The sequence below is a fragment of the Myxocyprinus asiaticus genome, chromosome 13 (assembly GCF_019703515.2).
Source record: "Myxocyprinus asiaticus isolate MX2 ecotype Aquarium Trade chromosome 13, UBuf_Myxa_2, whole genome shotgun sequence".
In the NCBI taxonomy this organism is placed as follows: Eukaryota; Metazoa; Chordata; class Actinopteri; order Cypriniformes; family Catostomidae; genus Myxocyprinus; species Myxocyprinus asiaticus.
Window position 1 is genome coordinate 6,776,330 of NC_059356.1, and position 144,179 is coordinate 6,920,508.

At 39.3% G+C, this 144,179-nt stretch overlaps 37 non-coding genes across 37 annotated transcripts; all 37 read right to left on the reverse strand.

Annotated features, from left to right (window-relative positions):
- Positions 1 to 29,927: 29,927 nt before the first annotated feature.
- Positions 29,928 to 29,999, reverse strand: trnaa-cgc (transfer RNA alanine (anticodon CGC)). The gene has a single exon. It is a non-coding gene; the product is annotated as a tRNA-Ala (tRNA).
- A 1,273-nt stretch (positions 30,000 to 31,272) lies between these two features.
- trnaa-ugc (transfer RNA alanine (anticodon UGC)) lies at positions 31,273 to 31,344 on the reverse strand. The gene has a single exon. It is a non-coding gene; the product is annotated as a tRNA-Ala (tRNA).
- A 1,267-nt stretch (positions 31,345 to 32,611) lies between these two features.
- Positions 32,612 to 32,683, reverse strand: trnaa-ugc (transfer RNA alanine (anticodon UGC)). Its single transcript has one exon. It is a non-coding gene; the product is annotated as a tRNA-Ala (tRNA).
- Positions 32,684 to 33,959: 1,276 nt separating this feature from the next.
- trnaa-ugc (transfer RNA alanine (anticodon UGC)) lies at positions 33,960 to 34,031 on the reverse strand. Its single transcript has one exon. It is a non-coding gene; the product is annotated as a tRNA-Ala (tRNA).
- Positions 34,032 to 35,115: 1,084 nt separating this feature from the next.
- trnaa-ugc (transfer RNA alanine (anticodon UGC)) lies at positions 35,116 to 35,187 on the reverse strand. Its single transcript has one exon. It is a non-coding gene; the product is annotated as a tRNA-Ala (tRNA).
- A 1,460-nt stretch (positions 35,188 to 36,647) lies between these two features.
- Positions 36,648 to 36,719, reverse strand: trnaa-ugc (transfer RNA alanine (anticodon UGC)). The gene has a single exon. It is a non-coding gene; the product is annotated as a tRNA-Ala (tRNA).
- A 1,273-nt stretch (positions 36,720 to 37,992) lies between these two features.
- Positions 37,993 to 38,064, reverse strand: trnaa-ugc (transfer RNA alanine (anticodon UGC)). The gene has a single exon. It is a non-coding gene; the product is annotated as a tRNA-Ala (tRNA).
- A 1,274-nt stretch (positions 38,065 to 39,338) lies between these two features.
- On the reverse strand, positions 39,339 to 39,410 carry trnaa-ugc (transfer RNA alanine (anticodon UGC)). Its single transcript has one exon. It is a non-coding gene; the product is annotated as a tRNA-Ala (tRNA).
- A 1,275-nt stretch (positions 39,411 to 40,685) lies between these two features.
- On the reverse strand, positions 40,686 to 40,757 carry trnaa-ugc (transfer RNA alanine (anticodon UGC)). Its single transcript has one exon. It is a non-coding gene; the product is annotated as a tRNA-Ala (tRNA).
- A 1,276-nt stretch (positions 40,758 to 42,033) lies between these two features.
- Positions 42,034 to 42,105, reverse strand: trnaa-ugc (transfer RNA alanine (anticodon UGC)). Its single transcript has one exon. It is a non-coding gene; the product is annotated as a tRNA-Ala (tRNA).
- A 1,091-nt stretch (positions 42,106 to 43,196) lies between these two features.
- trnaa-ugc (transfer RNA alanine (anticodon UGC)) lies at positions 43,197 to 43,268 on the reverse strand. Its single transcript has one exon. It is a non-coding gene; the product is annotated as a tRNA-Ala (tRNA).
- A 1,459-nt stretch (positions 43,269 to 44,727) lies between these two features.
- trnaa-ugc (transfer RNA alanine (anticodon UGC)) lies at positions 44,728 to 44,799 on the reverse strand. The gene has a single exon. It is a non-coding gene; the product is annotated as a tRNA-Ala (tRNA).
- A 1,277-nt stretch (positions 44,800 to 46,076) lies between these two features.
- Positions 46,077 to 46,148, reverse strand: trnaa-ugc (transfer RNA alanine (anticodon UGC)). The gene has a single exon. It is a non-coding gene; the product is annotated as a tRNA-Ala (tRNA).
- A 1,827-nt stretch (positions 46,149 to 47,975) lies between these two features.
- Positions 47,976 to 48,047, reverse strand: trnaa-ugc (transfer RNA alanine (anticodon UGC)). Its single transcript has one exon. It is a non-coding gene; the product is annotated as a tRNA-Ala (tRNA).
- A 1,261-nt stretch (positions 48,048 to 49,308) lies between these two features.
- Positions 49,309 to 49,380, reverse strand: trnaa-ugc (transfer RNA alanine (anticodon UGC)). Its single transcript has one exon. It is a non-coding gene; the product is annotated as a tRNA-Ala (tRNA).
- A 906-nt stretch (positions 49,381 to 50,286) lies between these two features.
- Positions 50,287 to 50,358, reverse strand: trnaa-ugc (transfer RNA alanine (anticodon UGC)). Its single transcript has one exon. It is a non-coding gene; the product is annotated as a tRNA-Ala (tRNA).
- A 1,458-nt stretch (positions 50,359 to 51,816) lies between these two features.
- Positions 51,817 to 51,888, reverse strand: trnaa-ugc (transfer RNA alanine (anticodon UGC)). Its single transcript has one exon. It is a non-coding gene; the product is annotated as a tRNA-Ala (tRNA).
- A 906-nt stretch (positions 51,889 to 52,794) lies between these two features.
- Positions 52,795 to 52,866, reverse strand: trnaa-ugc (transfer RNA alanine (anticodon UGC)). Its single transcript has one exon. It is a non-coding gene; the product is annotated as a tRNA-Ala (tRNA).
- A 1,458-nt stretch (positions 52,867 to 54,324) lies between these two features.
- Positions 54,325 to 54,396, reverse strand: trnaa-ugc (transfer RNA alanine (anticodon UGC)). Its single transcript has one exon. It is a non-coding gene; the product is annotated as a tRNA-Ala (tRNA).
- Positions 54,397 to 55,302: 906 nt separating this feature from the next.
- On the reverse strand, positions 55,303 to 55,374 carry trnaa-ugc (transfer RNA alanine (anticodon UGC)). Its single transcript has one exon. It is a non-coding gene; the product is annotated as a tRNA-Ala (tRNA).
- Positions 55,375 to 56,832: 1,458 nt separating this feature from the next.
- On the reverse strand, positions 56,833 to 56,904 carry trnaa-ugc (transfer RNA alanine (anticodon UGC)). Its single transcript has one exon. It is a non-coding gene; the product is annotated as a tRNA-Ala (tRNA).
- A 1,458-nt stretch (positions 56,905 to 58,362) lies between these two features.
- On the reverse strand, positions 58,363 to 58,434 carry trnaa-ugc (transfer RNA alanine (anticodon UGC)). Its single transcript has one exon. It is a non-coding gene; the product is annotated as a tRNA-Ala (tRNA).
- Positions 58,435 to 59,892: 1,458 nt separating this feature from the next.
- trnaa-ugc (transfer RNA alanine (anticodon UGC)) lies at positions 59,893 to 59,964 on the reverse strand. The gene has a single exon. It is a non-coding gene; the product is annotated as a tRNA-Ala (tRNA).
- Positions 59,965 to 61,422: 1,458 nt separating this feature from the next.
- Positions 61,423 to 61,494, reverse strand: trnaa-ugc (transfer RNA alanine (anticodon UGC)). The gene has a single exon. It is a non-coding gene; the product is annotated as a tRNA-Ala (tRNA).
- A 2,180-nt stretch (positions 61,495 to 63,674) lies between these two features.
- Positions 63,675 to 63,746, reverse strand: trnaa-ugc (transfer RNA alanine (anticodon UGC)). Its single transcript has one exon. It is a non-coding gene; the product is annotated as a tRNA-Ala (tRNA).
- A 1,274-nt stretch (positions 63,747 to 65,020) lies between these two features.
- On the reverse strand, positions 65,021 to 65,092 carry trnaa-ugc (transfer RNA alanine (anticodon UGC)). Its single transcript has one exon. It is a non-coding gene; the product is annotated as a tRNA-Ala (tRNA).
- Positions 65,093 to 68,438: 3,346 nt separating this feature from the next.
- trnaa-ugc (transfer RNA alanine (anticodon UGC)) lies at positions 68,439 to 68,510 on the reverse strand. The gene has a single exon. It is a non-coding gene; the product is annotated as a tRNA-Ala (tRNA).
- Positions 68,511 to 69,784: 1,274 nt separating this feature from the next.
- trnaa-ugc (transfer RNA alanine (anticodon UGC)) lies at positions 69,785 to 69,856 on the reverse strand. Its single transcript has one exon. It is a non-coding gene; the product is annotated as a tRNA-Ala (tRNA).
- A 1,090-nt stretch (positions 69,857 to 70,946) lies between these two features.
- On the reverse strand, positions 70,947 to 71,018 carry trnaa-ugc (transfer RNA alanine (anticodon UGC)). The gene has a single exon. It is a non-coding gene; the product is annotated as a tRNA-Ala (tRNA).
- Positions 71,019 to 72,292: 1,274 nt separating this feature from the next.
- trnaa-ugc (transfer RNA alanine (anticodon UGC)) lies at positions 72,293 to 72,364 on the reverse strand. Its single transcript has one exon. It is a non-coding gene; the product is annotated as a tRNA-Ala (tRNA).
- A 1,090-nt stretch (positions 72,365 to 73,454) lies between these two features.
- trnaa-ugc (transfer RNA alanine (anticodon UGC)) lies at positions 73,455 to 73,526 on the reverse strand. Its single transcript has one exon. It is a non-coding gene; the product is annotated as a tRNA-Ala (tRNA).
- Positions 73,527 to 75,352: 1,826 nt separating this feature from the next.
- trnaa-ugc (transfer RNA alanine (anticodon UGC)) lies at positions 75,353 to 75,424 on the reverse strand. The gene has a single exon. It is a non-coding gene; the product is annotated as a tRNA-Ala (tRNA).
- Positions 75,425 to 76,698: 1,274 nt separating this feature from the next.
- trnaa-ugc (transfer RNA alanine (anticodon UGC)) lies at positions 76,699 to 76,770 on the reverse strand. Its single transcript has one exon. It is a non-coding gene; the product is annotated as a tRNA-Ala (tRNA).
- Positions 76,771 to 77,860: 1,090 nt separating this feature from the next.
- On the reverse strand, positions 77,861 to 77,932 carry trnaa-ugc (transfer RNA alanine (anticodon UGC)). The gene has a single exon. It is a non-coding gene; the product is annotated as a tRNA-Ala (tRNA).
- A 2,011-nt stretch (positions 77,933 to 79,943) lies between these two features.
- Positions 79,944 to 80,015, reverse strand: trnaa-ugc (transfer RNA alanine (anticodon UGC)). The gene has a single exon. It is a non-coding gene; the product is annotated as a tRNA-Ala (tRNA).
- Positions 80,016 to 81,289: 1,274 nt separating this feature from the next.
- Positions 81,290 to 81,361, reverse strand: trnaa-ugc (transfer RNA alanine (anticodon UGC)). Its single transcript has one exon. It is a non-coding gene; the product is annotated as a tRNA-Ala (tRNA).
- Positions 81,362 to 82,327: 966 nt separating this feature from the next.
- On the reverse strand, positions 82,328 to 82,399 carry trnaa-ugc (transfer RNA alanine (anticodon UGC)). Its single transcript has one exon. It is a non-coding gene; the product is annotated as a tRNA-Ala (tRNA).
- Positions 82,400 to 144,179: the final 61,780 nt, after the last annotated feature.

A 144,179-nucleotide genomic window follows, 5' to 3' on the forward strand; every position in this document is an offset into this window, starting at 1 on the left:
TAATGATTCCGAATAAACTTCTAACAAAAGTGTTTTTGCTTTCTCATTTCCTTGCTCCTCCGTCCTCGTGCACGTGACCCGGAAACCAATCTAAGTCCACCATCATGAAGGATATATCAGTTCCCTAAATGCACCTGAGGAGGTGAGGATCAAGCACCGAGGAAGCTTACTGAGGACACTTAAGTGAGGAAACACAGGAACTTTTTGGTCAAAGCACCTGACACACGCACAAATTCTCCTCCCCCTTCACATGTGACACAACAGTTTTAATTCATGCTTCACCTTTGTGGTTTAAATAACATCTTGAATTATTAGGTTTTATAATGAAAATAATAATTGATCAAGTTTCAACAATATAATGGAAAGTGCTCTGATGTAATGCAGCTGCACAGAGACGGCGCTCTGAAGTGACGCATGAGTGAGCAGGACATTCCATTTTACAAAAACATCTTCCTTCGATTCCTCTGTCCTCATTTCCTTTCCTTCCATCCTTTCCTCATTTCCTAAGTGGGTGTGTAGGGGAATACAGTTTGGGCCCGTAGACTAGTAGGCTTGGAATGAAGACCAGGAGTCGAGGTTTCAATCAATTAGTTGAAGTTTTTACTGATGAAAGTTGTCTGCAAAATCAAATGGCAGAAGCCAGCAGTACAAAAGCCTCTGAGTTTGTAGACAGGAGAAACCCATGCAAAATTACAAACTGAACTCAGGTCCAAAAACATTAATACTTATAGTCAGATACACCATCAAGTTGATGTCAATGCTATAGTCTTCTAGGATTCTGATTGGTTACAAGAATAGATAACTATAGAACACTTCTGAACATGGTCATCTTGTACATCATTTATCTCACTGACTATTTGCATTACGCTTTAGTTCTGTATATATGCTCCAATAGTCTTAGTTGGGTCATAAGTCATGGACAGTCCTTCCTTTATGGTCATCCATAGGTCTCTAATGTCCAGTTGTCCACCTCTAGACAGCTATTCTAACTCCACTGGACTCCTGAAACAAAAATACTTGAGAGAAACACACACACAGCTTCTCCTATTCTAGGTCGTATACTACAAAGCTTCTGTTGGATACTGGCCTTATCCTGTTGGAACTTAAAACATAGAGATAACTGTACTTTTTCTCAGGAGAGCTGAAGTAGTATTCTTGTAAAATTGGCAGAAACATTCATAATCAAATGTATGTTGTTGGGTCATGAAGGCACTAGAGAAGCGGCCTACGTGACCTAGGCCAGCAGACACATTGTCGCCTAAGACAGATATGGAATGGTCTCAAACTGCTTGTAGGAGCATGAAATCACAGAGAACATATATTAAGAGACTATAATAATGAATCATTTGCTCACAAGAATATGTGTGTTATAACGTTGTATACATAATTAATTCATAAGAATACTGATTAGGTCCACTAATGGAAGTTAAATTAGGTTAAATGCTGATCAATTTAGATTTTATTCACTCAAAAGATATATATATATATTACACATACACACACTACCGTTCAAAAGTTTAGGGTCACTTACTCATTCTTTATTTTTTTTTTTTTTTCACATTTTAGAATAATAGTAAAGTCATTACAACTATGGAATAATAGAAATGAAAATATGGGAATTATGTTGTGACTAAAAAAAATCCAAAATAAATCAAATATATGTTATATTTTAGCATCTTCAAAGTGGCCACCCTTTGCCTAGATTTTGCAGAAATGTACTCTTGGCTTTTTCTCAACCAACTTCTTGAGGTATCACCCTGGGATGCTTTTTAAACAGTATTGAAGGAGTTCCCATCTATATGCTGGGCACTTAGTGGCTGCTTTTCTTAATTATTCGATACAAGTCATCCATTTTTTAAAAAAAATATTATTTTTTTTTCTATAAAATTTTAGTTTTGTAATTAAATATATTAATATGTTGGCACAATTATATTTTTGACTACAAAACTAATTTCAAACATTTAAGCATATGCCTTCAGATCAAAAGGTTTTTAAGATCATGAGAAACTTTTCAGGCAAGTGATCCCAAACTAAGTTTTGAAACACTTGACCACTTCATATTGTACTTGCGCCCTCTTTGCTTTTAGTTTAAGGTAATATTCAGTGCTATTTTCCAACTTGGCAAGACATACATCTCTTTCAGAACACTCAATATTTCTGCATTTATCTGCTGGATGCCACTCAGGCCCTATTGCATGCACAATCTTGAGAGTTGTGCACCTGTCACTTCTAGGCATCACTTGGAGTTCTGATGGAGTTCTGATTGTACTGATGGAATTGGTCTTTTTTTTCCTGATCAAACCATTCATCCCCCATTGCCACATCCGTTACCTGTGGCCACATAAACACTTGAGATGGGCTAAAATCCTTCCATACTAAGTCATCCACCTTCAAGGGTATGCACAAGTTAGTTTTCCTACTAGCAAATACTTCTAAACACAGATGAAACATGTTCAAGTGCATCCAAGCTATAACATTATAAACCATGGAGGTAGCACTGTTACATTTAATCTCCAAATGGTCATGCAGCTGTTCCATTCTTCTTATAGACTTATTTGCAAACATCATGGCAAAATTGTATTGTATTAAAATGTCAGTAAAATGAGCCCATGTGTAGTCTGATTTCACAAAAGATGAATTACACATCTCCCAGGGCACTGACATGATTTTTGTACCAGTCAGTTTCTCAGCAATTGCTACACAATTTTCAGCCAATCCTGGAGGAAATCTGTCAATAAACCACTGTTTGATAGCTCTACATACATTGCCTCCTTCAAGGGGTCATCTAATTTGGTATACCTTGACCATGACAGGGAACAGGCATTTATCAAGGGTAACCCATTTGAACATCCATTCAGATCGGAAAACTCTTTATTTGTTTTATCCATTCTACCTAACCTGTCTAAGGCCTATTTGAGTCCCATCTTACAGCATGAACCTGAACAGGTTTAAGCACATTCCATCTCCTCAAAAACGTATAATTTATTATGTCCTGGTACCATTTGGAAGAGGGGTCATCTCTGGCTATAATATTTTTAGAAAGGTAGCTCTGTACCATGGATTTAACCACTTTGTTTGAATCTAATTTGTCTTTAACTTGTGGTAGGAAGTAGGACATGGCATGACGTAGGTCTGGTGCTCCAGTGATTATGCAGGATTCCTCCTCTTCAGGAGTTGCTCTTTTACGTCTTTCTGATGTAGTAACGGGGTTTCTGATGTAAAACGTATCTATTGACTCATTCAACAGGGAATTTACAGGAACTTTGATTTTTGTGTGCTAGCATCAAGGGAATCCAGCTGAGAGAGCTAAAATTAGCCTCAAACGCATTCACTCCTCCTTTGTTCACCCACTGGCCTTTCTGTAATATGAGGGTACTCTCTGGAAAATTTGGGGAGCGACCAAGCCAATAGGTCACTGTATCATTGCCGTCTAGTCGATAACATCTTTGTTTGCCAGTCAGATCTAGAAACGAATGGTACAATGCTGGATTTAAATTTAGACCCTCTGAGGAATTTAGACATGGATATCTAACCCATGATGGACGGCTGTCATAAATCTCGCAATCCCACTTAGTTGTGAAGGCATGGAATTGCCCGGTCCAGAGAGAAATTTGGATCCACATCAAAAAACAAAATGCAATTATTATTACCAGCACCAGTGAGAGAGGAATAACCAATCTGATAAATGCTCTTCTGTGTGTGTGTTCCTTTCTCTGTGCACATCTTCTTTCAGAAGGAGCAGCTTCAGAAAATCTTCTGGTCCAGCCATCTGTAATGACAAGAGACTGGTTCCAGGATCCGATTAGTAACACACAGTATTTACATGCTTAACACACTACACGTATAAGACACATGAATTTGTTTTACATTGTAGGTGCTACGGGTTGTTGACATCAGTTTTACTATCAGAAATAATTAATAATTCATATTTATTAATTATTAATTAATATTTAAATTAAATAATATAATTTAACTCAAATTCTATCCTCGGGGCACCAATCTTTGACAAGAGAAAAATGATAGCAAGTTACTGATCGAGTCTCATAAAAAAAAAAAAAAAAAAAAAAATCGACCCTGAAGGTTGAGTATTTTAATTATTAATCAAAATAATAAAAAAGGGTAGAAACTAGTTAAATTATTGCCATACAAATCTAATAGTAATCTAATTACAATTAGTTTCTAACACCAATAAAATAACAGTACGCTGAGGTAACATGGGAGTTCTTGACGTGGCAGAGGCTGGCTTCAACACAATATTCAAGCAAAAAAACAACCAGGAGTACTCCTTATTATAATATAACAAGACTTATTATAATCAAGCAGTAATGAACACAGCCAATACTAGCTGAATATAACCAAAACATAACAAGGAAATCCTAAACTAACAGTGGAGCTACATGCTAGTGTGTGTGTGTGTGTGTGTGTGTGTGTCTAGATGTGATAACAAAGGAACCAAAATGAGGATTATATTCAAAATGGAGGGCTCGATCCAAAATGGAGGACTCAATCCAAAATGGAGCTGATACCACGTAAGGGTGGAAATGAGCAGACACACAAAGGAACTGACGAAACAGGCACAATCCTGAGTCAGACATAAACCACAGCACAGCTCACTCAGTGAATATCAGTGAGAGAGAGAGAGAGCAAAAAGATGCATGCAATCTAATTGAGTGTAACCGCTTGTAACAGCGGGACTGAATTACTAGTTCAGGTCACTCAACAAAACAAACTTCACCCAAAAATGAAAATCTCCCAACTCAAAACAGCAAACAGTGAGTAGAGTTCAACATACAAAATATACTCAAAACGTCAGCATTTAGAATCAAATATAAGATTTAGTTGCGCAAGAAAATCACAGTTTCTAAACTAAATCTGCCCAGATATCAAGCCTTACTTGGGAAATCCTGTGTGATTTAAGTAGGGTTGTCCGTTAGAATTCCTGTGGCATTGAGCGGTCAGGAGAAACGGTCTGGCTGGTCCCTTGTCTTACGCTCGTCAGCGAAAAGACACGTTTCTGCTTTATTCTTCAGATCCAGCAGTGGAGAAGAATGCAGAAGGTATTCAACGTTGACAGAATAAGACAGAGAAGGGAAACTGGTCACCTTTCCATTTTTCAAAATAAATTCACTGTTGTCTTGCAGTGAAACTGAACCAGTTATTGTAAGTATACTAGAAGACTTGAACAAAGTTTACTCTACTGTGGCCAGATGGTGAGGTTAGATAAACGTGGTCTCTTTGTTCTTAGTCCAAAAATGAGGGAAAACTCTTTCAGTACATGCACAATACAGATGTCCCTTAACAGCCAGCCGGAGCTTAGCACAGAGAGGCCGAACTACATCTGTCCGTTGGTTTTATTGACAAGATGACGTCATCGGTCATAGGCCGCTTTCAACCAATGGTGTTTGAGACTGGGTCCATGGGCGGGACTTCACATCCAGTTGTGAAATTGTGAAGGATCCTGGGAAACTGAGTTCAATGTCACTCCTTTGATTATAGAACAAAGGGCCATGCAGTCTCTGCTGCCATTTTGAGTGGGCCAAGGCCCGACAATATTCAAGGTTACATTTATGTGGCAGAGTTGTTGTTATGAGGTAGATTTAGGTTGTGACCTTTCTCGATGGGTTTAACTTATGACCAGTGTCTCCAGACAGTCCCTAAGATGCCTCTATCCAATAGAACAGAGGTATTGGTTGTCAATAGTATTTGGTACGGTCTGTCAAATTTTGGACCCAAAGGAGAGACATTTTCTCTTTGTAGCATTACCTCATCTCCTACTTCAGGTAAAACAGGCAAAATCTTTGGATCTTTTTTTATCTTTTTCGGCTTGCCTTATACTGACACTAATCCTAGTATCTTTTAGGCACTTATAAAGTGTCTTCAAATAATTTTGAAGCATATCCTTCAGTGGCCCTGAGGGGCCTTCATGCTGCAAAGGAGCATCCCAAGGTAGGTACATGCACCTGCCTGTCATTATCTCAAAAGGGCTGAGATATGTGAATCCGCCAGCGAACGTTACAAAGCGGACCAAATGCGGACATCCTCGGAATGTCCGCCAGTGAACATTACAAAGCGGACCAAATGCGGACATCCTCGGAATGTCCGCCAGGGAACATTACAAAGCGGACCAAATGCGGACCTAAGTGAATGTTTGCAACATCCGGGGGATGTCCCCTCTTTGCTGGGCTGTCACTTGAGAGAACAGGCTTCCATCAGTTCAATCACCTGCTGTTGGTGAGAAATAGGTAATTCTGCAGTGGTTAGAAATCCTCCACACAGGACCAAAGTCATGTACAACACCATATGCATATCTGCTGTCTGTATACACATTTACCCTTTTTTGTTTGGCAAACTGTAAAGCTCATGTCATCGCAATCAGTTCCACAACTTGAACTCCTCCTGAAAGAAACCCACAGTCAACAGTCTCGCCATGTTCATTCACCACGGCCCAGCCTGTAAAGCGCATTCAGTTATCATGGAAGCTGGAACCATCAACAAACATTTTCATGGCATTATCAAGAGGATCTGTGTCCAAGAGACAGAGTTATGCGTGGTACCCCCATCTGGCAGTAATGACACTGGGTTTATCTCATTACCAGAGTCTATTTGAATTTCAACATTCTTGCTCAGCAGTGTGGCTTCCCACTTAGCATGCCGCTGATTAGAAATCGAACCTAGGCATGTGTTTGTCAACAGTTTAAAAATGTGATGCTTAGTGTGTAAGATCACTTTCTGGTGAGACACAGCTTCCTCACTTTAACTGCCCACTCAGCACAGTCACAAATCAACAAGCAAGGGTGTTGTTGTCATTGAAGCAGGAATAGGCATGGAGTAATAGCCTACAATTCTGTAGGACATCCTTCCTTGAACTCACTGGCCCAATGCTGCTGAATAAGACTTATTACCCACCAAAGTCCACAAATGAAAAATCTTGTTAACATCAGCACATCTTAAAGCTGGAGTGGAAGCAAGAGTCTCTTTGATACTAACAAAAGCATCATCCATTCCCTCTGTCCATTCAATCAGTTCAGAACCTGGTTTTCCTCCCTTCAAAACTTCAGTTAGAGGTTTAGAAAGTTAAGTGTATTCTGATACATACTGGTGGCAGTAATTCAGAAGTCCCATTACTTGCCTTAGACCAGTAACAGTGTGTGGTTTTGGCAGTTCGATAATGGCTTTGATTCTTTCTGGCATGATTCGTCGACCGTGAACGCCCACAATTTGGCCCAAATATGTTACTTCGGGCTGGGCCAGTTGAGCCTTTTTCAAATTCACTTTGAAACCCCCATTTACAAGAGCTTTCAAAACAGTCTGTACAGCAGTCAGTGCTTGAATTTGGTTGGGCTTGCAATTAGAATGTCATCAACATATTGCAATATCACAGAGCCATCTGATTCAATTTTCTTATGCACAGAGTCAATAAATAAGGTGAGAGCATAGTGAAACAGTGTCGGTGAGTTACAAAACCCCTGTGGTAAACGAGTCCACGTCCACTGATGCCCACTACATGTAAATGCAAACTTAGCCTGATCTTCAGGTGCTAAGGGGGATGTACAGAATCCATTAGAAATGTCCAGAGCAGTGAAATAGCAATGTTCAGATCTTATCTCATGAAGAATAGTTGCAGGGTTGGCCACTAGAAGGTGCACTTTGGTTGAGACAGCATTCAGGGCTGTGTATTCAATAGTCAAACGCCAACTCCCATCAGGCTTACTGACAGGCCACATTAGAGAGTTGGTGGCGAGGTGCAATGTACAATAATCCCCCATTAATGCAGCTCTTTACAACAGTCTCAGCTCCTTGGCGAGCATCATTTTTCAATGGGTACTATCTTTTGGCATCATGGTATGCTAAGGGGCTGAATTTTAGCAAGACCACAATCAAATTTGTCTTTTGCCAAAACTTCTGGGAATTTGGAAATAACAAATTTCCATTCGAAACGGCTTTCTGCTACATATGTAGCAGTGGCCACAGAACACCCTATTTTATGGTGGGGACCAGCTTGAGATTGAAATTGTTTCATTGCAGCCAAGGATAATCTTATCCTGAGAAAGAAAGATATCAGCTTCTAGGTTTTTCAAAACATCAATTCCAGTTGTAGTTCCTACAGTGTTTTTGTCTACTCAAAACTCTGACCAATAAACATTCTGGGAATTTTCAGTACTGAGAGGGACAGGAACAGATTTGAGAAACATTTCTTTACCATTTAACCCTTTGATGTACATAGAGTCTTATGTTGTTTGAACATGAATATCAGTGATAGAGACTACTGCCTCTGTATTGATCAAAGCAATGCATTGCTGGCCTCTTAACAACGCATGAATGAAAGGGCGAGGGTCAGGTCTATCACAAGAGCTGGAGGCCGCTGACCCCTAATCATCTTTTAGCAGTCTTCTCAACTGAGAGAGTTCAGTCTCAGTGAGCTTAATGCTCTGACGTCTACCTTCCGTCCCCCTCTCCTCTCTATCATTAGAGAGGTTTTTCCTCTGAGCTCTACATGCTTTCTTTGTATGGCCTAGTTTACCACAAACAAAACATTTCACCAGTTTTGTAGTGCAAGAACTTGACTTGTGCCCTTTTGTACCAAATCGATAACATATAATCATATTTGATGAAGCCATTTCCACTCCAGCAGCAGCAAAAGATGCATCGACTTTTTCTTCGATTTTCCTTATATTCTAGTTTGTAGGCGGCTCCAGCTTACAGCACACCAATCGAGCAGTCTGCTCCAGTCAGGAATTTGAACAGAACCGCTAATGAGCAGGTCTCTGTATTCTTTAGTCAGACCACTAGTGGCAGACTCTATGACTATGGCAGAGTCATAATCTTCTGATGCTTCATTTGTAGAACAATAAATCTCGTAAGTATCACGAAACCGCTCTACATACTCTGATGGATTTTCATTTACCCTCTTCTGAATCTGAGTGACACTAGTCCAGGGGAATGATCCCCGCCCCAGGATTTTCTAAACTCCCCGCTTGTACATTGTATAACCTTCACAGTATTCTATCCAGTCAGTAGGCACTCTGGGTTGAATATCAACTGCGTGAACCAACTGTAATTTACTCAGGGGCACTAGGCTTTCTACAATGGCCTGGATATCACATATGCCTAAATTTTGTTGTCTTGCCAGAGTTTCTATTTTTGCCCACACAAATTTGTTTGGATTAGAGCCAGCAGATTGTTTCTTTCTGATGGAGATACTCTAACCCATTCTCCCGTATCTCCCCCAGCCCCCATTTCTGTGTCTCTGGTGACATCATCAGTTACTCTGATCGGAAGAGCTAACACTGTTCCCTTAGGGGGAGCTTTAGCTTTTTCCATAGTGGACAGAAGAGTGTTCCTAATTGTCTGAGGCCCTTTTGGTGAAAATGGTGTCTTTTGTTCTTTTACTTTATCGGCATAAGGCGGAGGTGCTTCTCCAACAACTGCATTCAGCAGTCTTCTAACTTCATCATAAGAACTCTCAGCTTGCTCTTCTGGCTGGGGGATGGTGTTTAGTGCAGCTGCCACTTGAACAGGCTGAGAAGAAAGCTTGGGAGCTGAGGGGGCCGGCACAAAAGCTGCTTTTTCACAGGTTTGACTATTTTCTATTGTTTCAAAAACCACAGCCAGCCCTTTGTTAACCTGACTCAGATCATAACCCACACTCATCCCTGACACTTCTGTAATTTTATAGCTCATCATCATAAGATAACAACATCTATCAAATACTTCTAAGATGGTTCCGTCAGAAGTTAAAGGCACACCCCCCATCTTACTAATCCATGAATATGCACACACTGCTAAGAACTTGTTTTTTTCTGGCTCTTTCTTCGCCTCAAGCCAGTCAATTTGTTGCTCAATTTTCCAATCAGAATTGAAACCCTGACTGACCATCTTTTTGATGAGCTCAGAAAACTTTTTAGATGTCAGAGCTTCAGAGCAGTGCTGTTTACAGCATTTGCCCTGTTCTGTTTCCCCATTTGAGCCTATCATCGCTACTCATTTTAAGGACATTTCTGATTCACAATTTCAACCCAAGGGAAATGGTCACAATAGCAGTATTACAGTTAATAGTGAATATTTAAAAGAAAAGATATTCACTGCTGCTTATTGGATTTTGCAAAGAACCTCTTAGGACATTGGCCCACTGGTCTGATTGAATTAGGGCCAAATTTACTTCAGGACAGATCTCGTGTACCCCTTATCAACCATTCCTAAATCTATTAATTTTCATTTATTCTGGTAGCAGCTAGGATAGGAAAGCCCTCATCACTGACTGTCTAACCACAAAATGTGGGGATCCTCTATCTGAGTGGAAAATCTTGAGAGAGGTGTCAGTGACTATGCCTGCAGGTGACTGTATAGGACTTCTGCCGTGTCTAAACAGGGATCCACACTCCTATTTGAGTATAAAAACTCTACTAAAACCCAATGTGAGCTCTCAGTGTGTAACTGATATCCCACATATTTATGGAATGATTTATGATACAACCAGAGGTCTGCACCTCATCATGCTTGGTACCATTTGCCAGAATCCACTGACCTAAGCCTACACCTCAACAAGGGTGAAGACTGCCACACCCAAACTCCTAAATTTTTCCCACCAGATAACCCTAAGAATTAAATCTACCTACCTTATCTGTTGGTTGATCAGGGGTTACACCGAAAGTCTGCCCGAATACTCCACCATAAATTTTTAGGGGAATACAGTTTGGGCCCGTAGACCAGTAGGCTTGGAATGAAGACCAGGAGTCAAGGTTTCAATCAATTAGTTTTTACTGAAGAAAGTTGTTTGCAAAATCAAATGGCAGAAGCCAGCAGTACAAAAGCCTCTGATTTCGTAGACAGGAGAAGCCCATGCAAAATTACGAACCCAACTCAGGTCCAAAAACATTAATACTTATAGTCAGATACAGCATCAAGTTGACATCTATATATATGTGTGTGTGTATTGAAGATGAGGAGGTGGTTATTCAAGCATACACCCCTTCAGGTGGAGCAAAGAAACGAGGAAAGGAAGTAAGGAAAGCGTTAGTAAAATACAATTCAAATGCTTTATTCCGCCTTCCTCACAGTCACTCTTCGATCAGGAGATGAATTCACCGGTGGGAAGAAATACACGGACACAGAATGTCACAAGCAGTTCTTCAATATATTTAAGAAAAGCATGGGGTTATATGGTTCTTGTCACACAAGGCTGGTTACACCCTTTACTTTGAACCCCCTCCCACAATCCTCCATATATGGGGTTGTTTCCTCTCGCTTTCAGAAGTACATTCTTATTAAGTACATTTTGTGCTCAAGACAGTGCCAAAAACATACAAGGCAGATGAGCAAGCATCAGCATAAAAAGGTCACATTGTTCCATCTGAGGCCTATTTCTCACATTGCCCACTTTTGTCTCGAGGAGACAAGTGCCTCAGATGGCTATTCAAAAATCACATCCTGTTTACCTTACATTCTATCTTTTCTCATTACCATCATATTCCTCCCAATGTGTCCCATAACCAGTTCTATCAGCATCTTCAAGGTTTATCAGAGCATAGTTCGAAGCATTATCAATGGTCCTATTGACCAATGCTTTAGCACATGGAATCACACAACAAATCAGTAATGCTATAACAAGTAAAATTACTCCTATAGGTATTAAAGCATTCAAAAAAATTTTTTTTTAACCATTTAACCATGTCAATAAGTCATTGACATCATCTACAGTTTCTCTCGCTGTCAAGCCTGCTGCTATCTTTGTCATGTTTTTCAGGCCCATTTCTATGGCATGTCCATCTTCATTGTTTTCTGGAATGAAAGTACAGCAACTCGTTCCCATGATAACACATACTCCTCCACTGGCAGCTGTTAACTGGTCAAGGACCGGTCTATTTTGTAGAGCTGTTAATCTTCGGCCTTTTAGTTCTTGGCGTACTACGTCAGTCATTGTTTTTGTCAAATTTATGAATGATATCAGTTCATATCTAGTCATTTCAACTTTTTGCTGTATTACTGCAACACCCTCTTGTGGGAACAGTGCTCCAAAGAATTTATCTGTTCCTGTCCATAATCTGTGTGTTATTGGGTCTATTTAGACTATTTCTCCTTCTTCTGTTTGTTGTTTTCTCAATAGCTCAGACCACCATGGTGTGGTCACTTAATTCTAACATGGCACATCTACCTGCCCACAATTCCGGCAGAGCAGTGTACCTTTACCGCTGGTGTAGATCAGCATATGCGTACATACATAACAACTACCTTTCTTTCCCGTGTTTTTGGCCATAAAGTTAGCTAGTTTCCACCACAAATTGGTAGCATAGGTATGTAGTGCATCATCATCATTTATCCATGTCTCATTACCGCTAGATATACGAGCTTCGACTACTGTCATAAGAAAGAGCGACATTATAAAGAACTTTATTCTTCGTCCTTTCTAATTCTCAAGTTCCAGGTTAGGCACTGGCGCTGCATGTTCAGCTCCTCCAGTACTTTCACCGTTCGCTTTCGAAATAGTCAGGCTCTCCCCAGGTGCAGGCTTCATGCGGCTTGCATGTATCCACTGTGGTCGCAGATCTGTCTGTACCCCTGTCCTGGTTACCGCCAGAACCGTTGTTAGACCCAGATACTTATGCTCACCGAGCTTTGTTGGTTTCAGACACTTCACTAGGACCTGCTGGTTTGGAACAAATGGGTGAGTGGGCTTTTCTGTGGGCATAGGGAGAGAAAGAGAAACATCACAATTTATGCCATTCAATGTTTTTTTTTTTCATTAATATTTTTATTGAAGGAAAAACAGTGATGTATTACATACAGAAAGAGTTAACAATGCTCCTCTTGATTTTACAAATTGTCCCCCCTTTCCCACAACCCCCCCCCGAACAAAATAAATAAATAAATAAATAAATAATAAAAAAAGAATAATAATAATTAACAATGAATAAACAGAATAAATAAAAACAAATTCTCAAATGGAAAAACAAAATCTCAAAGTTCTGATATTACAAACAGTGAGGAAATTGACATCATTATTAGCCCATTGTGTCTGATTGCGTTATCTGTTCCAATGTGCACAGGCATTTTAATTTCACTATTAAATTTTAGTTTGGGGGAAGAGTTATGCCCTTTACAAAATATGAGATCACTGGAGTCCATACTGAATAAAAACGTTTGGTGGATCCTCTAAGAGAATATTTAATTTTCTTCAATTTCAAAAACAGCATCACATCACTAAGCCAGAGTGAAACTAAAGGTGGTTTACTTGATTTCCAATCAAGTAATATTCTTCTCCGAGCCAAAAGACATGCAAAAGCGCATGCGTCTTGACAATTTTTGGACATGACCACACCTTGCTCAGGTACTCCAAAAACAGCCATTTCAAAGCTAGGCCTGATATCCTTACTATATGCCTCAGACAAAATTTTAAATATAGTTGTCCAATAATCAAACAGTCTGGGACAAGCCCAAAACATATGAGCCAAGTCTGCTGTAGCAGAGCGACAACGCTCACATGTGTAAACTACATTTGCGTATATCTTGGACAGCCTAACCTTGCTGTAATAAAGTCTGTGGAGGACCTTGAACTGAATTAAACCTAAGCGAGTACAGGAGGTTGTTCCATTCACTCTGAATAATGCATTATTCCAGGTTTCCTCTGATATATCCACTGCCAAATCCTTTGTTCTTTCTGCATGGATTTTGTCTAGATTAATATTTTTTATTGACATTAAAGTGTTATATACATTAGAAATTACTCCTTTCAAATGTAAGGGAATGTTTAAAATTGTATCCAATCCTTTACTGGGAGGAGTGGAGGGATATGTGGGACAATAATTTTGGATTAGATGACGAACTTGAAAATATCTAAACAAGTGTGATCTTGGCAGATTGTATTTTGAGGAGAGAGTGGAGAACGGGGCAAAAAAAACTTCAATTAAAAGATCACTAAATTTGACAAGACCCGACTGTTGCCACTGACTGAAGACTGAGTCCAATTGAGCTGGAAGGAATAGGTGATTCTTGCATATAGGGCTGGCTATGGAGAAGTCTTTGAAACCAAAACATTGTCTAAACTGAAACCAAATCTTGAGGGTATTTGCTACGACTGGGCATTGAGTATACAATGAAATACAAAGGGGCAATTTAGATAAAGCTAAAGCAGGAAGGGATGATGAAGTACAAGAATTCGCCTCTGAAATACACCAGACATCTTTGGGGTTCTGAAGCCAATAAAGTACTTTTGAGATATTTGCAGCCCAATAATAATACCTGAAATTAGGAAGCGCTAATCCGCCATGAGATTTCTGTCTTTGGAGAAATTCCTTCTGAATCCTAGGTGTTTTTCCACCCCATATAAATGATGAAATCAGTCTGTCTAAATTCTGAAAAAAGGATTTTGTTAGAAAGATTGGGATACATTGAAACAAGTTCAAGAGCCTTGGTAAAATGTTCATTTTTACACAATTAAGTCTACCTGCAAGAGAAAGAAACCGCAAATTCCATTTTTTGAGGTCTAGTTTTAACTTGTCGATTAGAGGAGCAAAGTTCTCTTTGTAAAGGTTAGGGAATCCCTGTGTGATAATTATCCCTAAATATCTAAAACCTGATATAGACAACTGAAAAGTTATATCAATATTCGAAATATGGAGGCCCTTACTGTTTATGGGGAAACAAACACTTTTCAAAAAATTCAATTTATAGCCTGAAAAAGTTCCAGACTGTTTCAGTATCTTAACTACCTTTGGAATACCTAAGATCGGATCTGAAAGGTACAACAGCATATCATCGGCATATAAGGATACTCTGTGTTCTATGCCCCTACTGTTGATGCCAGTAAAATACTGCAAGTATCTTAACGCTATAGATAGGGGCTCAATGGCTAAAATAAAAAGTAAAGGGCTTAGAGAGCATCCTTGTCTTGTACCCCTTGATAGGAGAAAAGACTTTGAACGTACTCTATTTGTGATTACAGATGCTTTAGGGGGAAAGTATAATAACTTAATCAGTGAGAGAAGATCTGTTCCAAAGTCGAATCTTTCCAGCACAGAGAGTAAATATTTCCACTCCACCCTGTCAAACGCTTTTTCAGCATCTAACGAGATGACTACATGAGGGACAGGGCCCTGAGAAAGTTTAGACGAGTGGATTACCCTTAACAATCTTCGGATATTGCTAAAAGAATGTCGACCTCTGACAAAATCTGTTTGGTCTTTTGAAATCAAGTTCTCTATTACTGTATCTAAATGTAAAGCAAGGATTTTTGCCAAAATTTTTACATCGGAGTTTAGGAGAGAGATTAGCCTGTAAGAATTACATTTCAAGGGATCCTTTCCAAGTTTTAATAAAAGTATAATGTCTGCTTCGTTCAAGGTTTGTGGCAAGCTACCCTTTTCCAAAGAGTCCTCAAACATATCAAGAAGAATAGGGGCTAATTTATCTGCACATTTTTTATAAAAGTCTATTGGATAGCCATCAGGGCCAGGAGTTTTTTTGCTCCGCATTAATGTGATCGAGGTTAAAATTTCTTCTAATTGTATGGGCTGATCCAAATAGGTTTTCTGCACAGAATTAAGAGTGGGTAAATCTATATTGTCTAAAAATTCCAACATTTCAGAGTTAGATTCAGGGCTTTCAGAAGTATACAAATTTAAGAAATAGTTCTTAAAAATGTTATTAATTTCAATTGGATTAACTATTAAATCATTATCACTGTTACAAATTTGAGGTATAAATTGAGAGGCAGCTTTAGATTTTAACTGGTGGGCTAAAAGTCGTCCTACTTTTTCTCCATGTTCATATATATATATACACACATATATATATATATATATATATATATATATATATATATATATATATATATATATATATATATATATATATAATATCCTCTAGAACATAATAAATACCATTCAGTTTTATTTGTTGATAACAGATTATATTGAACTTGAAGGTTCAACCTTTCCTTATAAAGTTCAGGTGGGGGAGACGTGGAATATAGGCAATCTAACTTTCTTATAGAATCAATTAAATCATCCAGTTTTTGTTTAAGTTTTTTATTGAAAGTTGAAGTATATGAAATTATTTCTCCCCTGAAAACTACTTTAAGTGTCTCCCACAATGTAGATGCTGAAGTAGATTCTGACCTATTGTGTAATAGTAACTTATCTATAGCTGTTGATACGAATGTACAAAATGCAGGATCTGATAACAAGGCCGTATTTAGTCTCCACAAAGGCCGTTCATTATACCTCAAATAGCAAATAAGGTCTAATTGCAAGGGAGCATGGTCTGATTCCACAATAGGTAAATATTCGATTTGTCCAACAGAAGGAAGGAGAGATTTACCTATAATGAAATAATAAATTCTTGAATAGGAGTAATGAACATGTGAAAAATAGGAATATACTCTGCTGTGTGGAAACAGAAATCACCAAGGATCAACAGCCCCCACTTGATCTATGAATGTAGATAAGGCTTGGGCCATCTTAGATCAGGATAAAGATTTGGGATTAGAACGGTCAAGGGATGGATCCATAACGCAGTTTATGTCACCACCAAAAATCATGAGATGGGAGTTTAGGTCTGGCAATAAAGAAACCAGCTTATTAATAAAACTTACATCATCCCAGTTAGGAGCATATACTAATATACTAATATGATAGGGACATTATATAACATCTCAGAGGCTACAACATATCTTCCCTGAGGATCTGCAATAGAAGCAGAGGCGGTAAATCGGATGCTTTTGTGTATCAATATGGCAGTGCCCCTTGCCTTAGAGTTAAAGTTAGAATGAAAAACTTGTCCCACTCATGATTTCCTAATTCTGAGATGATCAACAATGCATAGGTGGGTTTCCTGTAAATATATTATTTCAGATTTTAATTTTTTTAAGTATGCAAAAATTCTGCCTCTTTTGGTTGGGCTATTTAGGCCTTTGACATTCCAGCTAACAAATCTAACTTTCGACCCCCCTGGAGATTTAGTTAAATCGGCCAAATCAGACATGGGCAAATATAAATTTAAACAGGCAAACACAGATCAAAGATGCAATCAGCAACATACATTTTTCCTCACTATTAAGTTCTTCTAAAAACATAACATAAAACAAAACTTTTCCAACACTTTTTTGATAAATGTAACACAGAACCAAATTTCCCAACATTTTTCCTACGCTTGCTTCCCCAGCTGAAACAATTCGCAGAAACCCATTTAAATTGCATGGCTCCTGATTATCCAGTCTTTATCTCTCTACCTTTTTGTGAGACCCCAACCACAATATTTACACGGAGTTCAGCATAGCGTCATTGTTACGCATTGTACTGAATAAGCTTTAAGACAATAAACAGAAACAAACATACAGTCTTTTCTTGAGGTTTTAGATAACTTGTGATTAGAAAAAGAAAAAGATATAAAAAGTCACCTTTTTGCCTCTAGTATATTGTCTGTGTCATATAACTTCACAGTCAATTTATTATGACCAGAGCCGGTCTTTAGTCCTGTACAAGGATGTGTTGTTAGTAAAAAGCCTCAGCAGCCTCAGGTGAATCAAAAGTGTGAGTTTCCTCTCCGAATTTCACACGGAGACGGGCAGGATGCAGAAGTTGAAACTTTATGCCTTTCTGATAGAGGGATTGTTTGACTTCTTTGAATCCGGAGCATTTCTTCGCTAAAGCTGCGCTCGTATCCGGGTATAGCCTCAGTGAAACTCCGTTGAATTTAATATCATGTCGCCTGGTCCAGTGAAGTGCCTTTTCCTTTTCCTGAAATCAGTGGAAGCAGACAATGAATGTTCTTGGAGATTGCCCTGCTCCAGGTTTGGGGCGAAGCGCGTGATGCGCTCGCTCAAGTTCAGGAGGTTTGTCAAACACACTCTCCATGGTATCTTTAAGCAGACCAGATGTAAATCCGATGGGGTATTTTCCATCCTCAGTGCCTTCCGGAATATTGATAATACGCAGATTAGCCCTACTGGATCTATTCTCAAGGTCATCAATTTGGTCAAGAAGAGATGAATTCTGTGCCTTCAAGGATTTAATCGTCGCTTCCGCAGCGACTAGCCTTTCGAAGTTTTCGCCGACCAATACTTCAGTAGATGCAAGTCGGTGCTGAAACGAGCTGACTGTCTCACGTAGCATGTCAAGGGAGGCTTGTAACGGCTTAATTGAATCTTGAATTAAACTTGCCATGTCCTCTTTAAAACTGGCCCACTGTTTTTCCAGTTCAGAGACTAGCTGACTCATCGACAAGTTATCCGTTTTGTCTTTTTCAGGTGTATCCTTGTTGCTAGTGGTATCGTTAGCCACCATAGCTGCTAACTTGCCCACTAGGGTAACGCCTGACCGTGTTGCTGGCGCGGTACTTTGCTTTTGTTTAGAGTTGCTCATTTCACTTTCTGAACTACGTTTAGTAATTATATTTTATGTTGCAAAGCAATTAAATAAAAATGAAGATGCTTAAATATGTTTAAAAGGAGTGTGGTTGGGAGGTCCTTGTCTCTGCTGCCCTCTCTCACATCGCCAAACCGGAAGTCCTCCACCATTCAATGTTTTAACAAGGGAATCCACGTAATCAGCTACTACCACCTTCAAATCACCTGTGGACAAAGAGCATCCATGGCCTTTGACCCAAGGGGTCGGGAAAGGCCTACCCATTAGTATTTCAAATGGAGACATTCTTGTTGTTGCTGATGGAGTCATTCTTATCTCTTTAATACTGCTGGTAGTATATCTACCCATTTTTGGCCTGTTGCCAGGCATGCCTCATTCAACCTATTTTTTATTGTTCTGTTATTTTGTGCACACACTAAGCACGTGTTTACAATTAAAGAGACTGTTTTTCTCACATTTGCAATGCAATACAATTCATTGATTGTCTGTATCAGCTTTTCTTTTGAAATATGTGATATGCTTTGATAATGTCTGCACAACAGCACTATTGCTGATGTTGGTAGTGCTAATCATTTTTGTTTTGTCTTTTAGCAGTCCCCTATCATCTGATACCTCATTGGCTGCCCAGTGCTCTAAGTCTTGTGCTGTTGGGTTTGCTTGCAAAATTTTTATGTCTAGATCACTAGTCAAAGTGGAATGCATCATTGGTATGATGTTCACTTTGATATCTCATTCACCTATGTGTGGGCTATGAATTACTTCTTTTGCTGCCCACTTTGCTACTTCATCTGCAAGCCCGTTGCCCTTTGCGTCTTCTGAGTCACCAGTGGCATTGTCTGCCACTTTGATTACTGCTAATTTGGAAGACAGCTGTGCTGTTTTAATCAAATCAGGTACCACATTGTGATTTGATACTGGTTTTCCATCTGAAGTTTTATCATTTCTTTCTTTCCATAATTTTGCAAAATCGTGCACTACACCGGTACATCTCCCAGTCCGCGTGATCAAAACAGTCTTGTAGCATAGAGTCTGATTGGTCTGACCAGCACTGGATCGTTCTGAGGGTGGGTGCTTCCTGTTTCAGTTTTTGTCTGTAAGCGGGCAGAAGCAGAATGGAAGAGTGGTCCGATTTGCCAGATGGTGGGCGGGGGAGGGATTTGTAGCCATCCCGGAAGGGAGAGTAGCAATGGTCCAAAACCCGGTCCCCTCGTGTGTTAAAACTAATGTGTTGGTGGTATTTTGGTGCGACTGATTTGAAACTGGCTTTATTAAAGTCCCCGGTCACAATGAATTCCCGCTGTGAATTCCCTCGGTAGCCAGATGGTCGACACAGAAGCATGAGAAATTCCAGATCAGGAGAGCAGAAAGACTTGATATAATGTACGTTCCTCTGATCACACCAGGATTTGTTGATCATAAAACATACACCACCACCTCTGCTTTTACCTGAGAGGTCTTTCGCTCTGTCCGCTCAGTGCACGGAGAACCCCACGGGTTCAATGGCTGAATCTGGAATCTCAGCAGACATCCAAGTTTCCGTAAGGCAGATAATGCAGCAGTCCCTTGTCTCTCGTTGGAAAGAGATCCGCGCTTTCAGCTCGCAGAGATTGTTGTCCAGAGACTGAATATTTGCCAGTAGAATACTGGGTATCGGGGGTCGATTTGCCCAACGTCTTACTCTGATGAGAATGCCGGCTCTGTTTCCCCTTTTCCTTTTGCCTTTTCATGGCCGGGCTGCCCAGACAAAGAGCTCCGCTGGTGTGTTTGTAAACAGCGGGTCGGCATTGAGGAATTTGAAGTCCGGTTTATGGTGTGTAATTGCAGAAACAATGTCCAAAAGTGTTTGTCTGTCGTAGACAATAAGGCAGACAACATCCAAGACAAAAAACATAAGAATTGTAAACAAAACAAACAAAACACTACAATGTTGTGTCGGAGCTCGCAACGCAGCAGCCATACTCGGCGCCATCTTGAGTTATGCAAAAAGTACAGTACAGTCCCCTTTGTTAGCACATGTCCAAGGTATTCAATGTTTTGTTTGACTCACTGTAGCTTAAATTAATAATTGATGCTTTTCTGCAATCCTCTGATGTTTCAGCAGTAACCAGGATGTCGTCGGCATACTGCAACAGGCATGTGTCAGGTGGCAACTTCACATCCTGTAATGTACAGTGCACAACAGCTAAGAAGACAGCCGGTGAATCTCTGTACCCTTGTGGCAATCTCGTATATGTATATTGTTGGCCCCCATAGGTGAATGCAAACAAAGGCTGGGTCACAGGCAAAACAGGTACACTGAAAAAGGCAGAACATAAATCAATTACAGTAAAATGACCATGTGTTGATGGTATTAAATTAATAAATGTTTGTACATCTGAGACTATTGGAGAAAGTGGTTCAATTAAATAATTCTTGTGTCAATCTCCAAGTTCCATTAGCCTTTCTCACAGGATTTATTGGAGTATTGTATGGAGAGTGTGTTGGTATTAGAATACCTTGTTCAATCAATTGCTCAATAATTGGCCTAATACCTTCTTCCTTTTCAATCGATAGTGGATATTGCTTACAGTATACTGGAGTGGTTACAACTAATTTAGCTGTATATGGTTTCACATCTATAAGGCCAGCTTCGTCTTTATGTTGAGCCCATAGTCTGGGGTTAATTATTGCTCCATCAGCCTCCAGCAGTTGCGTTCAACTCACTTTCTCCCCTACACCTCCTGTAGGCACAGTGACTGAATACACAGCAGGAAACATGAGTTGCAGAAAAGCACTGTCAAAAACTATTTGTGCACCAATTTCATGTAATAGATCTCGGCCCAGTAAACAAAATGGAGAGTCTGGTGTGATTACAAAAGCATGCATTTTGAACAAATCTGGCAAACGATCTTGTTTACAGTCTGATAATTTGATTAGAAATTCTGTCATATGTCTGAACATCTCTGTGTTAGCCTATTTAAAATCTAGTGTTCGTTTTAACATTATCTTACTGTCTTTCCCTTTTTCTTGTGATCGTAATTTCGTGGATTTGGCTTCTTCCATTTTTATTTCCGGTAGATCGTGCGTGCTAGCCAATTCGGGTAAATTTTTTTTAAGTAAATTAATTCTTTCTCGTCATTTCAAATGATTTTTCATATATTTATAATCCCATTCTGGGTCACCCCATCCTTTGTTCACCATTGAATTGGCATTGTCTAAATCTATCTTTCTGAACGACCCCTCTCGTTGAAACAGATCGAATTGCGGTTTTCCCTCTGACCATACGGCCAGGTTACTGACAAACGGTTCGGTTCTGAAACTTTTGTTATTTCTAAATATCCAATGTACGGGCATTTCGCCTCTTATTGGTCTACTTATTGTTTGTCCCATTTTGTTCAAACAACAAAAATGTCTCTTGTTTTGGTTTTTGGTATGAACAATTCTCTGATTTTATCAAAGTTCATTCCTATCACGAAGAGTGAATGCGGCAGTGAAACTCCCACTGACTGTTAGTGGAATCCGCCGCACTTCATCTACAGGACTGGCCCTTTTAACAGTCTTCAACAACAAAGATCCTCACCTCTTGTGAGATCTGACAGCGGTTTTTGTGAATTATCGTTCTGCGACTAGTCACACATACCGCAGTTGTGTCACAGACGGATCCTGACCATCGCAGAGATACAAAGAGTTTAACTAGAATCATTTGTTCTACGACTAGTGACACACCCGTAGTTGTGTCACAGACGGATCCTGACTATTGTAGAGATACAAGGAGTTTTACTTGAATTGTTTTATAACAATATTTAATAGATATCTCACAGACATAAATTATAAAAAAGATCTTACTTGTCCAGAGATACCCCAATTTCTGACACCATGACTGTTAGTAAAATACGATTCGGATGCTTTATTCTGCCTTCCTCACAGTCACTCTTCGATCAGGAGATGAATTCACCGGTGGGAAGAAATACACGGACACAGAATGTCACAAGCAGTTCTTCGATATATTAAAGGAAAGCATGGGGTTATATGGTTCTTGTCACAGAAGGCTGGTTACACCCTTTACCTTGAACCCCCCCAATCCTCCATATATGTGGTTGTTTCCTCTCGCTTACAGAAGTGCATTCTTATCAAGTACATTTTGTGCTCAAGACAGTGCCGAAAACATACAAAGCAAATGAGCAAGCATCAGCATAAAAAGGTCACATTGTTCCATCTGAGGCCTATTTATCACATTGCCCACTTTTGTCTCAAAGAGACAAGTGCCTCAGATGGCTATTCAGAAATCACATCCTGTTTACCTTACATTCTATCTTTTATTCATTCCTCCCGATGTGTCCCATAACCAGTTCTATCAGCATCTTCAAGGTTTATCAGAGCGTAGTTAGCATTCGAAGCAATATCAATGGTCCTATTGACCAATGCTTTAGCACATGGAATCACACACAACAAATCAGTAATGCTATAACAAGTAAAATTACTCCTATAGGTATTAAAGCATTCAAAAAAATGTTTTTAACCATTTAACCATGTCAATAAGTAATTGACATCATCTACAATTTCTCTCACTGTCAAGTCCGCTGCTATCTTCGTCATGTTTTTCAGGCCCATTTCTATGGCATGTCCATCTTCATTGTTTTCTGGAATGAAAGTACAGCAACTCGTTCCCACGATAACACATACTCCTCCTCTGGCAGCTGTTAACTGGTCAAGGGCCGGTCTATTTTGTAGTGCTGTTAATCTTAGGCCTTTTAGTTCTTGGCGTACTGCGTCAATCATTGTTTTTATCGAATTTATGAATGATATCAGTTCATATCTAGTCATTTCAACTTCTTACTGTATTACTGCAACACCCTCTTGTGGGAACAGTGCTCCAAAGAATTGATCTGTTCCTGTCCATAATCTGTGTTCTCTCTGTGTGTTATTGGGTCTATTTAGACTATTTCTCTTTCTTCTGTTTGTTGTTTTCTCAATAACTCAGACCACCATGGTGTGGTCACTTAATTCTAACATGGCACATCTACCTGTCCACAATTCTGGCAGAGCAGTGTACCTTTACCGCTGGTGTAGATGCACTATGCAGCATAGGTGTACATACATAACAACTGCCTTTCTATCCTGTGTTTTTGGCCATAAAGTTAGCTAGTTTCCACCACAAATTTGTAGCATAGGTATGTGGTGCATCACCATCACCTATCCATGTCTCATTATCGCTAGATATACGAGCTTTGACTACTGTCATAAGACAGAGCGACATTATAAAGAACTTCATTCTTCGTCCATTCTAATTCTCAAGTTCCCGGTTAGGCACTGGCACTGCATGTTCAGCTCCTCCAGTACTTTCACCGTTCGCTTTTGAAATAGTCAGGCTCTCCTCAGATGCAGGCTTCATGCGGCTTGCGTGTATTCACCGTGGTTGCAGATCTGTCAGTACCCCAGTCCTGGTTACCACCAGAACCGATGTTGGACCCAAATACTTGTGCTCACTGAGCTTTGTTGGTTTCAGACACTTCACTAGGACCTGCTGGTTTGGAACAAATGGGTGAGTGGGCTTTTCTGTGGGCATAGGGAGAGAAAGAGAAACCTATTTCTCACAAAAAGGAAATGAGGATGCACAATTTCAGAAATGAGAAGCACCCAGTGTCTTCAAATGCTATCTGTTAGTAACTGATGAAGAGTAAAAACTTTATTTCAGGACTGAGCAGTTGATTTAAATTAAAATGATTATAATCTTGATCTGAAGTCCTTGCTTGAAAATTTTTCCAGTGTTTACCCTCTAATAAGTTTGTTTTAGTGGCAGTTTAAATCAAGCGTCAACTCACATCTCAACACAAGAAGCAACAAAACTGCTTGATCATCTTTTGGCCTGTAACAACAAGATTTAATTGGAGACCCTGGGAATTGAACCCAGAACCGCATTCATGCAAAGTATGCACTATACCACTGAGCTACAACCCCTGACTAAGTTTCTGTCTGTCTCTGCTAATTGTACAAATCATCATTAGCAGAGGTGGGTAGCGTAGCCTAAAACTGTACTCAAGTAAAAGTATAATGAAATTCTGTCATCATTCACCATCATGTTGTTCCAAATCCCCCCCCAAAAATAATAATAATTATGGCTGAGCTATCACTTTAAAGAGACAGTTCACCCAAAAAGGAAAATTCTCTCATTATTTACTGACCCTCATGCCATCCCAGATATGTATGACTTCCTTTCTTCTGCAGAACACAAATTAAGATTTTTAGAAGAACATTTTACCTCTGTAGGCCAACATTTTGATGCTCCAAAAAGCTCATAAATGCAGCATAAAAGTAATCCATAAGACTCTGGTAGTGAAATCCATATCTTCAGAAGTGATATGATAGGTCTGGATGAGAAACAGATCAATATTTGTCATTTTTTGCTAGACATTCTTCTCCCTGCCCAGCAGGGGGTGATATGCAGAGAATATGAATCACCAAAAACACAAGAAGAAAGTAAAGGTGATCTGTTTCTAATCCACATCTATCAAATCACTTCTGAAGATACTGGTTTAACCAGTGAAGTCTTATGGATTACTTTTATGCTGACTTATGTGATTTTGTTTAGCTTTAAAATGTTGCCACCATTCACTTGCATTGTATGGACCTACAGAGCTGAGAAATTCTTCTACAAATCTTCATTTGAGTTCAGCAGATGAAAGAAATTCATACACATTTGGGGTGGTATGAGGGTGAGTAAATAATGAGAATTTAAACTATCCCTTTAAGGGCTTTTATCAGATCTGGATGAATTTGTCAAAAAGAAGAGAGGTTTGGAAACATTTCTAGTAATTATTATGGTGAAAACATGAGAATGTCCCACAAGGACATTATATTTAATGCTGAAATATAAACCAAAGCAAGATCATGCTTTATTAATGCCTACTTTCGCTATTTCATAGCTTTTAAAGTCCTGTCTGGATTCTTTTTTCAGTGTTGAAAGAATTTAGATCATTAGTTCTGTACAGCTGTTCCGCCGCTCTCTAAATGCAAAGTACGCAGCGTAATGCACAGGACACCAACCCCGATCGTGGAACACTCGCTGTGTCTGAAACCCAAGTATTTTAGAAGTTCAAATGTGACATTGTTTCTGCGACAGCCCCAGAGCTCTGACACTCAGTTTATACGTCATCATCCGAATTCACTCACTCATTTAGTTCACTCACTGCCATTATTTATATAGGATATAGTGAATGAGTGAACGATTTCGGACACAGCTACTCTCCTCGCCATACGATCGCCTCGCGCCCACACATTTCTCACATGCGCGCCTCGCACCCCTCGTTGTGCAAGCACAGAAATGCTGTCTGTTCGCACTCCAGTTGTCAATCACACAAATGGCAGAGCAAAAGGCATTTACACTTAACTTGGATGTTTATATGGATTTAGCTGCAATAGCTGCCAGTACCCCTGCAAGGGTCATGTCATGCGGGATGCGAGACAAAGCGCACTGATATATTGCTGCACTCATTTAAAAATGTACCCTTAAAAACTGATGTCATAAGAGCCCAGTTACAGAATCACTTTTTGTCTATGTAGCTACGAACCACTGCTTTCACTGCAATGTTGGACTCTGTTTTGTCTCATGCTCCAGGCACTTGGTAAGACATGATGTGTCTAGGATCTGGCGCTTTAGGTTGCAGGGGGAATCTGATTAACCTACCTACTTTTATTTTGTATTTGCTGTCATTCTCTGGGGTAGATCTTTTCAATCTGTTGTTATCTTTGACAGGCTTCTTATTGATTACATAACGGCCTGTACGTTCAATGGTCACATTACATGCATTAGAATTTTCTTCAGCTAGGGCTTTAGGGATCCAACTAAGAGTAGTGAAATTAGCATCTAAAACATCTAAGTCTCCTCGGTTCACCCATCGTCCTTTCTGCAATATGAGGGTACTCTCTGGATAATTTAGACATGGGTATTTATCCCATGATGGACGGCAGTCTTGAACTTCACAATCCCAATTGGTAGTAAAAGAATTATATCGACCTGTCCAGAGAGAAATTTGGATCCGCATCAAAAATGATAAGGCAATAATGATTACCAGCAGTAGTGAGAGCGGGAGGCCCAATCGAATGAAAGCCTGTCTCACTTTCAGGTGTCTTTTTCTCCAGACTTCATCCTGGAGTATTAGCAGCTTAAGTACATCTTCTGGTCCAGCCATCTGCAAACACAAGACACTGGTTCCAGAATGCAGTTAGTCACACAAAAGACAGGAAAGAATGTTAATGTTACCCTTAGGAAAATGAGAAAACATGGTTTAGATGATCTGGCCCTCCCAATGGGTTTCACCTGTGACCAATGTCTCCATACTGATCTTAAAGATCCTCTGTCTGACAAAACAGAGGTGTTTGTTGTCAACAATATCGTATAAGGTCCATCAAAATTGGGGCCTAGAGAAGAGACAATTTCACGCTGCAACATAACTTTATCTCAAACTTCAGGGAGATTTGGTGTCTGTTTTGAATCTTTTTGGTCTTTTTCTTCCTGCCTGATAATGACACTCACTCGAGTATCTTTCAAACTTTGATCTAAAACCTTCAAATAATTTTGAAGTGCATCTTTTAAAGGACCTGTAGGACACTCATGTTACAGAGGAGTATCACACAGAAGATGCATGTATCTGCCTGTCCTGATTTAGAAAGGGTTAAACTGAATTGTTTTTTTGGGCTCGCCCTCATGCTGAACAGAATCATTGGCAAGTCCCTGTGACATCCCTTCCACCACTCCAGAACTCTCTTCCTCAGAGCAGTTTTCAAAGTACGATTTGTATGCTGCATAGAGCCACTAGACTTCGGTCTAAACGGTATGTGAAAATGCTGTCTGACTCCTATCAACTTCTTGACATTTTTCATGACTTTACCTGTGAAATTAGTTCCCTGATCTGAATCAATTTGCAAAGGCGGGACCCATCTAGGGACAGGGTTGGGGAGTAACAGAATACATGTAACGGGATTACGTATTTAAAATACAAAATGCAAGTAACTGTATTCCACTACAGTTACAGTTTAAATCATTGGTAATAAGAATACAGTTACATTAAAAAGTATTTTGATTACTGAAGGGATTACTTTGCATTTTATTGTCATTTGTTTCATTTAATATTTAGTCCTTTCAGATGGAAAACATTTATACATAAAAATGATGCGATCCAAAATGCATTTGAACAGCGGTGAAACATTTTCTTATGAAGTGTTACATTCATACGAGCAGACAGAGAAGTAAGTTTGAAGTAAGTTTGGAGCAGAAGAAATAGAAATAAACATTGTGTAAATTGTCAGCTTTACGCTAAGCTAAAATGCTATTTCTAGCCATTTTACATGCACGTTACCAGGCATGATCATATTTTTTTATCAAAAGAATTCACATTAGATCATAATTTCTTTTTTTCTAGTAAGACCATTGATATTAGGGCAAAAATCATATTTTTTATAATAATTTGTATTGTTTTCCTGTAAAAATATCTAAAAATCCTTAAAACAAGATATATTAGATTTATCTTGTTTTAGAAGCAACACTGAATAAGATATTTAGGTTTTTCAGAGAATGTATTAACATGTGTATTTTGTCTTACTGTACTGGCAGAGTTTTTATAGTCAAAACAAGTGAAAAAATCTACCAGTGCTGAAGAGGTAATCCAAAGTATTAAGAATACTTTACTGACCTTCAGTAATCTAACGAAATACGTTACAAATGACATTTTACAGCATGTATTCTGTAATCTGTAGTGGAATACATTTCAAAAGTAACCCTCCCAACCCTATCTTGGGAATACCTCATGGAGCAACGCTTTGGCAGTGGCATCTGCGGTACAGTTTCTCAGAAGAAAAGCTTTCACCCATCTTGAAAATAGATCAACAATCATTAGTATGTATATACAGTCTCCATTAGGAGGTAAAGGACCAATGAAATCGATCTGTAAATGTGTCCATGAGCCCTGTGTCCAGGTGCATGTCCTAAAGGAATTTTTAGCATGGAGGGGGAATTTACCTTTAGACATATCAGACATCTTTAACAAAAAAATCAAGGCAAATGGCTCTCATTTTCGGCAACCACCAGGTTTATGAAATCAAAGAGTACAGTTTTTCAGGACCTGCATGAGCCAAACTATGATACAGAGACATACACGGACAGAGGTAGGGCACACAATACGATCATTAAATTTCCATAGGCCATCAGAGTTCAAGTGAGCCCCTAATTTTGTCCATTGTTCCTGCTCATCAACATCATCAACAGCATAGAATTCAAAAATGTGTTTTTCAGGTGCACCTCCACCATCTGTGTCAACAAGAGAGACAGAGAGAGAGAACCTCAGCACTGTCTGTGTGCTTCTTCACCACCGCTGCAGCAACTAATGCTTTGCCCTTCTTTACAGCATCTCTATTGGGCCTACAGGTCCAAGTGAGATTATACCAAGTGAGAAACATTTTCCAGGAAAAGATATCAACTGAATCAGTGTACAGAAGATCTTGATAATCTCTTGTCAACCCAGACATTGCTGTCTCTATCACTAGAGACAAGTCATAAAATGACGTCATGTTATTTGCTGCACAGTAATTGTCATATGCAACACGGAAATGCTCTGCATAAGTGAGCAGATTTTCGTTTGGGGCTTGTTTCAAATATGTGAGACTAGCCCAGGGGAAAGAACCCCACCCTAAAATCTCCTGCACAGAAACTTTGTATCCTTCAACAGCTTCACAGAATTAACCCCAATCAGCTGGGATGAGAAGAAAGAACTCAAGCTGCTTTACCTCGGTCAAATTGGAAATGGGAGCTTCAAATTTGTTCAACATTTCAATAACTTCAGCACTTCAAATTATTCCAATCTTGATTTGAAAATGTTTTTAACAATTTTTACCCTCTAGCAAGTTTGTTTCAGTGGCAGATTAAATCAAGCTCAACTCACATCTCAGCAAAAGAAGCAACAAAACAGCTTGGTCATCTGTTGGCTTGTAACAAGACACCTTTAGAGATGCTAGTGATTGAACCCAGCACCACACACAGCTAAAGCATGTGCTCTACCACTGAGCAACATCCCATTGAAAAGCTGTTTGTCTGTCTCTGCTGAATTTGCAAATCATCACTGGTTAAATTATAAAACTATAACCTGCAATCAAATGGGGATACATACCTGTACTTGCAGAGTTAGTGTCTTCAAATGCAATCTGTTAGTAACTGTTGAAGAGTAAATCCTTACTTCAGGACTGAGTAGTTGATTTCACTTCAAATTATTGTAATCTTAATCTGAAGTATGTACTTGAAATTTTTCCCAATGTTTACCCTCTAAAAAGTCTAGCTCAACTCAAATCTCAGCACACAAAGGAACAGAACGGCTCGATCTTTTAACTTGTAACAAGATTCCCTTTGAGATGCTGGGGAATGTACCCAGCACATCATACATGCAAAACAAGCACTCTACCACTGAGTGATACAACCAAACAGAAAGAAGTTCTCAATATCTGAGAAGATGATTTATCTCAAGTTGCAAACAAAGATTTCAAGAGACACTTTTCACCAAGTTCTAAGGATTCTGGAAAACTACTTGAATGCATAAAAGCACTTGGAGATGCTGGGGATTGAACCCAGGACCTCATACATGCGAAGCATGCGCTCTACCACTGAGCTACATCCCCTTGTGCAACATATGTTTTTTGTCTGTCTCTGCTGCTCATGCAAATCAACATTGATTAAGTTGTACCACTGATTCTTGCAATCAAATGGGGATACATACCTGTATATATAGGGTTCAAGCATCTACAAATGCAATCTGTTTTTAGCTGATAAAGAGTAAATCATTTACTGCAGCACAGAGAATTTGCTTTTACATCAAATTATTACAATCTTGATTTGAAGTCCTTTGATTGAATTTTTTTTTTTTACCAATTTTTACCCTCTAGCAAGTTTGTTTCAGTGGCAGATTAAATCAAGCTCAGCTCACATCTCAGCAAAAGAAACAACAAAACTGCTTGGTCATCTTTTGGCTTGTAACAACAAGACAACATTAGAGATTCTGGGGATTAAACCCCAGACCACACACAGGCAAAGTATGTGCTCTACAGCTGAGCTACATCCCCTTGCAAAGTTGTTTGTCTGTCTCTGCTGAATTTGCAAATCATCACTGGTTAAGTTATACAACTAAAACCTGCAATCAAATGGGGATACATACCTGTACATGCAGAGTTGTGTCTTCAAATGCAATCTCTTAGTAACTGTTGAAGTGTAAAACCTTTACTTCAGGACTGAGAAGTTGATTTCATTTCAAATTATTGTAATCTTGATCTGAAGAATTTGCTTGAATTTTTCCCCAATGTTTACCCTCAAATAAGTCTGCTCAAATGTCTTTCCAAGACTAGATCAACTCAAATCAAAGCACATGTAGGAACAGAATGGCTATAGCATCTTTTGACTTTTAACAACAAGATTCCCTTTGAGATGCTGGGGAAGCTCTCAGTATTCTGAGAGGATGATTTATCTCAAGTTGACACTGTTCACCAAGTTCTACGAATTCTGGAAAACTACTGGAATGCTTGAAAGCACTTGGAGATGCTGGGGATTGAACCCAGCACGTCATAGATGTGAAACATGCACTCTACAACTGAGTGATACAACCAAACAGTAAGAAGCTCTCAATATCTGAGAGGATGATTTATCTCAAGTTACAAGTGACACTGTTCACCAAGTTCTAAGAATTCTGGAAAACTACTGGAATGCTTGAAAGCACTTGGAGATGCTGGGGATTGAACCCAGCACGTCATAAATGTGAAACATGCACTCTACAACTGAGTGATATAACCAAACAGTAAGAAACTCTCAATATCTGAGAGGATGATTTATCTCAAGTTACAAGTGACACTGTTCATCAAGTTCTAAGAATTCTGGAAAACTACTGGAATGCTTGAAAGCACTTGGAGATGCTGGGGATTGAACCCAGGACCTCATACATGCAAAGCATGTGCTCTACCACTGAGCTACATCCCCTTGTGCAACATATGTTTTTTGTCTGTCTCTGCTGCTCATGCAAATCAACATTGATTAAGTTGTACCACTGATTCTTGCAATCAAATGGGGATACATACCTGTATATATAGGGTTCAAGCATCTACAAATGCAATCTGTTTTTAGCTGATAAAGAGTAAATCATTTATTGCAGCACAGAGAATCTGCTTTTACATCAAATTATTACAATCTTGATTTGAAGTCCTTGATTGAATTTTTTTTTTACCAATTTTTACCCTCTAGCAAGTTTGTTTCAGTGGCAGATTATATCAAGCTCAACTCACATCTCACAAAAGAAACAACAAAACTGCTTGGTCATATTTTGGCTTGTAACAACAAGACAACATTGGAGATGCTGGGGATTAAACCCCAGACCACACACAGGCAAAGTATGTGCTCTACAGCTGAGCTACATCCCCTTGCAAAGTTGTTTGTCTGTCTCTGCTGAATTTGCAAATCATCACTGGTTAAGTTATACAACTAAAACCTGCAATCAAATGGGGATACATACCTGTACATGCAGAGTTGTGTCTTCAAATGCAATCTCTTAGTAACTGTTGAAGAGTAAAACCTTTACTTCAGGACTGAGAAGTTGATTTCATTTCAAATTATTGTAATCTTGACCTGAAGAATTTGCTTGAATTTTTCCCCAATGTTTACCCTCAAATAAGTCTGCTCAAATGTCTTTCCAAGTCTAGCTCAACTCAAATCACAGCACATGTAGGAACAGAATGGCTGTAGCATCTTTTGACTTTTAACAACAAGATTCCCTTTGAGATGCTGGGGAAGCTCTCAGTATCTGAGAGGATGATTTATCTCAAGTTACAAGTGACACTGTTCACCAAGTTCTAAGAATTCTGGAAAACTACTGGAATGCTTGAAAGCACTTGGAGATGCTGGGGATTGAACCCAGCACGTCATAGATGTGAAACATGCACTCTACAACTGAGTGATACAACCAAACAGTAAGAAGCTCTCAATATCTGAGAGGATGATTTATCTCAAGTTACAAGTGACACTGTTCACCAAGTTCTAAGAGTTCTGGAAAACTACTGGAATGATTGAAAGCACTTGGAGATGCTGGGGATTGAACCCAGAACGTCATAGATGTGAAACATGCACTCTACAACTGAGTGATATAACCAAACAGTAAGAAGCTCTCAATATCTGAGAGGATGATTTATCTCAAGTTACACTGTTCATCAAGTTCTAAGAATTCTGGAAAACTACTGGAATGCTTGAAAGCACTTGGAGATGCTGGGGATTGAACCCAGGACCTCATACATGCAAAGCATGTGCTCTACCACTGAGCTACATCCCCTTGTGCAACGTATGTTTTTTGTCTGTCTCTGCTGCTCATGCAAATCAACATTGATTAAGTTGTACCACTGATTCTTGCAATCAAATGGGGATACATACCTGTATATATAGGGTTCAAGCATCTACAAATGCAATCTGTTTTTAGCTGATAAAGAGTAAATCATTTACTGCAGCACAGAGAATTTGCTTTTACATCAAATTATTACAAACTTGATTTGAAGTCCTTTGATTGAATTTATTTTTTACCAATTTTTACCCTCTAGCAAGTTTGTTTCAGTGGCAGATTAAATCAAGCTCAGCTCACATCTCAGCAAAAGAAACAACAAAACTGCTTGGTCATCTTTTGGCTTGTAACAACAAGACAACATTAGAGATTCTGGGGATTAAACCCCAGACCACACACAGGCAAAGTATGTGCTCTACAGCTGAGCTACATCCCCTTGCAAAGTTGTTTGTCTGTCTCTGCTGAATTTGCAAATCATCACTGGTTAAGTTATACAACTAAAACCTGCAATCAAATGGGGATACATACCTGTACATGCAGAGCTGTGTCTTCAAATGCAATCTCTTAGTAACTGTTGAAGAGTAAAACCTTTACTTCAGGACTGAGAAGTTGATTTCATTTCAAATTATTGTAATCTTGACCTGAAGTATTTGCTTGAATTTTTCCCCAATGTTTACCCTCAAATAAGTCTGCTCAAATGTCTTTCCAAGACTAGATCAACTCAAATCAAAGCACATGTAGGAACAGAATGGCTATAGCATCTTTTGACTTTTAACAACAAGATTCCCTTTGAGATGCTGGGGAAGCTCTCAGTATCTGAGAGGATGATTTATCTCAAGTTACAAGTGACACTGTTCACCAAGTTCTAAGAATTCTAGAAAACTACTGGAATGCTTGAAAGCACTTGGAGATGCTGGGGATTGAACCCAGCACGTCATAGATGTGAAACATGCACTCTACAACTGAGTGATACAACAAAACAGTAAGAAGCTCTCAATATCTGAGAGGATGATTTATCTCAAGTTACAAGTGACACTGTTCACCAAGTTCTAAGAATTGTGGAAAACTACTGGAATGCTTGAAAGCACTTGGAGATGCTGGGGATTGAACCCAGCATGTCATAGATGTGAAACATGCACTCTACAACTGAGTGATACAACCAAACAGTAAGAAGCTCTCAATATCTGAGAGGATGATTTATCTCAAGTTACAAGTGACACTGTTCACCAAGTTCTAAGAATTCTGGAAAACTACTGGAATGCTTGAAAGCACTTGGAGATGCTGGGGATTGAACCCAAGACCTCATACATGCAAAGCATGTGCTCTACCACTGAGCTACATCCCCTTGTGGAACATATATTTTTTGTCTGTCTCTGCTGCTCAAGCAAATCAACATTGATTAAGTTGTACCACTGATTCTTGCAATCAAATGGGGATACATACCTGTATATATAGGGTTCAAGCATCTACAAATGCAATCTGTTTTTAGCTGATAAAGAGTAAATCATTTACTGCAGCACAGAGAATTTGCTTTTACATCAAATTATTACAATCTTGATTTGAAGTCCTTTGATTGAATTTTTTTTTACCAATTTTTACCCTCTAGCAAGTTTGTTTCAGTGGCAGATTAAATCAAGCTCAGCTCACATCTCAGCAAAAGAAACAACAAAACTGCTTGGTCATCTTTTGGCTTGTAACAACAAGACAACATTAGAGATTCTGGGGATTAAACCCCAGACCACACACAGGCAAAGTATGTGCTCTACAGCTGAGCTACATCCCCTTGCAAAGTTGTTTGTCTGTCTCTGCTGAATTTGCAAATCATCACTGGTTAAGTTATACAACTAAAACCTGCAATCAAATGGGGATACATACCTGTACATGCAGAGTTGTGTCTTCAAATGCAATCTCTTAGTAACTGTTGAAGAGTAAAACCTTTACTTCAGGACTGAGAAGTTGATTTCATTTCAAATTATTGTAATCTTGATCTGAAGAATTTGCTTGAATTTTTCCCCAATGTTTACCCTCAAATAAGTCTGCTCAAATGTCTTTCCAAGTCTAGCTCAACTCAAATCACAGCACATGTAGGAACAGAATGGCTGTAGCATCTTTTGACTTTTAACAACAAGATTCCCTTTGAGATGCTGGGGAAGCTCTCAGTATCTGAGAGGACGATTTATCTCAAGTTACAAGTGACACTGTTCACCAAGTTCTAAGAATTCTGGAAAACTACTGGAATGCTTGAAAGCACTTGGAGATGCTGGGGATTGAACCCAGCACGTCATAGATGTGAAACATGCACTATACAACTGAGTGATACAACCAAACAGTAAGAAGCTCTCAATATCTGAGAGGATGATTTATCTCAAGTTACACTGTTCATCAAGTTCTAAGAATTCTGGAAAACTACTGGAATGCTTGAAAGCACTTGGAGATGCTGGGGATTGAACCCAGGACCTCATACATGCAAAGCATATGCTCTACCACTGAGCTACATCCCCTTGTGCAATGTATGTTTTTTGTCTGTCTCTGCTGCTCATGCAAATCAACATTGATTAAGTTGTACCACTGATTCTTGCAATCAAATGGGGATACATACCTGTATATATAGGGTTCAAGCATCTACAAATGCAATCTGTTTTTAGCTGATAAAGAGTAAATAATTTACTGCAGCACAGAGAATTTGCTTTTACATCAAATTATTACAAACTTGATTTGAAGTCCTTTGATTGAATTTTTTTTTTTACCAATTTTTACCCTCTAGCAAGTTTGTTTCAGTGGCAGATTATATCAAGCTCAACTCACATCTCACAAAAGAAACAACAAAACTGCTTGGTCATATTTTGGCTTGTAACAACAAGACAACATTGGAGATGCTGGGGATTAAACCCCAGACCACACACAGGCAAAGTATGTGCTCTACAGCTGAGCTACATCCCCTTGCAAAGTTGTTTGTCTGTCTCTGCTGAATTTGCAAATCATCACTGGTTAAGTTATACAACAAAAACCTGCAATCAAATGGGGATACATACCTGTACATGCAGAGTTGTGTCTTCAAATGCAATCTCTTAGTAACTGTTGAAGAGTAAAACCTTTACTTCAGGACAGAGAAGTTGATTTCATTTCAAATTATTGTAATCTTGACCTGAAGAATTTGCTTGAATTTTTCCCCAATGTTTACCCTCAAATAAGTCTGCTCAAATGTCTTTCCAAGTCTAGCTCAACTCAAATCACAGCACATGTAGGAACAGAATGGCTGTAGCATCTTTTGACTTTTAACAACAAGATTCCCTTTGAGATGCTGGGGAAGCTCTCAGTATCTGAGAGGATGATTTATCTCAAGTTACAAGTGACACTGTTCACCAAGTTCTAAGAATTCTGGAAAACTACTGGAATGCTTGAAAGCACTTGGAGATGCTGGGGATTGAACCCAGCACGTCATAGATGTGAAACATGCACTCTACAACTGAGTGATACAACCAAACAGTAAGAAGCTCTCAATATCTGAGAGGATGATTTATCTCAAGTTACAAGTGACACTGTTCACCAAGTTCTAAGAATTCTGGAAAACTACTGGAATGCTTGAAAGCACTTGGAGATGCTGTGGATTGAACCCAGCACGTCATAGATGTGAAACATGCACTCTACAACTGAGTGATACAACCAAACAGTAAGAAGCTCTCAATATCTGAGAGGATGATTTATCTCAAGTTACAAGTGACACTGTTCACCAAGTTCTAAGAGTTCTGGAAAACAACTGGAATGCTTGAAAGCACTTGGAGATGCTGGGGATTGAACCCAGCACGTCATAGATGTGAAACATGCACTCTACAACTGAGTGATACAACCAAACAGTAAGAAGCTCTCAATATCTGAGAGGATGATTTATGTCAAGTTGCAAGTGACACTGTTCACCAAGTTCTAAGAATTCTGGAAAACTACTGGAATGCTTGAAAGCACTTGGAGATGCTGGGGATTAAACCCAGAACCTCATACATGCAAAGCATGTGCTCTACCACTGAGCTACATCCCCTTGTGGAACATATATATTTTGTCTGTCTCTGCTGCTGAAGCAAATCAGCATTGATTAAGTTGTACCACTGATTCTTGCAATCAAATGGGGATACATACCTGTATATATAGGGTTCAAGCATCTACAAATGCAATCTGTTTTTAGCTGATAAAGAGTAAATCATTTACTGCAGCACAGAGAATTTGCTTTTACATCAAATTATTACAAACTTGATTTGAAGTCCTTTGATTGAATTTTTTTTTTACCAATTTTTACCCTCTAGCAAGTTTGTTTCAGTGGCAGATTAAATCAAGCTCAGCTCACATCTCAGCAAAAGAAACAACAAAACTGCTTGGTCATCTTTTGGCTTGTAACAACAAGACAACATTAGAGATGCTGGGGATTAAACCCCAGACCACACACAGGCAAAGTATGTGCTCTACAGCTGAGCTACATCCCCTTGCAAAGTTGTTTGTCTGTCTCTGCTGAATTTGCAAATCATCACTGGTTAAGTTATAAAACTAAAACCTGCAATCAAATGGGGATACATACCTGTACATGCAGAGCTGTGTCTTCAAATGCAATCTCTTAGTAACTGTTGAAGAGTAAAACCTTTACTTCAGGACTGAGAAGTTGATTTCATTTCAAATTATTGTAATCTTGACCTGAAGTATTTGCTTGAATTTTTCCCCAATGTTTACCCTCAAATAAGTCTGCTCAAATGTCTTTCCAAGACTAGATCAACTCAAATCAAAGCACATGTAGGAACAGAATGGCTATAGCATCTTTTGACTTTTAACAACAAGATTCCCTTTGAGATGCTGGGGAAGCTCTCAGTATCTGAGAGGATGATTTATCTCAAGTTACAAGTGACACTGTTCACCAAGTTCTAAGAATTCTGGAAAACTACTGGAATGCTTGAAAGCACTTGGAGATGCTGGGGATTGAACCCAGCACGTCATAGATGTGAAACATGCACTCTACAACTGAGTGATACAACCAAACAGTAAGCTCTCAATATCTGAGAGGATGATTTACTTCAAGTTGCAAGTGACACTGTTCACCAAGTTCTAAGAATTCTGGAAAACTACTGGAATGCTTGAAAGCACTTGAAGATGCTGGGGATTGAACCCAGCACGTCATAGATGTGAAACATGCACTCTACAACTGAGTGATACAACCAAACAGTAAGAAGCTCTCAATATCTGAGAGGATGATTTATCTCAAGTTGCAAGTGACACTGTTCACCAAGTTCTAAGAATTCTGGAAAACTACTGGAATGCTTGAAAGCACTTGGAGATGCTGGGGATTGAACCCAGGACCTCATACATGCAAAGCATGTGCTCTACCACTGAGCTACATCCCCTTGTGCAACATATGTTTTTTGTCTGTCTCTGCTGCTCATGCAAATCAACATTGATTAAGTTGTACCACTGATTCTTGCAATCAAATGGGGATACATACCTGTATATATAGGGTTCAAGCATCTACAAATGCAATCTGTTTTTAGCTGATAAAGAGTAAATCATTTACTGCAGCACAGAGAATTTGCTTTTACATCAAATTATTACAATCTTGATTTGAAGTCCTTGATTGAATTTTTTTTTTTACCAATTTTTACCCTCTAGCAAGTTTGTTTCAGTGGCAGATTATATCAAGCTCAGCTCACATCTCAGCAAAAGAAACAACAAAACTGCTTGGTCATCTTTTGGCTTGTAACAACAAGACAACATTAGAGATTCTGGGGATTAAACCCCAGACCACACACAGGCAAAGTATGTGCTCTACAGCTGAGCTACATCCCCTTGCAAAGTTGTTTGTCTGTCTCTGCTGAATTTGCAAATCATCACTGGTTAAGTTATACAACTAAAACCTGCAATCAAATGGGGATACATACCTGTACATGCAGAGTTGTGTCTTCAAATGCAATCTCTTAGTAACTGTTGAAGAGTAAAACCTTTACTTCAGGACTGAGAAGTTGATTTCATTTCAAATTATTGTAATCTTGACCTGAAGAATTTGCTTGAATTTTTCCCCAATGTTTACCCTCAAATAAGTCTGCTCAAATGTCTTTCCAAGTCTAGCTCAACTCAAATCACAGCACATGTAGGAACAGAATGGCTGTAGCATCTTTTGACTTTTAACAACAAGATTCCCTTTGAGATGCTGGGGAAGCTCTCAGTATTCTGAGAGGATGATTTATCTCAAGTTACAAGTGACACTGTTCACCAAGTTCTAAGAATTCTGGAAAACTACTGGAATGCTTGAAAGCACTTGGAGATGCTGGGGATTGAACCCAGCACGTCATAGATGTGAAACATGCACTCTACAACTGAGTGATACAACCAAACAGTAAGCTCTCAATATCTGAGAGGATGATTTACTTCAAGTTGCAAGTGACACTGTTCACCAAGTTCTAAGAATTCTGGAAAACTACTGGAATGCTTGAAAGCACTTGAAGATGCTGGGGATCGAACCCAGCACGTCACAGATGTGAAACATGCACTCTACAACTGAGTGATACAACCAAACAGTAAGAAGCTCCCAATATCTGAGAGGATGATTTATCTCAAGTTGCAAGTGACACAGTTCACCAAGTTCTAAGAATTCTGGAAAACTACTAGAATGCTTGAAAGCACTTGGAGATGCTGGGGATTGAACCCAGGACCTCATCCATGCAAAGCATGTGCTCTACCACTGAGCTACATCCCCTTGTGGAACATATATTTTTTGTCTGTCTCTGCTGCTTAAGCAAATCAACATTGCTTAAGTTGTACCACTGATTCTTGCAATCAAATGGGGATACATACCTGTATATATAGGGTTCAAGCATCTACAAATGCAATCTGTTTTTAGCTGATAAAGAGTAAATCATTTACTGCAGCACAGAGAATTTGCTTTTACATCAAATTATTACAATCTTGATTTGAAGTCCTTGATTGAATTTTTTTTTTACCAATTTTTACCCTCTAGCAAGTTTGTTTCAGTGGCAGATTAAATCAAGCTCAGCTCACATCTCAGCAAAAGAAACAACAAAACTGCTTGGTCATCTTTTGGCTTGTAACAACAAGACAACATTAGAGATTCTGGGGATTAAACCCCAGACCACACACAGGCAAAGTATGTGCTCTACAGCTGAGCTACATCCCCTTGCAAAGTTGTTTGTCTGTCTCTGCTGAATTTGCAAATCATCACTGGTTAAGTTATACAACTAAAACCTGCAATCAAATGGGGATACATACCTGTACATGCAGAGTTGTGTCTTCAAATGCAATCTCTTAGTAACTGTTGAAGAGTAAAACCTTTACTTCAGGACTGAGAAGTTGATTTCATTTCAAATTATTGTAATCTTGACCTGAAGAATTTGCTTGAATTTTTCCCCAATGTTTACCCTCAAATAAGTCTGCTCAAATGTCTTTCCAAGTCTAGCTCAACTCAAATCACAGCACATGTAGGAACAGAATGGCTGTAGCATCTTTTGACTTTTAACAACAAGATTCCCTTTGAGATGCTGGGGAAGCTCTCAGTATCTGAGAGGATGATTTATCTCAAGTTACAAGTGACACTGTTCACCAAGTTCTAAGAATTCTGGAAAACTACTGGAATGCTTGAAAGCACTTGGAGATGCTGGGGATTGAACCCAGCACGTCATAGATGTGAAACATGCACTCTACAACTGAGTGATACAACCAAACAGTAAGAAGCTCTCAATATCTGAGAGGATGATTTATCTCAAGTTACAAGTGACACTGTTCACCAAGTTCTAAGAATTCTGGAAAACTACTGGAATGCTTGAAAGCACTTGGAGATGCTGGGGATTGAACCCAGCACGTCATAGATGTGAAACATGCACTCTACAACTGAGTGATACAACCAAACAGTAAGAAGCTCTCAATATCTGAGAGGATGATTTATCTCAAGTTGCAAGTGACACTGTTCACCAAGTTCTAAGAATTCTGGAAAACTACTGGAATGCTTGAAAGCACTTGGAGATGCTGGGGATTGAACCCAGGACCTCATACATGCAAAGCATGTGCTCTACCACTGAGCTACATCCCCTTGTGGAACATATATTTTTTGTCTGTCTCTGCTGCTTAAGCAAATCAACATTGCTTAAGTTGTACCACTGATTCTTGCAATCAAATGGGGATACATACCTGTATATATAGGGTTCAAGCATCTACAAATGCAATCTGTTTTTAGCTGATAAAGAGTAAATCATTTACTGCAGCACAGAGAATTTGCTTTTACATCAAATTATTACAATCTTGATTTGAAGTCCTTTGATTGAATTTATTTTTTACCAATTTTTACCCTCTAGCAAGTTTGTTTCAGTGGCAGATTAAATCAAGCTCAGCTCACATCTCAGCAAAAGAAACAACAAAACTGCTTGGTCATCTTTTGGCTTGTAACAACAAGACAACATTAGAGATTCTGGGGATTAAACCCCAGACCACACACAGGCAAAGTATGTGCTCTACAGCTGAGCTACATCCCCTTGCAAAGTTGTTTGTCTGTCTCTGCTGAATTTGCAAATCATCACTGGTTAAGTTATACAACTAAAACCTGCAATCAAATGGGGATACATACCTGTACATGCAGAGCTGTGTCTTCAAATGCAATCTCTTAGTAACTGTTGAAGAGTAAAACCTTTACTTCAGGACTGAGAAGTTGATTTCATTTCAAATTATTGTAATCTTGACCTGAAGAATTTGCTTGAATTTTTCCCCAATGTTTACCCTCAAATAAGTCTGCTCAAATGTCTTTCCAAGTCTAGCTCAACTCAAATCACAGCACATGTAGGAACAGAATGGCTGTAGCATCTTTTGACTTTTAACAACAAGATTCCCTTTGAGATGCTGGGGAAGCTCTCAGTATCTGAGAGGATGATTTATCTCAAGTTACAAGTGACACTGTTCACCAAGTTCTAAGAATTCTAGAAAACTACTGGAATGCTTGAAAGCACTTGGAGATGCTGGGGATTGAACCCAGCACGTCATAGATGTGAAACATGCACTCTACAACTGAGTGATACAACCAAACAGTAAGAAGCTCTCAATATCTGAGAGGATGATTTATCTCAAGTTACAAGTGACACTGTTCACCAAGTTCTAAGAATTGTGGAAAACTACTGGAATGCTTGAAAGCACTTGGAGATGCTGGGGATTGAACCCAGCATGTCATAGATGTGAAACATGCACTCTACAACTGAGTGATACAACCAAACAGTAAGAAGCTCTCAATATCTGAGAGGATGATTTATCTCAAGTTACAAGTGACACTGTTCACCAAGTTCTAAGAATTCTGGAAAACTACTGGAATGCTTGAAAGCACTTGGAGATGCTGGGGATTGAACCCAAGACCTCATACATGCAAAGCATGTGCTCTACCACTGAGCTACATCCCCTTGTGGAGCATATATATTTTGTCTGTCTCTGCTGCTGAAGCAAATCAGCATTGATTAAGTTGTACCACTGATTCTTGCAATCAAATGGGGATACATACCTGTATATATAGGGTTCAAGCATCTACAAATGCAATCTGTTTTTAGCTGATAAAAAGTAAATCATTTACTGCAGCACAGAGAATTTGCTTTTACATCAAATTATTACAAACTTGATTTGAAGTCCTTTGATTGAATTTTTTTTTACCAATTTTTACCCTCTAGCAAGTTTGTTTCAGTGGCAGATTAAATCAAGCTCAGCTCACATCTCAGCAAAAGAAACAACAAAACTGCTTGGTCATCTTTTGGCTTGTAACAACAAGACAACATTAGAGATTCTGGGGATTAAACCCCAGACCACACACAGGCAAAGTATGTGCTCTACAGCTGAGCTACATCCCCTTGCAAAGTTGTTTGTCTGTCTCTGCTGAATTTGCAAATCATCACTGGTTAAGTTATACAACTAAAACCTGCAATCAAATGGGGATACATACCTGTACATGCAGAGTTGTGTCTTCAAATGCAATCTCTTAGTAACTGTTGAAGAGTACAACCTTTACTTCAGGACTGAGAAGTTGATTTCATTTCAAATTATTGTAATCTTGATCTGAAGAATTTGCTTGAATTTTTCCCCAATGTTTACCCTCAAATAAGTCTGCTCAAATGTCTTTCCAAGTCTAGCTCAACTCAAATCACAGCACATGTAGGAACAGAATGGCTGTAGCATCTTTTGACTTTTAACAACAAGATTCCCTTTGAGATGCTGGGAAAGCTCTCAGTATCTGAGAGGATGATTTATCTCAAGTTACAAGTGACACTGTTCACCAAGTTCTAAGAATTCTGGAAAACTACTGGAATGCTTGAAAGCACTTGGAGATGCTGGGGATTGAACCCAGCACGTCATAGATGTGAAACATGCACTCTACAACTGAGTGATACAACCAAACAGTAAGAAGCTCTCAATATCTGAGAGGATGATTTATCTCAAGTTACAAGTGACACTGTTCATCAAGTTCTAAGAATTCTGGAAAACTACTGGAATGCTTGAAAGCACTTGGAGATGCTGGGGATTGAACCCAGGACCTCATACATGCAAAGCATGTGCTCTACCACTGAGCTACATCCCCTTGTGCAATGTATGTTTTTTGTCTGTCTCTGCTGCTCATGCAAATCAACATTGATTAAGTTGTACCACTGATTCTTGCAATCAAATGGGGATACATACCTGTATATATAGGGTTCAAGCATCTACAAATGCAATCTGTTTTTAGCTGATAAAGAGTAAATCATTTACTGCAGCACAGAGAATTTGCTTTTACATCAAATTATTACAAACTTGATTTGAAGTCCTTTGATTGAATTTATTTTTTACCAATTTTTACCCTCTAGCAAGTTTGTTTCAGTGGCAGATTATATCAAGCTCAACTCACATCTCACAAAAGAAACAACAAAACTGCTTGGTCATATTTTGGCTTGTAACAACAAGACAACATTGGAGATGCTGGGGATTAAACCCCAGACCACACACAGGCAAAGTATGTGCTCTACAGCTGAGCTACATCCCCTTGCAAAGTTGTTTGTCTGTCTCTGCTGAATTTGCAAATCATCACTGGTTAAGTTATAAAACAAAAACTTGCAAACAAATGGGGATACATACCTGTACATGCAGAGTTGTGTCTTCAAATGCAATCTCTTAGTAACTCTTGAAGAGTAAAACCTTTACTTCAGGACAGAGAAGTTGATTTCATTTCAAATTATTGTAATCTTGACCTGAAGAATTTGCTTGAATTTTTCCCCAATGTTTACCCTCAAATAAGTCTGCTCAAATGTCTTTCCAAGTCTAGCTCAACTCAAATCACAGCACATGTAGGAACAGAATGGCTGTAGCATCTTTTGACTTTTAACAACAAGATTCCCTTTGAGATGCTGGGGAACCTCTCAGTATCTGAGAGGATGATTTATCTCAAGATACAAGTGACACTGTTCACCAAGTTCTAAGAATTCTGGAAAACTACTGGAATGCTTGAAAGCACTTGGAGATGCTGGGGATTGAACCCAGCACGTCATAGATGTGAAACATGCACTCTACAACTGAGTGATACAACAAAACAGTAAGAAGCTCTCAATATCTGAGAGGATGATTTATCTCAAGTTACAAGTGACACTGTTCACCAAGTTCTAAGAATTCTGGAAAACTACTGGAATGCTTGAAAGCACTTGGAGATGCTGTGGATTGAACCCAGCACGTCATAGATGTGAAACATGCACTCTACAACTGAGTGATACAACCAAACAGTAAGAAGCTCTCAATATCTGAGAGGATGATTTATCTCAAGTTACAAGTGACACTGTTCACCAAGTTCTAAGAATTCTGGAAAACTACTGGAATGCTTGAAAGCACTTGGAGATGCTGGGGATTGAACCCAGCACGTCATAGATGTGAAACATGCACTCTACAACTGAGTGATACAACCAAACAGTAAGAAGCTCTCAATATCTGAGAGGATGATTTATCTCAAGTTGCAAGTGACACTGTTCACCAAGTTCTAAGAATTCTGGAAAACTACTGGAATGCTTGAAAGCACTTGGAGATGCTGGGGATTGAACCCAGGACCTCATACATGCAAAGCATGTGCTCTACCACTGAGCTACATCCCCTTGTGGAACATATATTATTTTGTCTGTCTCTGCTGCTTAAGCAAATCAACATTGATTAAGTTGTACCACTGATTCTTGCAATCAAATGGGGATACATACCTGTATATATAGGGTTCAAGCATCTACAAATGCAATCTGTTTTTAGCTGATAAAGAGTAAATCATTTACTGCAGCACAGAGAATTTGCTTTTACATCAAATTATTACAATCTTGATTTGAAGTCCTTTGATTGAATTTTTTTTTACCAATTTTTACCCTCTAGCAAGTTTGTTTCAGTGGCAGATTAAATCAAGCTCAGCTCACATCTCAGCAAAAGAAACAACAAAACTGCTTGGTCATCTTTTGGCTTGTAACAACAAGACAACATTAGAGATTCTGGGGATTAAACCCCAGACCACACACAGGCAAAGTATGTGCTCTACAGCTGAGCTACATCCCCTTGCAAAGTTGTTTGTCTGTCTCTGCTGAATTTGCAAATCATCACTGGTTAAGTTATACAACTAAAACCTGCAATCAAATGGGGATACATACCTGTACATGCAGAGCTGTGTCTTCAAATGCAATCTCTTAGTAACTGTTGAAGAGTAAAACCTTTACTTCAGGACTGAGAAGTTGATTTCATTTCAAATTATTGTAATCTTGACCTGAAGAATTTGCTTGAATTTTTCCCCAATGTTTACCCTCAAATAAGTCTGCTCAAATGTCTTTCCAAGACTAGCTCAACTCAAATCACAGCACATGTAGGAACAGAATGGCTATAGCATCTTTTGACTTTTAACAACAAGATTCCCTTTGAGATGCTGGGGAAGCTCTCAGTATCTGAGAGGATGATTTATCTCAAGTTACAAGTGACACTGTTCACCAAGTTCTAAGAATTCTGGAAAACTACTGGAATGCTTGAAAGCACTTGGAGATGCTGGGGATTGAACCCAGCACGTCATAGATGTGAAACATGCACTCTACAACTGAGTGATACAACCAAACAGTAAGAAGCTCTCAATATCTGAGAGGATGATTTACTCTCAAGTTGCAAGTGACACTGTTCACCAAGTTCTAAGAATTCTGGAAAACTACTGGAATGCTTGAAAGCACTTGAAGATGCTGGGGATCGAACCCAGCACGTCATAGATGTGAAACATGCATTCTACAACTGAGTGATACAACCAAACAGTAAGAAGCTCTCAATATCTGAGAGGATGATTTATCTCAAGTTGCAAGTGACACTGTTCACCAAGTTCTAAGAATTCTGGAAAACTACTGGAATGCTTGAAAGCACTTGGAGATGCTGGGGATTGAACCCAAGACCTCATACATGCAAAGCATGTGCTCTACCACTGAGCTACATCCCCTTGTGGAACATATATTTTTTGTCTGTCTCTGCTGCTTAAGCAAATCAACATTGCTTAAGTTGTACCACTGATTCTTGCAATCAAATGGGGACACATACCTGTATATATAGGGTTCAAGCATCTACAAATGCAATCTGTTTTTAGCTGATAAAGAGTAAATCATTTACTGCAGCACAGAGAATTTGCTTTTACATCAAATTATTACAAACTTGATTTGAAGTCCTTTGATTGAATTTTTTTTTACCAATTTTTACCCTCTAGCAAGTTTGTTTCAGTGGCAGATTAAATCAAGCTCAGCTCACATCTCAGCAAAAGAAACAACAAAACTGCTTGGTCATCTTTTGGCTTGTAACAACAAGACAACATTAGAGATTCTGGGGATTAAACCCCAGACCACACACAGGCAAAGTATGTGCTCTACAGCTGAGCTACATCCCCTTGCAAAGTTGTTTGTCTGTCTCTGCTGAATTTGCAAATCATCACTGGTTAAGTTATACAACTAAAACCTGCAATCAAATGGGGATACATACCTGTACATGCAGAGCTGTGTCTTCAAATGCAATCTCTTAGTAACTGTTGAAGAGTAAAACCTTTACTTCAGGACTGAGAAGTTGATTTCATTTCAAATTATTGTAATCTTGACCTGAAGAATTTGCTTGAATTTTTCCCCAATGTTTACCCTCAAATAAGTCTGCTCAAATGTCTTTCCAAGTCTAGCTCAACTCAAATCACAGCACATGTAGGAACAGAATGGCTGTAGCATCTTTTGACTTTTAACAACAAGATTCCCTTTGAGATGCTGGGAAAGCTCTCAGTATCTGAGAGGATGATTTATCTCAAGTTACAAGTGACACTGTTCACCAAGTTCTAAGAATTCTGGAAAACTACTGGAATGCTTGAAAGCACTTGGAGATGCTGGGGATTGAACCCAGCACGTCATAGATGTGAAACATGCACTCTACAACTGAGTGATACAACCAAACAGTAAGAAGCTCTCAATATCTGAGAGGATGATTTATCTCAAGTTGCAAGTGACACTGTTCACCAAGTTCTAAGAATTCTGGAAAACTACTGGAATGCTTGAAAGCACTTGGAGATGCTGGGGATTGAACCCAGCATGTCATAGATGTGAAACATGCACTCTACAACTGAGTGATACAACCAAACAGTAAGAAGCTCTCAATATCTGAGAGGATGATTTATCTCAAGTTACAAGTGACACTGTTCACCAAGTTCTAAGAATTCTGGAAAACTACTGGAATGCTTGAAAGCACTTGGAGATGCTGGGGATTGAACCCAGCATGTCATAGATGTGAAACATGCACTCTACAACTGAGTGATACAACCAAACAGTAAGAAGCTCTCAATATCTGAGAGGATGATTTATCTCAAGTTACAAATGACACTGTTCACCAAGTTCTAAGAATCCTGGAAAACTACTGGAGTGCTTGAAAGCACTTGGAGATGCTGGGGATTGAACCCAGCACGTCATAGATGTGAAACATGCACTCTACAACTGAGTGATACAACCAAACAGTAAGAAGCTTTCAATATCTGAGAGGATGATTTATCTCAAGTTGCAAGTGACACTGTTCACCAAGTTCTAAGAATTCTGGAAAACTACTGGAATGCTTGAAAGCACTTGAAGATGCTGGGGATTGAACCCAGCACGTCATAGATGTGAAACATGCACTCTACAACTGAGTGATACAACCAAACAGTAAGAAAATCTCAATATCTAAGAGGATGATTTATCTCAAGTTGCAAGTGACACTGTTCTCCAAGATCTAAGAATTCTGGAAAACTACTGGAATGCTTGAAAGCACTTGGAGATGCTGGGGATTGAACCCAGGACCTCATACATGCAAAGCATGTGCTCTACCACTGAGCTACATCCCCTTGTGGAAGATATATTTTTTGTCTGTCTCTGCTGCTTAAGCAAATCAACATTGCTTAAGTTGTACCACTGATTCTTGCAATCAAATGGGGACACATACCTGTATATATAGGGTTCAAGCATCTACAAATGCAATCTGTTTTTAGCTGATAAAGAGTAAATCATTTACTGCAGCACAGAGAATTTGCTTTTACATCAAATTATTACAATCTTGATTTGAAGTCCTTGATTGAATTTTTTTTTACCAATTTTTACCCTCTAGCAAGTTTGTTTCAGTGGCAGATTAAATCAAGCTCAGCTCACATCTCAGCAAAAGAAACAACAAAACTGCTTGGTCATCTTTTGGCTTGTAACAACAAGACAACATTAGAGATTCTGGGGATTAAACCCCAGACCACACACAGGCAAAGTATGTGCTCTACAGCTGAGCTACATCCCCTTGCAAAGTTGTTTGTCTGTCTCTGCTGAATTTGCAAATCATCACTGGTTAAGTTATACAACTAAAACCTGCAATCAAATGGGGATACATACCTGTACATGCAGAGCTGTGTCTTCAAATGCAATCTCTTAGTAACTGTTGAAGAGTAAAACCTTTACTTCAGGACAGAGAAGTTGATTTCATTTCAAATTATTGTAATCTTGACCTGAAGAATTTGCTTGAATTTTTCCCCAATGTTTACCCTCAAATAAGTCTGCTCAAATGTCTTTCCAAGTCTAGCTCAACTCAAATCACAGCACATGTAGGAACAGAATGGCTGTAGCATCTTTTGACTTTTAACAACAAGATTCCCTTTGAGATGCTGGGAAAGCTCTCAGTATCTGAGAGGATGATTTATCTCAAGTTACAAGTGACACTGTTCACCAAGTTCTAAGAATTCTGGAAAACTACTGGAATGCTTGAAAGCACTTGGAGATGCTGGGGATTGAACCCAGCACGTCATAGATGTGAAACATGCACTCTACAACTGAGTGATACAACCAAACAGTAAGAAGCTCTCAATATCTGAGAGGATGATTTATCTCAAGTTACAAGTGACACTGTTCACCAAGTTCTAAGAATTCTGGAAAACTACTGGAATGCTTGAAAGCACTTGGAGATGCTGGGGATTGAACCCAGCATGTCATAGATGTGAAACATGCACTCTACAACCAAACAGTAAGAAGCTCTCAATATCTGAGAGGATGATTTATCTCAAGTTACAAGTGACACTGTTCACCAAGTTCTAAGAATTCTGGAAAACTACTGGAATGCTTGAAAGCACTTGGAGATGCTGGGGATTGAACCCAGGACCTCATACATGCAAAGCATGTGCTCTACCACTGAGCTACATCCCCTTGTGGAACAAATATTTTTTGTCTGTCTCTGCTGCTTAAGCAAATCAACATTGCTTAAGTTGTACCACTGATTCTTGCAATCAAATGGGGATACATACCTGTATATATAGGGTTCAAGCATCTACAAATGCAATCTGTTTTTAGCTGATAAAGAGTAAATCATTTACTGCAGCACAGAGAATTTGCTTTTACATCAAATTATTACAATCTTGATTTGAAGTCCTTGATTGAATTTTTTTTTACCAATTTTTACCCTCTAGCAAGTTTGTTTCAGTGGCAGATTAAATCAAGCTCAGCTCACATCTCAGCAAAAGAAACAACAAAACTGCTTGGTCATCTTTTGGCTTGTAACAACAAGACAACATTAGAGATTCTGGGGATTAAACCCCAGACCACACACAGGCAAAGTATGTGCTCTACAGCTGAGCTACATCCCCTTGCAAAGTTGTTTGTCTGTCTCTGCTGAATTTGCAAATCATCACTGGTTAAGTTATACAACTAAAACCTGCAATCAAATGGGGATACATACCTGTACATGCAGAGTTGTGTCTTCAAATGCAATCTCTTAGTAACTGTTGAAGAGTAAAACGTTTACTTCAGGACTGAGAAGTTGATTTCATTTCAAATTATTGTAATCTTGACCTGAAGAATTTGCTTGAATTTTTCCCCAATGTTTACCCTCAAATAAGTCTGCTCAAATGTCTTTCCAAGTCTAGCTCAACTCAAATCACAGCACATGTAGGAACAGAATGGCTGTAGCATCTTTTGACTTTTAACAACAAGATTCCCTTTGAGATGCTGGGGAAGCTCTCAGTATCTGAGAGGATGATTTATCTCAAGTTACAAGTGACACTGTTCACCAAGTTCTAAGAATTCTGGAAAACTACTGGAATGCTTGAAAGCACTTGGAGATGCTGGGGATTGAACCCAGGACCTCATACATGCAAAGCATGTGCTCTACCACTGAGCTACATCCCCTTGTGGAACATATATTTTTTGTCTGTCTCTGCTGCTTAAGCAAATCAACATTGCTTAAGTTGTACCACTGATTCTTGCAATCAAATGGGGACACATACCTGTATGTATAGGGTTCAAGCATCTACAAATGCAATCTGTTTTTAGCTGATAAAGAGTAAATCATTTACTGCAGCACAGAGAATTTGCTTTTACATCAAATTATTACAATCTTGATTTGAAGTCCTTGATTGAATTTTTTTTTACCAATTTTTACCCTCTAGCAAGTTTGTTTCAGTGGCAGATTAAATCAAGCTCAGCTCACATCTCAGCAAAAGAAACAACAAAACTGCTTGGTCATCTTTTGGCTTGTAACAACAAGACAACATTAGAGATTCTGGGGATTAAACCCCAGACCACACACAGGCAAAGTATGTGCACTACAGCTGAGCTACATCCCCTTGCAAAGTTGTTTGTCTGTCTCTGCTGAATTTGCAAATCATCACTGGTTAAGTTATACAACTAAAACCTGCAATCAAATGGGGATACATACCTGTACATGCAGAGCTGTGTCTTCAAATGCAGTCTCTTAGTAACTGTTGAAGAGTAAAACCTTTACTTCAGCACAGAGAAGTTGAATTCATTTCAAATTATTGTAATCTTGACCTGAAGAATTTGCTTGAATTTTTCCCCAATGTTTACCCTCAAATAAGTCTGCTCAAATGTCTTTCCAAGTCTAGCTCAACTCAAATCACAGCACATGTAGGAACAGAATGGCTGTAGCATCTTTTGACTTTTAACAACAAGATTCCCTTTGAGATGCTGGGAAAGCTCTCAGTATCTGAGAGGATGATTTATCTCAAGTTACAAGTGACACTGTTCACCAAGTTCTAAGAATTCTGGAAAAATACTGGAATGCTTGAAAGCACTTGGAGATGCTGGGGATTGAACCCAGCACGTCATAGATGTGAAACATGCACTCTACAACTGAGTGATACAACCAAACAGTAAGAAGCTCTCAATATCTGAGAGGATGATTTATCTCAAGTTGCAAGTGACACTGTTCACCAAGTTCTAAGAATTCTGGAAAACTACTGGAATGCTTGAAAGCACTTGGAGATGCTGGGGATTGAACCCAGCACGTCATAGATGTGAAACATGCACTCTACAACTGAGTGATACAACCAAACAGTAAGAAGCTCTCAATATCTGAGAGGATGATTTATCTCAAGTTGCAAGTGACACTGTTCACCAAGTTCTAAGAATTCTGGAAAACTACTGGAATGCTTGAAAGCACTTGAAGATGCTGGGGATTGAACCCAGCACGTCATAGATGTGAAACATGCACTCTACAACTGAATGATACAACCAAACAGTAAGAAACTCTCAATATCTAAGAGGATGATTTATCTCAAGTTGCAAGTGACACTGTTCTCCAAGATCTAAGAATTCTGGAAAACTACTGGAATGCTTGAAAGCACTTGGAGATGCTGGGGATTGAACCCAGGACCTCATACATGCAAAGCATGTGCTCTACCACTGAGCTACATCCCCTTGTGGAACATATATTTTTTGTCTGTCTCTGCTGCTTAAGCAAATCAACATTGCTTAAGTTGTACCACTGATTCTTGCAATCAAATGGGGACACATACCTGTATGTATAGGGTTCAAGCATCTACAAATGCAATCTGTTTTTAGCTGATAAAGAGTAAATCATTTACTGCAGCACATAGAATTTGCTTTTACATCAAATTATTACAATCTTGATTTGAAGTCCTTGATTGAATTTTTTTTTACCAATTTTTACCCTCTAGCAAGTTTGTTTCAGTGGCAGATTAAATCAAGCTCAGCTCACATCTCAGCAAAAGAAACAACAAAACTGCTTGGTCATCTTTTGGCTTGTAACAACAAGACAACATTAGAGATTCTGGGGATTAAACCCCAGACCACACACAGGCAAAGTATGTGCTCTACAGCTGAGCTACATCCCCTTGCAAAGTTGTTTGTCTGTCTCTGCTGAATTTGCAAATCATCACTGGTTAAGTTATACAACTAAAACCTGCAATCAAATGGGGATACATACCTGTACATGCAGAGTTGTGTCTTCAAATGCAATCTCTTAGTAACTGTTGAAGAGTAAAATGTTTACTTCAGGACTGAGAAGTTGATTTCATTTCAAATTATTGTAATCTTGACCTGAAGAATTGGCTTGAATTTTTCCCCAATGTTTACCCTCAAATAAGTCTGCTCAAATGTCTTTCCAAGTCTAGCTCAACTCAAATCACAGCACATGTAGGAACAGAATGGCTGTAGCATCTTTTGACTTTTAACAACAAGATTCCCTTTGAGATGCTGGGGAAGCTCTCAGTATCTGAGAGGATGATTTATCTCAAGTTACAAGTGACACTGTTCACCAAGTTCTAAGAATTCTGGAAAACTACTGGAATGCTTGAAAGCACTTGGAGATGCTGGGGATTGAACCCAAGACCTCATACATGCAAAGCATGTGCTCTACCACTGAGCTACATCCCCTTGTGGAGCATATATTTTTTGTCTGTCTCTGCTGCTTAAGCAAATCAACATTGCTTAAGTTGTACCACTGATTCTTGCAATCAAATGGGGACACATACCTGTATGTATAGGGTTCAAGCATCTACAAATGCAATCTGTTTTTAGCTGATAAAGAGTAAATCATTTACTGCAGCACAGAGAATTTGCTTTTACATCAAATTATTACAATCTTGATTTGAAGTCCTTGATTGAATTTTTTTTTACCAATTTTTACCCTCTAGCAAGTTTGTTTCAGTGGCAGATTAAATCAAGCTCAGCTCACATCTCAGCAAAAGAAACAACAAAACTGCTTGGTCATCTTTTGGCTTGTAACAACAAGACAACATTAGAGATTCTGGGGATTAAACCCCAGACCACACACAGGCAAAGTATGTGCACTACAGCTGAGCTACATCCCCTTGCAAAGTTGTTTGTCTGTCTCTGCTGAATTTGCAAATCATCACTGGTTAAGTTATACAACTAAAACCTGCAATCAAATGGGGATACATACCTGTACATGCAGAGCTGTGTCTTCAAATGCAATCTCTTAGTAACTGTTGAAGAGTAAAACCTTTACTTCAGCACAGAGAAGTTGATTTCATTTCAAATTATTGTAATCTTGACCTGAAGAATTTGCTTGAATTTTTCCCCAATGTTTACCCTCAAATAAGTCTGCTCAAATGTCTTTCCAAGTCTAGCTCAACTCAAATCACAGCACATGTAGGAACAGAATGGCTGTAGCATCTTTTGACTTTTAACAACAAGATTCCCTTTGAGATGCTGGGAAAGCTCTCAGTATCTGAGAGGATGATTTATCTCAAGTTACAAGTGACACTGTTCACCAAGTTCTAAGAATTCTGGAAAAATACTGGAATGTTTGAAAGCACTTGGAGATGCTGGGGATTGAACCCAGCACGTCATAGATGTGAAACATGCACTCTACAACTGAGTGATACAACCAAACAGTAAGAAGCTCTCAATATCTGAGAGGATGATTTATCTCAAGTTGCAAGTGACACTGTTCACCAAGTTCTAAGAATTCTGGAAAACTACTGGAATGCTTGAAAGCACTTGGAGATGCTGGGGATTGAACCCAGCACGTCATAGATGTGAAACATGCACTCTACAACTGAGTGATACAACCAAACAGTAAGAAGCTCTCAATATCTGAGAGGATGATTTATCTCAAGTTGCAAGTGACACTGTTCACCAAGTTCTAAGAATTCTGGAAAACTACTGGAATGCTTGAAAGCACTTGAAGATGCTGGGGATTGAACCCAGCACGTCATAGATGTGAAACATGCACTCTACAACTGAGTGATACAACCAAACAGTAAGAAGCTCTCAATATCTAAGAGGATGATTTATCTCAAGTTGCAAGTGACACTGTTCTCCAAGATCTAAGAATTCTGGAAAACTACTGGAATGCTTGAAAGCACTTGGAGATGCTGGGGATTGAACCCAGGACCTCATACATGCAAAGCATGTGCTCTACCACTGAGCTACATCCCCTTGTGGAACATATATTTTTTGTCTGTCTCTGCTGCTTAAGCAAATCAACATTGCTTAAGTTGTACCACTGATTCTTGCAATCAAATGGGGACACATACCTGTATGTATAGGGTTCAAGCATCTACAAATGCAATCTGTTTTTAGCTGATAAAGAGTAAATCATTTACTGCAGCACAGAGAATTTGCTTTTACATCAAATTATTACAATCTTGATTTGAAGTCCTTGATTGAATTTTTTTTTACCAATTTTTACCCTCTAGCAAGTTTGTTTCAGTGGCAGATTAAATCAAGCTCAGCTCACATCTCAGCAAAAGAAACAACAAAACTGCTTGGTCATCTTTTGGCTTGTAACAACAAGACAACATTAGAGATTCTGGGGATTAAACCCCAGACCACACACAGGCAAAGTATGTGCTCTACAGCTGAGCTACATCCCCTTGCAAAGTTGTTTGTCTGTCTCTGCTGAATTTGCAAATCATCACTGGTTAAGTTATACAACTAAAACCTGCAATCAAATGGGGATACATACCTGTACATGCAGAGTTGTGTCTTCAAATGCAATCTCTTAATAACTGTTGAAGAGTAAAACCTTTACTTCAGGACAGAGAAGTTGATTTCATTTCAAATTATTGTAATCTTGACCTGAAGAATTTGCTTGAATTTTTCCCCAATGTTTACCCTCAAATAAGACTGCTCAAATGTCTTTCCAAGTCTAGCTCAACTCAAATCACAGCACATGTAGGAACAGAATGGCTGTAGCATCTTTTGACTTTTAACAACAAGATTCCCTTTGAGATGCTGGGGAAGCTCTCAGTATCTGAGAGGACGATTTATCTCAAGTTACAAGTGACACTGTTCACCAAGTTCTAAGAATTCTGGAAAACTACTGGAATGCTTGAAAGCACTTGGAGATGCTGGGGATTGAACCCAATACCTCATACATGCAAAGCATGTGCTCTACCACTGAGCTACATCCCCTTGTGGAGCATATATTTTTTGTCTGTCTCTGCTGCTTAAGCAAATCAACATTGCTTAAGTTGTACCACTGATTCTTGCAATCAAATGGGGACACATACCTGTATGTATAGGGTTCAAGCATCTACAAATGCAATCTGTTTTTAGCTGATAAAGAGTAAATCATTTACTGCAGCACAGAGAATTTGCTTTTACATCAAATTATTACAATCTTGATTTGAGGTCCTTGATTGAATTTTTTTTTACCAATTTTTACCCTCTAGCAAGTTTGTTTCAGTGGCAGATTAAATCAAGCTCAGCTCACATCTCAGCAAAAGAAACAACAAAACTGCTTGGTCATCTTTTGGCTTGTAACAACAAGACAACATTAGAGATTCTGGGGATTAAACCCCAGACCACACACAGGCAAAGTATGTGCACTACAGCTGAGCTACATCCCCTTGCAAAGTTGTTTGTCTGTCTCTGCTGAATTTGCAAATCATCACTGGTTAAGTTATACAACTAAAACCTGCAATCAAATGGGGATACATACCTGTACATGCAGAGCTGTGTCTTCAAATGCAATCTCTTAGTAACTGTTGAAGAGTAAAACCTTTACTTCAGCACAGAGAAGTTGATTTCATTTCAAATTATTGTAATCTTGACCTGAAGAATTTGCTTGAATTTTTCCCCAATGTTTACCCTCAAATAAGTCTGCTCAAATGTCTTTCCAAGTCTAGCTCAACTCAAATCACAGCACATGTAGGAACAGAATGGCTGTAGCATCTTTTGACTTTTAACAACAAGATTCCCTTTGAGATGCTGGGAAAGCTCTCAGTATCTGAGAGGATGATTTATCTCAAGTTACAAGTGACACTGTTCACCAAGTTCTAAGAATTCTGGAAAACTACTGGAATGCTTGAAAGCACTTGGAGATGCTGGGGATTGAACCCAGCACGTCATAGATGTGAAACATGCACTCTACAACTGAGTGATACAACCAAACAATAAGAAGCTCTCAATATCTGAGAGGATGATTTATCTCAAGTTGCAAGTGACACTGTTCACCAAGTTCTAAGAATTCTGGAAAACTACTGGAATGCTTGAAAGCACTTGGAGATGCTGGGGATTGAACCCAGCACATCATAGATGTGAAACATGCACTCTACAACTGAGTGATACAACCAAACAGTAAGAAGCTCTCAATATCTGAGAGGATGATTTATCTCAAGTTGCAAGTGACACTGTTCACCAAGTTCTAAGAATTCTGGAAAACTACTGGAATGCTTGAAAGCACTTGAAGATGCTGGGGATTGAACCCAGCACGTCATAGATGTGAAACATGCACTCTACAACTGAGTGATACAACCAAACAGTAAGAAACTCTCAATATCTAAGAGGATGATTTATCTCAAGTTGCAAGTGACACTGTTCTCCAAGATCTAAGAATTCTGGAAAACTACTGGAATGCTTGAAAGCACTTGGAGATGCTGGGGATTGAACCCAGGACCTCATACATGCAAAGCATGTGCTCTACCACTGAGCTACATCCCCTTGTGGAACATATATTTTTTGTCTGTCTCTGCTGCTTAAGCAAATCAACATTGCTTAAGTTGTACCACTGATTCTTGCAATCAAATGGGGACACATACCTGTATGTATAGGGTTCAAGCATCTACAAATGCAATCTGTTTTTAGCTGATAAAGAGTAAATCATTTACTGCAGCACAGAGAATTTGCTTTTACATCAAATTATTACAATCTTGATTTGAAGTCCTTGATTGAATTTTTTTTTACCAATTTTTACCCTCTAGCAAGTTTGTTTCAGTGGCAGATTAAATCAAGCTCAGCTCACATCTCAGCAAAAGAAACAACAAAACTGCTTGGTCATCTTTTGGCTTGTAACAACAAGACAACATTAGAGATTCTGGGGATTAAACCCCAGACCACACACAGGCAAAGTATGTGCTCTACAGCTGAGCTACATCCCCTTGCAAAGTTGTTTGTCTGTCTCTGCTGAATTTGCAAATCATCACTGGTTAAGTTATACAACTAAAACCTGCAATCAAATGGGGATACATACCTGTACATGCAGAGTTGTGTCTTCAAATGCAATCTCTTAGTAACTGTTGAAGAGTAAAACCTTTACTTCAGGACAGAGAAGTTGATTTCATTTCAAATTATTGTAATCTTGACCTGAAGAATTTGCTTGAATTTTTCCCCAATGTTTACCCTCAAATAAGTCTGCTCAAATGTCTTTCCAAGTCTAGCTCAACTCAAATCACAGCACATGTAGGAACAGAATGGCTGTAGCATCTTTTGACTTTTAACAACAAGATTCCCTTTGAGATGCTGGGGAAGCTCTCAGTATCTGAGAGGATGATTTATCTCAAGTTACAAGTGACACTGTTCACCAAGTTCTAAGAATTCTGGAAAACTACTGGAATGCTTGAAAGCACTTGGAGATGCTGGGGATTGAACCCAGCACGTCATAGATGTGAAACATGCACTCTACAACTGAGTGATACAACCAAACAGTAAGAAGCTCTCAATATCTGAGAGGATGATTTATCTCAAGTTACAAGTGACACTGTTCACCAAGTTCTAAGAATTCTGGAAAACTACTGGAATGCTTGAAAGCACTTGGAGATGCTGGGGATTGAACCCAGCACGTCATAGATGTGAAACATGCACTCTACAACTGAGTGATACAACCAAACAGTAAGAAGCTCTCAATATCTGAGAGGATGATTTATCTCAAGTTACAAGTGACACTGTTCACCAAGTTCTAAGAATTCTGGAAAACTACTGGAATGCTTGAAAGCACTTGGAGATGCTGGGGATTGAACCCAGCATGTCATAGATGTGAAACATGCACTCTACAACTGAGTGATACAACCAAACAGTAAGAAGCTCTCAATATCTGAGAGGATGATTTATCTCAAGTTGCAAGTGACACTGTTCACCAAGTTCTAAGAATTCTGGAAAACTACTGGAATGCTTGAAAGCACTTGGAGATGCTGGGGATTGAACCCAGGACCTCATACACGCAAAGCATGTGCTCTACCACTGAGCTACATCCCCTTGTGGAACATATATTTTTTGTCTGTCTCTGCTGCTTAAGCAAATCAACATTGCTTAAGTTGTACCACTGATTCTTGCAATCAAATGGGGATACATACCTGTATATATAGGGTTCAAGCATCTACAAATGCAATCTGTTTTTAGCTGATAAAGAGTAAATCATTTACTGCAGCACAGAGAATTTGCTTTTACATCAAATTATTACAATCTTGATTTGAAGTCCTTGATTGAATTTTTTTTTACCAATTTTTACCCTCTAGCAAGTTTGTTTCAGTGGCAGATTAAATCAAGCTCAGCTCACATCTCAGCAAAAGAAACAACAAAACTGCTTGGTCATCTTTTGGCTTGTAACAACAAGACAACATTAGAGATTCTGGGGATTAAACCCCAGACCACACACAGGCAAAGTATGTGCTCTACAGCTGAGCTACATCCCCTTGCAAAGTTGTTTGTCTGTCTCTGCTGAATTTGCAAATCATCACTGGTTAAGTTATACAACTAAAACCTGCAATCAAATGGGGATACATACCTGTACATGCAGAGCTGTGTCTTCAAATGCAATCTCTTAGTAACTGTTGAAGAGTAAAACCTTTACTTCAGGACTGAGAAGTTGATTTCATTTCAAATTATTGTAATCTTGACCTGAAGAATTTGCTTGAATTTTTCCCCAATGTTTACCCTCAAATAAGTCTGCTCAAATGTCTTTCCAAGTCTAGCTCAACTCAAATCACAGCACATGTAGGAACAGAATGGCTGTAGCATCTTTTGACTTTTAACAACAAGATTCCCTTTGAGATGCTGGGAAAGCTCTCAGTATCTGAGAGGATGATTTATCTCAAGTTACAAGTGACACTGTTCACCAAGTTCTAAGAATTCTGGAAAACTACTGGAATGCTTGAAAGCACTTGGAGATGCTGAGGATTGAACCCAGCACGTCATAGATGTGAAACATGCACTCTACAACTGAGTGATACAACCAAACTGTAAGAAGCTCTCAATATCTGAGAGGATGATTTATCTCAAGTTGCAAGTGACACTGTTCACCAAGTTCTAAGAATTCTGGAAAACTACTGGAATGCTTGAAAGCACTTGGAGATGCTGGGGATTGAACCCAGCATGTCATAGATGTGAAACATGCACTCTACAACTGAGTGATACAACCAAACAGTAAGAAGCTCTCAATATCTGAGAGGATGATTTATCTCAAATTACAAGTGACACTGTTCACCAAGTTCTAAGAATTCTGGAAAACTACTGGAATGCTTGAAAGCACTTGGAGATGCTGGGGATTGAACCCAGCATGTCATAGATGTGAAACATGCACTCTACAACTGAGTGATACAACCAAACAGTAAGAAACTCTCAATATCTAAGAGGATGATTTATCTCAAGTTGCAAGTGACACTGTTCTCCAAGATCTAAGAATTCTGGAAAACTACTGGAATGCTTGAAAGCACTTGGAGATGCTGGGGATTGAACCCAGGACCTCATACATGCAAAGCATGTGCTCTACCACTGAGCTACATCCCCTTGTGGAACATATATTTTTTGTCTGTCTCTGCTGCTTAAGCAAATCAACATTGCTTAAGTTGTACCACTGATTCTTGCAATCAAATGGGGATACATACCTGTATATATAGGGTTCAAGCATCTACAAATGCAATCTGTTTTTAGCTGATAAAGAGTAAATCATTTACTGCAGCACAGAGAATTTGCTTTTACATCAAATTATTACAATCTTGATTTGAAGTCCTTGATTGAATTTTTTTTTACCAATTTTTACCCTCTAGCAAGTTTGTTTCAGTGGCAGATTAAATCAAGCTCAGCTCACATCTCAGCAAAAGAAACAACAAAACTGCTTGGTCATCTTTTGGCTTGTAACAACAAGACAACATTAGAGATTCTGGGGATTAAACCCCAGACCACACACAGGCAAAGTATGTGCTCTACAGCTGAGCTACATCCCCTTGCAAAGTTGTTTGTCTGTCTCTGCTGAATTTGCAAATCATCACTGGTTAAGTTATACAACTAAAACCTGCAATCAAATGGGGATACATACCTGTACATGCAGAGCTGTGTCTTCAAATGCAATCTCTTAGTAACTGTTGAAGAGTAAAACCTTTACTTCAGGACTGAGAAGTTGATTTCATTTCAAATTATTGTAATCTTGACCTGAAGAATTTGCTTGAATTTTTCCCCAATGTTTACCCTCAAATAAGTCTGCTCAAATGTCTTTCCAAGTCTAGCTCAACTCAAATCACAGCACATGTAGGAACAGAATGGCTGTAGCATCTTTTGACTTTTAACAACAAGATTCCCTTTGAGATGCTGGGAAAGCTCTCAGTATCTGAGAGGATGATTTATCTCAAGTTACAAGTGACACTGTTCACCAAGTTCTAAGAATTCTGGAAAACTACTGGAATGCTTGAAAGCACTTGGAGATGCTGAGGATTGAACCCAGCACGTCATAGATGTGAAACATGCACTCTACAACTGAGTGATACAACCAAACAGTAAGAAGCTCTCAATATCTGAGAGGATGATTTATCTCAAGTTGCAAGTGACACTGTTCACCAAGTTCTAAGAATTCTGGAAAACTACTGGAATGCTTGAAAGCACTTGGAGATGCTGGGGATTGAACCCAGCATGTCATAGATGTGAAACATGCACTCTACAACTGAGTGATACAACCAAACAGTAAGAAGCTCTCAATATCTGAGAGGATGATTTATCTCAAGTTACAAGTGACACTGTTCACCAAGTTCTAAGAATTCTGGAAAACTACTGGAATGCTTGAAAGCACTTGGAGATGCTGGGGATTGAACCCAGCATGTCATAGATGTGAAACATGCACTCTACAACTGAGTGATACAACCAAACAGTAAGAAGCTCTCAATATCTGAGAGGATGATTTATCTCAAGTTGCAAGTGACACTGTTCTCCAAGATCTAAGAATTCTGGAAAACTACTGGAATGCTTGAAAGCACTTGGAGATGCTGGGGATTGAACCCAGGACCTCATACATGCAAAGCATGTGCTCTACCACTGAGCTACATCCCCTTGTGGAACATATATTTTTTGTCTGTCTCTGCTGCTTAAGCAAATCAACATTGCTTAAGTTGTACCACTGATTCTTGCAATCAAATGGGGACACATACCTGTATATATAGGGTTCAAGCATCTACAAATGCAATCTGTTTTTAGCTGATAAAGAGTAAATCATTTACTGCAGCACAGAGAATTTGCTTTTACATCAAATTATTACAATCTTGATTTGAAGTCCTTGATTGAATTTTTTTTTACCAATTTTTACCCTCTAGCAAGTTTGTTTCAGTGGCAGATTAAATCAAGCTCAGCTCACATCTCAGCAAAAGAAACAACAAAACTGCTTGGTCATCTTTTGGCTTGTAACAACAAGACAACATTAGAGATTCTGGGGATTAAACCCCAGACCACACACAGGCAAAGTATGTGCTCTACAGCTGAGCTACATCCCCTTGCAAAGTTGTTTGTCTGTCTCTGCTGAATTTGCAAATCATCACTGGTTAAGTTATACAACTAAAACCTGCAATCAAATGGGGATACATACCTGTACATGCAGAGCTGTGTCTTCAAATGCAATCTCTTAGTAACTGTTGAAGAGTAAAACCTTTACTTCAGGACAGAGAAGTTGATTTCATTTCAAATTATTGTAATCTTGACCTGAAGAATTTGCTTGAATTTTTCCCCAATGTTTACCCTCAAATAAGTCTGCTCAAATGTCTTTCCAAGTCTAGCTCAACTCAAATCACAGCACATGTAGGAACAGAATGGCTGTAGCATCTTTTGACTTTTAACAACAAGATTCCCTTTGAGATGCTGGGAAAGCTCTCAGTATCTGAGAGGATGATTTATCTCAAGTTACAAGTGACACTGTTCACCAAGTTCTAAGAATTCTGGAAAACTACTGGAATGCTTGAAAGCACTTGGAGATGCTGGGGATTGAACCCAGCATGTCATAGATGTGAAACATGCACTCTACAACTGAGTGATACAACCAAACAGTAAGAAGCTCTCAATATCTGAGAGGATGATTTATCTCAAGTTACAAGTGACACTGTTCACCAAGTTCTAAGAATTCTGGAAAACTACTGGAATGCTTGAAAGCACTTGGAGATGCTGGGGATTGAACCCAGCATGTCATAGATGTGAAACATGCACTCTACAACTGAGTGATACAACCAAACAGTAAGAAGCTCTCAATATCTGAGAGGATGATTTATCTCAAGTTACAAGTGACACTGTTCACCAAGTTCTAAGAATTCTGGAAAACTACTGGAATGCTTGAAAGCACTTGGAGATGCTGGGGATTGAACCCAGCATGTCATAGATGTGAAACATGCACTCTACAACTGAGTGATACAACCAAACAGTAAGAAGCTCTCAATATCTGAGAGGATGATTTATCTCAAGTTACAAGTGACACTGTTCACCAAGTTCTAAGAATTCTGGAAAACTACTGGAATGCTTGAAAGCACTTGGAGATGCTGGGGATTGAACCCAGCATGTCATAGATGTGAAACATGCACTCTACAACTGAGTGATACAACCAAACAGTAAGAAGCTCTCAATATCTGAGAGGATGATTTATCTCAAGTTACAAGTGACACTGTTCACCAAGTTCTAAGAATTCTGGAAAACTACTGGAATGCTTGAAAGCACTTGGAGATGCTGGGGATTGAACCCAGCATGTCATAGATGTGAAACATGCACTCTACAACTGAGTGATACAACCAAACAGTAAGAAGCTCTCAATATCTGAGAGGATGATTTATCTCAAGTTACAAGTGACACTGTTCACCAAGTTCTAAGAATTCTGGAAAACTACTGGAATGCTTGAAAGCACTTGAAGATGCTGGGGATTGAACCCAGCACGTCATAGATGTGAAACATGCACTCTACAACTGAGTGATACAACCAAACAGTAAGAAGCTCTCAATATCTGAGAGGATGATTTATCTCAAGTTACAAGTGACACTGTTCACCAAGTTCTAAGAATTCTGGAAAACTACTGGAATGCTTGAAAGCACTTGAAGATGCTGCACGTCATAGATGTGAAACATGCACTCTACAACTGAGTGATACAACCAAACAGTAAGAAACTCTCAATATCTAAGAGGATGATTTATCTCAAGTTGCAAGTGACACTGTTCTCCAAGATCTAAGAATTCTGGAAAACTACTGGAATGCTTGAAAGCACTTGGAGATGCTGGGGATTGAACCCAGGACCTCATACATGCAAAGCATGTGCTCTACCACTGAGCTACATCCCCTTGTGGAACATATATTTTTTGTCTGTCTCTGCTGCTTAAGCAAATCAACATTGCTTAAGTTGTACCACTGATTCTTGCAATCAAATGGGGACACATACCTGTATATATAGGGTTCAAGCATCTACAAATGCAATCTGTTTTTAGCTGATAAAGAGTAAATCATTTACTGCAGCACAGAGAATTTGCTTTTACATCAAATTATTACAATCTTGATTTGAAGTCCTTGATTGAATTTTTTTTTACCAATTTTTACCCTCTAGCAAGTTTGTTTCAGTGGCAGATTAAATCAAGCTCAGCTCACATCTCAGCAAAAGAAACAACAAAACTGCTTGGTCATCTTTTGGCTTGTAACAACAAGACAACATTAGAGATTCTGGGGATTAAACCCCAGACCACACACAGGCAAAGTATGTGCTCTACAGCTGAGCTACATCCCCTTGCAAAGTTGTTTGTCTGTCTCTGCTGAATTTGCAAATCATCACTGGTTAAGTTATACAACTAAAACCTGCAATCAAATGGGGATACATACCTGTACATGCAGAGTTGTGTCTTCAAATGCAATCTCTTAGTAACTGTTGAAGAGTAAAACCTTTACTTCAGGACAGAGAAGTTGATTTCATTTCAAATTATTGTAATCTTGACCTGAAGAATTTGCTTGAATTTTTCCCCAATGTTTACCCTCAAATAAGACTGCTCAAATGTCTTTCCAAGTCTAGCTCAACTCAAATCACAGCACATGTAGGAACAGAATGGCTGTAGCATCTTTTGACTTTTAACAACAAGATTCCCTTTGAGATGCTGGGGAAGCTCTCAGTATCTGAGAGGATGATTTATCTCAAGTTACAAGTGACACTGTTCACCAAGTTCTAAGAATTCTGGAAAACTACTGGAATGCTTGAAAGCACTTGGAGATGCTGGGGATTGAACCCAGCACGTCATAGATGTGAAACATGCACTCTACAACTGAGTGATACAACCAAACAGTAAGAAGCTCTCAATATCTGAGAGGATGATTTATCTCAAGTTACAAGTGACACTGTTCACCAAGTTCTAATAATTCTGGAAAACTACTGGAATGCTTGAAAGCACTTGGAGATGCTGGGGATTGAACCCAGCATGTCATAGATGTGAAACATGCACTCTACAACTGAGTGATACAACCAAACAGTAAGAAGCTCTCAATATCTGAGAGGATGAATTATCTCAAGTTGCAAGTGACACTGTTCACCAAGTTCTAAGAATTCTGGAAAACTACTGGAATGCTTGAAAGCACTTGGAGATGCTGGGGATTGAACCCAGGACCTCATACACGCAAAGCATGTGCTCTACCACTGAGCTACATCCCCTTGTGGAACATATATTTTTTGTCTGTCTCTGCTGCTTAAGCAAATCAACATTGCTTAAGTTGTACCACTGATTCTTGCAATCAAATGGGGATACATACCTGTATATATAGGGTTCAAGCATCTACAAATGCAATCTGTTTTTAGCTGATAAAGAGTAAATCATTTACTGCAGCACAGAGAATTTGCTTTTACATCAAATTATTACAATCTTGATTTGAAGTCCTTGATTGAATTTTTTTTTACCAATTTTTACCCTCTAGCAAGTTTGTTTCAGTGGCAGATTAAATCAAGCTCAGCTCACATCTCAGCAAAAGAAACAACAAAACTGCTTGGTCATCTTTTGGCTTGTAACAACAAGACAACATTAGAGATTCTGGGGATTAAACCCCAGACCACACACAGGCAAAGTATGTGCTCTACAGCTGAGCTACATCCCCTTGCAAAGTTGTTTGTCTGTCTCTGCTGAATTTGCAAATCATCACTGGTTAAATTATACAACTAAAACCTGCAATCAAATGGGGATACATACCTGTACATGCAGAGCTGTGTCTTCAAATGCAATCTCTTAGTAACTGTTGAAGAGTAAAACCTTTACTTCAGGACTGAGAAGTTGATTTCATTTCAAATTATTGTAATCTTGACCTGAAGAATTTGCTTGAATTTTTCCCCAATGTTTACCCTCAAATAAGTCTGCTCAAATGTCTTTCCAAGTCTAGCTCAACTCAAATCACAGCACATGTAGGAACAGAATGGCTGTAGCATCTTTTGACTTTTAACAACAAGATTCCCTTTGAGATGCTGGGAAAGCTCTCAGTATCTGAGAGGATGATTTATCTCAAGTTACAAGTGACACTGTTCACCAAGTTCTAAGAATTCTGGAAAACTACTGGAATGCTTGAAAGCACTTGGAGATGCTGGGGATTGAACCCAGCATGTCATAGATGTGAAACATGCACTCTACAACTGAGTGATACAACCAAACAGTAAGAAGCTCTCAATATCTGAGAGGATGATTTATCTCAAGTTACAAGTGACACTGTTCACCAAGTTCTAAGAATTCTGGAAAACTACTGGAATACTTGAAAGCACTTGGAGATTGAACCCAGGACCTCATACACACAAAGCATGTGCTCTACCACTGAGCTACACCCCTTGTGGAACATATATTTTTTGTCTGTCTCTGCTGCTTAAGCAAATCAACATTGCTTAAGTTGTACCACTGATTCTTGCAATCAAATGGGGATACATACCTGTATATATAGGGTTCAAGCATCTACAAATGCAATCTGTTTTTAGCTGATAAAGAGTAAATAATTTACTGCAGCACAGAGAATTTGCTTTTACATCAAATTATTACAATCTTGATTTGAAGTCCTTGATTGAATTTTTTTTTACCAATTTTTACCCTCTAGCAAGTTTGTTTCAGTGGCAGATTAAATCAAGCTCAGCTCACATCTCAGCAAAAGAAACAACAAAACTGCTTGGTCATCTTTTGGCTTGTAACAACAAGACAACATTAGAGATTCTGGGGATTAAACCCCAGACCACACACAGGCAAAGTATGTGCTCTACAGCTGAGCTACATCCCCTTGCAAAGTTGTTTGTCTGTCTCTGCTGAATTTGCAAATCATCACTGGTTAAATTATACAACTAAAACCTGCAATCAAATGGGGATACATACCTGTACATGCAGAGCTGAGTCTTCAAATGCAATCTCTTAGTAACTGTTGAAGAGTAAAACCTTTACTTCAGGACTGAGAAGTTGATTTCATTTCAAATTATTGTAATCTTGACCTGAAGAATTTGCTTGAATTTTTCCCCAATGTTTACCCTCAAATAAGTCTGCTCAAATGTCTTTCCAAGTCTAGCTCAACTCAAATCACAGCACATGTAGGAACAGAATGGCTGTAGCATCTTTTGACTTTTAACAACAAGATTCCCTTTGAGATGCTGGGAAAGCTCTCAGTATCTGAGAGGATGATTTATCTCAAGTTACAAGTGACACTGTTCACCAAGTTCTAAGAATTCTGGAAAACTACTGGAATGCTTGAAAGCACTTGGAGATGCTGATGATTGAACCCAGCACGTCATAGATGTGAAACATGCACTCTACAACTGAGTGATACAACCAAACAGTAAGAAGCTCTCAATATCTGAGAGGATGATTTATCTCAAGTTGCAAGTGACACTGTTCACCAAGTTCTAAGAATTCTGGAAAACTACTGGAATGCTTGAAAGCACTTGGAGATGCTGGGGATTGAACCCAGCATGTCATAGATGTGAAACATGCACTCTACAACTGAGTGATACAACCAAACAGTAAGAAGCTCTCAATATCTGAGAGGATGATTTATCTCAAGTTACAAGTGACACTGTTCACCAAGTTCTAAGAATTCTGGAAAACTACTGGAATGCTTGAAAGCACTTGGAGATGCTGGGGATTGAACCCAGCATGTCATAGATGTGAAACATGCACTCTACAACTGAGTGATACAACCAAACAGTAAGAAGCTCTCAATATCTGAGAGGATGATTTATCTCAAGTTACAAGTGACACTGTTCACCAAGTTCTAAGAATTCTGGAAAACTACTGGAATGCTTGAAAGCACTTGGAGATGCTGGGGATTGAACCCAGCATGTCATAGATGTGAAACATGCACTCTACAACTGAGTGATACAACCAAACAGTAAGAAGCTCTCAATATCTGAGAGGATGATTTATCTCAAGTTACAAGTGACACTGTTCACCAAGTTCTAAGAATTCTGGAAAACTACTGGAATGCTTGAAAGCACTTGGAGATGCTGGGGATTGAACCCAGCATGTCATAGATGTGAAACATGCACTCTACAACTGAGTGATACAACCAAACAGTAAGAAGCTCTCAATATCTGAGAGGATGATTTATCTCAAGTTACAAGTGACACTGTTCACCAAGTTCTAAGAATTCTGGAAAACTACTGGAATGCTTGAAAGCACTTGGAGATGCTGGGGATTGAACCCAGCACGTCATAGATGTGAAACATGCACTCTACAACTGAGTGATACAACCAAACAGTAAGAAACTCTCAATATCTAAGAGGATGATTTATCTCAAGTTGCAAGTGACACTGTTCTCCAAGATCTAAGAATTCTGGAAAACTACTGGAATGCTTGAAAGCACTTGGAGATGCTGGGGATTGAACCCAGCACGTCATAGATGTGAAACATGCACTCTACAACTGAGTGATACAACCAAACAGTAAGAAGCTCTCAATATCTGAGAGGATGAATTATCTCAAGTTGCAAGTGACACTGTTCACCAAGTTATAAGAATTCTGGAAAACTACTGGAACGCTTGAAAGCACTTGGAGATGCTGGGGATTGAACCCAGGACCTCATACACGCAAAGCATGTGCTCTACCACTGAGCTACATCCCCTTGTGGAATATATATTTTTTGTCTGTCTCTGCTGCTTAAGCAAATCAACATTGCTTAAGTTGTACCACTGATTCTTGCAATCAAATGGGGATACATACCTGTATATATAGGGTTCAAGCATCTACAAATGCAATCTGTTTTTAGCTGATAAAGAGTAAATCATTTACTGCAGCACAGAGAATTTGCTTTTACATCAAATTATTACAATCTTGATTTGAAGTCCTTGATTGAATTTTTTTTTACCAATTTTTACCCTCTAGCAAGTTTGTTTCAGTGGCAGATTAAATCAAGCTCAGCTCACATCTCAGCAAAAGAAACAACAAAACTGCTTGGTCATCTTTTGGCTTGTAACAACAAGACAACATTAGAGATTCTGGGGATTAAACCCCAGACCACACACAGGCAAAGTATGTGCTCTACAGCTGAGCTACATCCCCTTGCAAAGTTGTTTGTCTGTCTCTGCTGAATTTGCAAATCATCACTGGTTAAGTTATACAACTAAAACCTGCAATCAAATGGGGATACATACCTGTACATGCAGAGTTGTGTCTTCAAATGCAATCTCTTAGTAACTGTTGAAGAGTAAAACCTTTACTTCAGGACAGAGAAGTTGATTTCATTTCAAATTATTGTAATCTTGACCTGAAGAATTTGCTTGAATTTTTCCCCAATGTTTACCCTCAAATAAGACTGCTCAAATGTCTTTCCAAGTCTAGCTCAACTCAAATCACAGCACATGTAGGAACAGAATGGCTGTAGCATCTTTTGACTTTTAACAACAAGATTCCCTTTGAGATGCTGGGGAAGCTCTCAGTATCTGAGAGGATGATTTATCTCAAGTTACAAGTGACACTGTTCACCAAGTTCTAAGAATTCTGGAAAACTACTGGAATGCTTGAAAGCACTTGGAGATGCTGGGGATTGAACCCAGCACGTCATAGATGTGAAACATGCACTCTACAACTGAGTGATACAACCAAACAGTAAGAAGCTCTCAATATCTGAGAGGATGATTTATCTCAAGTTACAAGTGACACTGTTCACCAAGTTCTAAGAATTCTGGAAAACTACTGGAATGCTTGAAAGCACTTGGAGATGCTGGGGATTGAACCCAGCATGTCATAGATGTGAAACATGCACTCTACAACTGAGTGATACAACCAAACAGTAAGAAGCTCTCAATATCTGAGAGGATGAATTATCTCAAGTTGCAAGTGACACTGTTCACCAAGTTCTAAGAATTCTGGAAAACTACTGGAATGCTTGAAAGCACTTGGAGATGCTGGGGATTGAACCCAGGACCTCATACACGCAAAGCATGTGCTCTACCACTGAGCTACATCCCCTTGTGGAACATATATTTTTTGTCTGTCTCTGCTGCTTAAGCAAATCAACATTGCTTAAGTTGTACCACTGATTCTTGCAATCAAATGGGGATACATACCTGTATATATAGGGTTCAAGCATCTACAAATGCAATCTGTTTTTAGCTGATAAAGAGTAAATCATTTACTGCAGCACAGAGAATTTGCTTTTACATCAAATTATTACAATCTTGATTTGAAGTCCTTGATTGAATTTTTTTTTACCAATTTTTACCCTCTAGCAAGTTTGTTTCAGTGGCAGATTAAATCAAGCTCAGCTCACATCTCAGCAAAAGAAACAACAAAACTGCTTGGTCATCTTTTGGCTTGTAACAACAAGACAACATTAGAGATTCTGGGGATTAAACCCCAGACCACACACAGGCAAAGTATGTGCTCTACAGCTGAGCTACATCCCCTTGCAAAGTTGTTTGTCTGTCTCTGCTGAATTTGCAAATCATCACTGGTTAAGTTATACAACTAAAACCTGCAATCAAATGGGGATACATACCTGTACATGCAGAGTTGTGTCTTCAAATGCAATCTCTTAGTAACTGTTGAAGAGTAAAACCTTTACTTCAGGACAGAGAAGTTGATTTCATTTCAAATTATTGTAATCTTGACCTGAAGAATTTGCTTGAATTTTTCCCCAATGTTTACCCTCAAATAAGACTGCTCAAATGTCTTTCCAAGTCTAGCTCAACTCAAATCACAGCACATGTAGGAACAGAATGGCTGTAGCATCTTTTGACTTTTAACAACAAGATTCCCTTTGAGATGCTGGGGAAGCTCTCAGTATCTGAGAGGATGATTTATCTCAAGTTACAAGTGACACTGTTCACCAAGTTCTAAGAATTCTGGAAAACTACTGGAATGCTTGAAAGCACTTGGAGATGCTGGGGATTGAACCCAGCACGTCATAGATGTGAAACATGCACTCTACAACTGAGTGATACAACCAAACAGTAAGAAGCTCTCAATATCTGAGAGGATGATTTATCTCAAGTTGCAAGTGACACTGTTCACCAAGTTCTAAGAATTCTGGAAAACTACTGGAATGCTTGAAAGCACTTGGAGATGCTGGGGATTGAACCCAGGACCTCATACATGCAAAGCATGTGCTCTACCACTGAGCTACATCCCCTTGTGGAACATATATTTTTTGTCTGTCTCTGCTGCTTAAGCAAATCAACATTGCTTAAGTTGTACCACTGATTCTTGCAATCAAATGGGGACACATACCTGTATGTATAGGGTTCAAGCATCTACAAATGCAATCTATTTTTAGCTGATAAAGAGTAAATAATTTACTGCAGCACAGAGAATTTGCTTTTACATCAAATTATTACAATCTTGATTTGAAGTCCTTGATTGAATTTTTTTTTACCAATTTTTACCCTCTAGCAAGTTTGTTTCAGTGGCAGATTAAATCAAGCTCAGCTCACATCTCAGCAAAAGAAACAACAAAACTGCTTGGTCATCTTTTGGCTTGTAACAACAAGACAACATTAGAGATTCTGGGGATTAAACCCCAGACCACACACAGGCAAAGTATGTGCTCTACAGCTGAGCTATATCCCCTTGCAAAGTTGTTTGTCTGTCTCTGCTGAATTTGCAAATCATCACTGGTTAAGTTATACAACTAAAACCTGCAATCAAATGGGGATACATACCTGTACATGCAGAGTTGTGTCTTCAAATGCAATCTCTTAGTAACTGTTGAAGAGTAAAACCTTTACTTCAGGACAGAGAAGTTGATTTCATTTCAAATTATTGTAATCTTGACCTGAAGAATTTGCTTGAATTTTTCCCCAATGTTTACCCTCAAATAAGACTGCTCAAATGTCTTTCCAAGTCTAGCTCAACTCAAATCACAGCACATGTAGGAACAGAATGGCTGTAGCATCTTTTGACTTTTAACAACAAGATTCCCTTTGAGATGCTGGGGAAGCTCTCAGTATCTGAGAGGATGATTTATCTCAAGTTACAAGTGACACTGTTCACCAAGTTCTAAGAATTCTGGAAAACTACTGGAATGCTTGAAAGCACTTGGAGATGCTGGGGATTGAACCCAGCACGTCATAGATGTGAAACATGCACTCTACAACTGAGTGATACAACCAAACAGTAAGAAGCTCTCAATATCTGAGAGGATGATTTATCTCAAGTTACAAGTGACACTGTTCACCAAGTTCTAAGAATTCTGGAAAACTACTGGAATGCTTGAAAGCACTTGGAGATGCTGGGGATTGAACCCAGCATGTCATAGATGTGAAACATGCACTCTACAACTGAGTGATACAACCAAACAGTAAGAAGCTCTCAATATCTGAGAGGATGAATTATCTCAAGTTGCAAGTGACACTGTTCACCAAGTTCTAAGAATTCTGGAAAACTACTGGAATGCTTGAAAGCACTTGGAGATGCTGGGGATTGAACCCAGGACCTCATACACGCAAAGCATGTGCTCTACCACTGAGCTACATCCCCTTGTGGAACATATATTTTTTGTCTGTCTCTGCTGCTTAAGCAAATCAACATTGCTTAAGTTGTACCACTGATTCTTGCAATCAAATGGGGATACATACCTGTATATATAGGGTTCAAGCATCTACAAATGCAATCTGTTTTTAGCTGATAAAGAGTAAATCATTTACTGCAGCACAGAGAATTTGCTTTTACATCAAATTATTACAATCTTGATTTGAAGTCCTTGATTGAATTTTTTTTTACCAATTTTTACCCTCTAGCAAGTTTGTTTCAGTGGCAGATTAAATCAAGCTCAGCTCACATCTCAGCAAAAGAAACAACAAAACTGCTTGGTCATCTTTTGGCTTGTAACAACAAGACAACATTAGAGATTCTGGGGATTAAACCCCAGACCACACACAGGCAAAGTATGTGCTCTACAGCTGAGCTACATCCCCTTGCAAAGTTGTTTGTCTGTCTCTGCTGAATTTGCAAATCATCACTGGTTAAATTATACAACTAAAACCTGCAATCAAATGGGGATACATACCTGTACATGCAGAGCTGAGTCTTCAAATGCAATCTCTTAGTAACTGTTGAAGAGTAAAACCTTTACTTCAGGACTGAGAAGTTGATTTCATTTCAAATTATTGTAATCTTGACCTGAAGAATTTGCTTGAATTTTTCCCCAATGTTTACCCTCAAATAAGTCTGCTCAAATGTCTTTCCAAGTCTAGCTCAACTCAAATCACAGCACATGTAGGAACAGAATGGCTGTAGCATCTTTTGACTTTTAACAACAAGATTCCCTTTGAGATGCTGGGAAAGCTCTCAGTATCTGAGAGGATGATTTATCTCAAGTTACAAGTGACACTGTTCACCAAGTTCTAAGAATTCTGGAAAACTACTGGAATGCTTGAAAGCACTTGGAGATGCTGATGATTGAACCCAGCACGTCATAGATGTGAAACATGCACTCTACAACTGAGTGATACAACCAAACTGTAAGAAGCTCTCAATATCTGAGAGGATGATTTATCTCAAGTTGCAAGTGACACTGTTCACCAAGTTCTAAGAATTCTGGAAAACTACTGGAATGCTTGAAAGCACTTGGAGATGCTGGGGATTGAACCCAGGACCTCATACACGCAAAGCATGTGCTCTACCACTGAGCTACATCCCCTTGTGGAACATATGTTTTTTGTCTGTCTCTGCTGCTTAAGCAAATCAACATTGCTTAAGTTGTACCACTGATTCTTGCAATCAAATGGGGATACATTCCTGTATATATAGGGTTCAAGCATCTACAAATGCAATCTGTTTTTAGCTGATAAAGAGTAAATCATTTACTGCAGCACAGAGAATTTGCTTTTACATCAAATTATTACAATCTTGATTTGAAGTCCTTGATTGAATTTTTTTTTACCAATTTTTACCCTCTAGCAAGTTTGTTTCAGTGGCAGATTAAATCAAGCTCAGCTCACATCTCAGCAAAAGAAACAACAAAACTGCTTGGTCATCTTTTGGCTTGTAACAACAAGACAACATTAGAGATTCTGGGGATTAAACCCCAGACCACACACAGGCAAAGTATGTGCTCTACAGCTGAGCTACATCCCCTTGCAAAGTTGTTTGTCTGTCTCTGCTGAATTTGCAAATCATCACTGGTTAAGTTATACAACTAAAACCTGCAATCAAATGGGGATACATACCTGTACATGCAGAGCTGAGTCTTCAAATGCAATCTCTTAGTAACTGTTGAAGAGTAAAACCTTTACTTCAGGACTGAGAAGTTGATTTCATTTCAAATTATTGTAATCTTGACCTGAAGAATTTGCTTGAATTTTTCCCCAATGTTTACCCTCAAATAAGTCTGCTCAAATGTCTTTCCAAGTCTAGCTCAACTCAAATCACAGCACATGTAGGAACAGAATGGCTGTAGCATCTTTTGACTTTTAACAACAAGATTCCCTTTGAGATGCTGGGAAAGCTCTCAGTATCTGAGAGGTTGATTTATCTCAAGTTACAAGTGACACTGTTCACCAAGTTCTAAGAATTCTGGAAAACTACTGGAATGCTTGAAAGCACTTGGAGATGCTGATGATTGAACCCAGCACGTCATAGATGTGAAACATGCACTCTACAACTGAGTGATACAACCAAACTGTAAGAAGCTCTCAATATCTGAGAGGATGATTTATCTCAAGTTGCAAGTGACACTGTTCACCAAGTTCTAAGAATTCTGGAAAACTACTGGAATGCTTGAAAGCACTTGGAGATGCTGGGGATTGAACCCAGCATGTCATAGATGTGAAACATGCACTCTACAACTGAGTGATACAACCAAACAGTAAGAAGCTCTCAATATCTGAGAGGATGATTTATCTCAAGTTACAAGTGACACTGTTCACCAAGTTCTAAGAATTCTGGAAAACTACTGGAATGCTTGAAAGCACTTGGAGATGCTGGGGATTGAACCCAGCATGTCATAGATGTGAAACATGCACTCTACAACTGAGTGATACAACCAAACAGTAAGAAGCTCTCAATATCTGAGAGGATGATTTATCTCAAGTTACAAGTGACACTGTTCACCAAGTTCTAAGAATTCTGGAAAACTACTGGAATGCTTGAAAGCACTTGGAGATGCTGGGGATTGAACCCAGCACGTCATAGATGTGAAACATGCACTCTACAACTGAGTGATACAACCAAACAGTAAGAAGCTCTCAATATCTGAGAGGATGATTTATCTCAAGTTGCAAGTGACACTGTTCACCAAGTTCTAAGAATTCTGGAAAACTACTGGAATGCTTGAAAGCACTTGAAGATGCTGGGGATTGAACCCAGCACGTCATAGATGTGAAACATGCACTCTACAACTGAGTGATACAACCAAACAGTAAGAAGCTCTCAATATCTAAGAGGATGATTTATCTCAAGTTGCAAGTGACACTGTTCTCCAAGATCTAAGAATTCTGGAAAACTACTGGAATGCTTGAAAGCACTTGGAGATGCTGGGGATTGAACCCAGGACCTCATACATGCAAAGCATGTGCTCTACCACTGAGCTACATCCCCTTGTGGAACATATATTTTTTGTCTGTCTCTGCTGCTTAAGCAAATCAACATTGCTTAAGTTGTACCACTGATTCTTGCAATCAAATGGGGATACATACCTGTATATATAGGGTTCAAGCATCTACAAATGCAATCTGTTTTTAGCTGATAAAGAGTAAATCATTTACTGCAGCACAGAGAATTTGCTTTTACATCAAATTATTACAATCTTGATTTGAAGTCCTTGATTGAATTTTTTTTTACCAATTTTTACCCTCTAGCAAGTTTGTTTCAGTGGCAGATTAAATCAAGCTCAGCTCACATCTCAGCAAAAGAAACAACAAAACTGCTTGGTCATCTTTTGGCTTGTAACAACAAGACAACATTAGAGATTCTGGGGATTAAACCCCAGACCACACACAGGCAAAGTATGTGCTCTACAGCTGAGCTACATCCCCTTGCAAAGTTGTTTGTCTGTCTCTGCTGAATTTGCAAATCATCACTGGTTAAGTTATACAACTAAAACCTGCAATCAAATGGGGATACATACCTGTACATGCAGAGCTGTGTCTTCAAATGCAATCTCTTAGTAACTGTTGAAGAGTAAAACCTTTACTTCAGGACAGAGAAGTTGATTTCATTTCAAATTATTGTAATCTTGACCTGAAGAATTTGCTTGAATTTTTCCCCAATGTTTACCCTCAAATAAGTCTGCTCAAATGTCTTTCCAAGTCTAGCTCAACTCAAATCACAGCACATGTAGGAACAGAATGGCTGTAGCATCTTTTGACTTTTAACAACAAGATTCCCTTTGAGATGCTGGGAAAGCTCTCAGTATCTGAGAGGATGATTTATCTCAAGTTACAAGTGACACTGTTCACCAAGTTCTAAGAATTCTGGAAAACTACTGGAATGCTTGAAAGCACTTGGAGATGCTGGGGATTGAACCCAGCACGTCATAGATGTGAAACATGCACTCTACAACTGAGTGATACAACCAAACAGTAAGAAGCTCTCAATATCTGAGAGGATGATTTATCTCAAGTTGCAAGTGACACTGTTCACCAAGTTCTAAGAATTCTGGAAAACTACTGGAATGCTTGAAAGCACTTGGAGATGCTGGGGATTGAACCCAGCATGTCATAGATGTGAAACATGCACTCTACAACTGAGTGATACAACCAAACAGTAAGAAGCTCTCAATATCTGAGAGGATGATTTATCTCAAGTTGCAAGTGACACTGTTCACCAAGTTCTAAGAATTCTGGAAAACTACTGGAATGCTTGAAAGCACTTGGAGATGCTGGGGATTGAACCCAGGACCTCATACATGCAAAGCATGTGCTCTACCACTGAGCTACATCCCCTTGTGGAACATATATTTTTTGTCTGTCTCTGCTGCTTAAGCAAATCAACATTGCTTAAGTTGTACCACTGATTCTTGCAATCAAATGGGGATACATACCTGTATATATAGGGTTCAAGCATCTACAAATGCAATCTGTTTTTAGCTGATAAAGAGTAAATCATTTACTGCAGCACAGAGAATTTGCTTTTACATCAAATTATTACAATCTTGATTTGAAGTCCTTGATTGAATTTTTTTTTACCAATTTTTACCCTCTAGCAAGTTTGTTTCAGTGGCAGATTAAATCAAGCTCAGCTCACATCTCAGCAAAAGAAACAACAAAACTGCTTGGTCATCTTTTGGCTTGTAACAACAAGACAACATTAGAGATTCTGGGGATTAAACCCCAGACCACACACAGGCAAAGTATGTGCTCTACAGCTGAGCTACATCCCCTTGCAAAGTTGTTTGTCTGTCTCTGCTGAATTTGCAAATCATCACTGGTTAAGTTATACAACTAAAACCTGCAATCAAATGGGGATACATACCTGTACATGCAGAGCTGTGTCTTCAAATGCAATCTCTTAGTAACTGTTGAAGAGTAAAACCTTTACTTCAGGACTGAGAAGTTGATTTCATTTCAAATTATTGTAATCTTGACCTGAAGAATTTGCTTGAATTTTTCCCCAATGTTTACCCTCAAATAAGTCTGCTCAAATGTCTTTCCAAGTCTAGCTCAACTCAAATCACAGCACATGTAGGAACAGAATGGCTGTAGCATCTTTTGACTTTTAACAACAAGATTCCCTTTGAGATGCTGGGAAAGCTCTCAGTATCTGAGAGGATGATTTATCTCAAGTTACAAGTGACACTGTTCACCAAGTTCTAAGAATTCTGGAAAACTACTGGAATGCTTGAAAGCACTTGGAGATGCTGGGGATTGAACCCAGCACGTCATAGATGTGAAACATGCACTCTACAACTGAGTGATACAACCAAACAGTAAGAAGCTCTCAATATCTGAGAGGATGATTTATCTCAAGTTGCAAGTGACACTGTTCACCAAGTTCTAAGAATTCTGGAAAACTACTGGAATGCTTGAAAGCACTTGGAGATGCTGGGGATTGAACCCAGGACCTCATACATGCAAAGCATGTGCTCTACCACTGAGCTACATCCCCTTGTGGAACATATATTTTTTGTCTGTCTCTGCTGCTTAAGCAAATCAACATTGCTTAAGTTGTACCACTGATTCTTGCAATCAAATGGGGATACATACCTGTATATATAGGGTTCAAGCATCTACAAATGCAATCTGTTTTTAGCTGATAAAGAGTAAATCATTTACTGCAGCACAGAGAATTTGCTTTTACATCAAATTATTACAATCTTGATTTGAAGTCCTTGATTGAATTTTTTTTTACCAATTTTTACCCTCTAGCAAGTTTGTTTCAGTGGCAGATTAAATCAAGCTCAGCTCACATCTCAGCAAAAGAAACAACAAAACTGCTTGGTCATCTTTTGGCTTGTAACAACAAGACAACATTAGAGATTCTGGGGATTAAACCCCAGACCACACACAGGCAAAGTATGTGCTCTACAGCTGAGCTACATCCCCTTGCAAAGTTGTTTGTCTGTCTCTGCTGAATTTGCAAATCATCACTGGTTAAGTTATACAACTAAAACCTGCAATCAAATGGGGATACATACCTGTACATGCAGAGCTGATGTCTTCAAATGCAATCTCTTAGTAACTGTTGAAGAGTAAAACCTTTACTTCAGGACTGAGAAGTTGATTTCATTTCAAATTATTGTAATCTTGACCTGAAGAATTTGCTTGAATTTTTCCCCAATGTTTACCCTCAAATAAGTCTGCTCAAATGTCTTTCCAAGTCTAGCTCAACTCAAATCACAGCACATGTAGGAACAGAATGGCTGTAGCATCTTTTGACTTTTAACAACAAGATTCCCTTTGAGATGCTGGGAAAGCTCTCAGTATCTGAGAGGATGATTTATCTCAAGTTACAAGTGACACTGTTCACCAAGTTCTAAGAATTCTGGAAAACTACTGGAATGCTTGAAAGCACTTGGAGATGCTGGGGATTGAACCCAGCATGTCATAGATGTGAAACATGCACTCTACAACTGAGTGATACAACCAAACAGTAAGAAGCTCTCAATATCTGAGAGGATGATTTATCTCAAGTTGCAAGTGACACTGTTCACCAAGTTCTAAGAATTCTGGAAAACTACTGGAATGCTTGAAAGCACTTGGAGATGCTGGGGATTGAACCCAGCATGTCATAGATGTGAAACATGCACTCTACAACTGAGTGATACAACCAAACAGTAAGAAGCTCTCAATATCTGAGAGGATGATTTATCTCAAGTTACAAGTGACACTGTTCACCAAGTTCTAAGAATTCTGGAAAACTACTGGAATGCTTGAAAGCACTTGGAGATGCTGGGGATTGAACCCAGCATGTCATAGATGTGAAACATGCACTCTACAACTGAGTGATACAACCAAACAGTAAGAAGCTCTCAATATCTGAGAGGATGATTTATCTCAAGTTACAAGTGACACTGTTCACCAAGTTCTAAGAATTCTGGAAAACTACTGGAATGCTTGAAAGCACTTGGAGATGCTGGGGATTGAACCCAGCATGTCATAGATGTGAAACATGCACTCTACAACTGAGTGATACAACCAAACAGTAAGAAGCTCTCAATATCTGAGAGGATGATTTATCTCAAGTTACAAGTGACACTGTTCACCAAGTTCTAAGAATTCTGGAAAACTACTGGAATGCTTGAAAGCACTTGGAGATGCTGGGGATTGAACCCAGCACGTCATAGATGTGAAACATGCACTCTACAACTGAGTGATACAACCAAACAGTAAGAAGCTCTCGATATCTGAGAGGATGATTTATCTCAAGTTACAAGTGACACTGTTCACCAAGTTCTAAGAATTCTGGAAAACTACTGGAATGCTTGAAAGCACTTGGAGATGCTGGGGATTGAACCCAGCATGTCATAGATGTGAAACATGCACTCTACAACTGAGTGATACAACCAAACAGTAAGAAGCTCTCAATATCTGAGAGGATGATTTATCTCAAGTTGCAAGTGACACTGTTCACCAAGTTCTAAGAATTCTGGAAAACTACTGGAATGCTTGAAAGCACTTGGAGATGCTGGGGATTGAACCCAGGACCTCATACATGCAAAGCATGTGCTCTACCACTGAGCTACATCCCCTTGTGGAACATATATTTTTTGTCTGTCTCTGCTGCTTAAGCAAATCAACATTGCTTAAGTTGTACCACTGATTCTTGCAATCAAATGGGGATACATACCTGTATATATAGGGTTCAAGCATCTACAAATGCAATCTGTTTTTAGCTGATAAAGAGTAAATCATTTACTGCAGCACAGAGAATTTGCTTTTACATCAAATTATTACAATCTTGATTTGAAGTCCTTGATTGAATTTTTTTTTACCAATTTTTACCCTCTAGCAAGTTTGTTTCAGTGGCAGATTAAATCAAGCTCAGCTCACATCTCAGCAAAAGAAACAACAAAACTGCTTGGTCATCTTTTGGCTTGTAACAACAAGACAACATTAGAGATTCTGGGGATTAAACCCCAGACCACACACAGGCAAAGTATGTGCTCTACAGCTGAGCTACATCCCCTTGCAAAGTTGTTTGTCTGTCTCTGCTGAATTTGCAAATCATCACTGGTTAAGTTATACAACTAAAACCTGCAATCAAATGGGGATACATACCTGTACATGCAGAGCTGTGTCTTCAAATGCAATCTCTTAGTAACTGTTGAAGAGTAAAACCTTTACTTCAGGACTGAGAAGTTGATTTCATTTCAAATTATTGTAATCTTGACCTGAAGAATTTGCTTGAATTTTTCCCCAATGTTTACCCTCAAATAAGTCTGCTCAAATGTCTTTCCAAGTCTAGCTCAACTCAAATCACAGCACATGTAGGAACAGAATGGCTGTAGCATCTTTTGACTTTTAACAACAAGATTCCCTTTGAGATGCTGGGAAAGCTCTCAGTATCTGAGAGGATGATTTATCTCAAGTTACAAGTGACACTGTTCACCAAGTTCTAAGAATTCTGGAAAACTACTGGAATGCTTGAAAGCACTTGGAGATGCTGGGGATTGAACCCAGCACGTCATAGATGTGAAACATGCACTCTACAACTGAGTGATACAACCAAACAGTAAGAAGCTCTCAATATCTGAGAGGATGATTTATCTCAAGTTACAAGTGACACTGTTCACCAAGTTCTAAGAATTCTGGAAAACTACTGGAATGCTTGAAAGCACTTGGAGATGCTGGGGATTGAACCCAGCACGTCATAGATGTGAAACATGCACTCTACAACTGAGTGATACAACCAAACAGTAAGAAGCTCTCAATATCTGAGAGGATGATTTATCTCAAGTTGCAAGTGACACTGTTCACCAAGTTCTAAGAATTCTGGAAAACTACTGGAATGCTTGAAAGCACTTGGAGATGCTGGGGATTGAACCCAGGACCTCATACATGCAAAGCATGTGCTCTACCACTGAGCTACATCCCCTTGTGGAACATATATTTTTTGTCTGTCTCTGCTGCTTAAGCAAATCAACATTGCTTAAGTTGTACCACTGATTCTTGCAATCAAATGGGGATACATACCTGTATATATAGGGTTCAAGCATCTACAAATGCAATCTGTTTTTAGCTGATAAAGAGTAAATAATTTACTTCAGCACAGAGAATTTGCTTTTACATCAAATTATTACAATCTTGATTTGAAGTCCTTGATTTAATTTTTTTTTACCAATTTTTACCCTCTAGCATGTTTGTTTCAGTGGCAGATTAAATCAAGCTCAGCTCACATCTCAGCAAAAGAAACAACAAAACTGCTTGGTCATCTTTTGGCTTGTAACAACAAGACAACATTGGAGATGCTGGGGACTGAACCCCAGACCACACACAGTCAAAGTATGTGCTCTACAGCTGAGCTACATCCCCTTGCAAAGTTGTTTGTCTGTCTCTGCTGAATTTGCAAATCATCACTGGTTAAGTTATACAACTAAAACCTGCAATCAAATGGGGATACATACATGTACATGCATAGTTTGTGTCTTCAAATGCAATCTCTTAGTAACTGTTTAAGAGTAAATCCTTTACTTCATGACTGAGAAGTTGATTTCATGTCAAATTATTGTAATCTTGATCTGAATTATTTGCTTGAAAATTTCCCCAATGTTTACCCTCTAACAATTCTGCTCAAATGTCTTTCCAAGACTAGCTCAACTCAAATCTTAGCACACAAAGTAACAGAGTGGCTCTAGCATCTTTTGACTTTCAACAACAAGATTCCCTTTGAGATGCTGGGGATTGTACCCAGCACATTATATATGTTCTCTACCACTGAGCAATACAACCAAACAGTAAGAAGCTCTCAATATCTGAGAGGGTTATTTATCTCAAGTTGCAAGTGACACTGTTCACAAAGTTCTAAGGATTCTGGAAAACTACTGGAATACTAGAAAGCACTTGGAGATGCTGGGGATTGAGTCCAGGACCACATACATGCAAAGCATGTGCTCTACCACTGAGCTACATCCCCTTGTGATGTATTATTCTTTCTGTCTCTGCTGCTCATGCAAATCAACATTGATTAAGTTGTAGAACTGATTCTTGCAATCAAATGGGGATACATACCTGCACATATAAGGTTCAAGCATCTTCAAATGCAATCTGTTTTTAACTGATAAATAGTAAAACCTTTACTTAAGCACAGAGAATTTGCTTTCACATCAAATTATTACAATCTTGATTTGAAGTCCTTGATTGAATTTTTTTTACCAATTTTTACCCTCTAGCAAGTTTGTTTCAGTGGCAGTTTAAATCAAGCTCAACTCACATCTCATCAAAATAAGCAACAAAACTGCTTGGTCATCTTTTGGCTTGTAACAACAAGACACAATTGGAGATGCTGGGGATTGAACCGAAGACCACACTCAGGCAAAGCATGTGCTCTACAACTGAGCTATATCCCTTTGCAAACCTCTTTCTCTGTCTCTGCTGAATTTGCAAATCATCACTGGTTAAGTTATAAAACTAAAACCTGCAATCAAATAGGGATACGTTCCTGTACATGCAGAGTTAGTGTCTTCAAATGCAATCTGTTAGTAACTGATGAGGAGTAAATCCTTTACTTCAGTTTGTGGAATTGTTTTATGTTATGTTGAAGTGAGAAGTAAACGTCTACGTGTTTTTCTCTTTACTCTCCCTCGTCCTGTTCCCACTCCCAGGCACATGCGGATCAGACCCCTCCCTAGAAATGGGGGGTGGGGTGGAGTAGGTTACAAACCCGTCAGTTTCCCTGCCTGGGTTTGGCGATGGGGTATGTGGGGAGCAGCTCAGGGCCAAGCGGCATCTGGGTACAGTGAGGCCAGGAAGATAAGTGCTGAACAAGTTCATACTGTGCACCACACTGGTCTCGTGTTCCAGTGAGGGGTGGTGAGAGTATTTAAGGAGAGGAGACAGCTGCAGATGGAGAGAGAGGGAGACCCACACAGAGCTGTGTGTGTTTGTTGTGTCTGCAGGGAAGCAGCACATGGAGTTGTTTTATGTTATGTGAGAAATAAATGTCTACGTGTTTTGTCCAGCTTCCTCCTTCCCATGCATTCCTTGAACCCTGTTACACACGTATTTAATCTCATCACTATGCTCAAATCAAACAGATTTCATTGTCTTATGTTACAGCATATTAATCAGACCAGAGCTATTGATCAGATTGGTAAAGTTCTCTGTTAATGCTGAGGAGCTCACCATCAGTTTCCCTTTCAGCATGCAGTTACTCATGCTGCTTCAACAAGTTGAGGAAATCATGTAGAAGTGTGGTAAAGGATGAAGCAAAATCACAATTTTTAAAATTACTTTGAGGGGTGCTTAAGGATAATAAATAAGGGAATGCTCTCAGTGCACAAACCGCACCATAAATTATAGAATGTGGCAGCTGTTTTCAGAGCAGTTTCAAGCCTCCTCACATGAGATATTGATTTTTTTTTGTGTAGCAGTAAGACAGATTCAATTGTTGTGGTGTCTGCTTGTTAACACCAGATGTCATCACTAATGGTCAATCATCTCTTGGAAAGTGTGCCTACACTGAAAGAGGCCAAGCACCAAAGGTGTATAGACACCTGTTGTGTCCGTTCCATTTCTCATTATTATGCTGCGTTCTATTCAAAGTCAGATATGGGATATTCCTTCTTGATATCTCAGATCTTTGAGCATAAATGCATTCCATTGCCATGTAAAGTAGAAACTTTGAATCATTGATTTTTTTAATAAAAGTTAATGTTTATAAGTAACTTTGTACATCTCCCAAGGATTTCAACGAGACCCATTTTTATGATATCAGCTGCATCGTCTCTGCCATTTATAATTTTATTACAATGTATCTTTTGAATGCTTTTTCGGATTAAAAATAAATATATATATATATATATATATATATATATATATATATATATAGGTATGCCTCTTCGACATCATGTCCTGAGGGTTGCTGAGCAGTTTGGAGACAGTGCCAAAATGCTTATTACCTATTCTAGGTCTTCAGAAAATGGCGGAGATAAATTTTTTATTCAAAACCTGCATAAACAACAGTAGTATCTCAGCAACAATTTTGTGAGCTAAATCTCCGCTTTGTATGTCTCTTTTGCATCTGTTAAACTTGTGGCAGTTGTTGTTCCTCCCTCTTTCATTCTTTAGAATCTGCTTGTTAACACCAGGTGTCATCACTAATGGCCAATCATTACTTGGAAAGTGTGCCTACATTATAAGGGCACAAGCACCAAAGTTGCATTTGTACCTGTTGTGTCCATTCCATTTCTCATTATTGTGCTGTATTTGATTCAAAGTCGGATGTGGGATATTCCTTCTTGATATCTCGGAGCATAAAGCATTCCATTGCCAGATGCTCAGATGATGTTGTGTAAGGAAACAAAACTGCAACACTCCTAATAGTTTAGCAGGTGTTTGATTATCACCAGAGATGTCTCCTTGCAATACAATTGATAAACACTGCTGCAATGCTAGCATTTGTGCTACAGGTTTACGATTAAAAAAAGAGAGTATATAATTTATTATGTTTTGTCAAACAAGTTTTAATATCATGCAATGTAGGAACTTTGACTCATTGTTTTTTTAATAAAAGTGAATTTTTATCACTAACTTTGTACATCTTCCTGGGTATCGACATGTTTGTGTAACGTCACGCACCTGCACCTTGGCAAAATCGGAGTTGAAGATTTCCTCATGAGTTTGCAAGTTTGGAATTCTGACTTCAAGTGGCGTTCCATTGCACGTTTCCTAGTAGAATGTTAGGAATGGAATGGAGCATTATTATACACAAGCTCAAAATTTCACTTTTCTTTTGCACTTAACTTTTGAACCTTTCTAGAAACAAAATATTATTTTCCTCTTATTACTCTCCTCATGGAGATTGTAATGAGCTTACATTAAAACTCCACCCATTACAATGGTCGCCATTTTGGATTAGGATGTAAACTTTGTTTCTAGGAGCACAATACTTGTTGACCCCTCTCCAAACATACCGCTTATGGTTGTGACCATAAAGCTCTATTTTGGTTTCGTCACTCCAAATTACAGTGTGCCAGAAGCTGTGAGACATGTCTAGGTGTTGTTGGGCATATTGTAACCGGGCTTTTTTGTGGCATTGGCTTCTTCCTGGCAGCTCAACCATGCAGCTAATTTTTGTTCAAGTATCGTCATATTGTGCTCCTTGAAACAACCACACCATCTTTTTCCAGAGCAGCCTGTATTTCTCCTGAGGTTACCTGTGGGTTTTTCTTTGTATCCTGAAAATTCTTCTGGCAGTTGTGGCTGTAATCTTTCTTGGTCTACCCGACCTTGGCTTGGTATCAAGAGATCCCCGAATTTTCATATATAGCTCACTTCTTAATAAGTGATTGAACAGTACTGACTGGCATTTTCAAGGCTTTGGATATCTTTTTATATCCTTTTCCATCTTTATAAAGTTCCATTACCTTGTTACGCAAGTCTTTTGACAGTTCTTTTCTGCTCCCCATGGCTCAGTATCTAGCCTGCTCAGTGCATCCACGTGAGAGCTAACAAACTCATTGACTATTTATACACAGACACTAATTGCATTTTAAAAGCCATAGGTATGGGAAATTAACCTTTAATTGCCATTTAAACCTGTGTGTGTGTCACCTTGTGTGTCTGTAACAAGGCCAAACATTCAAGGGTATGTAAACATTTGATCAGGGCCATTTGGGTGATTTCTGTTACCATTATGATTTAAAAAGGAGCCAAACAACTATGTGATAATAAATGGCTTCATATGATCACTATCCTTAAATAAAATAGTTTTTTTGCATGATCAGTCCTATTTTCAAAATCAGTGCCAAAGTTTCACAATTTCTGCCAGTGTATGCAAACTTTTGAGCACAACTGTATAATGAAAAAGTATTAGTATAAGTTATATATGCTAACATTTGTTAAACATTATGAACAAACAATAACAATGAACAATTAAATTTTTTTCAAATTAACATTAAGATTAATAAATACTGTAAAAAATATAGTTACATGCCACTTTTTTACATTAGTTTCAGTGTTGGTGGTGAGTGTTGAGTATTTGGAGACCTGATCCACCTCTAGTTACTGTTAATATACATACTTTTGCACCAATCACACTGATCAACTTATTGTCAGCAACTGTACTGCTGAGTAGGCAGAGCATAAAGCCTGTATTTTGAGCATAGCAGGCAGAGTATATGTTGAGGTTGTAGCAGCTAGCGGCAGGCTGCTTGCCACACAATTTACTCTCTTAAAATCCTTTCAATTTTTATTTCTTTCCTCTTTGAGGTAAATGTTTTCTTCCTTTTAAATTTTCTCCAAACTGTTGTTTTTTTCCTGAGGTAATTTTTTTCCTCTTCCTTTCTTTTCTCTTGAAGTTGGAGTCTTTTTTTTTTTTTTTTTTTTTTACTCTTTAGTGGGCATCATGGAAACATGGCACCTTTTAGAACAATGTTTCAGTTCATTTTTGATTTTATGTAGTTAAGTTTCATATTGTCTATTTTTCTTTTATTTCCCCCTTGTTATGACCCATCAGAGCGACCACTGTACAGGTCGTAACAATACATTTTTCATTGTCAGTTCATGATATCTAATGCATTTACTAATGAAAACAAATGTAACCTTATCATAAAGTGCTCCCAAAATGTCTATGCACATTTTCCAGACTGCTCTCGGTTTGTTAATTCAGGTCTCTTCTATCATTTTATGTGGACAATATGTAATAATAATAATAATAATTAAAAAAAAAAAAAAACAGTTTCAGCCTAAGAGCTATTTAAATTTTAAAAGACCCCCTCTGTGTCATCATTGCTGTGTTCAGGTAAAATAGGCCATGTGGTCAACTTAAATGGGCCAGTAAATCTCTACAGCAAAAACATTGATGTGAACAAAGAAATGTACTCTTTTAATTTAACTAAGATTAAAGTTGTAGTTTGCATGCCAGGGCACTTTACGTTTTTACCATCCAGTCTCTATAAAATGATTTTCCCTGCCTCAAACAAATCCTTTAGCGCCGATATCAACCATTTTTCTTAAATTTTCTTTTTTCTTGTAACTTTTGAACCCTCTTGGAGTAGATCACTGATCACTGAGCAACAGTCGCTTACTTTGGTGAACAAAACACAAAAGCAACATAATAGCTTTAAGTTGTTTTGTTTCAAAGTCAAGTAACATGTTGTCAAAGCACACATTGGTGAAACACATGTAAAACCAGTTAATGGGTAACAGGAACTCATCACATTACTCAATTAATTTGTATTAAAGATTTTTTGCTTTAGAAAGTTTAATTTTGCCATCAGCAGAAACCCTTAAAATAATAATAATAATAAAAAAGTGAAACTTTAAGGTTGTAGCATGGATCCCTTGAGCCAGTGCTTTCCCTCTACAACACCATATTTCTCAACAAGGGTATTCTATTATGTAGGCTCCTCACATTCTTCTTTTTGTCAGTGGGCCATTAAAAACTGGATCAAGCAAAAGTCATAAAAATCCCTTCTGGCATCAAACCACAATCTCAATCTAGGTGAAGTCAGGAAAGCTAAAGTCTGTTAGACTTAAGGTTAGGGTTTAGGCCCAGCCCATTCCCATGTGTTTTGCAAAAGTGTTCAAAACTTTGTCATAGGGTAAGCCTATTTGAAATCAATGATTGTGTAGATTTTGGTGTAGTGGATCATTCCAACTGTGGAGCTTAAGTTATAATAATCATTGTCTGATAATAATTTCTGTAAAGGACTTAACATTTACTTATTCCACTTGGGGATGCCAATTCTGAATCCATTCCTCATTGGCATAGGTGACAGCCTTTCCACCTGTAACGTGAAACACTGTGGTTTGATTCCTTTATGAGGAGGTTTTTATCCTTTAGGTCTGTTAAACAAATTTCCTTGCCTAAAGAAGCTACATGTGCACCTTCAAGATTCTGAAGAAGTGTAAAAATATGTCATGGATATCAGTGTGCTTGGTGTACGGTACTTACTAATGTTGGGATGCTTCAACAGAGGCCAAGGCCGAGACGGTGGGCTTCACAGCCGCAATATCTCACAGCTTCCCTGTCTGTTCACACAAAGGTTCTCTCAGCCAGCGGCAGCAGTGGAATGGAATAGAATCAGACACGTTTTTATAAGTTTAACTTGTTCCACTCTTAAAACGAAGAACTTGTTGCCGGAAATGCATCAAAACAGTCAAAGACATCCATCTATTGCATGTTTACAAATAGCACAGAATGCATCCAGGACGTGTTTCCAGATGGGTACAAAAAGGTGTCCTGTTTAAGTCATCTTTGGTATGCAGGAATAATACAGGGATGTGATTCTTCTGTATTAATCTGGAATTCCGTTTTTTCTGACCTAAAAATGTGACACGCATGAATTTTGTAAATCCGTAAAAAATAAATAAAAAGGGATGGGGGGTGGGATTCATATTTCATCGGAAGTGAATGTTATTGAAAATGTCCTGTCCAGTGGATTAGCAATAAGCATTTTTCAACCAAACAAGTTTCATTCAAACTTCCCTCGGCTCAAATTTCACAGCTGCATCTGGGTCACGCACATACTTTGTTGAGAACGTGCGAGACGAAGGCTCCTGATTTTCGCCATCAGGACTTCATTCAAGTAAGACAGGTTTATTTTAATTCATCAAGAGAAATAAAATGGTTGGATATAGAATGGGTTTGAACCATTGCCACTGTTGCTGACAAGTTAAAAATCTGTATTGTTAAGGGGCAATTCTTGATGTGATATTTGCAGCGAAATTGTGAAATTTATCTTCTCATACAGTATAAAGTATTCATTGCCAGAGTATCAAACCATTTGTATGTATAATTATAACATCCTACAGATACAATCCAGACATTAAAAAATGTTCAGTATAGAATCCCCCCCAGGCTGTTATTTATGGATCAGTACCCTGTGTCACTAAATCACTGAAGTAGAGAATGAGGCGTTTTGTGGCTTGGTTTCACTATTGGTTTATCCATTGAGGAGAAAGTTTTGAGTTCTGAAACTTACAGTATGTACAATGTACAATAGTACAATGAGATCTCATGTCAAAAGATAAAGGAAAATTTGATTCCTCATAACATGACCCCTTTAATTCTACTTCCTTAAATTCAAATTTGAAGTGCAATTCTATATCCTGTTTGCTACCTCAATTCAAATTCAATTCAGATTCAGGAATTTAATTGAAATGTATATTCTCCATTTAATTCTGAATGGTGCACAACCCTGCTCAACCCTATTTACATAGTTAATTTATAGACTTGCTTTTGGTGAACAAAAAAAAAACAAAACAAAAAAAAAAACACAAAAAAACTACTTAATAGAAATGATACTTCCTACTACTTTCCTTCAAAATCAAAATTTTCAAAGCACACATTTTAGAAACAGATGCAAAACCAGTTAGCAGACTAACGGTACGTGTACACTGGAGCAGAAAATCTGCTCAAAGCCACTCGCAACAGTCAAGAGCTACTACTGAATGTGCCTGGTTAACTTTTACCAAAAATAATCATGAGAGATAACAACCAATTGTTGGATAGCCTAGAGGTTGCAATCATTTAAATAAACTGATTGTTTCATCATATTATATTTGTCTTTTAAAATACAGTTGCTCCTAGTGTTTTTTTTTTTTACAGCGTAGACATAAGGACTTTTATTTTGACATGGGAAATGGAATGGGAAATACCTGTGCATACTGGGTAACAGAAAGTAGGTGGTATCCTTAGATAATAGATGAGTTTGAGATGAGCAAGTTCTGCACAGAACCGATCACTGGTGATCACCGACAGGTGCATGCCAGTTAGAAATCTGTCTGATTTGCTGTGATGTCATGACGACGTATGTCAAAAATACTCCCACGAGAGCGAGGCAGCTGCAGTTGTAGCAGGCAGTTGCTTTTTTCGAGCTGCAAGAACTGCAAGCACGATGGGAAATGACTTGCTGACAACAACACAGCTTAATGCTCATTGGCTTAAACAACTGTGATGTTTTGTTCTCTTTAAAAATGGTTGATTTTTTGTCTCTAATATCATGTTTTTATGTGTATAAATTATATGTTAATATTCCCAACACTATGACAGTGCAATCTCTGTATAGGATATGTGATTGGTATCATATTTCTGAAATATCTAAAATACGTGTCTTTATTCAATTAAAAATGTATGGAAACATATGTCTTATGGGGGGAATTAAATAACAGGTACATTGAGTGTCTTGTTCATCATATTTATTTTAATTTAAAAGCAACCGAATTCAAATTGCATCTGCTTAATTAACAACAAAGCACATGAACATGAGTAATGCGATATCTGCCTTTGATCTCGTAGCAGCTTATCCACTAAGAGAAGTGAGAACTCTCTGACTTGACAGCACTTATTTCACTCCTTCCATGACTGCACCAGCATGCTCTTATCCACTTTCAAGGTGAGGCATTTGGCATTTCAAATGAGCCTATTTATACAACAAAGGAGTAGGAATGGAGGAAGGTACATCATTTGGGCAGAGTTGCTGTTGGTTTTTAGATGAAAAATGCCATTGAGCACGAACCTGAGGACAACACAAATCTGCCTTATTTTCAGAGAGAGTAACAAAACCTCAGACGAACAGAGGTGGTGCAGGACCAGAGACACAAGGTTGTGTAAATGAATCAGGGTAAAATGAGGATGAGATGGAGGTAGTATGGGCACTATAAAAGGGTGAAAGAGGTGAAGTAACATGTAAAGGGACAAAGGAAAGGGGGAAAAAAAAATCATCAAGGAGGGTCAGCAAATAGTTCTGGTGAAAGTCGAGGTGAAGTGAAGAAGGGAAGCACAGATGAGTTTAGAATGATATTGAAATTTAGAGAAGGTCATGGTATGTCAGGGGAGAGACCAATTGCTTTGACTAGTGAGCTGAAAAAACTAGTTGGAGATATTAAGTATGCTAAAGTACTGCAGGATGGAGCACTGCTGGTGGCATGTAATAATGATGAGCAGGGAGGTACAACTAGGAGTATAGAATTGTTGTGTAAACAAGGGATAGTGAGTTGTAAATCAGTAGGACATAAATTATGGGTATGTGGAGTGATTGCTGGAGTGCCGTTGGGATTGACTATGGAGGAGCTAAAAAGCAATTTAAATGGAGGGTCTATAGTTGATGCAAGGGGTTTGCAGATTAACAGAGAATGCAATAGTGTGTATAGCCTATTGTACTGCTAAGATTTGAGGGTGGGACTCTACCAGAACAGGTTATGATTGGTTATTTCAGCCATCTAGTGAGGTCAGGTGCGCCCCCTCCTTTAAAATGTTATAATTGTCAAACATATGGACACGTTGCAAAAGAGGTGAGCATGATGATTTTTAGGAGTGAAGGGGCTGACATGGGAAACCGTTAGGGAAGGTCTAATGGCATATGTGCAGCCTAGCCAAGAATTATTGTTTGGTTGATAGTCGTGCTGATTTAAATTTTTCATTGGAATGATAGGAGTCTCTTGGCTAATGGGCAAAGAGTTTAAAGGGTTTCTTATTGACATGAAAATTAAACTAGAGGTGATATGTATTAAAGAAACATGGCTCAGGTCCAGGCTTGTTCTGAAAAGGATATATGGGTGAGATAAGGGATCGTGAGGAAGGTAATGGTGGGGGTTGTTTTACTTTCATAAAGGAGGGGTTGCCATAGAGAGTGGTTGGTAGAGGAGTGTCTATGGAAAATGTTGCAGTCTGGGTAGAGGGGAAAAATTATGTAGAACATATAGAGAGTCAATATGGTGATAAGGTCATCTGGTGTGGGGACTACAATGCTCAAAACACTTCATGAGGAGCTGTAGCGAAAGATGTAAAAGGAAAAGTGATCGAAAATTTGTTGGATATGAAGAACATGGTTTGCCTTAATAATGGGGGGTATACTGGGATTAATGTGGTTACAGGACAAAAGTTGCCCTTTTGACAATCATTTTTGGTTCTTTAGAAGGAATAACTAATTAGGAGGTTTTAAAGGGATAGTTTACCAAAAAAATGAAACTCACCCTCATCCCATCCCAGATGTGTATGACTTTCTTTCTTCAGCAGAACACAAACAGTTTTAGAAGAATATCTCAGCTCTGTAGGTCCATACAGTGCAAGTGAATAATGATGAGACGTTTATAGTTCCAGAAATTACATAAAGGAAACATAATAGTAACCTTAAGACTCCAGTGGTTAAATACATATCTTCAGAAGTGATATGATGGGTGTGGGTGAGAAATAGATGACAATTTAAGTCTTTTTATTTTACTCTATATCTCCACTTTCACTTGCAAATGATGCTGTGTTATGGTTCAGCTTATAAAACTCAATCAAACTTGATAGAATTCAGTTCCAAGCTCTGAGAATTTCTTGTGGTGCTTACCCATCTTCTCCAGTATCAGCTTTACAAGTGGAGTTGGGTGAAATACCTCTAAAAATAAGACAACAACAGTTGATATTTTGAGCATATTTAAGAGGTCAGATAGAAAATCATTCTACAAAAAAGGTAGTAAGTCCTAGTTGGGATCATGGTGTAAGTGTGCCAGTTTTGGATGGGTAGTTGGAGACGATATAGGTCTAGACAATTATAGGTATACTCCAATAGTGTCCAATAGTGCCAGCAGTACTGTTGTGGATTATGCCTCAGCCAAATGTTGACCTAACTCTGCTGGACATATGAAAAAATGAAGGTCAGAAGGAGCTAGAAGTATATAAATTCAGGGAGTATGAGGGATCAAAATATGATAATTTCATACACATTTATACAGATGCATTAAAAGATCCAAATACTGGGCATGTAGGGTCAGCATATATAATTCCAAAGTTGAGAGTTTCTATGAAGAAAAGGATATTCAAATACAATATTTATCTGTTTTCACCAGGGAAATTATGGCTATAATGATGTATATAAAGTGGATAAGTGAAGTGAAATTAGAAAATGCAATCATATGCTCACAGTAGCGGTGTTCACAACCATGCAAACCACGCAATTGCATGGGGCCTTGGATGTCTGGAGGCCCAATCGGAAAGCTGAGCAAAACGTTCAAGGGGGTGACGCGTTGTTTTGTGTTCACGCACGATGATGCTGTTTTCAGCCATCTCGTAGCGGTTCACATTCATTGCGAAGGCAAAGTGCTGCAGGCTCACCCATTCGTGCAATTCCAAACATTTGAACCCGCTTAAAGATATTATACAAATGACACAGCATCACAGAAATAGAGGTGACAGCGTTTCAGTACATTTGTTATGAGCAACGTTGGAAAATGTCAAATACACTTTGACACTGCAGTGCACTATGATGCTGTCAAAATAAAGGTATAGGTGAAGTAAATATGACAGAAATATAATACTATTAAATATGCTCAATATAATGTATAATACATAAAATAAATCCCCAAAATAATAATAATGCAGTATCATATTATAATAATAAGCTTGACTGAACAATAATAAATAATATTATTCTGGGTTCCAAACTATACGTTTATAAATTGGAGTTTTTGCACACCCTGTTCATTTACAAAAATGTAAAAACTACGCGATATGTGCAATGGCGACACTAAGCAATATTTTACTGTATTGGTGCATATAAATTGTATTTAAATTATAAATTAAATACAAGTTAATTATAAATTGAGGATGCTCAATTACTGCTTAATATACTGCTGCCTACAAAGGATGCGTCCGACCTAGCACCAGTCTTAGAAACAAGACACATCTAAAATCTGTGATAAAAAATGAGATCATCCTGCTATCAAAGCCCTCAGAAAGCAATGGCTGTAAGATTGTTTAAATGTTTTACATATGTAGCCAAGTGGAGAAATTTCATGACATTTTAACTATTCCCTGTAATCTCAGAACCTCTTCTTAATATTATTAACTCCTCGCTATCCTTAGGACATGTCCCAAGAAACTTAAAATGGCAGTTATCAAACTGCTTATTATGAAGCCACAACTTGATCCTGGAGAACTGGCTAATTATAAACTCATTTCAAATCTCCCTTTTATGTCAAAAATACTACAAAATGTGGTGTCCTGCCAATTATGTTCATTTCAACAGAGAAATAGTATATATGAACAATTTCAGTCAGGATTTAGGCCACACCACAGTACAGAGACTTCACTTATCAGAGTTACTAATGACCTGCACTTATCATCTGATCGTGGCTGCATTTATCTTCTAGTGCTTTTAGATCGTAGTGCTGCCTTCGACACGATATATCATGATATTCTCTTGAATAACTGTCATTATGCACTTCAATAACTGTCTGGTTTGGTTCAGCAACGAAATCAGATATCAGAAGACTACAAAGGACAGTTCGGACTGCTGAGAGGATTACTGGTTGCCCCCTGAACAGTTAAATTGCCCCATTGAGCAATAACTATGTGCAATATACAGTTTAGTCTTTTTTATATTTATCCAACACATCCAACCTCTTCAGCCATTTCATTCCTCTGGGGAAAAAGAAAGAAAGAAAAACATTTGCACTGTACATAACAGATTGTATTAGATTTGCACTACCCATGTGTATGTGTGTATGTATGTATGTGTGTGTCTGTACGTATGTGTATAATTAGTTTTATTATTTTTTTAAATTATTATTATCTATGTCTTGCTGCTGTTTTTGTATTGTTTTTGTATTGTTGTACACTGGAAGCTCCTGTCACCAAGACAAATTCCTTGTATGTGTAAGCATACTTGGCAATAAAGCTCATACTGATTCTGAATAGGCTAGAGAATTATGTTGGCATTTGTGGACTTGCATTAGCATGGTTTAGGTCCTATTTAGCAGACAGCTACCACTTTGTCTGTGTAAACGAGGGATTGTCAAATCAAACAAAAGTTAATATGAAGTGCCACAGGGATCAGTTTTAGGGCCTCTGCTTTTCTCCTTATATATGCTTCCCCGGGGAGATATTATCAGGAATCATGGAATAAGTTCCCACTGTTATGCTGACAATACCCAACTTTATATTTCTTTGAAACCCAATTAAATTTCAAGCAGAGTGTATCAATGAAATTAGCAGTGTATCAATGAAATCAAAGATAGGATGGCCAGAAATGTCCTTCTACTCAATTCCAACAAAACAGAGGTACAAGTTATTGGACCAAAAACCTCTAAAAATAAGCCACTAAAATATAATTTGACTCTCGATGGATGTACTGTTACATCGTCTTCAACAGCGAATAACGTATGTGTTATATTTGATACCAATATGTAATTTGAAAATCAAATTTCCAATGTTTGTAGAACAGCATTCTTTCACCTACAAAATATTGCTATTTATGACATATGCTTTCTGTTGCTGATGCCGAAAAACTAATTAATGCATTCATGACCTTAAGACTAGATTATTGTAATGCATTACTGGGAGGATGTCCAGCAATTTCAATAAATAAACTTCAATTGGTTCAAAATGCAGCAGCCAGAGTGCTGACTAGAACCAAGAAATACGATCATATTAGCCCCATTTTATCGTAGTTACACTGGCTACCTGTTAAATTTCACATTAATTTTAAAATTCTGTTAACTACATACAAAGCTTTGAATGGTCTAGCTCCACAGTACTTAAGTGACCTTCTACCATGCTATTTTCCATCACGTTCATTACGATCGCAAAACTCTGGCCTGTTAATAGTTCCTAGAATATCAAAATCCACTAAAGGAGGTAGATCCTTTTCCTATTTAGCTCCTAATCTATGGAATAGTCTCTCTAACACTGTTTGGTATGCAGACACACTGACTGAGTTTAAGTCTAGACTAAAGACTCATCTATTTAGCCAGGCATACACCTAATTTATTCTTCACCACACAATTAGGCTGCTTTGGTTAATTCTGCCGGAACCTGAAACGTTAATCATGATCTATAACTCATGATCTATTTTAATGGCATCTACGCTAATATTATTCTATTTATTTCCATGTCTTAACCTCGGGACTCCTATCCCGAGGTCACCAAAACCAGCCATTCCTGCTTGGTATCGGACTCCACTGCCACATGTCTCTGAGTGATGACGACAAAATGCAGTCAATGCCAGCCAGACATCACTACAGTCTATTATGATGGACCTCAGAGGATGAATTGATGCCAACTCCAACATAAGACATGGGATACTTCATATGCCATTGCCTGAACCTTGGATTTAGGATAGACCTCACCGAAATTACTGGCCGGTTGAACTGCGAAGCACCTCACTGATCTCAGCCTGCATCACCTTGGTCTATTGATGGACTACAGTCTTAAAATGGAATACATAGACTATCAATAAATTGCCAACAAAAGCCTTCATCAGCCAACTAACAAAGGACAGTGTATCTATATGAACTTCTGCAGTTAATCCAGAATTGACTGTCAAAGGCATTAGTCTTTGTTTATGATTAACATTTTTTTATTTGAACACAGAAAAGCAAAACATAAATACACGAAATCAACATTTAACTCCCACTACCCTCCCTTCTCATCCCCAACCCTCAACAAACACCCCTGTGGTCGCACATGGGCACATACAGAAAAAAAACAAAAACAAAAAGAAAAACAAAACAAATAAAAAAAAATATAAAAATCACACACATTAACAACTACCCCTCCCTCTCCACTGTTCCACCCTGAGAACCCTCCAAGAATGCCAAGTATCTGCCCCATTTCCCAACAAACAAATCCAAATTCCCCATTCTTCTATATGACCCTTCTTTGAAAGCTGCCACCTTCCCCATCTCTGAGCACCACTCCTGAAATGGGGGCGCTTCAGCCGACTTCCAACCCCTCAAAATCACCTTAGGACCCAATCCTCCACATGTTTATTCCCCACATTGATGACCACCCAATCTCCCAAAATACAGATTCTGGTGCAAAACGAAAACCGAGTGCCCAAGATGCCACACACAAAACTCTGAACCCTCAACCAAAACACCTGGATGTTAACACACCCCCCAAAAACATGGGTTGTGCCTCCATCCTCCGATTGGCATCGCCAGCAGGTGGGTGTGCCTTTAAGACCAAACCTATACAATCTAGAGGGGGTCCAATAAAATCTATTTAAAATCTTAAATTGCATAAGGTGAACCCTTGCATCTCTAGATACAGACTTGACATTTTTTAGAATCCTAGCCCACACTCCCTCCTCCAATACCAAGTTTAAATCTATCTCCCATAATCTCTTGAGAGAAGTTAGAGCTCCATCCCCAAGACTCTGAATTAACAGGGAGTAATACACTGGTGCCTTATGACCTTTTCCAAAAGCAGTAATCACCATTCCCAGAGTTTCTGCCACTTTAGGGGGGTGTATGCTACTCCCAAAAACAATACAGAGCAGGTGGCACAGCTGTAAATACCAGTAGAACTGAAATCTGGGAATCCCAAAATGTTGAACCAAACTTTCAAAAGATCCCAACACTCCACTCTCATATAGGTCACCGAGAGTAGAAACCCCCCTCACAATCAACTCTGACCAGCAAAAAGGGGACTTATTGATACATAATTTTGGGTTCAGTCATATGCTTGAGGCAACATTTAAATAAATGTCCGAATTAAACTCTCTGGACACTTTTGTCCATACCGAGTGCAAATGCGAGATAACAGGGTGTAACTTAATTTCTCCAATTAGTTTGATAGAAAGGCTTTGCAATGGTGAAATAGGGGAAAAAACTTCCTGTTCAATACAAAACCAGGGAGGGGCTCTTTCAGGTGGAAGCGACCAATGAGCCAAATGTCTGAGACTGAATGCATAATGATAAAAAAAAATCTTGGGTAGGCCTAGCCCACCTTTGTCAATCGGCCTATGTAACTTATTAAAATGTAATATAGGATGCTTACCATTCCAAATAAAGGTCTTTGCTATGCTATCAAATTGCTTGAAATAAGAGAGGGGGACATCTACAGGGAAAGATTGTAGTAGGTAGTTAAATTTTGGAATACAATTCATTTTAATAACATTAACCTTCCCAATCATAGATAAATGTACCTGCCCACATCGCTTGAAAACCTTTTTTATTAAGGGATCAAAATTAACTTGAACTAAATCAGACAAATTTGCTGGGAATAAAATGCCCAAATACTTAATGCCCTGTTTGGGCCACTGGAAGACGCACATCTGGAAAGCCGTTGCTGGGCAATATGCTTTCAGAGCCAAAGCTTCGGATTTAGACCAACTGACTGTATCCTGAGAATTTAGAAAAGGAATTAATAATTCTGTGGAGGCAAGGCATAGATCTAGTGGGGTCAGAGACGACGAATGATAAAATATAATCTGCGTAAAGAAAAAGCTTATGTTCCACACTTCCCGCAACCATCCCTGGAAAATCCTCTTCCCTTCTTATCATGGCTGCTAATGGTTCCAGGGCAAGACAGAACAATAATGGGGAAAGAGGGCAACCCTGCTGGGTGCCCCTATCCAGAGTAAAATAATCTGAAGTTAATCCATTTGTTTGTACCGCTGCTATAGGTGTCTATAAAGAAGAATCAAAAACACAGAACGAGATGTTAGAACTGTTCCTTGTGCCAATAGGTGGTGAGCACTTTTCCTAGATTTGCCTTGTTGTTGGAGTGGTAGACGATCAACTGGTGGGGATTCTCCGAGTTGTGTGGGAGGTAAATCTTGGCCAGTGTACCATTTCGGGTCAGTTAGGCAAGGGACACATCATCAGTAGTGTGCCCTTGCATCATTGGGTGTTTCGGCCTTTCAGCACTATACACCCTCCACAAGGGTGGCCCGCTGCAAGATGAACAGTCCTCAGCTTGTGTCCCGTGCTCAACCGTTCCCGAAATTCACCCTGTTGGTGATGTCTGCAGCTAGCTGAAAGGTTGACAGGTGGGAGTTCTTGAGTGGTTTATGTTGCTTTACTTGGGGCCCAGCATGGGTTATTGCGCTTGAGCCAAATCCACTGGCTACTTCTTTCTGCCACCTCTGAGACTTCTCTGATGGTCTTCCACAAAGCCTGACCGTGGATTCAGAGTTCTTTCAACAGTTTGATGATAGATGATGCCACAAATCCTCTGCATCCCACTTCAACTGGATAAACTTTTGTGTTCCAGCCACGCTGCTTCGCTTCTGCTGCTAGCTCTGCATAGCGCAGCTTCTTTCGCTCATAGGCCTCCTGAACTGAGTTCGCCCATGGGACTGTGAGCTCTATGACGTAAACCATCTTAAGTGAGGGGGACCAGAGTACCAAGTCTGGCCTGAGGTTAGTGTGGGTGATCTCCGGTGGAAAGATTAGCTGTTGGCCAATGTCTACCAGCATTTTCCAGTCGTGGGCCATGCATAGTTTCCTGCTTCTGACTTGGTGGAAGGATGTTTGGGTGTTTCCTGCCCTTCTCTGACAAACATTGTTGCCTTCGGGGATTGCTTGCTCTTGGTGGCTGGGAGTTGGTCACGCTCCGCTTGCTCTCCAAAGCTAATGCCATGGTCTTGAGGACCTGATTCTGTCTCCAGGTGTATCTCCCTTGCGTGAGGCTGGTCTTGCAGCCTGTCATGATGTGTTTGAGAGTTGCTGGAGTTGGGCACAGGTTGAATCCTCGCCGTACCACTGATGGCAATTCATTGGTGATGGAAGCACATCATACATTGCTCTGATGATAAAGCTAATCTTGTTTGCTTCCATTTCCCATAGCTCCCTCCAGCTGATCTTTCTCCTCTCCACACCTTCCCACCGCATCCATTGCCCCTGCTTAGCAAGAGAGACAGCCTTCACTCTTCTCACAACCTCCTCCTGTCGACGCAATTCCTCGACCACCAGTGTTCTCCGATCTGATGTTGAAGCCTTTCACCAGGTTGGTACACTTGCTTTCAGGCCAAAACCTCCTCTTCCCTGCTGGACCTGCCCCACAATGTCTTTGAGCTTCAGGACTGATGTCGGATGGTGTCCACTTCCGCCCAGTTAATAGGAGCAGTGCAGCAGTACTGATGGTCTTGTCTCTGGAGTCCTTCAGTGTCAACTGTAGTCTTACTTTAGAACACTTGTATTCCTTGGTTAGACTAGTGAGAGGTAGTTCCAGGACCCCTTTGCCGTAGAGGCTGATGTTAGTTAGACACCGTGGGACACCGAGCCAGTTTTTTTGCGTATGGAGTGATGGTTCACTCCATCTTCTCCACGGTTGTTAATGGGACTTCATACACGGTGAGTGGCCACATTATCCGGGGGAGGAGTCCAAACTCTAGGCACCAGAGCTTCAGTTTCCCAGGCAGTAGAGTCTTGTTGATGTTGTCCAGGCCGTTAATAATCTCTTTCCTTAGTTGTTGCACCTGCTCTTTATTCTTGAGGCTTGAGTTGTACCATCTGCCTAGGCTTTTGACAGGCTGGTCAGACACTGTTGGTACTGGGTCAACCCCGATGCAGAATCTTGTGTCTCTAAGCACTTCTTGACTATGGAGATGCTTTGAGATTTGCTTAGCTTGATTTTCATTCGGGCCCACTTCATGTTCTCCTGCAGCTTTCCAGGTAGCGGCTTGGTACATGCTGCAGTGGTGGTCTGAGTTGTCATGTTGTCCATGTATGCTCTGATAGGTGGAAGACGGAGCCCGGCCCTGGTTTGTTCCCCACCTACCACTCATTTTGAGGCCCTGATAATGACTTCCATGGCCATTGTGAAAACCAGGGGTGAGACTGTGCAGACTGCCATGATGCCTACTTCCAAGAGCTGCCATGTTGCAGCGAAGTTGGCTGTTGTGAAGCACAATTGTAGGTCTTGGAAATAGGTTTTGACCAGTGTTGTAATATGTTCTTGTACATGGAATAAGTTGAATGGTTCCCAGAGATGATCATGGGGAACTGAGCCAAATGCATTGGCCAAGTCGAGGAAAACCACATGTAGGTCTCTCTTGTTCTTCTTGGCTGCTTGGATCTGGTGCCAGATCATGCCTGTATGCTCAAAGCAGCCAGAGAATCCTGGAATTCCTGCTTTCTGTACAGATGTATCAATGTACTTGTTTCTTTCCAGGTAGGCGGACAGCCTCTGTGCTACTATGCTGAAAAGATTTTCCCCTCAACGTTGAGAAGGCAAATTGGCCGGAATTGGCTGATGTCTGATGCACCCTTTTCTTTTGGTATTAACATGCCGCCAGCCCTTTGCCAAGCCTTGGGTATTCTTTGCTTCTGCCATACTACCCTCATGAGCCTCCACAGAAAGCGTAGGACATCTGGTGCATTCTTGTAGAGCTTTAATGGTACTCCGTTAGGCCCTGAGCCGATGCTGCTCTTGCTCTCCGGACCCTGTTTTTTACCTTTTTCCATTTAGGAGGGCTAGAGTCCAGGTTGAATTCAGGTGGTTGAATTGGCGGGATGTCTGGTGGGATGACTATCTGCTCATGCCTTTTGGTGTCATGGTGGATGTTTTCCAGGTGTTTCTCCAGTTCCTGCCTTGATGTTTTCAAAGTTCTGCTTTTTTCCTTTGCAAAGAGGTCTTTGACGAACTTGAAAGGGTCTTCATAGAAACATGTTCTTGCGTGTTCTTTCTTCTTGCGAAGTTTCCTCAAGTTCTCTGCCCTTTGCAAAGTCACCAGCCGGCTCTTAACGTCCACTTGGAGTGGCATGAGACCTTCTCTCTCAGTGTCAGAGGCTCTTTTCCACTGTTTTCTGTTTCCTCTCTCTGACTAGCCTCTCGATCTCTTGCTGCCTCCTGGACTTAGCTGGTGCTAGGAATTTCTTTCCACTTCTCCCTTTAGTCACTCCAAAGCGCTTTTCTCCATAGTTGTAAATTATTCTGCCCATTCTTTCAAGCTTTTCCACTGCTGTGCCTGCTTGTTGCTCCAGGATTTGAGTTAGATCATTGTTGATTGTTTCCCATTCATTTTTATAGACAGCTTTGGGCCACTTCACACCAGGTTTGCGGCCTTCAATCTTTTTCTCCCTTGGAGGTCTTTGTGGTTGCGTGGGCTCCTCCACCGACATTTCTGTGCTTGTATCTCTCTCTCCAGTGACAGGGGTGCTGATGCTCTGCGAACTTTGGTTTGTGTCCCGTCACTATGCTTCACTTGACTGATTTGACTGGTTGCCTCATAAGAAGTACTGGTCAATGCGAGGCCCTTGCCTCTGCTCTCTTAAGCACCTTTTCCTCCCTTGGTGGATCCTCAAGCCCTTCGCTGATTTTATTTTCTCCCAACCACAAATACACACCTGGAGCTTAAGTTTTGCTGCTGTCATTGATATCTCGTGTGCTGTGCTCTCATTGTCCGTAGTCGTTTCCGTACCTGGGTCTGTAACCGTGTTATCAATCAGTGAGCCATCTTGTGCCCCCACTCTCACAGGCTCTAGGGGTATTTTTTTCATTTACTTTTTGTAGCATTTAGCGGGTGTCTCCAACTAACTGAACTAGTGTTGGGGACTGCTGCCATGGGTAGCTAGCCCATGACAGCCCCAGTGGGGTCTGTTCCCTCTTGTCAGCTGTCTCTCCAAGCTGTCACATGGACTTTCCCATGTTGTCAGCTAGCCTTTCACAGCAGTCACTGGACTTGTCCAGAAAATCAGAATCAAAAACACAGGACGAGAAGTAACTTAATCCATCCATTAAAAGTATTCCTGAACCCATATATTTCCAAAACCTAAAAAAGATAATCCTATTCTACCATATCAAATGCCTTTTCAGCGCCAGTGAGATGGCTGCGACCGGAGTCTGATCATTCGCCACTGACCACATAATATTTATGAGACGCCTAATGTTATCAAAAGAGCTGTGGCCCTGAATAAACCCCACCTGATCAATATGTATAAGAGATTTCATAACTTTACTTAATCGGTTAGCCAGAATTTTGGACAATATTTTAACGTCTAGCTGGATCAGGGAAATTGGACGATAACTCCTACACTCACTTGGATCTTTGTCTTTTTTAAGAATCAGACTGATCCGGGCTTGCATCATGGTTGGCAGAAGCTTTCCATTCTTTAATGACTCCATATAAACTTCTAACAAAAGTGGAGCCAGTTCTGTAGCATAAGATCTAAAAGACTCAACAGCAAAACCATCTGGCCCCGGAGCCTTGACTGTAGGCAAGGCCTTAATTACCTCGCCAAGCTCCTCCAAGGTTATCTCAGAATCAAAATAATTTTTTTGCTCAATTGTCAGTTTAGGGAGTTCTAATTGTTCCACAAAATTCCTAATATCTTCATCCGAAGACAAAGATGTGGAACTATAGAGATCAAGATAGAATTCTTTACAAACATTATTAATATCAATGGCTGAGGTAAAAATTTCACCACCAGCAGCTTTCACAGAGGGAATGGTAGAAAAAGACTCTCTCTGCTTTATATATCTAGCCAAAAGCTTCCCTGCTTTGTCCCCCGACTCAAAATATGACTGACTTGCCCAAAATAACCAAAACTCCACCTTCTGCGACAAAATAGTATTAGATCTGTATTTCAATCAGGTCAATTCTCTGAGGCCATTAGACGACATTCGGTGCTTCAGCTCTGTCTTTGTACTTTTAATATTCCCTTCCAAACCCACGAGTTCTCGTGCTTTGGATTTTTTTATGCACGAGGCATACTGTATGATTTGACCCCTAAGAACTGCCTTAAGTGCCTCCCAAGCCACGCCCACAGAGGATACTGAGGACAAGTTGGTCTCCATATAAACATTGATTTCAGCCTTTAACATTTGTTGGAAATTAGGATTTTGCAAAAGGGACACATTAAAGCACCAGCTATATGATTTCTTTTTCTCCATATGTGGCAACACTTCTAAACTCACCAGGGCGTGATCTGAGACTAAGATGTTTCCAATTGAGCAATCAACAACAGATGAAATGAGGGACTTGGATATAAAAAATAAATCTATTCTAGAATAAATCTTATGAATTTATAGTCCCTACCAGATGGGTTCAAAAGTCTCCAAACATCTGTAAGACCAAGATTTTTACACATCCTGTGAAGCATCAATGTTGCTCTAGAGGGCTTACACACTTTTGCTTCACTATGATCAAGGACTGAGTCCATCAAAAGATTAAAGTCTCCTCCCAATATTATATCATGAGGGGTGCCAGCGGCTTGCAACATCCCTTCAAGATCTATAAAAAAGCCCTGATCATCATCGTTAGGTGCGTAAATATTAGCCAAAATAAGACTTTGCCCCTGAATTTCTGCTAAAACACTAATGACTCTTTCTAATTTATTTTTAATCTGTTTGAGACATTTGAATTGTAGATGCTTGCTTATCAGTGTAATGACTCCCCTGCTCTTACTTGAGTCAGCACTAAAGAAAATATGTCCACCACATATCTTCCCAAATGTTTCAGCTTCCTGCGGGGAAAGATGCATTTCCTGAAGAAATACTATATCATATTTCTTACGCTTAAGAAGAGAAATAACCTTCCTTCTTTTTATGGGGTGCTCAAACCCATTCACATTCCACGTGGAGAGAGACAATCCGCTCATATTAACATCTGACATTTCGACATATGAGAAAAAATTTATTGTGTCAAAAACAAAATTATAAAGACCACATTCCAACATTAGTGCAATCAAACTGCGAACTTCCCCCAGAACCAAACAAACAGAAAAAAGAAAAATGTGCGCATTAACCCGTGCATGACAGAGCCAACTGCCGTCCATCCATGTAAACTCAAATAGTCCATGCAAGCGTATGAGAGCCCCCGCAACAACTTTGCCGTCGGATTGCTCAAGTCAGGTGTTTCTATACAAATTTTGAGAGACAGAGTTTCACAACAACAGATAATCTATAAAACAAACTCCAACCAATAGGTGGAATAAACACAAATACGTGTAGATTCATCCACATAAGGTGTGTAATTCCACAAAACAAACTCCAGCTGCTAGGTTGTACCAGCACAAAAAGAAACATAAAGGCACTCAGTTCCTTGATTAATCATGCTAAATTGCTAATTTGGTACTAGACAATCACTTGCCATCATATCAAACACTGCTGAAAGCTATTTGGTTTGTTAAATGAGGCTTAACATTGTCTTTATGTTTGTTTTTGAGTTGCCACAGTATGCAATAGACTGGCATGTCTTAAGGTCAATATTAGGTCAAAAATGGCAAAAAAAGTAACAGCTTTCTCTAAAAACTCGTCAGTCAATCATTGTTTTGAGGAATGAAGGCTATACAATGCTTGAAATTGCCAAAAAACTGAAGATTTCATACAAAGGTGTACTCTACAGTCATCAAAGACAAAGGATAACTGGCTCTAACAAGGACAGAAAGAGATGTGGAAGGCCCAGATGTACAACTAAACAAGAGGATAAGTACATCAGAGTCTCTAGTTTGAGAAATAGACATCTCACATGTCCTCAGATGACAGCTTCATTGAATTATACCCTCTCAACACCAGTTTCATGTACAACAGTAAAGAGAAGACTCAGGGGTGCAGGCCTTATGTGAAGAATTGCAAAGAAAAAGCCACTTTTGAAACAGAAAAAAAAGAAAAGGTTAGAGTGGGAAAAGAAACACAAACATTGGACAACAGATAATTGGAAAAGAGTGTTATGGCTCTTAACCCCATTGAGCTTTTGTGGGATCAGCTAGACTGTTAGGTGTGTGAGAAGTGCCCGACAAGACAGCCACATCTATGACAAGTGCTACAGGAAGCATGGGTTGAAATGTCACCTGAGTATCTGGACAAACTGACAGCTAGAATGCCAAGGATCTGTAAAGCTGTCATTGCTGCATCTGGAGGATTTTTTGATGAGAACTCTTTGAAGTAGTTTAAGAAGTTCTGAATTTTTTTTTTCAAATTGTAATAGTCATTTTTCTCATTATTAATGTCCTGACTATACATTGTGATCAGTTGAATGCCACTTTGGTGAATAAAAGTACCAATATCTTTCCATAAGAGCAAAATCTGTACATTATTCCAAACTTTTGGCCACCAGTGTACATTTATACACAGATTCACAATTAAAAATAATTAACAACATAATTTCTTTCATGTGAATAAAACATTGCATTTGAAAGGTGATTGTTTTTCTCGCTGTTGTCATAGACACGAGTGTGTAGATTTGTGCTGGAAACTTATTCTAATACTTCTGTGTTTATTTGAGTACAACAATCATATCCTGTGGTTGAAAAGGCTGTTCGAGCAGCTGTTTTAGACATAAATTACAAGCTCTTCGCCAGTCCCTCTCTCTATAGCAATGGCTGCTGTACAGCAACGCGATTTGGTGAGTTTCTCATCTAGTTATGCCACTGTTATACACAGTGTGAGGATATGAACAGTAAACATTATAATATTCCTCTGTTGTTTGAATGCATGCAACATAAAATAAACATACAGTATCTTGTAGTAGAAAAGACTGTTTGAGCAGCTGTTTTAGACATATAAATGACAAGCACTTAGCTAGTCACTCTCTGTGACAGTGGCAGCTTCGCAGCGCGAAAGCAGATTATAATTTTAAATGTTGCAAGTCGATGACATCAGACAAAAACTTTCTAATCACACGGGTGTGATCGTACGTCCCAGGAACCACTCTGGAATGATCACACCGTTTTGATTGTACGTGTCAAAGGGTTAAGCAAGTGTTAAATGCATAAGATGCTGTGAATGTTATAAGCATGTATTAAGATGATGTATGCTGAGGGGGTCTGGGTAGCTCAGCAAAAAAGATGCTGACTACCACACAAGTTCGAATCCAAGGCATGCAGAGTGACTCCAGTCAGGCTTCCTAAGCAAGCAATTGGCCCGGTTGCTAGGGTGGGTAGAGTCACATTGGGTTAACCTCCTCGTGGTCGCTATAATGTGGTTCTCGCTCTCTGTGGGGTGCGTGGTGAGTTGTATGTGGATGCCGTGGAGGATAGCATGAGCCTCCACACGCACTAGGTCTCCGCAGAAACGTGCTCAACAAGCCACGTGATAAGATGCACGGATTGATGGTCTCAGACGTGAAGGCAACTGAGATTCGTCCTCCACCACCTGGATTGAGGCGAGTCACTACGCCACCACGAGGACCTAGAGCGCATTGTGAATTGGGCATGCCAAATTGCTGAAGCATATGGGTAGGCTAATGCCCTATTTGTATTTTCATTTGGATATTAGCCTCTACCATATTTCATTTTCGTATTTCGTTGTACCATATTTCAGTTTTTGTATTTTCTTTATTCTTTTTTTTTTTTTTTAAATACAATACGGCCCCATCGACCACTTTTTTTATTTATTTATTTAAACAGCCATCAGAATAAAACCCCAAAAAGATATTTTTGTATCTTGTGTTGTTTCTTTACAATCACCGGCTACACACAGATTGTTAACGATTGCTATTTATCTTAACTCTTGATTTGCGTGAAGATGTTTATGTAGGGCTTTACCGGTTGTTTAGATCAGTGTTACTATCAGAAATAATTAATAATTATTTCTGTAGTTATTAATTCATATTTAAATGAATTAATTGGATCTAACTCATTAAAACCTCATATGGGACTCCAGTAAATGTAGTGTGCTACGTTTAGGAGCAAGTTTGGTTATTAGCAATAATCAATAATTATTAAAGATAATTACTAATTATTAAAATCAATAGAACATTGATGAGAATCAATGTTAGCTTTTTTTAATCCTTTAAATCAACAATTATCAAAGATAATCGTTAATTGTTAACATCGATGAAACATTAATTAAAATTAACACTAGCTTATTGATCATTCAAATTCAATCAAAGATAATTATCAATTATCAAAAATCAATAGAATATTAATAAGGATTAACATTGACGGGGCACCACCCTGAAATCAGGGACTAATAACCGAATATTAAAACAGTCTCAATATTAGATTGTTTTCTAAGGAAAATCGGCATCCGAAGAATATCGATTTTCGGGAAAAAAACAATGAATGAAGGTTTGAATCCGAGCACTGACATCCCGTCAGCATGACACAGGCGTATGCAAAACCAAAACAAACCAAAACACTTCTCTTTGTAATATAAACAATGTTTATTTATGCAGTAATATCAATTAATAATTAATACAATGCAGTCAATAAACTTCCGACTTACAACTACAAACTAAACAGTGATATGATTAGATATGAAAATCAAAATAATCCTATAACACATAAGGTGTGTGTGTGTGATTAGTAAGAGAGAGAGAGAGAGATGATTAAGTGACAGCCCGAAAGCTGATTTCGCGATAGCGGGAAAGAAAACAGCTGTGTTCATCACTCAGAGACGCTGTTTTACGAGCGGGGCTCGTAAAAGTCCTGCGTTATTTGACTCTTTAATGGATGAACTCAGTTTCTGTTTCACCTGCGATGGTGAAATTGCACAATCCAATTTGGTTGGACCACAATACAGCAAAACAAATTTGTGATAATTAATACCCTGAGTATTATTAATGAGCGGACATGGCGGTCCGTAAACTGTACAAGCAAAAACCTTGAAACACAAGAATAACACGCTATAATATTCTATCTCTGCCCAGACGTAAACCTCTTACTTGAATCACATGAGGAGACAGGGAGAATGTGTTTTCCTCCGTCCTTTACTTTGACCCGGTTCCTTGAGGCTCGTGTGATGACGGGAGGCAGTTTCCTCGCTCTGTCGGCGGGCGGTACGGCTTTTGATTCTCGGCGGGCTGGCGGAGAACTCAGAAATGTCAACTTGATTGAAGAATTGCTCAGCGGTCTCCTTCGGATCTGTTAGAGTGTTCGGTTGAACACAGAGTAATCTCAACTCGTCCAGCGAGATGGAGATTGTATGGCTACAGTTTCAAGTCGGACATTACTTCCTTGTGCCACGAGGTTGCACCGGAGTACAGCAAAAAGCTACGTCTGTATTCGGTGAACTAAGTCGCTGGAAGCGAAATCTTTAAGCATTTCAGAATTATTTCAACTCCTGATGATGTCATGTTCGAGGTACGTTCTGTTGTGTGCCTCATCCAATAGGAGTTGAGAGCTCGATCCTTTAGTGAGCAAGGCGTCATGGATCTGTAGTCTGTTTTGGACTCCCTTTGTTTGATTTTGGCGCGATTTTTATCAGTAAAATTTACGACTTAGAAGGTGGGGGCTTGAGTTATGTTTTTATGACTGTTAGGCCTGCCTTTGTTTTCTATCTGTATACATGAGGCCCAACATTTATATATTGTTAATTGCCAATACACAGCAAGTTATTCCAAAAGTGATTTCTCCAATGTAATATTATTAGTCTGTTTTATTCATATTTATAATTTACTGTTCTGTTAACTCACAATGTCATTATTTTCATTTATGTGTAATTTTTAGTACTGTTCAAAAATATTAAAGGATCAAGAAAGCTAATTTTCCTGGCTCTTGAACTGAGTTTGGCTTGTTGATTATCTATATTAAGGCTGTGGCAGCAAAACATATAGAGAGAACAGTAAAGTGAAAAGCCATATGTTATCATATAACCTGAAATGAGTAAAAAAGAGGAAAAAGCATCACCAGAGGCCAGCTCTAATCCAGATTTGCACCGTCCTTCTCATGTTTAAGCCTCAGCTCTGATAGACTTTGCAAAGTTTGCGGTTGTAAAGGACTTACTAAATTTTATGACAATCCATAAAGCTTTCACGCATGGCAGTACAAATTTTTCAATGCAATATGAGGCTAAGAGTCACGGACAGTGAAGAGCTGGATCCACTGTTAAATGGCTAGAAAAAGAATCGTCTGAGCTTATTAAAAGTATTCGAGCACTGTCACTTACCCTCAAGCTGCTCTCCACTTGTCTCAGACAAGACATCAAGAATGTTACACCACTCCAGAAGTGACAAGGTGCCCTAATCAAGTGGCAAGATAGCTCTCTCGTCTGTCTTCAAAAGACATCATAAAACTTAGGGAGCTTGATGACCTCCTCATGGGGCTACTTGCAGCTAAATGAGATGGATACCTGCCTGGACTGGCTTACTTTGATACTCCCAGTGGAACAAAATCCAATAGTTTAGAAGTTTCCTTCAAATCTACAGGAGAAATGGCTGTCCGTTGGTTCTCGTTATAAGGATGAGAACAAAGTTAGTTCCCTATCTGTCACTCACTCAATGTTGTGTCGATGTAGTGACACTAGGGGTCACTCTTGGGAGCCCAAAACACCTCTGGTCTTTGATAAAAGGCCAGTGAAAATTGGCGAGTGGTATTTGCATACCACTCCCCCGGACATACGGGTATATAAGGAGCTGGTATGCAACCACTCGTTCAGATTTTCTCTTCGGAGCCGAACGGTTGATGTTTACTGTGCTGAATTCCACGACTGTTCATTCACCTCTGCTGGATCTGACAGCGCATTTCAGTGGCTTCTCCCTCCTCTGCACTGGTGCACTGCAGAGAACGCCCCTGGGCACTTTAGCAGAAATAAAAGAGTATATTTCTCTAAAAAGACAGCACACACGGAATGTCTGTTTAAAGATGTGTTTTTTTAAAGATGCCTTTCCGTTTGTGTGTGATTCCTGGTTGCGGTCGTTATCTCTCGCCTTCTGATGGTCACAATCACGGTCTTTCATGTCTGGGCGCGACCCACGCGGAGACAGCATTCGTGGATGGATCACGTACTCATTGCGAGAACATGACCATGGCAACATTGCGGTCACGGCTTGCCTTCGTAAGAAAGCAAGCCACCCCAGCAGCTCCCTGCCTCGGTCTTTCTACCTACGGGTATGAGGCCAGCACGGCTAGCACTGGGGGCGATTTGGGGACCCCAATGGGACCATCTCCGCCGGGTATCCCCCCACGGACCTCCCATTCCCCAGCATGCTTGTCTGCCCCGATCGGGCGTCTGGATGAGTCCGCCGGCTCGTCACACGGCGAGTCCGACCTCTTGTTCGGAGCCCGCGAAGGTGATGAGCTCTCGAGCGCAGCATCGGAGAGCGGGCTCGTCCAGTCAGACGCGGAAGCCTCAGCTGGTCTCCCCCCCTCAGGTATGGTCACCCAGTCACAGGCTGACGCGGAGATGACGGACATGCTTTCCCATCGGGCTAGAGTGGAACCTTCAGCTCTCCCCTGAACCCTCATGGCTCGATGATTGGTTCCTGAGCTTGCGGCGCCACTTACAGCCATGCCCCGCCCCAGTTCCTTTCTTCCCGGAAGTGCACGAGGAGCTGACAAGGTCGTGGGAGGCACCTTTTACTGCCCGGTCCCAATCTTTCAGCTCCCCCGCCCTCACTACCCTCGATGGTGGGGCGGCCAGGGGCTATTCAGTGATTCCCCTGGTGGATAAGGCGCTCGCGGTGCACCTATGCCTGCAGAGCGCCGCCACCTGGCGCGGGTGCCCAAAGCTCCCATCCAAGGCCTGTAGGTTTACGTCGTCCCTGACGGCCAAAGCCTACAGTGCCGCTGGACAAGCCACCTATGCCCTGCACGCCATGGCTCTCCTGCAAGTCCACCAAGCCAAGGAGCTAAAGGAACTGCACGAGGATAGTTCTGCCCCGGGATTGATGCAGGAGCTGCGCTCAGCGACTGACCTTGCTCTCCGGGCGACGAAGGTCACGGCGTGGTCTGTTGGGTGGGCGATGTCCACCTTGGTGGTCCAGGAGTGCCACCTTTGGCTCAAACTGGTCGAGATGGGAGAGGCCGACAAGGCACAGTTCCTTGGTGCCCCCATTTCCCAGGTTGGCCTGTTCAGTGACACCTTCGAGGACTTTACCCAGCAGTTCTCGGCGGTGAAGCAGCAGATGGAGGCTATCCGGCACATCCTGCCCCGGCGCGACTCAAGATCCCGCACCCTGCCTGCTCATTGCCAAGGTCAGCCCTCTGTGGTGACTGCACCGGCTCTGCCACAGCTGCCCCTGCGACCCGACCCCGGCGTGGAGCCCACTGCAGGAAGCAGACAACACCCATCTCACGGCCAGCTGCCAAGAATCTGCAAAATGCTTTGAAGCGCCCCTGAGATGGGCGACCCAGGGACGACGAAACCCACTGCTCTGGAGCTGGTAAGCAGACCACTCCATCCCCTGGTGGAGGGCCGGGAGGAGAATCTTTTATTGCCTTTTCATTTAATTTTGCCGCATGCCCAAGTGGCTGCGGTACCCAAGAGTTCAGCAAAAGAGTGGTTTCCTTGTTCCCTTGGTCACATACCCGTGTGCACGGCCATCATCACGACCTCCGTCCACCATTCCATTTTGGCAGGTTTGGCGCTCCAGCAGCGGTCTACCCGCCCCTGCGCTCCCAGCTGTGGCACAAATCCGCCCCCGATGGAACAGTCTCCATGGGTCACAAGGACAGGCTTCTTCCTACCCCGTCCCAGGCTGTTCCGGGGGTGGTCACAAGGTAAGTGCTTCGATGTCCCTGAACTCAGCACGGCCACAACACAGCGTGGCACCTCAGGCTCCGCCCTGCCGCGAGGCCCCACCTGCCGGTATGTCCGACGAAATTGTCCCCTTGGTCCCCCTCGCCCGGAGCTTGGACGCATGGCTTGCGCTTTCTAACCCGTCGTGATGGCTGATCCGGACCGTCTGACTCGGCTATGCGATTCAGTTCGCCAGGCGTCCGCCCAGGTTCAGCGGCATCCACCTCACCTTGGTGAAGGGCGAGAATGCCGCTACCTTGCACGCAGAGATTGCTACCCTCCTATGGAAGGGTGCGATTGAGCCTGTCCCTCCGGCCGAGATGAAGAAGGGGTTTTACAGCCCCTGCTTCATTGTACCGAAGAAAGGCGGTGGGTTGCGGCCAATCTTGGACCTGCGAGTACTGAACCAGGCTTTACACAGACTCCCGTTCAAGATGCTGACACAAAAACGCATTCAAGCGAGTGTCTGGCATCAAGATTGGTTTGCGGTGGTAGACCTGAAGGATGCGTACTTCCACATCTTGATTCTACCTCGACACAGACCCTTCCTGTGGTTTGCATTCGAGGGTCGGGCGTATCAAGGTCCTCCGTTTCGGCCTGTCCTTGTCCCCTCGCGTCTTCATGAAGGTCGCAGAGGCAACCCTTGCCCCGTTAAGGGAAGTGGGCATTCGCATCCTCAACTATCTCGACAATTGGCTAATCCTAGCTCACTCTCGGGATGTGTTGTGTGCACAAAGGTACCTGGTGCTCTCGCACCTCAGCCGACTAGGGCTTCGGGTCAACTGGGGAAAGAGCAAGCTCCTTCAGAGCATCTCTTTTCTCAGCTTGGAGTTGGACTCAGTCTTGTTGACGGCGTGCCTCACGAACGAGTGTGCACAGTCAGTGCTGACCTGTTTGAAGGCGTTCTGACAGAAGACAGCAGTTCCACTGAAACTGTTTCAGAGGCACCTGGGGCATATGGCATCTTCAACGGTGGCCACTCCGCTCGGGTTGATGCATATGAGACCGCTTCAGCACTGGCTCCAGACTCGTGTCCCTAGATGGGCATGGTGCCGCGGGACACATCGCGTGGCCATCACGCCGGTCTGTCACTGCCTCTTCAACCCTTGGACCAACCTCACATTTCTACGGGCAGGCGTTCCCCTAGAGCAGGTCTCAAGGCGTGTCGTGGTTATGACAGATGCCTCCAAAACGGGCTGGGGCGCTGTATGCAATGGGCACGCAGCCGCCGGCTCCTGGACGGGCCTGTGGCTACGTTGGCACATCAACTGCCTCAAGTTGCTGGCAATTCTGCTCGCCCTGCGGAGATTTCGGCTGTTGATCCAGGGCAAGCATGTGTTAGTTCGGACAGAAAACACGGCAACGGTAGCATATATCAACTGTCAAGGCGGTCTACGCTCCCGTTGTATGTCACAACTCGCCCGCAGTTTCCTTCTCTGAAGTCAGCAGCACCTCATGTCGCTGCGAGCCACTCACATCCCAGGCGACCTCAACACTGCAGTGGAAGTTCTAGAAATCACAACGGTAATCATTTTTCAATAATTCGATAATTATTAATTGATTATTAATTATTAATTGAATTAATAATTCAATAACATCTCAATAACTGAGATGGTGGTGGCGTAGTGGGCTAAAGCACATAACTGGTAATCAGAAGGTTGATCCTCACAGCCACCACCATTGTGTCCTTGAGCAAGGCACTTAATTATAACAAATTATATTTTTTAAGTAATGCAAATCAAGACTGAGAACTCCCCCGCCCCTTCCATTGCATTCCCACTCTTCCAATGTGCCACATTCTGATCTGTCACATGATGTGTGGCTCATTGCCAAAGGTTCAGGCTGTGTGTGTTGTAAAGAGACACCCCATGCCTTTGTGATGTTGTGCAGTACATAACATGCTAAAACCATCTGACAAACCTTTAACAGGCTGTATAATAGCATTCCACCAGCTGCATCTAAGCACATCCAATCGGCTATAAGTAAGCCGTTTGTGCACTCTTTCACATAATATGCATGGGCATGTATCAGGTTGTAGCACACTTCTTGAGGGGTCATTTGGTTAGCTAGAGGTGTCATGCGCCATGTTTTCAGACCATAACCCCGGTCACCTACAATAAACATATATCATGAGATTTAAGGAAATATACCTTAGGATAAAATATTGTATGCCTACTCACAAAGGAGCCATCTTTCTCTTCTAGCTCCAGCTTCCAGGCACTGTCCAAAACATCTGTCCTTTAAAATGAAGAAATAGTGGCTTCCTCTTGGCCAGCTTGCAGCAACGTTTAGTATGTTGCAGTTGGCATTGCAGCTATTTGAACACTGATGAAGTAGTAATTCTTTCTGTTGATATCATTTATTGCATTTGCAGATGGTGCTTTAATACGCATGTGGGATCAGTCTATCACACCCATGGTGTTATACAGTATATGCCATTCATCTTGTAGAACCCCCTCTTAACCACCATCTGGTGAGCCACATCATAAGGAAATTTAATGTATTTTGGCTTAAGCCTTATAATAGCTTTTACCACCTTGATAATGGCATGGCTTATGGAAGATTGGGAAACTCCTGCTTGGTCCCCTATTTCACTTTGAAATGTTCCTGTGGCAAGGAATCCGATGGCGGCTAGAACTTGGACATGAGGTGCTATGTGGTGAGAGCAGTTAGGGAGATGGCTTAGGTGTGACTCCAGAGAGTTGCATAAATCAGCAAGAACTTCACTCAGGAACCTATCAGGAAGACTTGCAGACTTGAGTGAAATTCAAGATAACATTTATTTGATGAATATATAACAGAAAATGTATGTCTCTCTTTGGTGTAAGCCCCGTCTGGCGGTCCAAAGAAATTGAACTCAGAACCTTCATATCCTGCTGGAGATAGGAGGCAGGGGCGAAGAGCCTACCCCCGTGTAGGACGGGACTCAACTGCTGTTGGTGGGGTGGTGGAGGTTGCCGTGTTAGCACACTGAAACAGCAATGTGATAGATTGTGAGCAGACTTATAAAGCAATGGCTTACATGTGAATGGCTAGGAGTTACCTAGCTTATGGTGTGATGATGTACAGCTGCTAGTCTTCCCGCTAGAACTACGCTGCGCTTACATTTCTATCAGGAAGACTTGCAGACTTGAGTGAAATTCAAGATGACATTTATTTGATGAATATAAAACAGAAAATGTAATGTCTCTCTTTGGCATAAGCCCCGTCTGGCGGTCCGAAGAAGTTGTACTCGGAACCATCATATCCTGCCGGAGATAGGAGGCAGGGGCAAGGAGCCTACCCCAAAAGAGAGAAAGTAGAATACTACCCCCAAAAGAGAGAGATGTGAACACCTAGATTTGACATGGAATGCACATTATCTCTGGCATGGTTGTGCATTACCTTTACAATAGGAAAGCCATGCATTTTTTTTTCTCTCCTTTGAGTTTGATTTTGACATTTTTTTTTCTTCTCTTCTCTTTTGAGTTTGATTTTATCCTTGTCCTTGAGTGCGATTTTGGGCTCTCTGTTGAGGAGGCCCTGGTTGTGCAGAATCTTTGCCAAAGATGAACAACGCAGTATGAGGTCCTACATTAGGCCAGCGTTGTTATGCAGTATCTTTGTTGAAAGATAAACAACATTTGATTATGAACCCTCTGGCGAGGGCAGACATTGTTTGATGGTTATCTTTGCTGAAAGGTGAACAACATGCGTAAAGCCATACGATAATGGCGATGTTGCATGTAATACCCTTTGCTGAAAGATATCTCATGAGGCTCAAGCCCTCCGATGAGGGCGGCCGTTGTTTAATGGTTATCTTTGCCAAGGTGAACAGCATACATAAAGCCATATGATAATGGCGATGTTGTCATGCAATACCCTGTTGAAAGGTATCCCATGATACTGTGAGCTTTCTGGTGAGGGCGAGCTGGCTGTGCAATACCTATGGAAAGGAAACCATGCTTGAGATTATGGAAGCCCTGGCAAGGAGGGTAGACATAGTTATGCATTATCCTTGTGAAACGATGGACGTGCTTGAATTTAATCATTGTGTAGGGAAGATGTAATGGGAGAGAGCCACCAACCACCACCAGATAGGTGTTAAAACTTACGGCTGATGGAGAGTTGAGCTTGTTTGATGATTTGAGTGTTAGGTCGAATATATTTCAGGTAGGATGAGGAAGACCAACGGCCGAGCATCTTGATATTGGACTCTGGTATACCTTGATGAGTGGCAGTAGTAGCTGCTCCGATATGAAATGAGTGCCCCAAGAAGACATGGGGGGAGAGACCACAATGTTTTAGGGTAGCAGAGAGGTGGTTTCTGAACCAATAGCGTGAAATGGGGGCTAGGGATGGAGTGATGAATAGGGGAGAGTCGGCAGTGAAATTTGTGAGAACAGATTTGCAGGTATTTAACCACAGAGGTGAAGGGGCAAAAGGGGCTTGATATTTTTGAAGTGGTTGTTTTCCGGCCGCACCCAGAGTGTTTGAGAAAAAGGGAGAAAGAATTAGGGAAAAATAAAATGTCGGAAAAGGAAAGATCGCGAGAAGGTGAAAAGGAGAGAGAGTTCGTAATGAATTCTCTGCACCTCATAAACCCATAAAAAGCTAAAAGGAAGGCTGCTTCTAAAAGAATATCAATATATTCTGTGAAGAGACCTGATCTGAGTGAAGAAATCATGAGGTGAAGGATGTCTAGGGTGATAGGTAACTTCTTGTCGGGGAGGGAGGGACAGGATTTTTGGACTCCTTTGAGCAGCAGTCAAATGGAGGGATTGCAGAAAATGCTGGGGGTGTTGGGAGAGTGGCATCTGGCATGCAATTGAATGCCGGCTACCATTTTGTTGATAGATGAACATTTGAGATGTCTAGTGTAAAAGCAAAAGGAAATGAATGCGCAAACTGTGGAGATCAGAATGGGAAAAAGAGGAGTACTGTGTGATAGGCAGGAGGAGGAATAGTGGGCCCAGGTGGAGTTGTAGGAAGTGAGAGTGGACCGGGCAAGTCCTCTCTGCATGAGAATTGAAGCGGAATTTAAAAGGGGTAGTAAAGAGGGGCTTAATCCAGCAGGAGGTCTGAGAGGGGTAGGCAAGGAATAGGTTTTTTGCTGGTGGAGGGGCATTGTCTGTGGAACTCCTGGAAGAGAAAACGAGAGAGGAAGTCAGCGATTACATTAAAAAAACCCAGGAATGTGTCTGGCTGAAATAATGAAGTTGCAGGAAATAATCTGCCATGTCAGATGTCTCATGAGGGACATGATGAGGCTAGAGGAGGACCGGCCTTTATTGATTATAGTGACGACTGCGGAATTCTCGCAAAAAACCACAATGCGTTTGCATGTCCAGAGGGAACCCCATATGATGCTGGCCATGACGATGGGATAAACTGCAAAGAGAGCGGATGAGGGAGATTTTTTGATACATGCGTGTGCGATGGGGGAAAGAACGCCGACCCGAAATCCCTGTGTCAAACTGCTTAGAAGAAAATCAACAAAAATGGGGTCGGGATGAGTAGAAAGGTAATGCGAGAGAACCGAAACATTAATTGGGGTGGAGGGATGGTGGGTTAGAATATCCTTGAAAAAGCCTGTTTATTCCCTTGGGGGGGAGAACGCGGCATGGACACACGGATGCGGGTCCTTGCAGAAACTTGGGAAATGAGGCAGTGAATACAGTTTTTGGGCACACTGCGAACAAATGCCATGAGAGCTGCATATGGTGCAAGTGACCACTCGGTGCCCCTCGAAATGTCTCATGAGCAACTTTATTTTGGAAACGGACCAGTTAATTATTTTATTAAACTGGGAAATGTACATGCCAGATTTAGCTGAAAATGATTTATGATATTCACAGAAGAGCGTACCGCCATATTGCTGATTGAAATGCGAGGTAAGTGTCTAGTTCTTCCCTGCGCTCAGGGAAAACACTGCAGAGAATGTCTCTATAAACACCAAAAGCGATGACAAATTCGTGAAAGGGGAGGTTGCGCAAAAGTCTGGGATCTGAAGACTTGAGGGCTACTGAAACGTCCCCGCAGTCCACAATTTGACGATCGCATGCAGGAGAGGGAAGCAAAAGAGACGCTAAATTTATGTTTTTACCTTTGATGATTTGAGCTCTGAGTGCTGACGAGACCTTTGCTGCAGCGGGTGAAACAAAACCCGTACCTGACGTGTGAGTGGGGGAGGAGCTTGCCAGAGAGAAGTCAGGAGCAGCGTGCATGTGGGAAGGGCTAGCTAAAATAGCTACGTGGTGAGGGGCTGTGCTGGAGCTGGAGAAATGGAAAGTTGCAAAGATTCGAGGAGTAAAAGTCTGGAATCTATGATTTTAACTGACTCTGCGATTGATCTCACGGTTTCTAGCACTGGGTCGAGTATTCCGTTTGACGTGGATGCTGTGGCTTCGCCTGAGGGAAGTCTCCGATGTGACTGTGCGATAACCGGGGTTCCGGATTTAGCGGAATGCTTACGCCCCATAGTTTTTGAAGTGGGGGCAGAGAGTTGAGAAGTCGTGGCTGCATCATGAGGAAGAGAAGGTGCGATTCCCAGGATGTCGAGAGCTAGCTGATTCACCTGAGACCAAGAGAGATCAGGATCAATGGATATGCCTTTGTCGGCTAGCATTTCTAAAATCCTTCCGAGGGGGCAGCGATCCCATTGGGACTCCTGTGTACACAGACATAAGGTAAGGAGCATGGAATGAAATCTGTGTCCTGAGCGGGTATTGACTCGTCGTGCAGCAAAACTAAGTCTTCGTCGGATATAGTAGCTGTTGTTGATTGCCGTGTTAGCACACTGAAACAGCAATGTGATAGATTGTGAGCAGACTTATAAAGCAATGGCTTACATGTGATTGTCTAGGAGTTACCTAGCTAATGGTGTGAAGATGTACAGCTGCTAGTCTTCCCGCTAGAACTACGCTGTGCTTACATTGACTGAACAGCCATTCATCACTCTCAGCAAACATATCCTTACACTCTCTAAAGATGCGCTCTCGTCTGAGAGCATGCGCAGCAAGATCCTGGAGCAAAGCCAGGTAAGCCATTCTCATCCAGTTGAAACACAACAAACAACATTTATATAGGTCTAGATTACAGGTGACTGTTGTTCAGACCTCTCATTAGCCAGCTGCACATACACCTAGACAGGCAGTAATTTTTTGCAGAAGAGTCTATCACAGTTCAAGCTATATCGCACATAACTTTAGGTAAATAAGACTCTTAAATATATACGCTACCGGACAAAAGTTTTGAAACACTTATTCTTTATTATAATTGTTTTTTTTTTCTTCACATTTTAGAATAATAGTAAAGTCATCAAAACTATGGAATAACATAAATGGAACTATGGGAATTATGTTGTGACTAAACAAAATCCAAAATAAATCAAAACTGTGTTATATATTAGCATCTTCAAAGTAGTCACCCTTTGCCTAGAATTTGCAGACATGTACTCTTGACATTTTCTCAACCAACTTCTTGAGGTATCACCCTGGGACGCTTTTTAAACAGTATTGAAGGTGTTCCCATCTATGTTGGGCACTTATTGGCTGCTTTTCTTTATTATTTGGTCCAAGTCATCAATTTCAAAACCTTTTTTTATTATTAAATTTTAGTTTTATAATGAAATAAATTAATATGGTGGCACAATTATATTTTTGTCTACAAAACTAATTTCAAACATTTAAGCATATGCCTTCAGGTCAAAAGATTTTTAAGATCATGAAAAACATTTCAGTCAACTGTTTCAAAACTTTTGACCGGTAGTGTATATTTACATCTTCACACGTACATTGAAAAAAAAAATATATATATATAATACATTTTAGAACAAACTTATTGATGAATCATGATCAAGATATATGTTAACCTTGATGATCAGAGCAACTGCTCACAGGCCAAATTCTATTCCAACTATTTGGAATCCAAATCAGCCTCTTACTATACCTTTTTAAGACTTGTGCTGGGTCTACAGAGATGACTGTAAGAAAGGCAGTCAGCTTTCAGATTGAAGCAGTGGATGGTAGGATGTGTCTGGACCTCCCTCCACTATAAGAATGTGATGAGATAATGAGCAACAGATTTGAGATCCCCACACCAGAGGTTGCCACAGCGGTTGGTTTTAGGCTGGGTGGTTGTGGGTGACGTCTGCATTGACTATGCCCATAGGCCCAACTGTGAATGTCTTCAAAACTAATGACATGCAGAATGGCTGTCCGTCTCACCTCTGAAGACAAACTTAGACTCAGACTGTTTGAGAGAACCAGAAATGATAAGTGTGCCATGTCTTTTGAGGTCACAGAGACTGACCGATATTGATTTTTTACAACCGATACGATGCCGATTATTTGTATGTTTACATGTCCGATAACCAATATGCAGAACCGATTTATTTTTATATTTTTTCATCTTTATTTTACAGCAAAAATATTCAGAGAAAAAATTTACAAAAATATTTATATTACAATAATAATCACTTACCATGATTTTTTCACTCAATAACTACAAACAATAATAATATATTTAATATATAATATGCTAAATAAATTGACAACAGTCTGATGTTTTCAAACAGAGAACATGAATTAACTAATCAACAAATAAATAAACAAATATATTTTTAATTGATTGATTGATAAATGACAAGGGAGTCTATCAACATTGCATGCATGTAATCTTCCATTTTAAACTACAGTTTTAAAATGAATGAATGAACATTACATTTATATAGCACTTTTCTGACACTAATCTCAAAGCGCTTAAAAGATTTAGGTGTTGTTTAATAGGCTAAAGGCAAATAGTTTGGTGGAATAAGTATACATTCTCAGGAAGGTAAAAAAACAAACAAACAATAAATACATCCTTGTGATTACAGAGTCCATCCTGAATGGCATCAGAATTATTAATGATGTTTTGTCAGTCTTTAGATTATAGAAGCTGCGTAACGAAATACCTGCTGATGGAGCTGATGTGTTTTGTGTTTTATAGTGAGCAGCGCATCTGCATTCTATCTTGCAACAAATGACACGCAAATCTCATCAGTGCTCTTATTGTCATCTGACACAAAGATATTTTAGACTTGTTTTTTGTGACACGAGAATTGTGCCCCATGAATGTCTATGTGTTTATGCAAAACTTTACTCGAACGGTGTTGCAGAGATAATTTCTACAGAGCTGTAAGTCCCCCACAGAACGGGGCCATTATATGCCAAAGTAGGCCACGATATGATACTCCACCTGGTCATCTAATGGTTAGACAGAGACCTGGAGAGGCCTTCAAGCCACGGTGTCTCGCACCCACTGTAAAATTTGGTGGAGGATCGGTGATGAGGTTCAGCAGAAGAAAGTCACCATCTGGGATGGCATGAGGGTGAGTAAATGATGAGAGAATTTAAATTTTTGGGTGAACTATACCTTTAAAGGAGCAAGAATGCACATTTTCCTTCATTTTAAATAGAGTTTTGCTTGCTGATTATTTATATTGATGCTGTGGCAGCAAAACATATTGAGAGAACAGTAAAAATCTTAATTAAATTCTCAATGCTGAACAACCCCAGAATCATTGCCTAAAATGTTTTAATGCTGAGAGACAAGAGGAAGTTTTTTTTAGTCTTCTTGAGACATTACGTTATGTTTGCATTTAAGTATCCATGGTAACAGACCTCAGTGGTTCACAGGCATATTGGTGACATATCTTCAATTTGTCAGCGTGTGTGATTACTGCTCATTAGTGAATCAGAAATTTTCCTGGAAAAAGTATGAGTGAGGCAGCTGGAGAATATTTGATCCATATAAAAGATAGAAAATTATTAAAACTTTTTTCTTTTGTGTTTCACAGAAAATCATATGGGTGTAGGATCTTATGGGCAGAAGGATTCTTAATTTCCACACTCAGAGGCCAGCAGTCACACTGAACATTCCTCAAAGTCATAAAATGAAGGCGCCAAGGAGTCTAGCTGTAACCTGCATCTGGCCAATAAAATGGTCAACGAACAAAGGGCAGATCTGTCTGAACACCCCCACAACTGGCACACACATTCCAAGAGATAGATAAAAAACCGTCGCCATGGAAACCCCATTGAAAGCTAAGATACTCCTTTGCTCTTTGACTTAACCAATTTGACGCACTTAAAATTGGACATTTCCTGTGTCACATGCTAAAACTCTGTACGAGATGAGAGAGCTTGAAAACTGTCTTACTGTCTTTGGAAGGATACCTTTGAACCCTTCTTAAATCCATGAACTTTAACACAATCGCCAAACTAACTTGTCGCCAAAAAAACTTTTTTTTTTCAATGCATATACATATATTATGAACTATAACACTATCAAAAGACTCCATTGTCTCATCATTCTACACTGCACAACACAGTCTATTTTTGATAGTAAAATTTTATCTTACACAAATGATTGTAGCCTAATGTAACCTTTAAAATATGTGTAGTGATTTGTAATCACTTATTACTGACAAAATGAAGATTATAATCTTTAATCTTGTTTTATTCATGTCATTTTTCTAGAATGGTAACTATTCATGACAAGCACATCATGTTTACTATTGCTGAGATTCTGCATTTCAGGAATGTTTATGTTAATTAATTTTTGATATATTCCATTGTATGCAAACTATATAAAAATATATGATTAAAACATACTTTTTCGAGTGGGAAACAGGACAAAGGAACATTAATCCCCTTCAGAAGGAAGGACAGAAATTACCATGTTACCCAGAAAAAGACACTTCTGTTTGGCTCAAGACACCTTTGGGTTACAGTAAATCTCAACAGTACAAAGCCTCCCTGCCTCGGACAAACCCTCTCTTCCCCTCTTCCTCTCTTCCTCGCCTCTTTTCGTCCTCCTGCTTCCTCTCTTGCCCTCATGGCTTTTGGCCTTCTCCGGTGCCCCTCAAGTTCCGTACAAGGTAGAGTCCAGGAAAGCTCAGAACGCCAAGTTCTGAGGAAGCCTTTCACCCTCTCTGCTCTACGACTCACACACATGATGGGAGTCACGAGTCTCCCTGGCGGGAGGCCTCGCTTCAAAGCCCACCTCACCATTCCAGCAACAAAATGTTCACGATTTTAACAGAGGTCCAAAACATCGACGGAACAACCAGAACTTTCTACAGACACAGCCAAAGGACCAAAGCTATGCAAGGAAATGCAACAACATGCAAGTACATCTCCATACTTTTGCTGAAAGTACTGGTGTCTCTTTAATAAATTCTAAAATAAAATAATAATAAAATAAATTAAGATGTGTAAATATTTGTATGAACATAAAAAGATTCAACAACTAAGACATAAACTGAACAAGTTTCACAGATATGTAACTAACAGAAATTGAATAATTTGTCCCTGAACAAAGGGGGGGGGGGGGGTGGTTTCAGTCAGTATCTGGTGTGGCCACCAGCTGCATTAAGTACTGCAGTGCATCTCCTCCTCATGGACTGCACCAGATTTGCCAGTTCTTGCTGTGAGATGTTACCCCAGATGTTACTTCCACCAAGGCACTTGCAAGTTCCCGGACATTTCTGGGGGGGAATGGCCCTAGCCCTCACCCTCCGATCCAACAGGTCCCAGATGTGCTCAATGGGATTGAGATCCAGGCTCTTCGCTGGCCATGGCAGAACACTGACATTCCTGTCTTGCAGGAAATCATGCACAGAATGAGTAGTATGGCTGGCGGCATTGTCATGCTGGAGGTTCATGTCAGGATGAGGGGGGAGGATGTCTTCCCTGTAACGCACAGTGTTGAGATTGCCTGCAGTGACAACAAGCTCAGTCCGATGATGCTGTGACACACTTCCCCAGACCATGATGGACCCTCCACCTCCAAATCGATCCCGTTCCAGAGTACAGGCCTTGGTGTAACACTCATTCCTTTGATGATAAACGCGAGTCCGACCATCACCCCTGGTGAGACAAAACCACGACTCATCAGTGAAGAGCACCTTTTGCCAGTCCTGTCTGGTCCAGCGAAGGTGGGTTTGTGCTCATAGGCGACGTTGTTACTGGTGATGTCTGGTAAGGACTTGCCTTACAACAGGCCTACAAGCCCTCAGTCCAGCCTCTCTCAGCCTATTGTGGACAGTCTGAGCACTGATGGAGGGATTGTGCATTCCTGGTGTAACTCGGGCAGTTGTTGTTGCCATCCTGTACCTGTCGCGCAGGTGTGATATTCGGATGTACCGATACTGTGCAGCTGTATTCAAAATACAGTGTCCTGAAAAAGGCATGTTTCTTTTTTTGCTGAGTTTATAATTTGAGAAATCCGATTGCAAATCGAGTTAGACTCAAAGACGTATCGAATGGTTCTCAGAGCATTGTCTATGGACTCCATGAAGTTCAATTTTTTCTGTACCGATCATTTCCATTCACTTTATGTACAACTCACTTACCAACCTGTTTATGTTTGTCTATCTGTGTTAGTTATTTTTATGTTAGATTAGCAATAAAGTCTTGTTTGTATTCAAAGTTAACTTGACTGTGGTATATTTTGATAAATAATCTCGTCACTTGATTTTTTAAAGATATGCACTCTGAAGCTCGAACCATATATAAACATATTTGTGATATTTTTTTCAATAAGCCATGAGAATAGTATTACTCCAATAAGTGAATTAATCATAATTCCCTTGTTAAGCTAATTCCTTAAATATAAATTGTAAGTGGATACAACAAGAAGTTATATTATGATTTTAATGGTGGAGAATTTTATTCAGACAAATAATCGAATTATATGTCATTTATCCTTCTTATAATGGTGGTCGAACGTGGCTAATTCCATTATAAAATTCCTTACGTATTATGGTGAAGGTACACAGACACTTTAATCCATATTGTGTGCATTTATACTACCAAAATTCCTACATGGGTGTGGAATGACATGAGAGTGAGTAAATTATGACAATTTTATTTTTGTGTGTGAACTAATCTTTTAAAAAAGAGGCACTCACTGAAGATCAGAGCATGTTAGAGCTCTGTTTGCAGGTGCCAGGAAATATTTCTGCACTTTTTTGACTAAGTCCACACTTTTTAACTTGGGTGGGTCTTAGTCTACCATGCTTAGACTATGCTATGATTGGTTGTTATCTCTAATTAACTCTTAGTATGAGTTGTCCACCAGGCATGCAAAGACATCAAGCAATAATTGCGATTATGAAGATTAATTGTCATACAAATGGTCATACTTTTGTCATAGGTGTATGTGTGCTTCATAAACCTTAAGAAGTCATTTATTCATATTTAACTTTTACATGATTTTCTTGAAGGCTTTAAAAACATTAATTACATTAAAAATTATATTTTAAATATAAAAATATTTCAAAATGCTTATATCTATAATAATATCTATCTCTCTTTTTGAGCAACTTTAGTCTTGGTCCATTTTGCATTAACATTGTTGTTGTTGGAACCCAGCCAACCTAAATAGGTATTATTATATTATATTATATTATATTCAATAGTACAATACTTCTGTCCAACATTCTTTCTTTCATACATTATTTTAAGGATCAGTCCCGACTGCACCCACAAGCCCTTATTTTACATGAAGAAAGACATTTAAGTTTCTCTGTTTCTTCCTTCTGTCATCTTCTTAAAAGTAGCGGGCATGTCACAGGGCTGCTCTGTGTCACTGCATGTCATTAACACTGCATGTATGAACCCACAACAACAAATATAATTTGCCATTACCCATCATTAAATTAAAGAGAAACCAGAAAACACATTGCATTCACAAAAATACTTGTTCATATTTCCACTGGAGTTTGGTGCAAACCTCTGCAGACAGTGAATGCATCATAGTGCTTTAAGCCTGGTTAAGAAGCGATTAATCTTCAAACGATCTTCAGGTGCTGCACTCAATGCGTGGTTCGGCTCAGTGAGACGATCGAAGCTCAATTGAATGAGACACTCAAATGCACTGTTCATTCCCTGATTTTGACAGTAAAATGTGATTTGAATTTAAAGTGTACTATAATCGCGGACAAGCATTTTAGTCTGTCAGAGAGAACAAGTAGCTGTATAACTTGATGTATTTTTTTTCTGCTGTACTGGACTAGTAGTTGTTAGCCAGGAGATTGTACTGCACTTCACTGACTATTAAGATAAGCTTTGTCTATTAGTTTCAGAGTTTCAGGCACTTTACCCTTTTAGACTAGGTTGCCATTTTAAAGGCTGGACACACTTGTGGTGATGTATAAAGCACCATCATTTTCTCTGCACTACAGGACAAGCATTTTAGCTGTAGCTTGCTGCATTTTTTGTTTTGTTTATTTCTTCTGTTGAACTGTTGTTAGCCAGGAGATCCATCACTCAGATGGATCACTAAGGCACATGGCTCTACCTACCTGTTGTTCCAGCCTGACGACCCCACAGTCTCAACTTGTATCTCTGCCTGTCTCTCTGAGATCTTGGCATTGATGAAAGAACACCACCTTTAGCTCAACATTGCTGAGACAGAACTCCTCATGATCCCAACCAACCCGTCTGTTGACCTCAACCTCACTATCCATCTTGGTTCAACTATACTAATGCCAACCAGGACAGCTCAGAGCCTGGGAGTGGTAGTTGACGACCAGTTTAACTTCACTGCCCACAACTCATCAACCACCCGGTCTTGCAGATTCGTGCCTTACAACATCACGAAAATTAGTCCTCTCCTGTCTGAATATGCTGCACAGCTACTAGTCCAATCTCTGGCCATTTCAAGACTAGACTATAATGCTCTGTTGGTTGGACTCTTAGCTAGCACGATCAATTCACTCCTCCAGGTCCATGTCCCAAATCGCTCTCTGCGAGTGTACGTAACAGCACCTGGTGGTTCCATCAAAAAGAGGCACAAAGTCCATTTCAAGACTCTCCCTGTTGTAAGTGTTCTCAAAGTTGAATAATTCTTTGGAAAGCATCTGCTGAATGATTAAGATAACTATCTGGCAGCCCTTTGCAGACTATTTATTTTTTGTGTAAATGTATAAGACAGGTTAGAGAGAACATCTAAGCATCTTTGTCGCTATTATTTATTTGTGTTCTTGTGTACCTGCAGGGGTGTCTGCCTCTGCTGGAGAACTTTATCACAATAAATCAGTTTTAGGGCTATATTTGTAGTACTGATGTCACTGACAAATTAAGAAAGTTACCAGATGACTGGGGATGATACAGGATGTGGAAGTTGACTTCCACAGCCATGATTTCGTACATGGTAGTCATGAAGCTTGAGGTGAAATGGGTGCCTCGATCCGAATCAATGGAGTGGGGTAGCCCCCAGCAGTGAATCTCGGCTCGTCCAGCGAGATGGAGATTGTATGGCAAAAGTCAGGTACGTACATTACTTCCTTGGGCAGCGAGGCTACACCTGGGAGCAGAATTTCACACCTTGGTGGGCTAATACAGCTGCAAGCAGACAGAGATGTGTTCATTAATTTCTGTTTTGTTATTTATTTATTTGTTTCATTGCATCACAAATGTCATGGACTCGTTTGGACTATGAAAAAAATCGCGAGTCCCAAAGACTCGAGTCCGAGTCAAGTATGAGTAAAACTGCATCCAAGTCCATTAAAATTGGACGCGTGACTCGGACTCGAGTCCGAGTCCAAACTCGAGTACCCCAGCTCTACACTAAACATGAACAATATGTGTGTTAACATGATTTCAGTGTGATGAAATCACATACTAACCTTTTCTGTGTAAAGTTGTAGCCAATTTTACAACTTTGTTGCCATGACGATATAATGTTGTAAATAATGTCAACAAACCCTAAAACCACTGTAAAAATAATAAATTAAACAATATGAAGTGAATTTGTTTGGTATGGTTGATAACTATATATATATATATATATATATATATATATATATAATATCTTTGTGCAAAAGATGTTTCACAAAAGCATTTGTCTTAAGATGGTTATTTATATCTTCAGCTTTAGTGTGTCAATAGGAAATATAAATGTTAGACTCCCAAACATTACTTTTGCAAATAGAAAAGATTAGAATAGAAGAACAGGGAGCCCTGCAACAGATGTCATGGCCCCCACAGAGCCCCCCCACTGAACATCGTGTCAGTCTGAGATTACATAAAGAGACAGAAGCAATTGAGACTGCCTAAACAGATAGAAGAACTGTGGCAAGTTCTCTAAGAAGCTTGGAACATCCTATCTGCCAACAACCAAGAAAAACTGTGTCCAGGTGTACCTAGGAGAACTGGTGCTGTTTTAAAGGCAAAGGTGGTCACACCGAATATTGATTTAACCTTTTTATGTTTACTGGACATTGTATGACATTAAGTGATAAATGAAAAATATTTATGTCATTATTTTTGAAGACATCCACACTATGCAACATTTTCCACAAGTGCCTAAAACTATATATATATATATATATATATATATATATATATATATATATATATATATATATATATATACATTTATTTTATTTCTTATGGGATTCATATTCAACTGTAGGTTGTAACAGACTGGCACAATCATAAAACAAAACATGGCAACAAAGAAAAAAATGAAATGACCCCTGTTCAAAAGTCTGTACACCCTTAGTTCTTAATACTGTGTATTGCCGCCTTTAGCATCAATGACAGCGTGCAGTCTTTTGTAATAGTTGTCTATGAGGCCCCAAATTCTTGCAGGTGATATAGCTGCCCATTCGTCTTGGCAAAATGTCTCCAGGTCATGCAAAGTCTTTGGTTTAGTGTTAGCATGTTGTTAAGATAATGACTTGATACTCTAATACAGGGATGGGCAACACTGAAGGTGGCGAGGGCCAACATTTTTTCTCCTTTCTACCAAGGGGCCGCACTCTCAAACTGTTCACCCCCTTACTCAATTTCCTCATTATTGTGGGTAATCTATGCATGACTAATGCAATGTGCTTTTAAAGATTATGTTAACTATATTAACATTTTTATTTAAGAATATTTATAAAAACTAACATTTTCAACCCCACCTCATAAAACAGCTTACATGTATTAGTTCAAATCTAAATATTATTCTAAAAATCCAAATATTATCACTAATAACAATACTGGATACAAGAACATAAAATTTCAGTGCATTAATACAAAACATTTCAGCAACACACCAGCCCCGCAACACACACACAAACCGAACAGTCCCATGCATCAGAGAAACATTCTCACTATTCGCAAGACTTTTCAGCAATCAGACGCATTTCCTTAAAGTTTCTCCCTCTGACAATGGCTTTTTCATTTTACGCAAGCACGAGCAGACAGCATAAGATGTCTTTGGTGATTCTTGCGCTGTCACAGATTTCGTAAAAGGTTTTGATGCTGATGTATTTGACCCTTTACATCTGTGAGGAGAGCAGGTCTGGCAGCACCGGTGTACAGTACGTATCTCTCATACTGTACGTCTCTTTGATCAGTTGATCAGTGGTATTGTAATGGTGAAATTGAAATCTCTAATGACAGATTTCGTATCCAGGCAAGCAAAAGTCATGGGTTTCCCCTATGTACATTAACTGAGTGTGCACTAGCTCGCTGACTAGCTGAAGTAAAATTTTGCTCAATTTACCTTATAAATGATGAACAAGTGCATGCTAGAATCCTACAGTGATCAGCAGGTCTGCTAAGAACAAGCTACCTCTTCTGCCTGAATGTAATCTTTACATAATCCCTTTTTCAATCAACTAAAATCAATCAGTCTTGTCCGACAGGCCATATTCAGTGACACTGCGGGCCGCCAGTTGCCTATCCCTGCTCTAATAGTACATAGCCCCCACCAAAATTGTGAGAAATTAAGTATTTATAGAATTTGATGGCTTTTTTATGTATATAATGAATTAAATACTATATGAAATACAATTTTAGTCAGAATCAACTTTTCCCTTGACTCTGTCATTTTAAATGAAAAGATTTATTGAGGTTTTATTTCTATGCCTTATCCATGAAAGATACGTGCAATGCTGCCTTTTTGTGTCAGGAGCAGGACTATGATGCCTGTTAACCCTAATGTTTTCAATAATGAAAACAATCAAGTCATAATTTGACATTACTTGAAATGTTATGTTTTGGAATTTCTTTGCTTTAAAAATCTTTAAAAAAAAAAAAGTCTTAACAGCTAACAATTCATAGAGGTTTTACCTCTTAATTAGTATTTCTAATGTTATGTGGCAAATAGTTGTTTTGTGTGAAGTCATCTTTAGGGTGAGTAGTGTTTCAATTGAAGGTTGACCCTGTTTAAAACATCATATTTCTATATGTGTAGACATGTTGTGACATGTTAACTGAACTCTTTGTGAATTCCACATTGCTGAACTTGATGACTGAAGTAATGACAGGCCATCTCTTAATTTGAGGGAATGAGTCAAATATTTTGACTAAATGCAGCTTTAGGCAGGATTTACTGTGTAGGCAAGTTTCTTGGTTTTGGAACAAAAGCTTGTCAGTTCCTGTAGGAGGAGCTCCCTCCATGTTTAGGTCTTTTTGTTTTCTTCTGGTAATTATGTAGCTAATGATGACTATAAAGTTGTCAGGAGAGAAAAAAGAGAAATTTATTGCAACAACATTCTCTTAAAGACTTCAACAAGTGAGCTAATGTTTGGCCCTGAGCTCAGGGGAGCAGGGGAACAGGAGAAACATTCAATTACTCCCAATCAATGCATTAAAGCTAATTAAGGGGCACAGGTGCAAATACTGCATAGAAGGTCAGGAAATGAAAATATATCTATGAAGCACGTATACATCTGACATTTCAATGAAATTCAACTTATGTTGGCTTGACAAAGTATCAGTACTCTTAATGCCAGTTTATACTTCTGCGTCAAACCTACACAGTATAGGTTCCGTGTGGATTGCACTTATAGTTCTGCGCTGGTGTGTCTGCATTGTTCTGTGAGTACACAGCCAAGTGCTAGTATTAGTATATCGAGAGAAAATGCCTTAATTACTGAAATAAATATACATTTTCTAAATAAACAAAAGCAGATGCAATTTGTGGATTCTAAAAAATAAATAATTATTGTAGCATTACAAATTTGTTCATCAAAGTATGTAGTATTTACTTACAATTATTTATTATACATATTGCCTGCCATGCAGAGAGAATAAATCAGCAAATGAGTTATGCTCGCTCGAGTTGATTAATAATAATAAATAAATATGTTGGCATACCTTAATGCACCTTGGTAAAAAAAATTAAATAATAATAATAATAATAATAATCAAATTAATGAATAACTACTCACTTGACCAAAACAAAATGGGTGTTGTTTTGAAGCTTAGAAGCTGGATTTTTCAATGCATATAGACAATATAACTATCTTTAACCACGCGCTTTTAAATTTGCTGACAAATCTGAAGAGTTCCATTTTCATCTTATTAAATGATCATTTATTGTACACACTACTGCCAAAACATACAGATCGGTAAGTTATTGGGTAGAATTCAACAAATATTTTGTCACTCACATGCCAAATATACGTATATCGATCAAAAGCCCAGAGAAAAAGCAAAGAGTTTATAAGTTGTAAATAGATGTGACCTTTGTGGCGTTTTCGCTTGTAACTTCATGAAACGTAAACAGAATAAAAACGGCAGATGCTTCTGAAAAATAAAACAAGTCCAAACACAATATGTCACGATCAGTGGTCAGTGGATATGATGCACAGGTCTTAAAATAATTTTGGATAAAATGCCACGCAAATTCATATCATTTTATCATCCTGGGGGGCAGTCTCTGGTTACAAAGCAGGCCAATCACAGCTGTTGTGGTCCGTGTTGACACGACGTGCAGTTACATTTTTTAAGAGGTGCACATCAGGCTACAGTGTAGGCTATGGCGTAGAAACCAGACAGAACCCTACTGCCTCACAACCATTTAGAACACTTTAGTAACCACCTACTGTAGGAAGACCTAAATCCCTGTATTCTCCCTGTAAGCCGCCCAAGTATTCAAACCATCCATCTTTTTCCTGGGGGTCTAACTGGGGAAACGAATGTGGGTGCGACTTCTGCTGGAAGTCATTCTTTAGAATTCCCTAGCTCCAGCTGCAGTCATTCTGTTTACAGCTGGTAATAAGGCCCGTTTCGGATGATCCAGTTGCAAATGGTTAGTGCTAAATATAGTTGTAAACGGGGTTCAAAATGTGTTGTGATTGGAAATAACACAGGTACTCCACTAAACAATGGATAATTCTGCTTGAAATGTTGTGGTTGTGCTTAGATTAAATGTCAACAGCATCTGGGAGAAACAGTGCTCCGGTTTTATTCGTGTCTTTGTCTTTATGACTTGTTTGCAGTTTATTATCATTCAGTAACACACCGACATAGTGATGTATGTCCTCATGAAATCAGACACGCTCTCCTCAAGATCCCAATACCGCAATGAAAGAATGAATGGATGTATGCCGCAACAACAACTGTTTTTACTTGACAATGGAAGTAACGCCCACATTTCAGGCTGAGCATCACAGGACTTAGGATAAATGTGGATATAAGACTTTTTACCTTCCAACAAACTAGTTTCAAACTACTCTTTAAACTATTATACACCTTTAGGCAATGCTTTGTCAAACACTTAAAGTTTGTCTTGACTTTTCCTTTCTTGAAAATCTTATGAAAACAACACTCTACATCCAGGCTTATAAATTAAGTTACTGAATGCTAGTTTTGGAAACTTTTTGATCTGTGTACAGGAGGCCAAATGGTGCTGCATTTCCAACTCCAGCTGTTTATTTGAGAGCCACATAAACTGCTTCTTTTAATGAAAGACTCTCTACACATATTGATGTACTGCTGAAAGTACAGTGAAGTACAAAGGTTTGCTTACATTTACGTTTACCCAGTATGAATATAACTACAAATGACAACCGCCTCCAAATAGGTAAGGCCTGTGTCTCAAGACCAGTTCCAATTTATCTTCTCTCTGGTCCACAGCCATGTTGCTATATTTGGTGGCTTATAAACCCCATAGTTGGAATTAATTTGTGAATAAGGTTGCTAGAAATGATTTGGGATCATTCCTGAAGTACATTTTCTTGTCTCCATCAAATGTGCTAATAATTGGATAAAATATTACTAATAATATCTTAATAATAAATAAAGATGGAACTGTAAATGCAAACTACTGCAGAGACCATAGAAATTCACCATATAATTTCAATAACATTTGCATTTCATTAATTTCCATGATTTTCCCAGGCCTGGGGGGAATCCCTTGTGATTCCTAAACCGACTAACTGGTCAGTAACTCAATTTGTCCTTGCATTTGGCACTCAGCAAGTGCTAATTGTGGACTCTTCACATGAACATTTGAACGAGAGTGAGCTGTCAGGCACTGCCACAGCCTAACAACTATTCCCATCAGCATACATTTTTATACAACATTTTATTTTATTGCTACGAGAGCAATCCAGATGAATTAAATTATATGTTGCAATTTTATCTTCACTGAAGGACGGCCATGGGCTTGGCTTTATTTATCTGTTTTGAAGAGACTTCTGTTATCATTGTTTAGAATCGGTTTCTCTGTATCTCTTGGAGAGGAACACACACAGTTCAGGCACAAATCTAATAAATCTTACATAAACTTTGAAGGTGCCTGATATTACCGCTACCTCTGCACACAGTGTGACAGATCCATTTGCTTTATTGATGTTTGAGCACTAACATGTAGACAGATCTTCATTCTGAAAGGGCTGCAAACATTAGCTCTGCTTTCAGAACATTTTCTAAATTTATGACAGTGTAGGAGGGCAGGAAGACAAGAAATGTTGAGTTAATGTGTTTATGCATTTTTAGGATAGTGGAACAAATTAATATAATTTAATCAGATTTTTACAGTACTGGAAAATTGTACATTGGAGGTTTTCATCAGCACTAAATCCCCCATACACTAAACAAACAACATTGTCACATTCCATTTGAATTAGATCTGAGAGTAAGCTATTGATTCAAGAAAATAGATTTAAATGTCAGATCATATTGTCATTTGTTCTTCTTCATGCCCTGGTCCCTGATGTAAGGCATTTTGATGGAGATCACTGCGAAGAAGTAATAATAATAAATTAAATAGTGAATTCCCTCCTGCCATATTAAGCACATCAATCATCATGATGAATATGGTGCATATGATTGCATATTCTAATGAAACAAGAATAAGGCTTCTATTGACCCATACAGAATAAAAATTCACTAAGCACTAGATGGATGCTAGGCAATCATTATGACATAATAACTGAGTATGAATGATTATAGGGTGCTGCGAGAGGAAATTAGTTTTGACCTTTTGCATGGTGGAAAGGTTCAAAGTTTTCCTTGTCTGCAGTCAAACCTAGAACATTCACTCCCTACAAGCTTGAAGCGGCCACAGACTATAATACTTCTCCATCTCTAGAAGACAAATATTATTTTTTCGATTATTTATTCTATTTGAAATAACTTTTAACATTAAAATCAACATAAAATCAGAATTGACCCTATTTTCATTATTAATGCATGTTGCTGGCTTTATTGTCTTATTTCATTGCAGCACATTATTCTAAAGAATGTTTGTCTTTTTAATCTTTTATCAAACTTGCTCAGCCTCAGAATTGATTTTCTTTTTTGGATGACGTCACAAAACTTTCTTAGTTTTTTAACTCCTTGCCTTTACCCACCTGCCTGTATTCTACTATGTAATTCCCACAACAATTAAGTCCTGCTCTTTTTTTTATTTTTTTTAAATATACTGTTCCACTAAAAAATACAGTGGCTGTGTTCCAAAACCTAGTGAGTATCCTTTGGAGGCAGCATTTTAAGAAATCATAGGCGCACTCCCGACGCGAAGGCTTTTCCAAAAGGTAGGTATATTAATTATGCTGCCTCCTAAGATATCTTTTTTTGGCCAGTAAACAGAGCACAAACTCATGTTGTAGTGCAAGGCACATACAGAGTAAATACTTATTTAATTAAATAGCAGCCTATTGGCGGTTTAATAATCACTTTGAGTCACTTTGAGCTTTTCCAGAGTGGGAAGCTGCCACCATTACGTCAGAGCTCCTTGGTCAAAACAACACAGAAACACTTCAAAATAAAAGCTCCGTCAAAATAAAAGCTAAATTTATTGGAAAAAAGTATATCAGAAATATATTACTACTGTAAAGTTATGTAATATTCACTGTAATACTACTACTACTACTAATAATAATTCTAATCATAAATCAGTAGTAATTGTATTATACTTAAGAAGTATCTAACATCTGTGATGTTCTGTTATGCAGCACTTTATTTGACTAAATATAACTCCAATGTTTTTATTTTGGATTGTGCTTTAAGGTTCTGTATTAGTGATGGGTCATTTATGAACTAATCATTTCTGTTTCCTGTGTGAGTGATGTCATGTGACAAAAGAACGAATGACTCAGACAAGAAGATTCAATCCAGAGGTGAACTAATCTTTCTGTTTCTCATAATTTGTCCTTGGCTGCATTACCATTTTTTTCCTTATTGGGACTATAATCAAAGTTTGTGTAAGTAGACGTGTTGGGGGGGATTTGGCTATTGAAAATGTAACATTTTAATTTAATTCTGCTCAAATGAACGAAATGACTTGAATAAAGATTTGTCAGTAAAAGATCCAAGTCAGTAAAATGATCTGACCTTCCCATCACTATTCTGTATATAAGCACTTCATTTGATAAAAAATAATACAATATTATTTTGAAAATTAATTGTTATATTTTCATTTGATTAAAGCTTTAATGAATTAATTTCTTTAAACATCATTTTGATGATAAAATTTAAATAACTGTTGATATGTTCAGAAAAGTTCAGAAAAAAAAAATACAGAAAAAAATAAAATAACTAAATGAAGTATCGGTACTCGTTCTCAAAAAAATGGTATTGGGACATCCCTACTATTACTATTACTAAGTATTGATAAATAAGTTCAATATGATACAAAACCAACTATTTTACCCAGAATGTGTGTGCTATACAGGTGCATCTCAATAAATTAGAATGTCGTGGAAAAGTTCATTTATTTCAGTAATTCAACTCAAATTGTGAAACTCGTGTATTAAATAAATTCAATGCACACAGACTGAAGTAGTTTAAGTCTTTGGTTCTTTTAATTGTGATGAGTTTGGCTCACATTTAACAAAAACCCACCAATTCACTATCTCAAAAAATTAGAATATGGTGACATGCCAATCAGCTAATCAACTCAAAACACCTGCAAAGGTTTCCTGAGCCTTCAAAATGGTCTCTCAGTTTGGTTCACTAGGCTACACAATCATGGGGAAGACTGCTGATCTGACAGTTGTCCAGAAGACAATCACTGACACACTTCACAAGGAGGGTAAGCCACAAATAGTCATTGCCAAAGAAGCTGGCTGTTCACAGAGTGCTGTATCCAAGCATGTTAACAGAAAGTTGAGTGGAAGGAAAAAATGTGGAAGAAAAAGATGCACAACCAACCAAGAGAACCGCAGCCTTATGATTGTCAAGCAAAATCGATTCAAGAATTTGGGTGAACTTCACAAGGAATGGACTGAGGCTGGGGTCAAGGCATCAAGAGTCACCACACACAGACACTACAGTTGTCGTATTCCTCTTGTTAAGCCACTCCTGAACCACAGACAACGTCAGAGGCATCTTACCTGGGCTAAGGAGAAGAAGAACTGGACTGTTGCCCAGTGTTCCAAAGTCCTCTTTTCAGATGAGAGCAAGTTTTGAATTTCATTTGGAAACCAAGGTCCTAGAGTCTGGAGGAAGGGTGGAGAAGCTCATAGCCCAAGTTGCTTGAAGTCCAGTGTTAAGTTTCCACAGTCTGTGATGATTTGGGGTGCAATGTCATCTGCTGGTGTTGGTCCATTGTGTTTTTTGAAAACCAAAGTCACTGCACCCATTTACCAAGTAATTTTGGAGCACTTCATGCTTCCTTCTGCTGACCAGCTTTTTAAAGATGCTGATTTCATTTTCCAGCAGGATTTGGCACCTGCCCACACTGCCAAAAGCACCAAAAGTTGGTTAAATGACCATGGTGTTGGTGTGCTTGACTGGCCAGCAAACTCACCAGACCTGAAGCCCATAGAGAATCTATGGGGTATTGTCAAGAGGAAAATGAGAAACAAGAGACCAAAAAATGCAGATGAGCTGAAGGCCACTGTCAAAGAAACCTGGGCTTCCATACCACCTCAGCAGTGCCACAAACTGATCACCTCCATGCCACGCCGAACTGAGGCAGTAATTAAAGCAAAAAGAGCCCCTAGCAAGTATTGAGTACATATACAGTAAATGAACATACTTTCCAGAAGGCCAACAATTCACTAAAAATGTTTTTTTATTGGTCTTATGATGTATTCTAATTTTTTGAGATAGTGAATTGGTGGGTTTTTGTTAAAGGTGAGCCAAAATCATCACAATTAAAAGAACCAAAGACTTAAACTACTTCAGTCTGTGTGCATTGAATTTATTTAATACACGAGTTTCACAATTTGAGTTGAATTACTGAAATAAATGAACTTTTCCATGACATTCTAATTTATTGAGATGCACCTGTATATATTTATGCTCATTAGAGCATTGCGTCCCCTCTCGCGTCACCTTTATTGAAATCAGTTGTAAGTCTAATGTACTAAAACTATGTATAGTGAGCTTTAGACATAACCAAGCATCTATTTAGAAACTACAATGATTATTTTAGCTAGAAATTGAGTAATGACAGCTTTGCAGATTCTTGGCATTCTAGCTGTCAGTTGGTCCAGATACTCAGGTGACATTTCACCCCACACTTCCTGTAGCACTTGCCGTAGATGTGGCTGTCTTGTCGGGCACTTCTCACGCACCTTACAGTCTAGCCGATCCCACAAAAGCTCAATGGGGTTAAGATCCATAACACTCTTTTTCGATTTTCTGGTGTCAAATGTTTGTGTTTCTTTGCCCACTCTAACCTTTTCTTTTTGATTTTCTGTTTTTAAAGTATCTTTTTCTTTGCAATTCTTCCCATAAGGCCTGCACCCCTGAGTCTTCTCTTTACTGTTGTACATGAAACTGGTGTTGAGCAGGTAGAATTCAATGAAGCTGTCAGCTGAGGACACGTGAGGCGTCTATTTCTCAAACTAGAGACTGATGTACATATCCTCTTGTTTAGCTGGGTCTTCCACATCTCTTTCTGTCCTTGTTAGAGCCAGTTGTCCTTTGTCTTTGAAGACTGTAGTGCACACCTTTGTATGAAATCTTCAGTTTTTTGGCAATTTCAAGCATTGTATAGCCTTCATTCCTCAAAACAATGATTGACTGACGAGTTTCTAGAGAAATCTGTTTCTTTTTTGCCATTTTTGACCTAATATTGACCTTAAGACATGCCAGCATATTGTGGCAACTCAAAAACAAACACAAAGAGTGTTTGATATAATGGCAAGTGATTTTCTAGTATGAAATTAGCAATTTAGCATGATTACTCAAGGATAAGGTGTTGGAGTGATGGCTGCTTGACATGGGGCCTGTCTAGTTTTGATCAAAAAGGACTTTTTTCAAATAGTGATGGTGCTGTTTTTTACATGAGTAATGTCCTGACTATACTTTGTGATCAGTTGAATGCCACTTTGGTGAATTAAAGTACCAATTTCCTTCCGAAACAGCAAAATATGTACATTATTCCAAACTTTTGGCTGCCAGTGTGTGTGTGTATATATATATATATATATATATATATATATATATATATATATATATATATATATATATACACAGTATATGTATAATTGTTGGTAAAAAAAAATAAAAAAAAAAGATAAAAGATGCACAACAGAGCTTTACAGTATTAATGAAAACAATCTGATTATCTGAGGCAAAAGGCTGCCATGGCTTAATCACAACATGCTGATATTCAGTACACTTGCTTATGTGATACTGCTTACAGATAATAATACTAATAATATTACCATTTAATATTATATTATTATTACTATGAGTATTATTGCGACTGCTTTGAATATTACACTGTTATACAGTACCACCATATTTTTCTGTCCTAATGTCTTCAATTTCACACATCCAGTTAAATAAAGCTCTTATTTCAGCGAGACTTTTATTTTTAAAGATCTTTAAAGTTCTTCCTGTTTGTGAAGGGTTCGTTATATCAAGCTTCCCGCGACTCGTGAGCTGAAATCTCCGAGCTGCAAAGGAGAAAGAGTTCAATTGAGAGTCCACAGCCATTTATACACTCAACACACTGATCTGTGGCTCTGCAGATGGATAATATTGGATACACTGCATGAAAATCAAGTATTAGTAATGTGTGTGTTGCATTTGTGTGTGTGTTCGTGTGCGTGCCTGTGTGTGTGTGTGTGTGTGTGTGTGAAGGTGATGACAGGGCAGAGAGGTGCCTCTCATTCATATTGTGGTGCACAGCACATGTGACTGTATATTATTTCATTAGCTGTTTAATGATCACACATTGCTATATAGAGGCTTTTTAATCATTATTTTCAAATGCTCAAAACCCTCACATTACATTACATTTTGCTAATGGCAGCATACTTTAATATGGACCCAAAATTAACAACATTATATCGTAACATTTAAGAAAAATTAACAATATTTCATTAGTACCGGTACGCAGCACAACCCTAGACTACAGTAAAAGTAATCATTATGATTCATGCACTGTTACAAGTATTTTGAAGACATACGATCACTTTCATAGCCATGGAAAGTAGGGGAGCTGTGGGTGCTGCAGCATCTTCTGTCAGCATTGCAGCACCCCCGTTAAGTGCTGTCAAACCATTGTATTCTGTGTTAAACTCGTTAATGAAAGCAATGACGAAAATTATAAGGAGTATTTTTGTTATTTCCGCAACAGCAGCCAACCCTATATAACCCATTAAAATGTTGATTGATCAGGGATGCAAACTGGCTGATATTCTGATGAAAATCAAACATTTAAAAACAAAAATTGTGCTTTATTCTTTTGCATTAAACACTAAACAGTCAAATCTATTCAATATCCTGTTAAAGAAACAGTTCACCCAAAATTGTCATTAATTGACCTACCCTCATGTCATTCTGAATGCATATGACTCAAATATGGTGACACATCAATAACTTCAAGCCCTATTAATGCTTGAGGGTTTCATGTCTACATGTCATGACACAAGAACCAATGAGGTTTGATGTTTTTGACGTCACCACTGACAACTTAAATATCACTTTTGGTGCTTTAAGGTAAGTTGCTATCAACTGCTGTTGTGTAAAATATAATCCTTTTGTGTTCCGCAGAAGAAAGAAACTCATGGGTTTGAAACAACATGAAGGTGAAAATATGTTCTTTTAATTATATCAGTAGTAAGTCGTGGGGAAGGGACACATATTACAGTGAGAATGTCTTGTGTTTTGTGAGAATGTCCCCTCATATTGTTTTCATTGCTGTAGATGTTCCAAGATAAGATCTATCTCTGGGGTTTTATTGCATAGATAGCATTTATGAGCAAGAGAGGCATTTCAAGAGTTTATCAGCATGACAATAAATAAATAGTCTTCAATGTCTCAGGGGCAGGATTGAAATAGCTTTCAACAGCATATGCTCTATTTGAACTCGTGTGACAAATGCCAGTATTTGTTTGCTTGAAACTATTAAGCCAGAGGAAAAGCAGCAATGGAATTTCAGAGAGAGGCAATCAATAATTGTAATCCACTCTTGAACCTTAAATCTGTCCTGTTGTAAATTACTCCTGTTACTCTGATCTCTCTGCTTCATCTTTGATGGAGGGATTGAATGAAAACAGAACCTTTTAGACACTGAAGAGACAGCAGTGTGTCTTATCAGCATTAACAAGCAAATGCACACCTTCTGCTTAATGTGAGAGAGCGACTGGGAGACAGATGAAAAGAACTCATTGTAATGCAGAGCTGCTGATGGACACTTTCCCTCTCATACTGATGCAAGATCTTTTAAATTGTCCTTTAAAGACCCCATGAAATCTGAAGTTGGTTAAGCGTTAGGGTTAGGAGCACAAAATTCACTTTTAGGAGATATTTATAGCAGATATGCATTTAGATTTTTTTTTATTTTTTTTATTTTTTTTTATAGTTTTATATTATAGTATTTTATACAAGATTTATAGTGAATAATGACTTCTCACCAAAACAAATCATATATCCTCAGAAGACGTGAGTCGAATGGATTACGTTCATGCTGCATTTATATCCATTTTGAAACTTGACAAAATGACTTGCATCAAATGACTTACATCGTATGGAAAAAACCACCTCATACATCTTTCAAAATATCTCAAGTAAATGATCAGAGAATTATTTATATATATATTTTTTTTTTTGGTTAAACTACCAATTTTGGTCCCTTAACCATTAAGTGTTTGTTCGTTTGTTTGTTTTTTTTTCAGATTTTTGAGGAAGTAATTGGTCCTAACTTTATAAAATAATAATACAAATAATTAAAAAAATACCTTTTATCAAATACAAATCAAATTTTTATGTTTTTTTAAAGTACCATTTATTACAACAAATCTCTGTTACAAATGTGTATCTTTGCGTACACGTACACAGGCTCAGCTCATCCATATGGGCAGGTAGGGCAGTGCCCCACCTAAATGTTCATCCACTTGAAAACATAGATCCATACTATGAACTACTAATAATGTAATTTGTTAACCTGTAAATATGTTCAAAATGCTTAAATATGTATTTTAAAGCAGGCATAGTACAAGGTTTTATTCTATTTAAAGTCGTAATGTAGACGATACTTCCATAATAATGTGTTTGATATGGATACACGTGCATGTGGTCTGCTGCCCTCCCAAACTCCACAGCGCCCCTCATATTCCCAATGGAAATCTGTGGTCAAATATGGTACTGCAACGAGCCGTCATTTAGCAGGGATCCCGTGGATCCTTAAAGTCTTAAAATGTCTTAAATACAGTTTTCCAAAACTGAAGGGCATAAAAAGTCTTAAATATCTTAAATGATAAAACAAAAGTCTTAATTTTTATTTAAAGAGGTCTTAAATTTGGGGGCGGAAAGACAGGAATCATGATATCACCTAATGTGATTATCAAACTTCAAAATAATCTAATTTATTACATACACCAATCAGCCATAACATTAATACCACCTGCCTAATATTGTGTAGGTCCCCCTCGTGCCGCCAAAACTGTGCCAACCTGCATCTCAGAATAGCATTCTGAGATTATATTCTTCTCACCACAATTGTACAGAGTGGTTATCTGAGTTAACGTAGACTTTGTCAGTTCGAACTAGTGATGGGAATCTTTGAGTCTCGTTCAGCAAAATGAACAAATCTTTATTCAAGTAATTTAGTTAATTTAGATAATTTGCGCAGAATTGAATTAAAATGTTACATTTTCAATAGCCAAATCCCCCCCAACACGTCTACTAACACAAACTTTGATTATAGTCCCAATAAGGAAAAACTGATAATGCAGCCAAGGACAAATTATGAGAAACAGAAAGATTAGTTCACATGTGGAATCTTCTTGTCGGAGTCGTTCATTCTTTTGTCACTGCATAGCGTATACGGCTGTCATGTGACAAAAGAACGAACGACTCGGACCAGAAGACTCGAGAGGTGAACTATTAATTTCTGTTTCCTGTGTGAGCAAAGTATAGCGTATACGGCTGTCACGTGACAAAAGGACGAATGACTCGGACCAGAAGACTCGAGAGGTGAACTAATAATTTCTGTTTCCTGTGTGAGCAATACATAGCGTATACGGTTTTCACATAACAAACGAACGGAGGTTGCGCAATGCACATGCACAACACAAAATGAATGAATCACTCTCTGAGACTACTCGTTCATCTGAGTCACATAAAAGATTCGTTCAAAATGTACGAATCGTTCATGAACGACCCATCGCTAGTTTGAACCAGTCTGGCCATTCTCTGTTGACCTGTCTCATCAACAAGGCATTTCCATCTGCTGAATTTCCGCTCTCTAGATGTTTTTTGTTTTTGGCACCATTCGGAGTAAATTCTAGAGACTGTGTGTGTGAAAATCCCAGGAGATCAGCAGTTACAGAAATACTCAAACCAGTCCATCTGGCACCAACTCTGGTGCGAAGAATATCATCTCAGAATGCTATTCTGAGATGCGGGTTGGCGCTGTTTTGGCGGCATGAGGGGGACCTACACAATATTAGGCAAGTGGTTTTAATGTTGTAGCTGATCAGTGTAAGTGCATGCGCTGCATCCTTAAGAGTGAAAACATGGCACTGTATTTTCTCCAAGTACTTGGGGGCTTGTGAGTGTTTTCAGCTGCTGCAGAGCAGTTCAGTCATTAAGCCATATTGGAAATGTATGACAAGCAATAACTTATGATCAACTGTTGATGAAAATGGTCCACTCAGACTTAAATTTGATACATTTTCTTTCAGGGGACACCCCTGACCCCCCATACAGTATTTTTTGATCTATCAAAAGGCCTCCTATGTTCCATACATAGGTATGCATTCTAAATGTAAAAGATATATTCAATCACAAAAACTGGACTGCTGTCATTCAGCCTAAAAACAAACTGTTGAACTTATCTTTTAATATTCATACCCAATTGTCGTCAACTGATGAACATTTTAATCTTTTTGTAGAAAAGATCCCTCTGACCCCAACACTTTGGCTGCTCTGGGCACCCCCAATGTCCTCATCCCTGCACAGTTTTG